The 144,179-nt window shown below is 34.3% G+C and overlaps 2 pseudogenes; one reads left to right on the forward strand and one right to left on the reverse strand.

Moving 5' to 3' along the window:
* Positions 1–8,346: 8,346 nt before the first annotated feature.
* Positions 8,347–102,498, reverse strand: LOC149570981 (poly [ADP-ribose] polymerase 2-like; annotated as a pseudogene).
* Positions 102,499–120,510: 18,012 nt separating this feature from the next.
* Positions 120,511–144,179, forward strand: part of LOC149570982 (poly [ADP-ribose] polymerase 2-like) — a 91,114-nt pseudogene continuing 67,445 nt past the window's right edge.

Consider the following 144,179-nt stretch of genomic DNA (forward strand, 5'->3'; position numbering starts at 1 on the left):
ATCAAAATCAATTCCCTTTTTCTGTGCAAATCCTTTTACAACTAACCGAGCCTTAAATCTTTTCTTACCTCCTTCCTCTTCTTTCAACCTGTAAACCCATTTATTCTGTAAAGCCTCTTTACCTGCAGGCAACTTGCACAAATCTCATGTCTTATTTTTCAACAAAGAGTCCATTTCCTCTTTCATTGCAGACTCCCACTTAACCGTGAGACTTTCCTGCAGAGGATAACTGAAAGACAACCTCGCTCTAATACCACTTGTTAGGATAAACCATAGACAGAAATAAAAAACTACATGCAAATATAACCAATAACATAAAATAATAGAACACACAGAAATGAACACAAGGCACCAAGATTTAACGTGGTTCACCCAATCCTTGGGCTACGTCCACCAAATAGCAAGTCCGATCTTATTACAATCTAGTGATTACAACCTGATTACAATCCGTAATCCCTTACAGCTCAATACCGCCGCAAGAACCAATTTCGTATCACAACATTATGAAAAATACCCAACCCTAAGCCCTTTTTATACAAGTATTAAACCACTTTAGGGTTATAACATGTCGGTCATATGTCGGCTACCATGTCAGCTACTTCCCAAAAAAAAAATTTCGGGCCGATGCCTTGAACCCCACTATTTATGAAGTATGTACAGTACTTTCCTGATCAGTCACCACAATCTAACATCCTTTGCATATGTTCGAATAATTTTACTCAATTTAGTTAAACTAGTAACCATCTTTTCCATAGTCAATAAGGCTTTAAAGTTTAGATATCCTAACCTTTTATGCTACATTTTGTTTTTATCTGTAGTTTCATGAATTAAGGCTTTAATAAATTCTATATTTAATCTATATAAGCATCCCTTTCTTTGACCAATCAACTTTGATTTCTTAAATGAAGAGCTCTTAGACCAGTTCTTTTGATAAGACACAACCCCTTCTAGGTCAGCCCTCCATGAAACAATCCTATTCCACTACAAATTGACGAACTTTTCATTTAACTAATAGTTAATTAATAATCAACTACAATAATAAATTACAAGGCATATAAAAATGCCTAGCAAATTGCCGATCAGTATAGGGAGAAGTATTCATCATAAGGACATATGTAAGGTAACTTACATGCTTATTTGATCTATCTAATCTAGAATATCAGAACATCTATATGATCAAGTTATGAGGATTTAACAATTGCAAATGATAACAATTAAAAGAGGCCACTTTGGGCTAGGAAAATGTGAGAAGACAACGATGTTGAACCTGATGAAGTAATTAGAGAAAGCAAGAGTACAAGAAACTAGTATGTTAGGTAGCTCTATTAATTGAACTTATCAAAACAAAACCTTCAAATGTTGAAGAAACTTTATCAAGAAAATCTTAGAAAAAAACAATGATTGAAGAATATAATTCAATACTAAAAATTGATGTATGAGATATTGTACCTAGACCTAAAAACAAATCAATTATTTCTTCTAAGTGGCTTTTCAAAATCAAGCATGCACCTTATGATAGCATTAAAAAATACAAAGCCAGATTTGTAGGACATGTTTTCTCATTGAAAGAAGGTATCGATCATGAAGAAACATTTTCCCCAGTTGTTAGATACACATCTGTTAGGACTATCTTGGCAATCGCAACATCCAAAGAATGGAAAGTTCATCAAATAGATGTTAAAACAACATTCATAAATGGTGAAATTGAAGAAGAAGTTTATATTGAGCAAACAAAAGGGTTCTTCACTCATGACAGAAAATCTCATATGTGTGAGTTAAAAAAAGCATTGTATGGTCTTAAACAGGCTCCAAAAGCATGGTATGAAAGAATAGACAACTATCTAAGAAAGTTAGGGTACTCTAAGAATGAAGTTGATCCTACTTATACTTTAAGATAGATGGTGATGACATGATTATTCTTGTATTATATGTTAATGATTTTTTGATATCAGGTGAAGAACATCTTATAAAGAAGTGCAAACAAGAATTAACAACAGAGTTTGATATGAAAGATCTAGGTCTTCTCCACTACTTCCTAGGACTAGAAGTCTAGCAAAAAGTGAGCTACATTTTTCTAAATCAGAGAAAATATACTATTCATATTTTGACAAAATTTGAAATTATGGATTGTAACCCAGTTACTGCTCCTATAGAAGTCAAAGTTCACAAGACGAAGTATGATATGATTAACTCTGAATCTACGAATCCTACTCACTATAGGAAGATTATTGGATCTTTATTGTATTTGGTGTATACTCGTCTAGGCATATGTTATGCTACTAACACCTTAAGCTAGTTAATGTGTGCACCAAAGAAGATACATATAATGACAGGAAAATATATCTTAAGATATCTAAAAGACACTATTGGCATGGGAATCAGATATGATTGTGTAGAAATCAATCTTCATGGATATTTAGATTCTGATTGGGTAGGCAGCTTTACTAAATGTAAAAGTGCTTTTGGGTATTGCTTCATTATTGTATTTGGGATGATTTCTTGGTTTTGTAGAAAACAGTCTTGAGGTGCATTAAGCTCTACTAAAGTAGAATATATAGCCTCTTCCTTGGGAGCCAAAGAAGTTGTATGGTTATGAAAGTTACTAGTTGATTTTTCTAAAAGGGCTTTGAAGCCCACTGCGATTCATTGCAACAATTAGAGTTGTATCAAGTTTTTTGCTAATCAAATTTTTCACAATCGGTCTACGCATATTGAAATTTTGTGTCATTACATTAGAGATATGGAAGATCGAGGTGTTATCAAACTAGAGTACATCAGTATTAATGAGCAAACAACAGATGTTTTTACCAAGCCTCTTGCTAAAGTGAAGTTGGAATACTTTAAAAGAAAACTTGGTATGATTAAATTGTAATATTTAAATATTGAATTTAATTTTTAATTTATGTGTTTATGCTTCTATGGTTGTTTAATTGCATCAGATATGTAATGAAAGGTGATGATCTTTGATGGACATGTATATTCAAAAGGTAATCTTTGTAAGGTGACAATCTTGCAAATGATAGGCCTATTATTATGACAATTTGTTCTAGATATGTTGGAAGTCATTGATAACAAATGCATTATGATTACTCTAGATATTTTTTTAGACAATTAAATATCATAATATATGTTATGATAGTGTTCATAGCATGGTGATTTTAATTATTTGACAAGTCACTATTTAGAGTGTTAAAGTCAAATAATGTGTTATATACAAACATTCTATATTCTGGTATCTATTAAGGAATCTATTACTTCTCCCTCGCTAACAGGGAATGTTGAAGTAAAGCATCAGTCAAAGTAATATTGAACATTTGAATCTAGTTTTATGAATTATATTTCAGGTAAGAATAACAAATATATATACCTTTATACACACACAATATACACATATGTGCTTATATGCATATGTGTGTGTGTGTGTGTAATTAATATTACTACCACCCATTCATATCAGGATCCATTTTTTATTGAGTCTAGTACTATCGCTGATTCATATCGAGTTCAATGCATTGGTTGTAATCTGTATCGGGCATGTGAGTGCCACCGGTCATTAACTTGTAATTGCATTATTACTAAAAGGAAATCAAGTAGTTATGCCCACATAGGGTCATGAACCTATGCAGCCTTTGGCCATGTAGGTGACATGAATCTTCATTGTATATATATATATTATTGCATCGATGGGGACTAATCATATATCAATCACAAGTCAAAGATGCAGTCCCAACAATCTCTATCTCTTGCAGGTTATTGAAGTCAAGTTTATCAATCCTTTATTCAAGTAGAAGATTCTCCTAGCAGGTTGAAGATCTACAATGCACAATTTGAGATCAAGCAAGTAATATGATTTATCATAGTCTAAAATTATAGTTTATTTCTATCAGAGATCCTATGCATTAACAGTGATTAATTAATAGAAGTGATTAGAGATGATTAAAGTCAAGAAGGCCATTATAATTGAATGTGTTTGTTGGGAGGAAACTCATCATCCCAATTAATAGTATATAAGAAGGCACTCATTGCCATTTTTCAAAGAGGAGGAAGACTAAGGAGATCAATAGTTAAAAATGTCAATGAAGCTTTGTAGATCAAATGGTCAATGAAGAAATGCAGTTGTAAGGTTGCGATGGCATGAAACAGTTAAGTTTAGCAGTTATTGCAATATCGTAGGTAAACAAGTATTGAAGATATCTTAAGTTCTAAACGTGCAAATGGTGATCATAGCAGTTAAGGAACAAGGGTCATCATAACATTGCATGGAGTTAAAGTTAACTCAAAGTTAAGTCTACGAAGTTTTGAAAAGCTTTTTTTGCATCTTTGCTAGGTTAATGCTATGGTTAAGATTTGAGGCTATGAGTTTGTGAACAAAGGAAATGTTACAGTTAAGGGCTAGGTGCAACTTCGTAAGGTTTTAGTGGTAGTTAAGTTAAATGGTTGTGAAGCTATGAAACAATGATAGCAGTCATCAAGTGTAGTAGCCGCAACGTTGCACAATTAAGAAGGATGTCTGTCTGGCAGTTACAGAGAGGCAACACGATTAAGGATAAAGACATCACAGCATCATACAATTAAACAATAGTTAGAGCTTCATCGTTACGATGGCGTGAGGCAATTATTTTTATAATTTTTGTAGGGTTGCAACGATTTGTGAGATAAAGTAATTTCCAGCTGCGAAGCAACAATAAGACATTAAATAAGGTAGTTGCAATTTCACATGGCCGAACAGTTAATGAGGGAAATGGGTTGCAAAGTCATGAAATAATGCAGGTGTAGGTCAACATAAGTGATAGAAGGCTGGGTGATTTGGAAGGATGTTTAAAGGTTATAATGCCACATGGCAGGATTGACTATTGAATTTTGTTGAATAATGACATAGCTGATTTGGCATGGTTGTCAACATGAAACAACAGTTCTTTGATGGCAAACAAGTCCTTTGAATGCATGCAACCTCCTTTTGGTGTTCTCTACACTTGGTAAATGCAAAGACACCTCATCCCCACCATGGTGATCTACCTACCTAGCTAGAGCAATTATGGCCATCGTTTTTGTCTCTTCGAAGCTAGAATTTGCATGGAAGATGAGATTTTTTGCATGTGGATGTGCACCTGATCAAATCTTCTTGGATTAGTAATAATTATTCTCTACAACTTAAAGGCAACAGTTGAGTTTTGGCCTTCGATAGACATTTTCTCAATTATGCTTAAGTTATAAAAATAAATTTTGCAAGCTTTTCAACAGTTAGTCTTTTTGTTGGTTCTATATCAGATGTATTGCATACTCTAGTATTATAATTCCCTTTGCCTCTAAGTGAATATAATTCTCAGTTGTATCTCTTTCTTCCATCAATATTTTGTGCAATATCTTCTTACCTTATGTTGATGTATTGCTTCCATTCTTTGATTGTATGATTGTATCTACTTGGCCTTTGAATGATATAGAGTGAAGCTCTTCCTTATAGCATTCTTTTGGTTTTTGATCTACATATGATGAGATTCAATCTCTGTATGTTGAGATTATGTTGATGAACTGTGCATTTCTAAGTAGAGATAAGATTGAACATACTATTTCGTATATCACCCCTCTAGATTAGATTAGGTAGTTTGATTTTCATGCATGCCCTTCTCCCTTTTTGTCTCAAGTAGTAAGGAAGCACCCTAATAGTAAGGAAGCCGACCTTCTCTGGAGACTCAATCTCATTGTTCAAGTCCCAGAACATGGAGATTATTTACATGTTTCACAAGGTTGCCTTTAGGTCAAACTTCAGGTAAGGATGCAAACTTTTGTGACAATAGTTTTTGGCACGCCCTATGGGACTACATTCAAGCTTTAAGAAGTCTACTGGTTTGATGGTGCCAAGAAAGGACTTCAACTTATACTGAGTAAACAATGTTGTTCTTAGCATTTCAAGCCTTCAAGAGGCTCACATTCAAGCACTTGGTGACTCCATCTTTGTGTCTTGGTTTCCAAACCAAAATTCCTATAATTCATGCCCAAGGCTCAAACAAGGCCATCTTCTAGAGGTACTTTTCATTATACTAAACTTTCATTTTCAAATCCTAGAAGAAAACTAAGTAGACTCTACATACCACCAGTTAGGAGTTTAGAAGTAGCACATACACTTTTTAAATCACTTTCTACTCCTTTTATTGGTAGATTACAACCTAAGGTACCATCTTTTCATTTGAATGGATTGTTATTCCATATGCCCCTCCATAGGAATCAAGTGTTTGCTACCTTTAATGGTGGTAGTCCTATGATTTTGACCCAAATACATGATATCCCAGTGTTTTCTATTAAGAGCCTACCTAATTTTAATGGTGAATCTTCCATTTCTCCTACAAAGCATATTCAAGAACTTTCAAACATCTGCAATATACATGGTATTACAGAGGATGATGTTACTGTTAGACTTTTAGCTTCATCATTAAAGGGAAAAATCTTATAGTGGTATAGGGGATTGTCACATAACTCTTATCACTAACTGGGATGAATTAGGGGAAAGATTATGCAAATATTTTGAAAATAAAAGTGACCACCTATCACTTTTAGAGCAACTAACTACCATTAAGAGAGCACCGCATGAGTAAATGACAGACTTTAATTATAGATTCCAAAAGACATGGGATAGAATACCTACTGTAGTAAAACCTTCCCCTGGTAATGCTTTCTAACATTACCTTAGAGCTTTCAATAGTGATATTGCTAATACCTTACAAGCCATGTGAGGGGATACCTTACCAGCTGCATATGAAATTTCCATAAGGGCAGAAAATATCTTAATTCTAGGAGGAAAGTTAGCTCCAAGGCCTCCAATGTCTTTCTTTCCTAACATGCCTACTCATAGGTCTAGAATAGCTCCTATTCCTACCACATCTACATGTCAACCTCTTGTTGTTGCCCCCTCAACTCCCACATTGTCAAGTGGGATAGATAAGATCGAGGCCATGATGCAGATGATGATGCAAAATATAAACAAAAAGTTTCAAGATCATAGCTCTAATATAGAAAGGAAGCTGCAAGACCAAAGTTCCAATCTAGAAAAGAAGATGGAAGACAACTTCACAGTGGTGCAAAAGATGAGCAACAAGATGGTGGCCTTAGAAAGGAAACAACCTCAAAACAATAGGCCCTTTCGACCTCATTATAAAAACTCCACATATAATAGGCCACTAAATCAAGGTCAGGGTTATGTTCCACACAACCAAAATAACACAAATACAACAAGGGAATTAGTTCCTCAAAACAAGTTTTCTTAAGAGCAAGACTTTTGTCCTTGCAATTATTCGTATGAATATTGTATGTGTTATAAGGCATAACCATCCCAAACATTAGTTACAGAAGATCAAGCAAAAGGACAACAATATAGTGCCACCCAACCTACAGATGGTCCTTATCAACAATAGGGTGATTGTTCTTTTATGAACCATTAGCTAGAGGAACATTGCCACGCCAACCATGATAAATATGTTGCTATGGCTCATAATACCAGAAGAAAAATAAGAGCTATTGAGAATGCTAAACCTCCACCAAATCAAGCTTCAACTTCAGAAGTTTCTCCTAAGGTCCAGTTACAAATGCACAATCAAGTGTTGCTCCCCAATAGAAGCAATACATAAACATCAAGAAGACTACTGAACCTCATGCTGCTCAAATTCAGTCATCAGTTTCCAGGGCTCCAGTCAAAGCAGTTGGCACCCCTCTCAACTACGTAGATCAAATGAAGAGGACTAGTGTTAATATTCCTTTATTGGATGTTACCACTATGCCATCACAGTTGGAGCTACTACAACAAGAATTGAAAAGTATTGAGGTGTCAAATCAATCAGCCAAAGAGGATGGTGCAAAAAGTCGGGTGCAGCTAACAAAGGAAGGAGATACAAGTAAGAAAAACATGCCTCCTTCCTTTTATGTCTCTTTGATTATAGGGGACAAACTAGTTCATAATTTCATGATTGATTTTGGAGCTAGTAGTTCTGTGATGCCTAAATGTATTGCTAACCTCCTTGGTATTGAGTATAAGCCAGTTAAATGGTAGCTCTGTTAAAACAGTGGGAATCCTAAAAGATGTGGAAATGGCATTGCACGATGTTGTGAAGTTTTCACATCATCGCCCCAAAATTTTTGGTGACCCACTTTTTTTTATCGCCTTGGCAATAATTTTTTGAAGTTGTCAAAAATTTTTTATTTCTAAAAAATTTACGCCTTGGACACCTTCGGATCAAGAGGGAGGAGGTTAAATTTATTTTTCACCTACTCATAGCTCGATTTTCTAGAACTGGCAATTTTATCCTTAGGCTGAACAAATTTTAAAGATGACATTTTTTTCGATGGTTAGAACAATATTCAATAGGATAAATCAACAAACCCCACCTCAAAATCCCTATGAGGTAGCACAGTAGAAAGAATCACTATAATCTCCCCAACCAATCTGCGAATAGCACTATTACCTCGGATGAGAACATCTTCTGACACTTTATGCGAGTCCAGGCGAACACCCACACTATCTAGCAAATACTCTATGAATGGTTTAATGCAGTAAAAATTATATGAGGAAGCATCAACATACTCCCTCGCACACCACAACTGATCCCTCTGTAAAGGTGGCACAACCAACTGTACTACATTATCATATGTGTGAGAAGAATCAATATGGAGACTCGACTCCACTGGTATCTCACACTCATCAGGACCAAGTACTCCCAAATCTTGAACATGTGTGTCAACCCCAACAACATGTTCCTCAGTAATAACTATAGGACCGTACTCACCACCAACCACCTCAATATATAAATGAACTAGGACTAGGGCTAGTGTAGATCGCAAATGCTCCAACTCCACGGTCACCTCCTCTAACTGGAACTGTGACTCCTGTAGATCTCCCTGTGTGACCTCCAAAGCCTCAGTAGTTGTTGTGAGCTCTTGGGTAAGCTTACTCACCTCCTCCTCACGATCCAAGAGTGTCTCATAGGTTGTACTCCCCCACTCAACCAGGTGATCATGGTCGGCTACCAACTATAAGTAATCCTGTCTCAAAACCCTAACAACTTCATGCAAGGCATGAAACTCTTCCAAATAAAGGTAACCACTGCTGGACTCATCTATCATAGAAGCACCCCAGTGAGTAACGGCCAACAACTGATGAGTGGTATCAAAATGCTCAAGAGCAGTAGTGATATCTCTCTTGCCAACTCTCAACTGGCCGATCACATGGTGACTCTACACTATGGGCCTCGTATGAACCGTCTCGAATATGTTTTCCACACTATGAGAGAAAGCTAAAAAAAACAAACTCCCATCTGAGTACACCTCCACACTCTGAACACAAGCATCAGACTCATCCTCATCTAACTCCGAAGAAGTTGTTTCTGAAACTATCTCATCATCACAATCTCCAGCTCCCTCGTCCTCTGCAACTAACTGAGAGTCCAGATCCTGACAAATATCATCAGGGGTCACTGACAAAGTAACTCCCTCAACTAACAAGGTAGCCCTGGCTAAAAAAAAATCTTAGCACTCAGACTCTACCTCATCCTCATTCATCTTTAGCTGGTTCCTCAAACTATGTAAACCATGTAGAGTATCTCTAGCTTCATCCTTGAAGTCCTCCTGAAGTATTGTGTGTCCAACATCTTCCTCCAAGCTGGTCTGATTTTTGTCCTCCCTAGATTCGGCTATATGTTGGTCAACAATTTCTGCAAACTCCTTGTAGAGGTTTCTAGATACCTCACTTGTAGAGACCTCTTGTTCCTCTTTCTCTTTGTTCTGTGATATAGTCCTCTTAAACATAGAAACCATCAATTCATTCATCCTTTTCTGACTTTCATCCAACATTTTCAAATTTTTTTAAAGCTTCTTCATATCCTTGTCCCACTGCTTCTAGGTACTTGAAGTAAACATGATTAACTAACTGATTTAATCTCTAATCGACCGAGTAGAATGGCAGGTCAATAGCTTTGATACCACTATAATGTCCCTGCTCAAATTTGATCTCAAAATGCTGATAAAGGCTCAAGAAATTTCATCAAACAACTCATATGCAAAGGTCATATGACTGATATAGTATTTTAGTTTTCTTTAATGACTCTTTCTTCAATTTGCATCAATGAGAATCTTTTGCAAGAAGACTCAAAATTGACTACACAATGACCTAACATGAATATGCAACTTATTTTGACAATATTCAATACATATATGTAACTAAAAACTACTTGCAATATGTTGTTACAACAAATAGTAATTATGACAAACACTTTGGATGCAACCTATGATGGCATTAATGCACTTATAGCCAAGTGATATTAACACAAACACTTGGTATGCATAATTATAACATTATTTATGCCAAAAAGAGAACCTACAGCCAATTGACATTTTGTCAAACAATTGACATGCAAACTAATAAGCTGATCATGAATGATAAATACATATTCAATTACAACTATATCAGACCAGCAACTTATGTCTCCTTTGTTGCACATAATATGTCAACTACAATGCTAGTATGAAATGGCCAAGACTCTTGGCTTACATCCGCAAGAATAATGCTTAAATCTGTTACAAACTTTCACCTATAACCTTACCTTCTAATATGCATCTAAATGATAAGAACAATGCATAAAATATCCAAAGAAACTTGATTGTAGATGGTTGTAGTAATTTTCTACAACAACAAATCTACCTGCTGAGAATGAAGCCCAAGATGCCTATTTATTCTTTTTTTCCACTTTCTCTAGAAACTTTCAGAACATTATTTTATTTATTAAGTGACTTTATTAAATATTTTATAGTTCAAGTCACTTTATTAAATTAATTAAATATAAAGTTACCTTTTAATATTTGTTTATTTGATAACTTTATAAATAATGAACTTAATACCACTTATTTATTTAATTAAAATAATTAATTAATCATCCTCATAGCATATTCATTATTTTGGACAACTTAATTAATTAAATTAATTAAATCAAATTACCTCCAAAAAAGGGGACATGACAAGCTATGACCTTAAACTTATTGGAAAGGACGCAACAACTTGATCACAAGGTACATTTTTGGAACTGCATGAGTTATTAAGAAAAATAATCTACGAAAACATAAAAAAATCTAATTTAAAATATTAAACATACCTCAAGAGATTTTTAATTAATCTTCATCATATTATTATAATAAATACTTACATACGTACATATAAATATAAAAATGAAATGACACCAATAAAATATAATAACGTAATTTAATAATGTCACCCCATTAATATACTTACATGAACATATATAAGTATATATTATAATAATAACATTTGAAACTATAGTCTTTCCAACTCTTCCTTCCAACCTTTTTTTTTTTTCCCTCTCTTTTCTTTATCGATTTACACACTTGGTAATTCGTTATGATAAATGTTCTATAACCAACAGAATCCAAGAAGGCACGGCTCTCCTTTAAACTGAAGTCATGTACGAAGTTCGACACCTTTTGTATATACTCGTCTACCTTTTCATATTAACACATTCAACATTTGCATCTGCATTATCATTAACCTTCCATTAATATTGCATTCTTTTTTCTTTTAACATCTCCAACATTTGATTCCACATAATTCCTTAAGCAAAAGTTTCTTTTTATTTAATTCCAGTCTTTGCATTCACTACAAGAGTAATTCTGCCGTAAGAACTCGGCCCTTGGAGTAAATTTGCATTGATATGTCTGCAACAAAAGAAGAGTAAATCCCAATTCGAATTGCAAGGACTCAAGCATATCCAGTGTTTACATCAGGTCATGTTATGACATGTCAGTATTATTTTATTACTTCCAAAGCAGCCAATTAGGCATCTAAGATTTTAGCATTTCAAATTTATTTATTTTCAAGATTCAATATGAGTTGCTTCTTACTCAATTTCATTATTATTAATCCTTTTTTCTTAAACTTCCATATGTCAATTGGATACAACTCATATGTAAGTGTCTTAAAGAACATTTAAAATCTAAACTGGAAACACTATTGAATGAGTAATGCTCATTTCAAGAATATGCTTTATGATGTCGCAATTTGTGATAAAAGATATTAAGAGCAGGGTGCTCATAACATTTCCAAAATGGCTGGGATTCAATGTAGCCATGAAATGGTGAAGAAGTGTAAAAAAGGCAGAGTGCTCATAATCTTTCAAGCACCTGCGAATCACCGGCTATGAAGCCACCTATGGTGAAGAGGTGGAATGAACTTGCAAGGAAACAGAAAAGATATTAGACATGAATAACTTAATTAATGAAATACTTAATAGCTCATGCCTATTCATAAAATGGAACCTGTTGTCAAGTTGAGTGGTGGTGATCGGGTTGGTGAACCGCAAAGTAGTTTACAAGCATTTTTTCCATCTAATGATCACTTGATGTCAGTAGCACAAGTTATGTAAGCGTTTTCATTTCATAATTGAGCGGACATTCGAAACACCATAATGCTTAGGTGGCTGGACTGAAGAACATCCCAAGCTCAATCCCAAGGTAGGGAGGGTCATTCTAATTTAGTTGAATGTGTGGGGATAAGCATGGTCTTAGGTTGGGAGCTTAAGCATATGTCAATGCTTCTCCTTTCACCAATGTCGAGGCTTGCATAACCAGCTAAAGATCCTCCGATGATACTTGTATGTTCCTTTCTTTCTTGTTAAGCATTTACTTTACTGTTAATCAGTTGATCATATATAAAGTTATGATAGTTAGTTGTTAATCTATTTATTTCAGTTGATCATGAATTATAGTTATGAATAGTTAGTCGTTGATCTAGTTATTCAATTGAATATGATTATAGTTATTTTATGTTGATCATGTATACAATTATGATAGTTAGTCGTTAACCTGTTTATTTCAGCTAATCATGAATTATAGTTATGAATAGTTAGTTGTTAATCTATTTATTTCAGCTGATCCTGAATTACAGTTATGAATAGTCCATCGTTGATCTTGAATATGATTACAGTTAATTTGAGTTAAATGTTGAAAGCAGTTAATATCATGGGAAAAGGATTCAATTATCTACATATTATGCTGGGAGTTTTTACTTAAAACCATTTATGAATTAGATATGAAAATTAGTTTGTCACAAGAAGACTCATGCCGAATGAGAGAGCCAAATCTAAACAGCCTACACATATTATTATCACCTAAAGAAATTTAAAAAGCTGCAATTATAAGTATCTCAAGGTCATCAAAGTTTGAACATCAATATTTTTGTTATTATCGTGCAATCCTTTATCAATCCGATGAACTTTCCAAATGTTTGCCCCAAATATTAGACTTCATGGTAGTCTTCAACTTAAATTTTCTCAAACCTCCAAATCATCTCCATACCTAATAGTAAGACTCAGAAGTGAATTAAATACATACATATACATATATATTAGTGTCCCTGTCAAAGTAATGAGAATCAGAATTGGATCGAAATCAGCAAGGCTGAATCAAATCACGAATCGGCCATGAATTGATAAATTAAAAAAACCCTAGAAATTTAGTGAGTAACTTATTTCATAAACCCTTTATCGCTGATTTGATTCATCGATTCACAAAATCATTGGGCTTGAATTGAATTTTTGAATCACGTGAATCGTTGTGATTCTTGTTATTGTGACTCTTTGTGTCTCTCTGTGTATAAATTATTTGTCCACCAGAGTTTAGGCTTAATTCATAAATTACCAAATGGACATTTATATCCACATTAATGCCCTTTGCAATGGAAACAAAGAACTTCTTATATCTAGTCCCACACAAATAATTCTGATGACATTTTCTCAAAAATTCATAGAAACAATAAATTTCAGCAAACTTACAATATCAGGCTTCAAAAAAACATAAATATATACGTAGAAAGTGCCAGCATAATTTTTTTCCTTTCCAGAGCAAGTCAATTCAAATCTTTTTCTCTGTTGTTTTGTATTCTCCACTAAACTTAATCTCAGAGATTACTATTAGCTCCATCCGTGGAAGTATAGAAGACTATGAGTTTATTAGGATTAAACACGAAAATTGCCTTTTGTAAAGTCTTTTATCCACAATATTTCAAATAAGATCAATACAAGAATTTCATGACCCATCTCAATTTTGAAAATACCTTTATAAAGGCTTGACAAATTTTTGCAAGATCTTCCATTTTTTACAATATCTTGAAGCTCCAAGATCTTCACAAATTGTCCTTTAAAGCACAAATGTAAACTCTAAAATAAATTCACCTATGGATGGAATTGGGTTTCTGTCCAATTTTGGAGTACTCCCAAGGGTTTCCATCCTCAAGCTTCCTAAAAAATCAGTAGCTCTCAAAGCTAGTCTAATAGAATAATTAACCATATATAATAATAATGAGTCCCTCCCTTTTCTTTCAAAGCCAATTGTGGAACTCTTTACATTCCATCAACTTGTCTCTTGGCATTCCATTTCTCTATCTTTTAATTTGAATAAAGTGACTTTTTATTTTATAATTCTGCTTGACACAAAAAACCACCATAATTGCTCCATTTAATAATAAATTGTCATTATATTTGAACACTTAGTTTTTAATTTTTAAATGATTTTTAATGTCTCAAAAACGGAATATTACATGTATAGAAAGTCATTAAAATGTGTTACCAAACAGCTCCAAAACATTCTCTGAATGGCATGTGAAGCTCAACACACCACAACACGTTCCTCCTTGATCCCTTAAGTCTTAGCATATATTTTGTCTAGGCTAAAAGAACTCAAATTTAGACATCGCAAAAACCTGAGTTGTCCAAAAATATCACAAATATGAGAACAAATCTTAAGCTACAAAGAAAACCATCAAAAGATACCTAAATTGAAATACTACACAAACCATCTAACCATGTTCACCAAACCATACAACTTGAAATCCTAATGTGTAGCAATGCAAAGGCTTGCAATCCATCCCTAATAGCCAACCTCACTGGCAGTGTGAGGCCTCGCCCCGACCCTTCATAGCCCTAGTTGTTATTTTATCATTTTGATACTCATGACTCGAGATGTTCGAGACACTATTAGATACTTGAACATATCATATTATTTCATGTTGTGTGATGTTGTTTTCAGATATTGATGTTCGTCATTTAATGCTTTATGTATATGTATGTGATGAATTAAGTAAAATGTAGGATTAACACATTGATTTTGGAATCTTTATGATTAAGGATATAAGTAGGATGCAAGAAACCCTAATTTATGTATGTTTCAATTTATGTAAATTTTTGATACATATGTATGTACATGTGATTTTTCGGGACTACTGATGTGCGCAATGAGTGTGCAGATGTTTTAGTCGAGGAAATTGACGGAGGAACAAAACTGATCTCCATGTCCTAATTTTGGAAACCTTGTTGTTCATAATTGAAGTATTGTATTGTGAGATGTATGTATGTATCTCTTTCCGTGTTTAGTAAATGTGAATGTCTCGTCATTATGTTCTTTTGGTGTTGCTTGACACTCGTGAATTGTTTATGTTCTTTGCGTGCTAGCTAGGGTTTCTATGTAGCCTTTGGACCTAAGTTAATTTTAGTCAATGTCAGTTTGCTAGTTGGGTTCTTAGTCAAGTTTAGTCACCCTTAATCCGGATTAGTGCTTAATCTGCTTTTTAAGAGTTGTTAGTGGGTCCTAATTATTTCCTAGCCTTTGTGTGGCTCTAAACCTATTCATAAGGCTTTAAAACATGAGATAATTATACCCAAGGGGTATTTGTATGGGTTAGGGGTCTTTTCCAACCCCTAAGCCTCTTTTATTGACTTTTGAGGTCACTCAAAAAGTCTCCTTTTGCCTTTGTGCGAAAATTGACCATGGTTATCTTGAGTTACCTCACCTCACCTCCATTTAGGGTTTCACCATAGTGTAGGTTGAGTCAGGAGTTTCTAGAATTGTAAGTGGGTGGGTGTAGTTATTGCTCCTTTTGGGTGGTTGAGTTGGAGGCTTATTTAGAGGCCTTCATTAGACTAGTTGAGGTTGTTACCCAATCTCTACATTTAGAGAGGAATGCTTGAAGGTTGAAGGAAGGAAAGGGATACTCTACTCAAACTTGTTCATTGCCATTACATCTTTGTGAAGGTAAGAAATTCTCATCTCCCATATTCAGTTTTTATGTTTTGTTTCATGTTCATGTTACCTTGTTGTTGTTTCACTGTTTGTATGGATGTGGCTATGTTGGAAAGATTTGATAACCATGTTATTTTGGTTGTTTTTCCTTTCTTGTTTATGTTTGAAATTTTAATTTTTCCTTGCATGGGTGTTTTGGTATTACTCACCCTTGGAGAGGGCAGAAGTGACCAATTTTGGGAAAGGTCTATTTAGTTGGACTCCAACCAGTGTAGAGTCTCTTCTCAAGATGAGAAGAGGGATAAAGGGTAGGGTGTTATGGGCCCCTACCCATCAGCACAAACCTGGTATGAGTATGGCATGTTTAAATAGAAGAACGAAAGTTCTTGGTTATTAGCCCCGATTGGGCATCTGAATTGGTGTTGTGCTTGACTTCTCCTGTTGGAAGAATCCACCTTTCCCTAGTCTTGATTCATTGTGAATCCTATTGTGTAAACCATGTATGATTATGCTTGTTTGATTTTCTTTTTGTTCTGCTTGGTTGTCACCCGATCAGTTATTGGTTTCCTCCATGGTTCTTGAAAAGAGATTCAGAAAACATTACAAATTCCTTGATTTTGATCATGAGGAAAAATTTTATTTAATTGTTGTAATTTGGTATTGAGATCCTATTGTAAATTGTATTTTAAACCTTATTGTAAATGGAAACGAAGCCGGGTTCTCTTCCTGGTTCTTTCCCGGCTGAGCCCTTGAATCAGGTTGTTAATGAAATAAGTGATTGAGTAATTTTTGCTTCTCTTGGAGTTTTCGTATTTATTTCGTCATATGAATGTATATCAAAGACAAGATGAAATGAGGATGTTCAATTATGCAAGATTCAAATTGTAAATGTATGGTATCTCCTTTGGGTTTGATATGATTTAGTCCATGGTTGTTGTGTTGAAAGTAAATTTGCAAGAAATTTGTGTGCTAGATACTCCCTTCAAATGAATAGAACATCATCATCCTGATCTCCTTATTTTCTCAATTGCCATAAGAGTAGTTTAGTCACTATGATATTCAAATTATGTGCTCCATCAGTTACAATAGATAGATAAATGAATATGTAGATGAATATACAAGGTAATTTGGGTTTCATTGAAATGCATGGCCATTTGAGGTTCATGGAAATAATAAATCAAAAATTCATAAGAGAATGCATACACCTATTTTTGTAATATAGTTGCAAAGAAATATACAATGAGTTTCAAGAGAGAGAGAGAAGACAAATTGTCAAATATCCACCTACAGGATGCTGGAGTTTGTATGAGAGAATGTAATAATACTTGATTTGAAATAGAGAATATTCTAAAAATCTGTTTGTGTTTAAATTAAAAAAAAATTAAAAGTAAATGATATCAAGTAAAATGCCTAAGTTATAAAACCTTTATAGCTTAAATATCTTAAGTATCCTATCCTTCACCAAATAATTTTTTTTTGCATTTACTACTTCCTTCTTGGCACGAGCTCTTTAGGAAGGATACGATTTGTTTTTGCTAAGTAGATTTTAGCTTGTTTAGGGTGACATCATCCTAGCTTCCTCATTAAATTTGTAGCCCTTGCTATCCTAAGAAGAGACCTTTTGGGTTAATGCATTGCCAGAGAGAATTTGTTCAAAACTTTCTCCCACCCTTTTTAAACATTGGTCGCCACATCTCTGTTAGATTTGGGTCAGTGCTAGGTACTCTTGGGCAGAGCGCCTCTTACTGGACAGAGCATTTGGAAAAAGCGCATGGGGAAGTAGGTTTAGCTTAGTCTTGCTTCTTATGTTTTTTTTAATACTTGCACTCCACCTGGGTCGCATGTTTGGGGAGGAAGCTTGCCATGTACTTTCTTGGGCAGAGCATTGTCCCAAGTGCAGCGCTTGGGAAGGGCTCCTGCCCTTTGGAATTTGACATGGGGTGTAGGGGGGAATAGGGATAGCTTAGATGTTTAGGATAGTTTTTAATTTAGTATTAGTTTGTTAAGTTTTGTTTTTGTTTTTTAAAAATTTTAATTAGTTAGTTCAAAATGTTATTATTTTGTTAGTATAGTATTGCTAAAAGGATAAGTTTACTTTTAGAAATTAGTTTAATGCATCTATGTTATAAGTTAGTTAATAGTTTAGTTGGAAATGTATTTTAAGTTATTTGTATAATTTGTAGATTTATAGTGTAATATGTAGTTAAGTTTCATAGATTTAGTTGATAGTTAAATTAGTATTATTAGTTAGAAAATGTTTTATTGAAGTTATTTGAATTGTTACATTTATTTTATGAAGAAAAGTTTTTTTTTTTTTTTTTTTTTTTTTAATTGTTTAGATGGGTTACTTTTATTAAGTATTAAATTTAGTTAATTTGTTTTTCAATTCTTCAATTTTAGATTTAGTTAGTTAGTTTTAAATTAAAATTAATTACTAGTTAGTTAATTCATTATATGACAAGTTAAGAGTCGCAATTATAACATTTAATTTTATTATTGATATTAGTGTCTTAATATGTTCTAAATTAAAATTCATGCACGCAATCTTAGTATAAATTAGATAATGATAAAATAGTTGGTAGATGTATCATTAAGTCTGGCAAGTGATTAGTCGATAAATATTAATTTATTTAGTACGTTCGTTTATTGATTTAATATCAAAAGATTAGATTAGAAGTTTTGTGAGAAATGTTAATATTGATTGTTTAAATTTTGATCATAATTATGTAAATTGAGTTTTGATGACTATTAGTTATAATTAAATGTATGATTGATTCACTAAGAAAATTAAGATAGTATTCAATTGGAGTTAGTTTAGTTTTAAATCAATTTAATTGTTTTACTATCTTATAAAGTTTTAAATTAATGGTTGTTTAATTAATTGACTTTATTAAAATGATAATCAAAATGATTGCTTTAAAAATTATAGCTAATAATGTTTTAGTTTTGTTAAAGTATTGTTAAAAATTGTAGATAACGTGTCATGAAATATTTTTATTATCTTAATTTAAATTCATATGGTCATTATATTAGAAATGTCTTATTTGATTTTTTATAAAATTACGATTGGAATAAAATTAAGTATAGTTTATACAGGTGTATGGGTAGATGCGATATGTCTTTTAATGAGTTCTTATTTTTGATAATTCGAATGAATTTAAGAGAAGTCAGCTTTAAATTATTTAAGGATAGATATTAGATTTAGATAGTTTAGGTTTTCAGATTTGTTTTACTTGTTTCTTATTGTTGAAGATTAATGTAGAGAACCTGTACTAAAACTTTTATCTATCATTTCAACTTAGAGCACTTTAATTTTTAAAAACACAAAAAAAAAAGATTTGTGTGTTTTTGCCCTCATAGGTTTGGGCATGACATTTTGGTATCAGAGCCAGTGTTTCAACACTAGGAACCTTAAACCCTTACGCTTCTGAAACTTAAATATAAACATTAAATTGTGTAGGATGCCTCCTGTTACTCGAAGCAACCCATGAGGCAGAGGTCGTAGGGCGAGAGGTGGTAGAGCGGGACAGGGGGATGGACCACCTCCACTGCCACCACCACCACCTCCACCTCCACCACCACCTAACCCAAATCAGGACATTATTGATGCACTTCAGACTTTGATCGGTGTAGTTCAGCAGAGGGTTGTACTGATAGTTCAGCCAGTTCAGCATATTCCAGTAGTGGAAGCAGAGGGACCCGGAGGAGGCAGGCCTAGAGGCAGAGAAATGACTAGGAGTCCCCCACCGAGACAGTTAGAGGGTCTGGGTGAGCACGAGGAAGAGTCAATACACCAGAGAGGACCCCTATTTGATAGACCTCCTAAACATGTAGGAGATGATATCAGGGAATTGATTCGACTTGGGCCACCATTATTTACGAGTTCCACTGAGGGAACAGTAGCAGAGGCATGGTTGCAGAGCCTACAGTGGTGCTTTGGATTACAACCCTATGGGAGTAATCTAAAGGCACGCCTAGCAGTTCATCAGTTGAGGGGGGATGCCTCCAATTGGTGGCATTAGGAGGAGATCATAGGTGGAGTGAGGATGGATACCGTCACATGAGAATCATTCTTAGAAAGATTTTGAGAGAGGTACTTGTCAGAGCATTTTCGACAGAAACAGATAGAGGAGTTTCATTCTCTTTATCAGAGAGGTTTTATAGTGACTCATTATGAGAGTAGGTTTATCGAGCTCCTTCCTTATGTGGAATACATGAAGGATGAGAAACTACGGGTACATCATTTTATCATGGGTTTGAATTTCTCACTTTAGGGTCTAGTTCAGATGGCCTTCCCTACCACCTTCAGACAGGTTGTGGAGATAGCACTAGTGGTAGAGGATACTCGAGGCAGACAGGAATCACAGGATCGGTCTCAGAATCGAAACTCTACCCGATAGAAACCCCCTTGAAAAGGGAATCAAAATTATACACCAGCGTCCTCTAAGGGCCAATAGTCTCAGTAGATGCAACAGGAACCCTCATAGGGTTATCAGGGCTCTAAACCCAGGCAGTGGAAGTTACAGTAGGACCAGAAAGTACATACACCATAGTCACAGTCAGTACAGACTCAGCAGTCTTCCAGGGGTGGATACAGTGGGTCTAGCAGGTCAGGGGGCCCACAGTAATCGGGATCACAGGATACATGATCCTATACCCAAGGGCCATGCTATACGTGTGGTGGCATGGGTCATATAGCTAGAGAGTGTCAGCAGGGATAGTCATCTAGTGGTCAGAGAGGGGTTCTTTCAGAGCCGACAGTGGGAGACATAGGCAGGTCTCACAGAGTTTCTATAGTGGTTGACAACCGCCAGATTGAGCATCAGGGTACAGTTATTGAGGCTTCAGGTGGAGTTGGCCAGCCAGTTAGTGCTAGAGACTATCATTATTATTTCCTAACAGACCCTAGCTTCTCGAGGTCGAGAGCTGGACCAAGTTAGGGTCTAGGGGGAATGTTGCGATGAGGTCATGATTTCTTGGGAGGATGCAACACGGATGTGATCTCTATACCCTTGTCTTTTGATGAACTCCAGGAGGGAGTTCATGCCTAGTGGGGGAGGATATGAGGCCTCGCCCTGACCCTCTGTAGCCCTAGTTGTTATTTTATCATTTTGATACTCACGACTCGAGATGGTCGAGACACTATCAGATACTTGAACATATCATATTATTTCATGTTGTGTGATGTTGTTTTTAGATATTGATGTCCGTCATTTAATGCTTTATGTATATGTATGTGATGAATTAAGTAAAATGTAGGATTAACACATTGATTTTGGAATCTTTATGATTAAGGATATAAGTAGGATGCAAGAAACCCTGATTTATGTATGTTTCAATTTATGTAAATTTTTGATACGTATGTATGTACATGTGATTTTTCGGGACTACTGATGTGCGCAATGAGTGTGCAGATGTTTTAGTCGAGGAAACTGACGGAGGAACAGAACTGATCTTCATGTCCTAATTTTGGAAACCTTGTTGTTCGTAATTGAAGTATTGTATTGTGAGATGTATGTATGTATCTCTTTCCGTGTTTAGTAAATGTGAATGTCTCATAATTATGTTCTTTTGGTGTCACTTGACACTCGTGAATTGTTTATGTTCTTTGCGTGCTAGCTAGGGTTGCTGTGTAGCCTTTGGACCTAAGTCAATTTTAGTCAATGTCAGTTTTCTAATTGGGTTCTTAGTCAAGTTTAGTCACCCTTAATCCGGATTAGTGCTTAATCTGCTTTTTAAGAGTTGTTAGTGGGTCCTAATTATTTCCTAGCCTTTGTGTGGCTCTAAACCTATTCATAAGGCTTTAAAACATGAGATAATTATACCCAAGGGGTATGGGTATGGGTTAGGGGTCTTTTCCAACCCCTAAGCCCCTTTTATTGACTTTTGAGGTCACTCAAAAAGTCTCTTTTTGCTTTTGTGCGAAAATTGACCATGGTTATCTTGAGTTACCTCACCTCACCTCCATTTAGGGTTTCACCATAGTGTAGGTTGAGTTAGGAGTTTTTAGAATTGTAAGTGGGTGGGTGTAGTTATTGCTCCTTTTGGGTGGTTGAGTTGGAGGCTTATTTAGAGGCCTTCATTAGACTAGTTGAGGTTGTTACCCAATCTCTACATTTAGAGAGGAATGCTTGAAGGTTGAAGGAAGGAAAGGGATACTCTACTCAAACTTGTTCATTGCCATTACCTCTTTGTGAAGGTAGGAAATTCTCATCTCCCCTATTCAATTTTTATGTTTTGTTTCATGTTCATGTTACCTTGTTGTTGTTTCACTGTTTGTATGGATGTGGGTATGTTGGAAAGATTTGATAACAATGTTATTTTGGTTATTTTTCCTTTCTTGTTTATGTTTGAAATTTTGAGTTTTCCTTGCATAGGTGTTTTGGTATTACTCACCCTTGGAGAGGGCAGAAGTGACCAATTTTGGGAAAGGTCTGTTTAGTTGGACTCCAACCAGTGTAGAGTCTCTTCTTAGGATGAGAAGAGGGATAAAGGGTAGGGTGTTATGGGCCCCTACCCATCAGCACAAACCTGGTATGAGTATGGCATGTTTAAATGGAAGAACGAAAGTTCTTGGTTATTAGCCCCGATTGGGCATTTGAATTGGTGTTGTGCTTGACTTCTCCTGTTGGAAGAATCCACCTTTCCCTAGTCTTGATTCATTGTGAATCCTATTGTGTAAACCATGTATGATTATGCATGTTTGATTTTTTTTTTGTTCTGCTTGGTTGTCACCCGATCAATTATTGGTTTCCTCCATGGTTCTTGAAAAGAGATTCAGAAAACATTACAAATTCCTTGATTTTGACTATGAGGCAAAATTTGATTTAAATATTGAAATTTGGGATTGAGATCCTATTGTAAATTGTATTTTAAACCTTATTGTAAATGGCAACAAAGCCAGGTTTTCTTTCTGGTTCTTTCTCGGCTGAGCCCTTGAATAAGGTTGTTAATGAAATAAGTGATTGAGTAATTTTTTCTTCTCTTGGAGTTTTTGTATTTATTTCATCATATGAATGTATATCAAAGACAAGATGAAATGAGGATGTTCAATTATGCAAGATTCAAATTGTAAATGTATGGTATCTCCTTTGGGTTTGATATGATTTAGTCCATGGTTGTTGTGTTGAAAGTAAATTTGCAAGAAATTTGTGTGCTAGATACTCCCTTCAAATGAATAGAACATCATCATCCTGATCTCCTTATTTTCTCAATTGCCATAAGACTAGTTTAGTCACTATGTTATTCAAATTATGTGCTCCATCAGTTACAATAGACAGATAAATGAATATGTAGATGAATATACGAGGTAATTTGGGTTTCATTGAAATGCGTGGCCATTTGAGATTCATGGAAATAATAAATCAGAAATTCATAAGAGAATGCATACACCTATTGTTGTAATATAGTTGCAAAGAAATATACAATGAGTTTCAAGAGAGAGAGAGAAGACAAATTGTCAAATATCCACCTACAGGATGCTGGAGTTTTAATGAGAGAATGTAATAATTCTTGATTTGAAACAGAGAATATTCTAAAAATTTGTTTGTGTTTAAATTAAAAAAAATTAAAAGTGAATGATATCAAGTAAAATTCCTAAGTTATAAAACCTTTATAGCTTAAATATCTTAAGTATCCTATCCTTCACCAAATAAACTTTTTTTGCATTTATTACTTCCTTCTTGGCACGAGCTCTTTAGGAAGGATACGATTTGTTTTTGCTAAGTAGATTTTAGCTTGTTTAGGGTGACATCATCCTAGCTTCCTCATTAAATTCGTAGCCCTTGCTATCCTAAGAAGTGACCTTTTGGGTTAATGCATTGTCAGAGAGAATTTGTTCAAAACTTTCTCCCACCCTTTTTAAACATTGGTCGCCACATCTCTGTTAGATTTGGGTCACAAGTGCATGGGGAAGTAGGTTTAGCTTAGTCTTGCTTCTTATGTTTTTTTTAATCCTTGCACTCCACCTGGGTCACATGTTTGGGGAGGAAGCTTGCCATGTACTTTCTTGGGTAGAGCGCTATCCCAAGTGCAGCGCTCCTGCCCTTTGGAGTTTGACATGGGGTGTAGGGGGGAATAGGGATAGGTTAGATGTTTAGGATAGTTCTTAATTTAGTATTCGTTTGTTAAGTTTTGTTTTTGTTTGTTAAAATTTTTAATTAGTTAGATCAAAATGTTATTATTTTGTTAGTATAGTATTGCTAAAAGGATTAGTTTATTTTTAGAAATTAGTTTAATGCATCTATGTTATAAGTTAGTTAATAGTTTAGTTGGAAATGTATTTTAAGTTATTTGTATAATTTGTAGATTTATAATGTAATATGTAGTTAAGTTTCATAGATTTAGTTGATAGTTAAATTAGTATTATTAGTTAGAAAATGTTTTATTGAAGTTATTTGAATTGTTACATTTATTTTATGAAGAAAAGTTTTTTTTTTTTTTTTAAAAAATTGTTTAGATGGGTTACTTTTATTAAGTATTAAATTTAGTTAGTTTGTTTTTCAATTCTTCAATTTTAGATTTAGTTAGTTAGTTTTAAATTAAAATTAATTACTAGTTAGTTAATTCATTATATGACAAGTTAAGAGTCGCAATTATAATGTTTAATTTTATTATTGATATTAGTGTCTTAATATGTTCTAAATTAAAATTCATGCACGCAATCTTAGTATAAATTAGATAATGATAAAATAGTTGGTAGATGTATCATTAAGTCTGGCAAGTGATTAGTCGGTAAATATTAATTTATTTAGTACGTTCGTTTATTGATTTAATATCAAAAGATTAGATTAGAAGTTTTGCGAGAAATGTTAATATTGATTGTTTAAATTTTGATCATAATTATGTAAATTGAGTTTTGATGACTATTAGTTATAATTAAATGTATGATTGATTAACTAATAAAATTAAGATAGTATTCAATTGGAGTTAGTTTAGTTTTAAATCAATTTAATTGTTTTACTATCTTATAAAGTTTTAAATTAATGGTTGGTTAATTAATTGACTTTATTGAAATGATAATCAAAATGATTGCTTTAAAAATTATAGCTAATAATGTTTTAGTTTTGTTAAAGTATTGTTAAAAATTGTAGATAAAGTGTCATGAAATATTTTTATTATCTTAATTTAAATTCATACGGTCATTATATTAGAAATGTTTTATTTGATTTTTTATAAAATTACGATTGGAATAAAATTAAGTATAGTTTATATAGGTGTATGGGTAGATGCGATATGTCTTTTAATGAGTTCTTGTTTTTGATAATTTGAATGAATTTAAGAGAAGTCAGTTTTAAATTATTTAAGGATAGATATTAGATTTAGATAGTTTAGGTTTTCAAATTTGTTTTACTTGTTTCTTATTGTTGAAGGTTAATGTAGAGAACCTGTACTAAAACTTTTATCTATCATTTCAACTTAGAGCATTTTAATTTTTAAAAACACACAAAAAAAAGATTTGTGTGTTTTTACCCTCATAGGTTTGGGCATGACAGGTAGCAAAGAGCACATCATTATTTCTTCAAAAGGAAAATTGAGAAACTAGAAGCATGATAGTGCAATATTCATATCCCAAAACCAATATGATTAGAACCACAGGTAGCTATCATCTAATGGGGAGGAATGCAAAGCATTCTTCAATAAGATCTTCAAATAATCTTTCTACATATTCCATCTTCCAAATATAACTTATACTGTTTTAGAATCATCATTTGAGCACTCAATGCCAAAAACTTATTGGCCTTGAAGCACTCATCACAGCAAATCAATCATCTGATACTCTTTTCTGCATTTTTTTCTTCAAATCTTCATCAATCAATGACCCTTCAAATCTTATTCATTTATCAATACCTATATTCCATGATGTTTTGAGGACGATAGGGGATGAATTTTTGGATTGTTTCCCAAGGGACCAAAAATAGGGTGCAGCAAGGGACCGCAATATGTGTGTGTGTGTGTAATGTCCCCTTTTTGGGACGTCAAAAAAGTTAAAGACATATTATATATAATATTAAAATTGACTTGCAGAACATGGACCCAAAATATAAAAGGTCAATTTAATATTATAAAGTGGGCTAAAAAGGATAGAGAGAGATAAGACGAAAGGCCAAGATGGGAGTTGAAGAGTCACAGCTGTGAAGATAAAGGGAGATGAGACTCATTCATTTTGCTATGCTTGGTTTATTAATAAGACTTCAGTTTCTCTCTTGCGAGAGTATTCAGAAAGCTTCAACTTTCAGCTAGCATGAGGGTGTAGCCCCTCGTGCTGGCAGACAGTGGATGCAACCCCTTTTGTCTGTGGAGACATCACTTTAGGTGTCTCATATGCACTTAAAAGTTCTTCTCTAAGTGTTCCAATCTAACTATAAAATCTTTGTTCAAAGATTGGATTTGAATGTTGGTTATTGTATTGCTGTTGTATAATGCAGTAACGTTGTTTTAAGGACTTTTATGAGAGCTTTTTGGTCTTATATTGTAGGTCTGTAATGCATTTTTATATGCTTGAATCTTGTGTATCATTTTGAGAAAGAACGGTCTAATATCTTTTGGGGTTTCTGCTAGCTTTTATTACGTTTTTGCAATACATCTGCATCTGTTTAATTTTGAACATACTTTGAGGAAAGACAAGTAAATATCTGGTTTAGGATATTTATTTATTTAATTAATTAATTAATTAATTTTTTTTTTTTTGAAATGTATTAAAATATTTTATGTAGCATATAGCATATAATGACAACAATTATGGTGAAATTTAAAAATGTCTTGTCTAAGAGACAAATTAAGCTTGCAACTCTAACATTTGAAACATATAATGAATGAATGAACTTGATGCTAGCTTAGACCCATTACTTAATGTCAAAGACCACATCAATTTTTTTCCACTTTTTTTCCATAAAAAAATTAACTTGTGTTGGTTTTCAATGTATTCCATAGCATTTTGGGGATGGGGAGGTGGCGGTGGCGCCAGCAAGGAAGGGCGGTGGGGGGGAGTAAGGGATAAAAATGAAGTACTTTACTATTATTGTTAATGTAGTTTTAGTTGGTCTCAAACACAATTAGTGCAAGCATCCATAACCTTTGTAGTCAATATTGCACATAGTCACTGATTCGCTACAAACCCACTACATGACAGACATTATCAAAGAACCCAAAATCTTATATTTTTATTCGTGTAGAGGATTGACTGCTTCACAAAAATGTAGTTCACTTATTATATTTTAAACTATAATATTTTTATCATGGTTAATTTGTTTCTTGTCTCATGTTCTTAATTTAGACATCAATAATGATGAAGTGCACTACACTATATCTTCCATTCAATGAATTTCAATTTTCTTACTTCATTTATTCAATTTGGTCATTATTGTTTAATCAAAAACAATAAAAAATAAATAATTTGAAAATTAAAAGAAAACCAACACAACAAAAGGTGATCTCTATCAACCTACCATTTCCACCTTCCACTTCAATTTAAGAGGTGTGTCAATAACAAAGTCATTTTTCATCATGTAAAGGTATTAGTACAAATACCATATGAACTACAGTATATACTTAAAATTTGCAAACATCAAATTTGAATACTTGCACATTTTCTTGAAGCCAAAATCATGAGGAATCACTGTATAAAATTCACTGTGAGATGACGAAATGTAATTAAAAATATGTTATTATATTGTGTTTGCAACTAATGATAATATAAATATGCTCACAATATAAATTAACTAATAAAACTCATCTTATGGGGAATAAACTTTCAAACGAAGAACATGAAACATGATATCCAATAGACGAACAAAAGTACAAGACCATAAAATTTCTTAGGAAACCTTTTAATAAGTATTAGGAATAACAAAAATCTGAGGCAAGAGCCAACAATGCAATGGTACTAGTCAATTTGAGCTTAACACATAATGATACTTAATTTCAAGAAATAATAAAAAGTAATGTTGGCTTTGGCTCATTTCCTATTAAAAAAACAAAAAACAACAGAAATTTGGCTTTAATATTTCTGAAAACTATTTTATGAGACAAAGAAATAATGACATATGATGCACATAAATCAAAGGCTCATAACATATTACAAGATTTTTGTAACAACATATAACATGGCATATGTCAAAATAATTGAACATTCAAATCTATAGCTTTCAAATCAAATCTAAATTTTGTGACCACTAGTGAAACAAGAAGACTTCTAGCTATAAGCATGTCAATACTTATTACGCTCTAAGAATTTATCAGTCATATAATAAGCACATATTCAATTTGAAGCTTAGGCCCAAATGGGCATAAGTAATTTCACATCTACAAGCTTTGAAATAATAGTTGAACTATACATTTAAGCAAACTTGTGTTAGGAACAATGATCTTGTCATCCTCAATTTTGTATTCAAAAAATTGGGACAAACGTATAGAAAATTCCGTTGAATAAATTTTCTAAGTAGTTTCTTTAGTTGTTTTTTCTTGATCTTGAGTTTGGCTTTTAGTTTTCTTTATCTTAGGTTGACTTCATTTTCAATTCCACTCATTTCAATCTATCTTAGTCCCCAAATGAAATTGTCTAACCAAAGCTACTAAGGAATTAAGCATTTTGCAGGTGGCATTTTTTGGCATGACTTCATATTCTTCTTCTTCAACTAAAATCGCTCACATGTAGACTTTTTATTGATAATTGTGTGAAATAAGAAGTTTAATTTATATGTAAGATCAGTTTAGAACCACTTATTAAAATTTCACATGATTTGGATGAGGATTTAACATAGTTCTTAATGAATTTCTAATGTAAAGGTGGACCTTTTCAACACATTATATATCTCTTTATTAAAATTAAAATTACCATGTATATTTAAAACATGAGAGACCTATGCACAAGGGTGGAGCTTTTTGTATCTATTGCATGACTGTAAAACATGTTTTAGCATGTGTTATCTTTTATAAGTCCATTATAAGTCAATAATGGAAATTTTTAATGCATTTACATTTATTAAAAACAAAGTTGGGAACACATGTAAAATGGTCAAAACAACTTGTCATCACTTTAGCTGGCCAAAGTAAATAAACATGACTACATGTATCAAAATACTCTGGAATGCATGTTTATGGAGTCTAAAAGCACATTATGACTTCTTGCATATGTAAAAGTCATATTAAAACACATTATTACTCATAAGGTGGAGATTTTTAGTCATTTCACATGTGATAATTCCTTGTTCTATATGTCAAAGAAAAGCCATAACCCGAAGCAGTGATTTTTATCACTTTTGTATCCATATAAACACATGTATATACATATTAAAAGCTTGTTATGCATTTAAAAGGTAAGTAATGACTTATTAAATTGTGAGCCTACAACACAATGATAAATTGTGAGCCTCTTATCTAGGAGGTTGTGGAATCGAGTCTACTCGAACTTAACAAATAATAGTAATTAATCTTGGCTTCGGCCTCTTACAGATAAAAAAAAATACTTTAAGAATTTTTTCAATATATAAACTTATTCATGCATATAAATGCATAAGAAAAGCTCATTTTAGTGCATAAAGTGATTTAAAATGTTGCTTATCACATGCAAATGCACATAAAAAGCACATTTTGGGTAGTATAAGGTAAAAGATTATAGGACCCCTCCTCGCATGTACTTATCTAAACATGAATTTCTCAAGTAATTCTCTTTATAGGAGAATAGAATGGATAGAAGAGTGGGATGAGATGATGGAATAAAAAATTATTATTGTAGACACCTAAATTTGATTACACTATTTTAGTAATCCTATTTAGTTATCTAAAAAGGCATTATTAATTAAATTTCTATTTAATTAATCCTTTGTCATCCCCTAGTTGATTAATTTAATTAATCATCTATAGTCCTAATTGATAAATCAAATAATCTATTATTTATCAATTAAATCCTATTCTTCTATCTAATTCCAAAAATCCCCATTTATTAAATAAATCTATTTGATAAATGAAATCCTCAAATTCAAAAACCCCTAACCTATTTCTAATCCCCCATTTAGCCTAATCCACCCCATCCACCCATACTAACCAAGCTTAGCCACTAACTCACCCACCCTCATTAATGCCATCCACTTGCACATCTCTAACATCCCTAATCTAATCCTAAACCCAAGCCTAATCCACCCCCTAATGTTGTCACATTCCTTAAACAAGTTTAAGACTTTCCTAATCCAAACCAAAGTCTCCCCTCAAAAAAACCCAACCACTAAGTCATGAGTGCTCTTACAAAACATAAAGACTCTTACAAGCCCACTCATGACTCTTACATCCATCTTACACACTCTTCCCTCTTCCACACTCATTCCTCTTACATCCCTCTTACATACTCAACCCCACTCATCATGACTTTAACCAACCCTTAACCCTACCCTCTCACACTCAGCCTCCTTGTGACAAGTGTCACCTTCCCATTGGTGCTAAACAAGCACAATCCATGTGCTCCCCTTTGAGTGCATCTTAGCCCTCCTTAAGCCTTCATCCATCCTTGCATCTAAGCCCTCCATCCCTCTACCCCTTAGCCTATAAATTGAATCCCATCCCAAGCCATTTCATCAACAATCTTTGAGCTAAAGTTACCATGCTATTTTGAGAACCAAAGCCATCAACCATACCCTTATAATGCCAAATTGAGAGCTCACAAAGCTACCAATTTGCCATTACCCATCTCCATTGAAGTAGCTTTTGAGCATCTTGAGCATACATCCACAGCAAAAGGACACATCTACAGAATCAAGAAAGCATGGAGTGTTTTCTCTTGTGAGGTTTTGCACTTCTTATTTTCTTTCTTAGTCTAACCATATATGTGAATTTAGTTTTTGGTTTGTGAATGTTTACTTCATTTGTTAATGTTCTTTGCATACTGATTCTGGTTCTACAATTATGGTTTAATACATACTCTCATAAGGATTGTTAGAATCTCGAAGATTAAATTATCATCAAATTGTAAAGTGTTCATAAGATAATATTAGAAGTTAGGATAAACAATTATACAAGTGATTGCAGGATAATATTGTGTGATTAAATGTTAAATACAGCATTGTGTTGAGTTTGACCAACTATGTGGAAACATGAATTAGAGGCTATAGGGTCAAGGCACCTTTGTATACACTATATCTATATATGTATATTCTATAATTGAAGGAGCTAGAGTATTAGGATGGAGCTAGGACCCCCTACAGATGTGATAATATTTATCCACTCAAGTGATCTTTTGATAATGCTAGAAGCTATTGTTTATGTGTTGATGATATCCATTCGGGTGATTATTGTGATGTTGTAGATTGAACTAATGGTAAATAGAGATTAGTATGTGAATTATATTTTGAGATAAGATTGGTGTTGCTAAGGTGTTATATGAATTTTTAAACAAAAATATAATGTAATGCTTATAGGCTTTAAATATGGATGAACTATGTTTTTAACTAGAAAATGAAATAGTGAATTATTGTACCTTAATAATATAAAAGTATTGTGTTAGAAAAAATTATAATTCTAGGTTGAGATGAGTTTACCAATTGTGCAAAAACATGATTTAATCATAATATAGCATGTTGACCTAGAGCATGTTTGTATACCATAGGTGTTACGAAATTAAAGGACTTGGATATTAATAACCATGAGAATGAATTCAAGGTTCTATTATTCAAGTGTTTAAATGGAACTGGGTATTAGTCAGATTCTTGTGATGATTTACCTTCTAATGACTTTACTTATGATGCTAATTAGGATTTACCTTATGCCCAATTTAGGATTAATTATATATGCATTTGGTTGTTCATTCTAATGATGGAAGTTGAATTGCAATTAAATTCAGAATGTTAGATGAATTATGGTTAAAAGTTTAAGAATTGAATTGATGGATATATCATGAGTTTCAATTACACAAGTGCTTTATATGATCATTGTTTAAAAATGAAAAGTTTATTGAAGTGAAATTAGAAATTTGTAATGATGAAGTAAATTATGCAAGCTAAATTGATATGTGTGTGTGTGACTTTTCTTGAGCTACTGATATTTGAATTGAGTGTGCAGGGAATTAACCATGGTACTAAATTAGAGAACTAGGGGCTAAACCTATGTAAAAACAATGAAGCCAAAATTGAATCTATTGAAGAGATTTGAACCTCGTTATTATGTATTTTAAATTGTAAACATAAATTAAGTGTGTATTATATTAGATTCATTGTGTAATTAGTGACATGTCACTTGTAATGTATAATGTGTTTTTATGGTGTCATTTGACACTTGTAATGTCCATGTGTAAATAACATGTCAATTAGGGTTTGGCAAGAGACACTTAACTTAAAATTCATCCTAATAGAGTGCCTAAGCTAATCCCACTTAAAAAGAGTTATTATGTGAAGTCTCATCAAGTAGAATTTCCAATTCAAACTTTAGTTGCAATTTTGAGGGCTAAAAAAGTGGTCCTAGGGTGTCATTTTAGAGGAATTTAAATACCCATATGGTAGTACTATGAGTTAGGAACCTAATTTTTACTACTAGAAGGCTTATACAACTTTAGTGGCCCTCCAAATAAAATACTTTTCAAAAGTTGTGAAACTTGCCCACTCACCTGCCCAAGCTTAGATTTATGAGAGGAAACAAGAAGGGCAAGGACTAAGAGTTAGCTTGCACTTATTGCTAGTAGGTGGATAGGAATTTGGAGGTCTTTTTTAGAGGGCTTTGGACAACTTAGTGGGTGTTCACTCACTCTCTAGTTTTAAAGAAATTAGGGTTTTGGAGATCAGAAGCAAAAAAAGGGGCTCTTCTCAACTATTCATTTCCATTACTTTGAGCAACATTTGTGGCTCATGCCAAGAGAAACTCTTTAATTTTGTTGTAGATTAGTATGTGAATGGATTCATGAACATGTATTATATGCATTTCTCCTATATTTTATTGTTGTTTTAGTTAAGGGATGGGTACGGAGACTCTTGATTCCTTGTTTTTCTTGCATTTTGAGGGTGTTTTGTTCTTGGGTGTGAAGGACATTACTCGCCCTTGGGAGGGAAGAAGTGGCTTTAGGTGAAGGGGTTAGTTGGTGCCTCTATTGTGCAAAGTTTCTTCTCAAGGAGAAGAGGAAAAAGAAGCATGAAATATGAGCTATTGCTTGCCATTGATGTTTTAATATATTTTGTCAATGATAAGGAGATGGATGTACATGAAGAAATTGTGATTTGTATATGCCTTGTGAAGACATGAGTTTGATTATGTTATCATTAGCATCTCCTCCTTGGTTGGCCCACCTTCACCTTCTTTCATGGGTTTCTTAGGTGATCTGATTGTGAAGCCTTTGCTAACGGTGTATTTGTTGTTATTGTGATGTTTTATGCATTGTGCATTGGTTGTGTGTGTCTCCCATTAGGCCTTGGTTCTCCAAGCTTGGGGATGGTCTCTTACTAACTTATGTTGGGAGGTGAGCACTCCATGGTTATGCTCAAGTTTTGTTATAGGTTTGTGGATTCAAGTTGGAGAAAGCTTGGAAGTTTTTGGATCTCCTATTGTGGTCTTGTGAAGGAAAAGTTCATGTTGCATTGTGATCAAATTTTGTATATGTCAGTTATCCATTTCTCATCATTGTCTCATTGCATGATTGTTTTTGAGTGATGGAAATTCCATTCTAATTTCATCCTCATTGTATTGTATGTATCATAAAAGTTCAAATAAAATAGTATTCATGTTGAAATCATTTGGCTTGCAACACCATGTAAATCTCTCTATCGTTGCAGTAGTAAAGAGGGAAAGCAGTAATGCTTCATTCCGAAACTTGAATGATAATGTATTGGATCTTTAAGGATTTCATGTCATTATAGACAATAGTTCTTGAAATAACTAAAGTTGCATTTGAAATGGTTGAAATTTGATGTATAAAAGATATATAGTTGCATTCAAATGAATACCATGTAGTTGAATTAATTGCAAAGTTGCATTATAGTGATTGGTAGATGTATTTGAATAATTGCACTATGGAAGAGATAAATATTTGGTTTAAATTAATATTCTTGTAGTAATGTAACTGTTAGAATGAAGAAAGGCTAATCAATTAAACCTATGTTCATTATTGATCTTAATAAAAGTAGACAATTGAAATAAATGAAACTATAAAATTATTCCATAAAGTCAACCTAGTGGACAATGAAAAATATAATCAAATACAAAAGGAAATTTCCAAAGACAAGCAAAAACACCACCTACAAGATTTTGGCTTTTGTATAGGAAAACCATTTAATTCCATTGTTCAAGAAAAAGGTCACTCACAGAGAATATACTTTTGAAATATTTTCCCATCAAAACAAACCCCATAGTTTAATATTATTCAAAAGAAAATCCAAGAGAAAACAAAAACATATTGTAATTTTAGCATGTTACACTTTTAAAGAAAGTAAATCAAAGAAAATAATATAAAATAAATTTGTGATGAATGTTTGTGTGGAAAGGTGAGACCCCACATGGGCCCCACCTCTCCCACTTCCCAACATTCCTTTTCTTATCTTTCCCTCACACCACCTTTTACAACTTATAGTAAAGTTTGATACATATATATATATATATATATATATATATATATATATATATATATATATATATATATATATATATATATATATATATATATATATATATATATATATAAAGATGTCATTGGTGTACCCTTGCTTGGGTGGGCCCCCTCCTTATTGTTCTTCCCCCTTTGCTAAATGCAGTCTCCCTCTTAAAGAGCCACCCACTTGGAGAGTACACATGCCAAGGTTGCAGGTGCACCCACTTTTGGTTATAGGCGCAGCAGCCGAGAGAAAATAGATGAAGTCATAAATGCAAGGTTCCCAGCGGCCAAGCAGAATTGCCTACTTGGCCATTCTTTTCTGATTGGCCAAACCCAATAAATGCACCTTGAGTAGCTACCCTAAGGGTGGGGGGGAAAAGGTAGATGGGGGATGGTGAGAGGGGAATATAGTAGGGTAGGTTAGTCAGTTCATAGGGTATATAGGATACGTAGGGGGAGGGAAAATAAATAAGTAGGGGTTTAGGAATTTTTGTTATTGATAGTTATATATTTTATTTTATATATATATATATATATATATATATATATATATATATATATATATATATATATATATATGATTTATTATATATGTTGGGTGGATATTTTGAAACCAACAATTTTGTGAAAAATCTAGTCGCAAAATAAGATGACCAGTCACTGCATGTGAGACAGACTCTCTTACCGTAAAGGGAAGGCCCCTCCTTCTCACCGTTCCTTGGATCAACTCAAAGTAAGCAACAAGTTGAGAGATTTGTCAAGGATGTTACTAATACTCTTTCCTCTTAACTTTCAAGAAAGAATCCACTTACTCACAAAATGAGTAATGGGCAAGATAAGATATCTAACTACACTTTTATCTAGTAGTTGGAAATGGTGATACTAATAAACTAACACTAACTTAAAGGCTAGTTGAAAGCGTACAAGTTTGGCTCTAGGTCTCATTTTGATCCATTCCATAAGAAAAGCCTCTACCATTGGGGCACAAAGACTTCCAGAAGTGTATGGTCTCTATTCTATAAGAAAAACCTCTACCATCGGGGCACAAAGACTTCCAGAAGTAGGAAAATGATAACTATTTTTTGTGAATTAGAGATCGTAATACAAGGTACAACCAAAGCTTCTAGTTTATGTATCACCATAATCACTCGTAGTCAAAGCTTCGGCTCCTATTGCTTCTTAACTTGCTATGCTCTTATTATTCAACACACAATAATAACATGAGTCAAAGATGATAGGCACAAATTACAGTCAAAGATTCTAATTTTCTCTATCACAATTGCCTCTAATCAAAGCTTCGAATCCAATTGCTTCTTTTTATTCACTTTACTCCCAAATTTGTACTACACAATCGAAATTATGTTTGCACAAGTGTAGCAGAGCTTTTTTTTTTGTATACAACAAAATTTGATTTTCACAATGACGAGGCACTCCTTTATATAGGCAAAGGAGTTGACAAAAAGGAGGAAAAAGTGAGAGCAACTCAACCAACTTTATCCCGGTCTAATTAACAAGAGAAATTATTGGATTACATGTCATTACACATGCAAATTGTATTACATGTAATTACACAATTTATTGCAATACATCCTCTCCAACTACAAACATGAACGAAGAAGAAAGAAGACAGAAAAGAAGGAAACAATCCTAGGGATTTTTTTGAAGCGCTTGTACTTGGTGATGTTATCCCAGATGATCATAGAATTGGAAGTTCTTATATTTTGTGTCATTGCATTCACCTTGATAACCATGTTGTTGCTTCTTTTGATAGTCTTCGACTCTCTTTGACGAATTATCCATTGTCATTTGAAAACTCGATGTGATCAAGCTTTTTCTCATTCGAGTTGTCATGAATTCTCCTTTATCGATTGGCACATTATGGAGTCTCTAACACTTCAAAGACCTTCTCAATGATGTCTGGATGTAAACTTGGAACAACTTTCCACCAATGCTTTTAACTTCTTCTAAGAAAAGTGCTTAGCGCATTCCTACATGAACTCAAGTTCTCAGATAACCATTGGAAAAATGAAGACCAATGAATTACCGCTTCTTTGATTTGAAACATGCCTTCTTTACTAGATGTCTTTATTTTTTTAGAAATTTTGACATATATTGACTTGCTGCAACATGAAAGTTTCAATGAGATTGACTCCATCACTAGAAGATATGGATTCTAACACCATGATAATATTGGCAAAATGGATCTATGAGGAACAGTATATTCAGAGTACTGATTAGATACTCATAGAACATATGCAATGAATTGGATGTGAAATAGAAAGTACATGTGAAGGGCTAAAATGAGACATGAAAATGCCAAATACATGGTCTCCTAAGGCAATAGCATGCATTAAAACTCAAAAAAAGCCCCTATTGATCCAAACATATGGGCTGGAAATGCCATTTTTTGAGCTTTTTAAACAAAAAGTGCATTTTTCATGCAAAAAATCTGGGTCATTTTTGCAAAAATGTGGCTCAAAAATGCATATATATTGATCATTTTTTTCTTCTGAATGCGAAAACAACTTTCCCAAATGCATATAAATGTACCCAAATGCAAAAATGTGGCTCCAAAATACAACAAAGTGAATGAAAAACCCAATTTTTTGGGTGTTTTTAGCAAAAACGTGATTCATAGAAGGCATGAAATGAAGCATTTTTCACATCTAAAGGAAAAAACGTGTTCTTGAATAGAAAATATATGGATGAAAACCTCAAAACAACTTCTATTTGAGCCAAAAAGTGATCAAACTTCCCCAAATCTGTGCGTTTTTCACAAAAATGTGGCTCAAAAATGTAAAAAAATGAACCATTTTTTGCATGAGATTCAACACTTAGGGCATCATAATGCCAAGAGATACAAAAATGACCCTCTTCTTGGGGATTTCAAGCCATATCATGGGCATATCTGCTCATTTTTAGTGAAAAACATGTTCTTGGAGAGGAAAAACATGAAGTTTTTTGCCCTTCTTTCTTCAAATTCAGCTTCATCATTTGTAAATGTATGAAACATATGCAAAACACATTCTCCAAGTGCCATTACATATTTAAAATCATGTTTCAAGGCAAAAACACATTCTCCAAGTGCAATTACATATTTTTAAAACATGCAAAACTCACTCTAGGAAGGTCATTGCACATTTTAAAAACTCAAATATGGATTGTTCACTCTAGGAGGGTGACTGCATATTTTAAGTCAAAGGCATTTACATGCTTTTAGTTCAAAAACTCATTCTCTAAGAGCATTTGCATATTTACATGCAAATGGGTTTGAAGGTCATGTTTACACAACTTAAGTGATCCATTAAGCACATGTTTATTTAATTTTTGAAGAAATGTCACTTAATCGAGTCATAAATAATATTTACACTATATATTTTAATATATAATGTGCAAATATCATTCAAAAAGTAATATTTATTAAGATGTTTTGAATTAAAACTCAAAAATTAAATCAAATTATATAATTAATATATTCACTTAAGTGAAAAACTAAAAAGCAACTGAACTTAAAAATATAACATAAAGTGCACTATAGTTACTTTAATAAAAAATTAAAATGATAAAGTAACTTAAAAACATAACATAAAGTGAATTTATGTTATATTTTTCAAAAAGTGAATGTTAACTTTAAAATATAACATGATATTTTAATTCATGCAGTTGCACCTAGAGAGTCCACAATTAAGGCACAAAAATGATCATATCTTTTGATTGCCAACTCTGATTAAGCCCTAAGATATACGAATCGAAGGAAAAATCGAAAGCAAACACTTGAGCAAAACCAAAAGACCAAAAGCCAACAAACACACACTCAAAAACAAGAAAAAGAATGTTGAAGGCTAAAAAAATCAAGCATAGGCTCAACAAACAAAAAAACAAAAAAGACTTAACAAAAGCCTTCAATAAAAGGATCCATTATATAAATTAGTATTGATTGGTTGATCAATACTAACCAATTAAATAATGAATTAAACTCAGAGAAATGTGAAACTAGTTTGAAAAAGTTTCATACTCTTATTTAAATTTTGTGGTGACAAAATGCAAGACAACAACTGACTCTATCTGGGGAATGTTACTCATTCATTCTTGGAAACAAAGAGTGACATAGAATCCAGTTCTCTAAGTGCCTTCATCCACTCTATTAGGCAATAAAGTCAGGTGACAAAAGAAAAACTAATCTAATGTATCTAAAGCAAGACAAATCTAATAAAACAAAAATGTGCAAGCACTCTTATTGAAAACAAAGAAAAACCCTACTTAATTAAAACTAGCCAAAAATGAAAAAATTTAGATGAAACCATTTACTGGCTCAACAAAATAGCTTCATTTTTTTCAGTATCTTGCAGTACCTTGCATGCTCACATGCAACTTCATATTGATGGAATACAAATAACTAGAGCAATGATGTCAAAGCCTGATGTAACACCTCTTGGAAGAGATGGATGAATTCACCTTTTTGAGATGAATCATCTATACTATTGCTCGAAGAAAGGTCCATGAATTGAAACTGGTCCTCCAAAATTGAACAATCTTCTTTGTGTATTTTTGAATGGTATTTCCATGTTCAAATACATGTGGAATCTCTAGCTTTCTATTAAGCCTTCAACCAAGCAATCAGAGCTGAAGCTTTGCCTGGGAGCGATTATAGTAATGCATTGACTAGAAGCTTTGACTGTAGCTTGTGTTACCATCTCAAATTCATGAAAACTAGTTAGAATTTCCCTACTTATGATAGTCTTTGCACCCCAATGGTAGTGTTTTTTTCTTCAAAATTAGACAAATAAGACTTGAAGCCAAACCAATATGCTTTCAATCAGCCTTTGAGTTGGTGTTAGTTTATCGATATCACTATTTCCAGCTACTAGATAGAAGTGTAGTTAGAGATTTCATCTTGACCATTACTCACACCGTAGGTAAGTGGATTATTTCCTAAAAGTTAATGAGGAAAGAATATTGGTAACACCCCTTACAAAATCTCTCAATTTTTTGCTTACCTTGAGTTGATCCAAAGAACGGCGAGAAGGGGGAGCCTTCCCTTTAATGTAGGAGAGACTTTCTCTCACACACTATGGCTGGTCTACCTATTTTGTGAGTGGATTTTCACAAAACTATCGGTTGTAAAATATCCACCCAAAAATATATCAAGATATATATATATATATATATATATATATATATATATATATATATATATATATATATATATATATATATATATATATATATATATATATATATATATATATATATATATATATATATATATAACATATGTATTATATGTTATTTAACAGATATACTATTTTGTATCTGTATATTGATTTAAATAATTATTTATATATATAGATATTATATATTAATATATAATATATTACTTATATTATTTTGTATGTGGACTTAATACCTTATTTATTTACATAATGCATAATGTATGAGTTAATATATATTTAATACTTTATATATTATGTACTTAACTTATAAGATCAATTATATATTAAGTGTCACCTTATATATATATATATATATATATAACATATGTATTATATGTTATTTAACAGATATACTATTTTGTATCTGTATATTGATTTAAATAATTATTTATATATATAGATATTATATATTAATATATAATATATTACTTATATTATTTTGTATGTGGACTTAATACCTTATTTATTTACATAATGCATAATGTATGAGTTAATATATATTTAATACTTTATATATTATGTACTTAACTTATAAGATCAATTATATATTAAGTGTCACCTTATATATAGGACTTGTTGGTCTTAGCAACCTAACTTTTCATAATTATCTAATGTGTCAATTGTATCAGCAATACATGTGAACTCAATTATTAATAATGCAAATTGTCACATAGGTCTTCCAAGAGTTTCAAGGTGGTGCCAGATTGATAAAGAAATGTTCATTTAAATGAATATTAAAGCAAATGGAAACCTTAGCCTCGTGGTAGCTTCATTAAAGAAATTTCATTATAGGTAATGTTTAATTGGAATTTGATATTATTGAACCTTAAGGTAAATTGGAAAACTTAAAGCATGATGTTTAATTCATGAAACAAAAATGTAAACCTTCAACCATGCCTCAATCCAACCATCAAAATATCAAATGTCAACTGAAAACCTAAAACCTAAACACACTATAACGTAGTCATACAATATGGAAACTTGTAAAACATTCAATTAGTCATAACCTAGTTGCAACTCACTCTAGTATGTGTGTAATTAACTCAATTTTAGCCTTTTAAAAAAAAGATTGGTGTTTTTCTGCCTTGAATTTTGGGCATGACAAAGAGCATCATAAATCTATGTTGGAGGCTAAAAAGACCGTCCTTGGTTGTGGCATCTCAAGCACATTCCTTTATATGCAAAAATGCATTTCTAAAACTCGTAAAGGGGTTCCTAGGGAAAAAATGCAAATTGTAATGCATGCATTTGGGTCTTCACGTACATTAATTGGTTGGGTATGCAAAAATGCCTCTATTTTCAATTGCATTCTAGGGCATGTTTTGAGCATTCGAGAACTCATTTTTCTTCTCTAGCAACAAAAACATGATGATATTACAAGTAAAAGAGAATACAAAACACTTTCCTAAGCTTCATGTAATGTCCCCTTTTTCTAGCCATTATTCTCTGATGCGTCATTAGCCCTTTTCACCATGGTTTCGTGGGCTAATTGGGAATTTGTAAGATTAGTGTGCATTTCGACATAGGCATCTTCAATTTCAAATAAATTGGAGTCGAGATACAAGCTATTTTATAGTAAGTCAGCATGGTTTCTAGATACTTACTATTTATTGTAAGTCGGCAAGGGTCCATATTTCTGGTATTGCAGTATTGGACCTAAAGCATCTTGTTGAGAGCATTCTGACAAGCTGTTAATAGAGGGATCTCTTAGTTCGACATGGCATTTATTTTAAAGGCAAAAGACTTAATAGTATATTTATTATATGAATTTATTATTAAAAGGAAACATTAATTGAAAGTGGAATAAGAAAAAAAAGAAATAAGAAGAGTCAAGAAGAGGAAAATGACGAGACACAAAATTGGCTACAAGAGGACCTTTAGAGGTTCATTCTCTTCATGCTTGGTTTATGGTTTTCGCTTATCATTTTCTCTTTTGAAGTGATATTTGGGAACCATTCAACTTTCAACCAGCCTGAGGATGGAAAACCTCAAGCCAGGATACAATGGAGAGAACCTCATTGTTCATTGGAGACATCACACCAAGTGTCTTGTCCCTTCACTCTATCTTTATTATCTAGTTTGACTATTACTATTGTATTTAAGATGGGAATATTTTATGTTATTGTATTGCTGAATTTATAATGCAATAACAAATGTGAAGTTGTTTAAATATGGGTATTTTTTGGTTTATGAATATTCTAAAGTTTTTGTTGCATAAAACCATCTATTTATAATTTTTAACTATAAAAATTCGAGTGGCATATTACCACTGTAACATGGAGACACATACCCCCCATTTTGCCCCACGTCTTGAAGACGGGGACGCACATGGGACTTTGGGACTCCATCTTCAGCGGCATCACCAAATTCCACCACCTATGTCAAGGATGGGGGACGTCCTGATGTTGACTATTTGTTGATTCAACTATTTATGTTCAACCTTCGATGTTCCACTTCAATGCAATGTTCAAAAATTTACTCTTTTACATCTTTATATCTTACATTGCAATACATATTTTCATAACTAGCATTTTAAGTACCATATGTATAGTATATACAACCTCTTATCCCCTGCCATCGTCCCCTTGCCATCCCCAAATTAAGGCCCCTCTATCCCCTTGTCAGAAAAACTTGTTACCCCATTCTGTCGTTCCCCTATCCTACAAGGTGGTGTCACCATGGATATTACACTTCAGCAGTTTTTAAAAAACTCATCTATGGCATGCGTTGTGGTTTTTAAAACTGTTTTTAATCTTCTACATCAAAAATGCCTGAATTTCTAAATGTTTTTTGAGTTTTAAGTCATGTATGCTAGAAGATTTCCAATGCCATGCATACACATCTTTTTGATATCAATGTATGAACATAATCAGTATATATATATAAACTTACCTACCAATGTTAATGTTGCAATTAAATGAGGTCAAAATTTTATATTTTGTTCTAGAATATAAAATTGTTGGAGTGCAGTTGGAGATAGAAAATGGTATTTTACTCATGAATACAATTTTGTCTCGTTGTGCATCTTTTAGATTATGCAATATATCATGTTCTATGCTGAAGATTTCAAATTTCAATAAACAATAAACCTACAAACCTGAATCTGAAAATAGAAGCAAAGTGTTTTAGTATATTCAAAAATAAGCGCCTTTGAGAAATGAAAAAGGGTTGGAAATTTTGGAAGGAGATCATACAACTCTCTTCATGCATTTACGAAATAATCAATACTTACTAAGATACCGAATATCATTTCTATTCTGACATTCAATTGCAATGCTAATTCCCTTCAATACTTCATAACCCTGTTGCAAAGTGTTCAATCAAATTAAAGCCAATTTTTTCATTTTAAAAAACAAGCAATATATAATAACTTTAAATATTTCCAAAACTAATAAAAAAGGTATCCCACTGATAAAAGCTCAAGTTTAGAGTCTCACAAGTTGAAAACAAAACTGCTAGCTTTGGATGCCAATACAAAATCAGGCATCAATATTCCTTAAATATAAGCTTACCAACCAAGATCCCTAGGAAAACTATGGTATTTATGAAGAAAAGTATGCAGCATATATTGCTTAGTTGTGGATAACATATGCAACATATATTGCTTAGTTGCGGATAACTCAAATCAAGAATGTCAGGAAAATCTGTGGCCATTTACTATCTACTTGTGCACCCAGCAGTGTAAAATCATGTCTATGCTTACATATATACATGTATATATGTGTATATCCATATCCATATGCATACACACACACACACGTGTGTGTGTCTGTGTGTATGTATATATATATATATATATATATATATATATATATATATATATATATATATATATATATATATATATATATATATATATATAGTCCTTAAAAATGTTATAACAATTACCTTCAAGATGGTTGACTTGCTTAGCATGCCAAGAGGTAGTTTATCAGCATTATAACCTGAATATACGTAAAATTGGACTGTTTACTTGGCTTTTATATTGTAACTAGGGAAAACAAAGTGAGCACATCATTAACGATTCATTGAAAAAATTTATTATGACAATTATCATTTTCAACTAGGGAAAATAGACTAAATATTTTTACAAATCCATTCACATAATTTAAATCAATAAATAAGGGTTACCAAATTTGTAATTCTAAACTGAAATCCAGAATCAATTTAGAATCACAAATAATAAAATATTAATTCCCACAATCTGTTAGAGAAAGTTCCACATTCCACTTTTGTAGTTCTCAACTTACAAGCAAATATGCATCTAGCCATCAAAGATGTTTTTTTTAAGTTCTTTAAAACCAATAACATTTAATTGTATTTTTGTAAATATTCAATTTATTTAGAATCGGGAAAAATATATCCATGAAGCACAAGAGTAAAAGAATTTACCTATTTCCATCATTTGTTGTTTTATCATGTCAACATTACAAATGACAGATATAAACTATGCAACACGGTAATCTAGCTTGCTTTTTCGAGGTTCATATTTGCACAAAGAATCATTTGCATTCATTTCAACCTGTTGGAGAGTGACAATTCAGAGTTAATACAAAACAATTGAAATCTTTGACATAAGAATTTAACAAATCCAAATAGCATGCTACTAAGCTTGGCAACAAAATCACAATTCTGTAGATCAATCCACCTACATTTTTTGTATCATCTCCTTCATAATCCATTTCCAACCATGTGTACTTTCTTGGGTAAGAAAAAAAATTGTGTTGATCAGACCAAGAGTTCTTGGTCTTGTCTACGAATTTCATTTCAAATTCTGAAATTGCATCATTCTGTGAGCCAAATGGACCAAAGAGCTTATCTTGACCTCTAATACCAACTCTGCCCCATCGATTGTATACCATATATTTTCCACCACTGTCATCTTCTGCAAATTTTCAAGTAAAGCAATATTGACTGAATCTATTGAACTCTTCAACCAATAACATCTATTGAACACTTCAACCAATAGCTAAAGACATTAAAAAATGTGACCATCATCTGTTTTCAAGAAAAAATCATAAGCTATGTTCTTTAAAACTTCACAGGTAATACTATATAGTATGATTTTTTATGGTTTTAAGGACTAAATTGTTCCCATGGATGGGGCCTGTATAACTACTTGTATAAATGCTGCACAGGTTGACTTCACATAAAAAGGTAATGTGTGGGTACATATATCATTTTGTCCAAGCCCTTTCCACGAATAAACCACTTCAAAAAGTAAAATATCTAGGTTGAAACTGCTAGGATTAAGGGGATATTGTATGGATTATGAGAGTGGTTGGCACTTGGATTGGATGTTTATGTGTTGCACTAACGACTTCTTTGTCATTGATGTCAACACATATGTGTTTGAGTTTATGGCAGACATCGTTTCTATAAATTGCAGAGGTCGATTTGATGAGCGAGGATAGGATATGACAGATTAAATATGCTCACTTTGATTCCTATTCAAAAATATGTTTAGATGCTATATCTGTGCTCGCATATACTAATATGAAGGATTGGACTAGTTACAGTTGATTTATTAAAGATTGGTAGCAGGTCAGTGTGTAGGAAATAGGTTGTTGATATTTCAGGTGTATCTGATGAGCGAGATGGAATCAAGGTGAGCAAGCTTAGATCATGGTTGAAGACATGTTCGTGATGCTATATTCATGTTACCAGATTCTAGAGACTTCTCTATGGAGGTCGCCAAAGTGTAACATGTGATATGTTCACTAACAGTCAACTCTTGTATAGAGATTTATTTTGGAAGTTGTGAAGTGTGTTGTAGCATGTGGAACTTTATTGTAATATCTTAATGAGGTCCTACATAATTAATTATAAATCTGGGAAGCCCAAAAGGCTGACTAAATTAGTTATAGGACAAGGTATAAAGGAAAGATTGTTTCCTTGGGTTGTATGTATCACATTGTGTTGTATTGATGCAGATGTAGTCTAAGGATGTGAATTTTATTAGAGCAAAGTAGAAGATTATGTTGATGCCGATTTGAGAACTGTATTGGTAATTATGTTGCACGATTGGTTAGTGGCTTTGGATATTGGAAATTAATTAGATTTTTTATTCTGAAATCTGTTTTGTAAAACAGTGGTGAATCAATTTGGATAGTGGGTTCAACTATCTTCCTTATTGCTCCTAACAGGGCTAGAATCTTCTAACATGAACTATATGTATTGATTGTATTGTATTTGGCTACTAAAAAAGTCACATCCTTTCACAAGGAACTTCGCTATTAGTAGATCATATTATGGGTTCTATCCCCACCGAGGTTTTCTATTTGATCAAGAGTTTCCATAGTTGACAAATCATTGTGTATGTTCTATATCTTGGCATTATGCACATTATTGGTTATTGTACTTGGATTTATTAAGTTGGATTTAACTTATAGTTGGCATACAACTGATTCACCCTCCCTCCCTTTCAATTATATTGATGGACTTTACTTTCAAAAAATTGGTATCAAAGCATCAAGTCCTTGATCAAGAAGCTTTGCAGCTTAAGGAGATCCATGGGATTCAGAAAGGAAAGTCTGAAGCTTGATGGATGTCGTCGATAAAATTGTCTATCAGCTGACAGGGCCCTTCGGGAAGGTTCTTGTTGTGTGTGTATCAACTGACAGGTCCCTTCGGGAAAGTTCTTTTTAGGTAGCCGATGGGCCCTTCGGTAATTTTCATGTAGCCGACGGACCCCTTTTGGAAGGTTCTTTGGAAAGCATTTATACACCCTTTTAGGTCATTGTAAATCATCTATATATAATGTCTTTGGCATATGCAAAAAATATAAGGAGTTCTTCTATTCTTGTCTATTATCTGTATTCGTTGATTTCTTTACCCACTATGGTAAACATTTGGCGCCATTTCCCAATGGACTTGGTACATAGGCAGGCGGATGAAGACTAATGTCGAATCAGCTAAACGAGTTGAGAGCGTGGACAACTACACCAAGGACCCATCCTGCTGTTTAGTATTAACATTTTGATGTAATTGGGTTATTTTTTATTTGAGTTTTGTTGTATTGTCGTCTGGAGATGACTTTTTTTTTTTTGGGGGGGGGGGGGGGTGGGGGATGATGTTGTTGATAAAATTGTCTATCAGCCGATAGGGCCCTTCAGGAAGGTTCTTGTTGTGCATGTGTTAGCCGATGGGTCCCTTCGGGAAGGTTCTTTTTAGGTAGCCGACGGTCCCTTCAGTAATTGTCATGTAGCCGAAGGACCCCTTCAGGAAGGTTCTTCGAAAAGTATTTATACACCCTTTTGGGTCATTGTAAATCATCTGTATGTGACATCTTTGGCATATGCGAATAATATGAGGAGTTTTGTTGTTCCTATCTATTATCTGTATGCATTGATTTCTTTACCTAGTATGATTAGCCAACGGGTCCCTTCAGGAAGGTTCTTTTTAGGTAGCTGACGGGCCCTTCGGTAATTGTCATGTAGCTGATGGACCCCTTTGGAAAGTATTTATACACCCTTTTGGGTCAAATTCTTCAGCTTAATTCCTTTGGGACAACCTTTATGTCTCAATGCAAACAAGCCCAATTGTTGCCACGTAAAAACAATTGATCCAACATGGTTCATGAGAGGATTTAATTTCTCAGTTATTCATATACAAGGAAATGTTTATTTCAAAAAAATAGAGCACTAGAATGCTTGATTGGAAGAGTGTGTACAGGCAGAGCAGAATTTTTCAGCTGTGTAAAGCGGCCCTTTGCATGTGAATATCTAATAACTAAAAGATAGATGTGTAGAAAAGGAGTTGGGGAAAACAGAAACCAGTTTCATACATATGAAATCTATAAGATTGTGATCAAAATATTAAATATTAACAAACTAACAAAAAAATCTCTATAAGGACACATGATGCTAGACCTAACATAAACTGCCCAGCACAAATTTGGCTCAAGTGAACCACAAGGAGTGCAATTGAGGCAAGAATTATTGAAAAGTCTATACCAATCTACTCTGGCATATCACTAACTTCCAATAGCTATTAGCTTAAAACTTATAGTGAAAAAGTGACTTTCATTATCATTTTCAAACTCAAAATGAAGAAAAACTTAAAACTATTTATTGAGGATGGCAGTAAGAAAAACATCACTTATCATTGTCCAATTAAAATAAAAACACCCTAAAATTTCTTCAGGACAAAACAAACTAAGATAGATGTAAAAGTAAAAATTAAAAATTCTTTTGATTTTTTCAAGCATCTTAAATGGATAAAGAGCGCACCTAAAACTTGAATAACATAAAACTTGTTATTATTTTTAGTAACATTCGTCTGATTCAGCATTGCATCATAAATATTGTCCCCCTGAATATATCAGTACATCAAGGATATGGTTATTATTTCAGATTATGGCAACTAGACATAATGTATCAAAAATAAACCCTTAAATTTCCCATAAAAACACTAATTGACTCGAACACCCAACAAAAGAATTTTAATGATTGTATGAAAGATCTCCAACAGGAATTCTAAGACAAATAGCTAACTGCATTTGGATTTTTAATTTGACCATCGTATGATGAGAAAATCTAGTTTTCCTGTGGTGTTTGTTATTTATGATTTTTTAATTTTTTTTTTCTTGTTTTCTGATTTCTTTGAATTTTTTCTGATCTTCAAATATAATGCTTAAGAAAATAAGAGGAAATGCTTATAACAAATTAACTACAACTAACAAGTTGCATGGACACGAAAAAAATATGATTTGATTACAGTTGAACAATAACTAGCAATCTATACTAGGGTTGTACGGCTCAGTATAGGGGAATCAGCAACAATGGAAATACTAAACAGTAGAGATTTGATCTGGAACTCACTGTGAAGCCCAAACCCTTTCTGGGAAATTGATTTTCTTTAAGTTCTGATGATGACAGAAATTGAATGGGACTAGGAATCGAATTTTAATTATGCATTAAAAGCTACGTTACAAGCTAGGAGAATTGCTCATGTTTTCCAAAGTATCATACAGTTTTATGTGCACTCATCCAGGTAGCATACTCTTTATGAATTTTTATTTTTATTTTTAACAGGCATACTCTTTTATGAATATTAGTTGAATCTTAACCTTTCTACACCAAAAGAGCATACATAATTCTCCTTTGTTCAAAATAAAAAATTACACTCCTTGTGAATATCGCACACCCTACAGCTTCCTTGTGAATATTGCATTTTGCAGGCAATAATCCTCAAGAGGACCAATATTAGATGTTCCATAAGGTCTCTAACAACTTCTTTCCATGTTTAGGCACTGCAACATAGTTATGAAAAAAAATATTAAGAGAATTCAAATATCTTCATAGTTATAGCTACCACTTTCAAAAGTCAACAGGCAACAACAATAAATAGTCTGAATATTTTTAGATTTCCTTCTTAGATAATGGTAAGAAACATCTATGTAGATGACAGCTGCTCCATTGATATGAGCCTATTTTAGTCAGAAATGTCAACAAGAACCTTTATAAACAATTCCAATGAGGAAACTCTTGTAGGGAAAGCTCAATAGTAATTGATGCATTCAGTATATGGCTAACATTACACTTTCAAGGAAAACTACACTACAGACACACAAACACACACACACACACACACACACACACACACACACACACACACACACACACACACACACACACACACACACACATATGCAAATCTATGCAAATCAGCCTTACAGGACTGGACAAATCTTGTGAGGCAGCCTTCCAAAGGCTTGTGGCCTCTTTAGGCAAAAAAGAGTGCAAAAATAATAATTTTAAATGTTTTTTTTTTTTTTGGGTATGCATGCTAAGTCTAAGACTTAGAAAGGTCATTCTATCACTTGCACACACAAACAAAAGAGAAAAAGGGCTTGAGAGAAGACTATTGGGGTTTTACAAAATAGATTAGCAAATCACTTGGCTCTCATATATCAATTGCTGATTGCTTGTGCCAGTTTGTAACTTGCATCTAACCATGGAGAGGACTTAGAGAAGCATTTGGAGGAGGCTTCTACAAACATGAGTTGCATTTCCATTTTAAGAGAAAATTTGAAGAAGTTACATTTCTTTGTGTTGTTTTGTAATTTTTTTATATTTATGAATCTTTATTTGTTTACATTTGTTTTAGATTTTAAATTTGTTCCATTTTCTGTTGATGAAAAACTTGAAAAGTAAGAAGCCCTAGTATTTTTATATTTGATTTTCTACATTGTAGATGCTTTTTTTATTACTTATTATATATTGCAGCTGTAGCAACATCATGTCTTAGCTCAAGAGGAGTGGATCTGGGCCTAAATCTAACCCTGATGCAAACCCTATTGTAATATCAAGGGATAAGGCTTGGAAACATGTCATCCCTAGCCACAAAAAGGAGTTGTTACATAATGGCACTGTATGTTAACATATTATTGGGGAGGCATTAATAGTTTGAAATATCACCTTCAAAATAAACTGAGGTGTGATGCTAAACAATGCAAAGCAGCACCCCAAGATTGAAATATCTCTTTTAGAGGCATCTCAAGAGAAAAAAGAATTAAGAAAAAAGAAACACAAAGAAATAGCATACTTAGCTAATCAGGGGTCTTCAACTTATCGTTCTCCTGATCCATCTACTACTATTGTTGCTACTTCTATGGGTGTGAGCACTAGGCGTCAGGTTTGTAAGCAAAAATCCACTAGATTCTATCTTTCTTCTACGCACAACTCTAGGTGCACATCCATTGCTTAAGGCCATGGGTTGAAGTAAGGAGAAGCATGAGCAAGGAAAAAAGGAACTTGGAGAATTCTATCTTTACAACCACCTTCCATTTAATGTAGTAATTTATTATTTTAAATTTTAATTTCCATGTCTTACTTCTCTTGCTATCAAGACTCAAGAATATGCTTATTTTGTTTATTTAATTTGATTTAAAATTTATTAGTAATATAATAATAACTTAATAAGTATAATTATTTGTTTACTTAATTGTTTTAAGTCTCCTTATTGGAAAATTGTGATAGATGTTACAGTTTGTGGTCCAGGGTTGAAAACCCCTAATAACGAGGAGTTAAAAGGTCATATTTTTAACCCGATAGGTGGATGATGTAAAAGTTTGAAATTGAGGAGTAGTGTGAGGTGTGGAGGATGAAAGATTGCATCATCATGACCAATAGTTGGACTGATAGAAGAAATAGAACATTACCAAATCTTCTTGTCTTCTCATCAAGCAATTGTAGATATTCAAACTTGTACTTAGAAAGTTAGAAGTTAGTAGTAGTACTATAGTACTCACTAGTAGTCAAGTATTGATTAAGTTTTTAACCCATAAGACTTACGTTATGAATCATGATTGATCATTGTAGTAAATTGCTTTATTTTTTTTCAAGTTCCATAGTGTTTTTGAAATCAATTGATGCCTTAGGGACAACAAAAAGAGTAGAGTATCTTTGTGAGGTAATGAAGTGTCAAAGGAGGTGGATGAGGAGAATGTGGTGCAAATAGTCTTAGAAAATGCAAAAAATTATGTTACTGCAGGTAAATTTCTTACGAAGAGGCGCCGCCACTTGTTTTGGACCCCTTGTGTTGCTCATTGCATTGACCTCGTGTTGGAGAATCTTGGTAAATTTCCTTTGATAAAAACATGTGTAGAGCAAGGAAGGAATATTTGTAAATTAATATCTAATCATACTTGGGTCCTCAACCTTATGACACAATACACAAAGAAAAAAGAGTTGTCTCGTTCAAGGGTCACTAGATTTGCAAAAGAAAATTATCACGTTGCAATCCTTGCTTAAGTTAAAGGTCGGTTTGAAAGGCATGTTTCTATGTAAGGAGTGGATAAGATCATCATATGAAAAGACCAATGCAGGGGTTGAGAGAGTTGATCAGGTTTTTTATGAAAGTGGCTTTTGGCAACCATCCAAGGAGATTGTGGAGGTAATTTTCCTTCTTGTCCTCATTTCCATTTCATTTCATCATTTTTGTTAAACATTTTCTTATGTTCATTGTTCATTTTTAAAAGAAAAACATAAAATTTAAAGCTTAATGTTTCACCTATAACAATGATTACAGTTCATAGAGCCTCTTATTGTTCTCCTATGTATTGTTGATGGAGAGAAGCTCTTAATGAAATACATTTATTGAGGTCATAGATAGGGTGAAAGAGACCATTCAAGCTTTTATGTAGGGAATTGAGATAAACATGGTCCCATATGGGTTTTCATTGATAGGCGATGGCACAATCTACCATACATGCCTATACATGCAGCTATCCACTTCCTTAACCATGCTTTCCAATTCAACCCAAGTTTCAAGGTTGATGATGAGGTGTGGAGTGGGCTCTATGATGTTATAGAGAAAATGCCAACCGATGAAACAGTTATAATCTGTAAGATATAAATGTATAAGAAAGTACAAGGAGACTTATTTGCACTAGGGCTATACAAAAAAAATTGAAAAAAACTGATTCCTAGCAAAAATCTATTATTCTAAATTGTAATTTCTAATTTTATTACCACTTCAGATTGTTAAAGTTAAAGATATAGTATTGATTTAAAATTTTATTGTTTTAGATGCATGGTGGAAGATGTTTAAACTAAGGTGCCAAATCTACAAATTATAGTAATTTGTATCTTGAGTCATCCATCTAGTGCTTCAAGAAGAGAATGCAATTAGAGTTTTTTTGTGCATATACACTCCAAGAAGTGCAACAGATTGGTAGTGAAGAAGTTGAATGATCTTGTGTTTGATCACTACAGCCTTCACCTTCACCAAAAACAAATCTGGGGCACTAACACATCACCTATGGTAGTAGAGAAGGTTGGTCCACAAGTAGGTTGAAATGCTAAGATTGATGATCTTGTCTTCAATGATGAAGACTTGGAGTGAGTAGATCAAATGGATCAAGAGGCAGATGTAGTAGGGCTGGTAATGGAGGAGGCTAAAGCATGACGAAACGCAGAGCACGACCTTGAAGTTGAGAGTGATGTATCCAACATTGATGATGAGGATTATGAGAATGACAATGACAATGAGGAGGATGAGCATGTCATTGAGGTTCAACCTCAAACATAAGGAGAGATGATGGCTTTAGAGTCTTCTATGACCTATCTTATGCGTACTTGTAGGACATAGGTTACTATGAGACTTTATTTTAATATATGTTTTGAGCTTTAGATTCCATGAATTTCATACTTTATGAATGTTGTAGACATTTGATAGTGACACTATATTTCTATTATGTTATTTAGTTTAACATTAACTAATTTCCTTCAAAAATTTGCAGTTATACTTCTGTGATCTATGCAAAGTTGTGTATGGGTGCAAAATAGCTTCTATTTATCTCAATTATTGTGCATTAGATGTTAATTAACTAAATGATACATGAAAAAACTATAAATTGTCTAAAATATTTGAATTTCTTGGGTTTTTCGATTGGCCAAATTAGAGTCAGAGCTTAATCTCGTCTAGCCGAGTATGAGGCTTGTAACACTGATGCAAACATTACAAATACAGTTATAGATATTTAATATGAAATTATGAGGAAATGTATTTTGAATGTAATTTTGTGAATAATGCATTTGGAGAAAAAGGGTATTGTTCACTTACTATCTGTAAAACATGGTATTGTGACTTTATATCCTCTGGAAGCCACCTATCCAAAATAGCCCTCCCTTTCTTAGTCGCTACAACCAAATTTTCCTTTAAACTTTCTTGAACTCCTCCACCTGCAAGCATGTATCAAAGGACAAGTTAGAACATAGAATACACAAGTATTACTGCCATCGTTCACAATAATTTCTCAAAAAAATATTGCAATATTTCCCTTTGTTATTAGTTCCCTATAAGATAATATCAACTCAAACTAGGAGGATTATGTCATAAATGTAAGTGGTATTTCCAAGGAAAGGATAATGATTAGTGAAAATACTCATTCAAATCAAAACTATTAAGAACGAAAACAAATATAATGATATGCTCTAAACACATAACAGTTCATACCAACCTAGCTAACAAAGCATTTAACAAAGGAAATCAAAGAGATTTTTCTTTAAGCTCAATATGACAACTAGGGAAGTATATAGTTGCAACGAAAGCTAATCTAATGAAAAAGTAAGATTATTGTTAACCAAAATTAAAATCAGTGACTTGCATGGCATCATTTATAGAGAAATTATTATAGTGATAATATAATTATGCCCAAACTGTAAATGTTGAAAAATGGATCCATATACCTAATAAATTGTTTGATTTATATGAATGAAGCTCCTTGCTATCTACTTATTCATATATTTGTGACAAGTTTATTAATGATCAAATTAAAGATTATTTAAATTTAATTATAAATTTGGGTGCACCTTCATCATTCATCAACATCCACAAAGGCCATAAAAGCACTATGTGTTGTTTTGTGATAATCACCCACCCCTAAACCATGTGAATTTCAACATGTAAACAATGTAACAATAGTCCATTGAAAAGTTAAAAATAGATATTTAAATCTTGTTCAAGTCACTAAATGAATCATGTATATTATATATTAAATATTCAACAATTTAACAAGCATGTCGACAAAAATCTAAAGTTCAAATCCTATGTCATACGGTTCCAATTCGAGTTCAAGTTCAACGACGATTGAGTTCGAATCAATTTTGACAAGGGGGGAATTTGAAAAAAATGTCATCATCAAAATTGCCTTATATTATTTTGTTTTTTATATTATACAAAATAAATTATAATTATTAAAAATAAAATAATGTTATTGTAAACTTAAGCTATTTAATTAAGTTATAATAAATTATATATTTGAATTGATTAAATTTTAGATATTAATAATAGATTAAATATTTTGCTTCCAAAAATTGTGTTCCATATTTTGTAATAATTCCATATAAGCATGAAGCCTAATGAAGGAGGATTGGATAAATTCAAAATCCCTCTCAAAACCCTTACAACACTTCTCAAAGAAATTCAAAACAACTTCAAAATACACACAACTTCCCACATCAACAACTGAATCTGAAATACACTTTTAAATTAGCCTCAAAGGACTGAGTATAGCGTGAAATCCTCTTTTAGAATCTGAAGTTTACATCCATTATGCATTCATACATTCAAGATTCTAATGTGCTCATAGGCAGTACCAAATTGCAAGCAAAAACTGTTGAAATAAGTTGTAACCTAAAGAAACATACACAAACAAAGTCTCAAACTATTTGCTGCTCCAGACATGCAAAAATCGAGAAAAATACCTTGTATCCAACCTCAAGAAACCAATTCCCAACTCGGTTCAATCTCTCCTTTCTCTTCTCCACAAATTGACAAACTAGCCAAGCTAGAAAGTCAATGAAAAGCAATCTTCCCTGGCTCCCCAATGGCAATAGATTTCATTTTTTTTATATCTCACAAGATGGAATGACCATCTACTGTAGATTCCCTCTAAAAAATTGATAAAAATCAAAATATTTATTTCTTTTTTCCTTGTGCATTATTCCATTTTGTGTCCTCAACCCAAAAGTTACAAATCTTCACCAAAATAGAAAAATCAACTCTACAAAGTTACAAGAATATTTTTTAAATGCATTACTTATACAAGTTTCCGATGTTCATATGCTTTTTTCAACCACCAGCCATTTTATAGATCACTTCTTAAAAATGGAAAAATTTAACAATTTTCTACTTTGTAAAGAAACATGACATTACATGTAAAGAAACATTAGAAGTTTGTCAAAGTTTGAGCCAAAGAAAGGTTTGCTTTTGTTTTGCTTGCTTGTTTTGGTTTCCTTTTTTTTAAGAGAGTTGAAGAATCCTACTCAAGAATACAAGTGCATCCACATCCTTTCACCTTTCATCTATTCATGTTATTACACATCACATCCATCTTCCTACATATGCAATTACATCCTTTGAACTCGATTACGTGTACCTCAGGTAATTACTACATATAATTACCACATATAATTATGTCTAGAGAACCCGATTTTGGTAAAAGGTCACACTTTTAAACATCAAAGTCTTCATTTGAACACATCCATATGCATCCCAACTTGCATTCTTGTCCATGCCCACAAAAACCCATCTTCGTCCACATGCAATCCACCCTCTAGAATATGATTTTGGCCCTTTTCGCTCAAATACATATGCTTTCCAATTCATTTCCAGACATCATATGTGTTACATGAGTATCTAATCAATACTCAGAACACCTTGTTCATTCATAGACCCGTCATCCACACTCAAAATCTCAAATCTTTAATAGATTCAATCTAATTGAAACAATCATGTTGCAGCAAGTAAAGATATGCCAAAATTACTACAAAGAATAAAGGTATCTAGTAAAGAAGGCAGGCTTTAAATCAAAAGAAGTAGTAATTCATTTGGTCTCCATTTTTTGATGGTTCTCCAAGAACCTGAGTTCGTGCAAGAATGTGCCAAGCACTTTGCTTAAAAAACCAAAAAACAACGAGTTAAAGGTGCTAATGGAAAGTTGTTTTGAGTTTACATCCAGACATCATCGAGAAAGTTTTAAAAGTGTCGGAGACTCCAAAATGTGTCAATCTACAAAGGAGAATTCACAACAACTCGAACAAGAAAAAGCTTGATCACATTAAGTTTTCAAATGACAACTAGAAACTCATCAAAGAGAATGCAACGATGAAAAATACATGAATCCCCAATCTTGTGATCATCATGAAGAACAAGGCTTTTGTTGATATTCTACAGGATTGATTCATTCATAATCAATAGCTTCAATATTTTCTTCAAGTTTTTTCCAACTTTGTAGTTGCAAAAGATGAATTGCATGTAATTCGATTGCATGTCCTCATGAGATGTAATCCAATCATTCTTCTCACCTAGTTTTACTGGGTCAAAGTGGTTGAGTTGCTGGCACTTTTTCCTCCTTTCTCTCACTTCTTTTACTATTAGAGAAGTGTCTCTCTCATTGTAAAAATTATCTTTTGTTGTATGCAACAAAGCTTTGATGAACTTGTGCAAACATAACTTTGATTGTGCAATTCCAACTTAGAAGAAAAGTGAATAAAAGAAGCAATTAGATTTGAAGCTTTGACTGGAAGCAATTGTGATAGAGAAAATTAGAAGTTTTGACTATAATGTGTGTTTATTATCTTTGATTTATGTTATTATGTGTGTTCAACAATAGAGCATAGTAGTTAAGAAGTAATCAGAGCCAAAGCTTTGAATGGGAGTGATTGTGGTGATACATAGACTAGAAGCTTCAACTGTAGCTTGTATTACCATCTTAAATTCCTGAAAAATAGATAGAATTCACTTAGATCTGGAAATCTTTACACCCCAATGGTAGAGGTTTTTCTTATAGAATAGATTAAAACTATAAATAAGTTATGTAATAGAAATCATCTACTTCTAGAAGTCTTTGCGCCTCGATGGTAGTGATTTTTTTAATACATTAGACAAACAGGACTTAGAGCCAAACCAGTACACTTTTAATTAGCCTTTGAGTTGGTGTTGGTTTATTGGTATCACCATTTTTAGCTATTAGATAGAAGTGTAGTTTAAAGATCTAATCTTGCTCATTACTCACTCTACAGATAAGGGGATTCTTTCTTGAAGGTTAAGAGGAAAAAATATTAGTAACATCTCTTACAAAAATCTCTCAACTTCTTGCTTCCCTTGAATTTATCAAAGTAACGGTGAGAAGGGAGAGCCTTCCCTTTAAGGTAGGAGAGACTTTGTCTCATATGTTTTGGCTGGTCTACCTATTTTGCGATTAAATTTAAACAAACTTTCGGTTGCAAAATATCCACCCAACAGTACTTTAAGGTCTTTCTTGGCACTCTATAGTTGATAGTATTGATACATAAGATTTCCACCATGTATGGGTACTAACAAATTAAACTCTAATTAGCTAATCAAAGTGCGTAAGTGTAGATTCATCAACTAATTAGCCGATACAATATTATATGGGAGACTTTGGACTATGGCATGATATCTCATACTAGAACAAAATATGCTGGAAAATTTATGGCGCTAAAAAACAAATAAATTGGGGAAGAGTCTAATTGTTTGTCAAGCAATCTTGGATACTATGAGGGTTTGCAATACAAGACAAACACTAGCACAAAGAATCTAGTTGAGAACGTCGTTGATTTGGAGAAGAGTAATGACTAAAGTTTGGTAGAGGGAAAATAGTTTGGATTGCATGAGCATGGCTATCGAAAAACACATTGCACAAACTTCATTGATAGCATCCACAGGACAGTAGTGGGAATTCCAATTACTAAACATTACGGTTGATCATGGTCATCGTGATCGTGGGCTAACTTCTCAAAGAATGTCTGCAGGAAATCCACCATGTTGCCTCTTCCTTTATTCATTCGTTTGAGAATACGACAAAGCTTTGACAAATTTTTCTAGAGTTATCACTTTCAGAAACCAATTGTCACGATATTTGACATATTGTCAAACGCTAGAAACAAATTGATTGTGTATCGGATAAACTCAATATTTAGCAGAGTTTTGTCGAGAATGTGATGAAAAGAATCCAATGGAAAAATGGTATCATAAAAGTAATGTCTAGGACTTTGGTATCTAATGGAGATCGCGGGATATTACTGATTTGCAAGTGCCTCCCGCTAATTGGATAGTAAATAAGCCGACTTATGTTCAAGATTACCAAAAATTATTTAGGCGGAGTTTAAACGTTTTTGGGTCATTCGGTCTCAGTGTGACACTAAGGAAAATTATAGAGTATATTACTTTTCTTACCTCTACAGAGGGATGCATTCAATTACCAAACTAGTTGGGTTAGGCTCTTTCCCTTGATTCAACTAAATAGAACAAATTCTTCTGGGCTGGTAACACATCGATCTATCTCTCTATCTAGGATGAGGCATTTTGAAGCGGCACAATCTTGCTATTAAAATGCTTTCAATGAATCGAAGTCTATGTAAAAAATTAGTAAGCGAGAACTTTGAATACAAGGTAAAAATGAATCACTTGGAAGAAGCAGCAAAACCTCAAGCTGCACAACAAAAGGAAGACCTTTAGGAAGGGATTTGTTCCAACATAAATGCTCTTTGATTTTTTATTCAAATGGCTATTCCTTCATGGCACTCTTTAACAAGAAATGAACAATCCAAAAATAGAAAATTAAATAGATCAACCTGGAATCTGAAAGGTCATTTGACAATCATTTTTGCATCTTTTAAAAGGTGTCAGGGTAAACTTTAACAAACTCCATTCCAAAAAAAAGATATAAATTATTGGAGAATCTTTCATTATTTTGAAAAACTAGATTATTTTTATCGATGAATTTGTCAATTTTTTTAATTTTAAATATTATTTACAGTGGCGATTATTTTGGAATCATAATTTTTGAGTAGAAAATATTAGTGAATCTCAATAATAATAGGAAGTTCACTAATCATCATGGAATATTACAAATCAAAATTGAACATGTTTTAACTCATGGAAATTATGAGGATAATTAAATTATAATTTAAATCAATAGTGAAAACTAAAAATAGGTAATATATCCCTAAAGTAACTAATAATTATGATAATTATTGGTGAATTAATTCTAATTTCTTTGATAATATATAATATTTAGGTGAATCAAATCTAATCATGTATCGAATATTGTGGTAAATCTTTGAGTTTAAATTTTTTTAATAAAATAAATTATTCAGCGATTTTAAATATTTTAAAACTAAACTTAATAAAAATGTAGCGATTTATGTTGCATTATATCTTAAATTATTAGCCAAATTACTAGCAATTTTTTTTTGAAATTCACAAAATTACAAATATTCACCACTAAAAAACACCCTAAAAGGAATGCAATCACCGAGAAGAGTTGTTTTGCCACAAAATTTCTCTGATTTTTACATCTAGATGGCCATTCTTGCATACTTTATAGCTATTTTTTCTAGGAAATGAAGAGTCGCAAATGAAAAATTAAAATAATTCATGGACTTTAAATATATCTTCATAGGCAATCCCCAAGAAGGTTGCGGGAATCTTTCATGACAACAATATTTAAGTTTTCCAAAAAATTTACAATCTTCAAATGTCAATCCATTCAACAAAGTTTTTTAGGGTAAGGCCTTATCGAAAAAATTTCCATGTCCTTCCAGCATATTGTACACATCCTAAACTTTTATACATTTTCTAAGAGAGTCATTTCAAGCTACAATCTTGACAATATGCCCCCCAAAATTTGACCTAATGATCATTAGGTATTCTATACCAACATCATCCTAAATTCTAACTAGATCGTCAGCTTCATCCACCCCTTTATCATCTCATTCCAAATTCTACTTTCTACTACATGCCCCTACCTTGTGTCAAAACCTTAAAGCACCACAAATAAGATTTCTCAAAACAAAAGTATTCTTCAGATAGGATCATTTTCCATGTATTAACTCCTTCAAACCATTGGATGGCTTAAACATCACAAACATACTATAGCTTAGCTTAATTCCTAAGCTAAAAATGTTGTGTTGTAGGTTGTTGCCTAACATTTATTTGCAATGTTATGAATACAATGGGTTACCAAAAAAATTGACAAAAAGTGAATAATAAAGATTGAACCATCTTAAAATGTCAAACTTTCATATTCTATTTACAATTCTTAAACAACTTTCTTTCCAATTGTACACATCCTCTCAAAACAAAATGCATAAGCATCTTTTGTTGCACATTTTTTTCAGTTCCAATTCTTTCATTAGAGGCATATTGATATGTTTTGGACAATGGAATCTCATATTAACAAGTTGATTATGAAGGGTATTGCAAAATCAAACATTATTATTATTAAAATCCATATATTTTTTTAAAAGATTCTATATCAAATATGAAAACTCTAATTTTAAAAAAAAATTAATCACAAATGTTTTGAATACAAAATTCAAAGAAAAAATGCACAATTAAGTACAATAATCATAGTTCACATGAACAAAGATGAAATTTGATAATGATTGAGTATAATTGAATATTATTAGGTAGAAAAAATTAGTTTCTAATAAAGAGGCATCCAACTCATCTATCACAGAGAAAGCGCTAAATATAATCTCGATGAATCATTTCTCTAAATGAAAAGGTCATCTACAATTTAATCACTTATTGCGTCTCAAAAAATTGTCACTAATACCATCTAATATATCATTTAAATTACATATTACTATTGACTTAACTATTGCACATCCTTTTGGTGCAAGTGCTAGTAGATATTAATATAGATATAGTCATGTGAGATTATTTAGTATAAATATATATATTATGTCCATTGGGGGTTTGATGTTGTAATACCCCGCCTGCAGATCCTTGGAACAAGGATTCAATACAAGTCAAGATTTTTAAATTTTTTTATATAAGTATGGATGTACAAAACACTCAACATACAAGGATCACAAAGATTGCAATAGAAGACTTAACCACAATCCTGCCCACTAGCAAATCTCCAAATGCTACTACCAACCTAACACACTCAAACAAAGAAAAGAATACCAAAGACGACAACAAAAAAAAACATCTTAGATATGTCGAAGCATGGGAAATTAAGTAAACCCAAAGGGTACTTAAAACACCAAATTGCTTTCTCCGAAAACCAGTGGAGGTGCCCCTTGTTTTTTGCATGAGAAAGTGCTCCTCTATGGGAGGATGTACAACAAGCCATGAAAGGATCTTCTCTTTCACATGAGGACTTGCTTGGCCCAACAACCAAAACACCCCAAACTAGTGTTGGGTTTCATGCGAGGATGCACTATAAGCCACACAAGGAAACCCAACACACCATGCGACCATTTGCATTCTTGCGCGACAAAATGCAATTTTGCAAGAGGATACAAAATAGAAAGCCAAAAAAACATGAAAGAAAAAGTTAGAAAGAAGATTTCATCCATACTAGGGAGTACTGGATCCATGTAGATCGAGGAATGAACACTCGAGTGCATAAACAACAAGATGCCATGAAACAAGAAAGAGGAACATCTATCCATCTAAACCATAACAACATATAAAAGAACATGCGGAAAGAAACATTGCAATTAACATACATTATTCATAAACCTATTGTGAGGTTTTCACACCATCGCCCCAAAATTTTGGGGACCCCCCCCCTTTTTTTTAATTGCCTCGGCAAATTTTGGATTGCCCAAAATTTTCGAGTTTTGAAAATTTCATGCCTTGGCACCTTCAGGAAAAATGTGTTGAGGCTTAGCTTATTTTCACCCGACTCTGCTTGATTTTCCAAAGGAACTAATTTCATCTTTAGACCGAACAAAATTTTAAAGAGCAATATTTGGCAGGATAAAATTGCAAATTTGTACTTAGATGTTTTCTTTTGAAAATTTGGATATAAATGCATAAATTTAAAAAATCTTTCAAAAGAAAAAATTTTGCTAGACTTAAGTTTTGGAAAATCTCAAATTTTTCTTTGGTGAGAATTTTAATTTTGTTGAAATGGGGCTAAATTGCAAAAAATCAATTTTTGGTTCTAGATGCAATTTTATTTTATTTTTATTGGCATAGCAAAATCGATTTAGAGAGAAATTGCAAAAAATTGGCTTTAATAGATTAAAATTGCCTTGAAAGCTTTTTGCCTTTAACGAAATTGGTAATTTAATGTTGGAAAAAATGGCTTTTCGTTAGCTAAAATCCAAATTTAATGACGTATTAATTGCTAAACCCTCATTAAATGGAAATATTTAACACCCTCAAGGCATTATTTAATTTATTTTTGCAATTTGGAGCTAAATGGCAATTTAAAAGTGCAATTTTCCTTTTGGAAAAATTAAATTTTGAGCTAGGTATTTAATTACGAGCCATGACTTTGATTTAATTTTTGTTTTTTTTTTTTTTTTTGTCTCCTCCAGAACCAAGTCAGCTAGCTTAGAGGAAGTAAGAAATTGGGTATAAGAGGAGGCCTCTCTCCCATTTCTTCCTCACACTTCATTTCTCCTCTCCATGCTTTGGCAAATTTCTCCTAAGGAGCAAATTTTTGGTGTTTGAAGATTAAGTTTCAAGGCAGATTTTCTCATTGCTTTGGAGAATTTCTCTTGGGAGCAGATTTTTTAGTACTTGGTGATTTTGTGGAAGGCAGTTTTCTTGCATTTGTTGGGCGATTTTGCTTGCTTTTAGCCATTTTTGGTGCTTGGCGATTTCTCAAGAGGGCAGTTTTTTGCAGTATTTGGTGATTTTTTCTCCTTTAGTGGGTTGCAATTTGTGCCCTAGGTGATATTTGTGGGAAAATTGGAGACTTCCCATGCTTGGACAAAGTGATTTGAGGGTGGAACTTTCCACTCTTAGCATTTTTTTAAGGCAGATCTGATTTATGTGACATGGGAAATTTATGAGAAGGTCTAATTTTTTTCTCCATTTGGGACTGCATTCTTTATATCAGACTTAAGTGATTTTGTTGGGTGAAGGGATGCATATGGAAGTTTGATTTTTTCTTTGTGGGTAAGTGTTGGATAGCTTTAAAGGTTTAAATTTCTGATTTGCAAAGGGATTTGAAGTTCTCGAGGTCTTGTCCTAGGTTCTAAAAAGTCACTGTAAGATTATTGGTTAAGGAGAATTTTCATCATCTAGAGTTGCAAGGGGTCCTTAAGCAGACATCCTTCTTTCATTCTAGTTTAAGGATTTCTCCTCTTGGTTCTACTTGCCCAAAACACTAAGAAAGACAAAGAGGATATGATGCCCAAAACTCCCTTCTTTTCGAAAATGAAGAGTATAACCGACACCACTATCAGTACAGTGGACATGATACGGATGAGGGACAGACTAAAGGAAGGACAATCTCCCTTAGAAAAGAGGATGTCAACGAGATAGATTTTGGATTGAGGTTGGATGAGTTGGGAAAGGTTGCCATCAGGGAGAAGCATTTGGGCACCCTTTCCTCTCTCAGTGGTTTTATTGGATTTGCAAAGGAATATGAGAAGGATCACGAAAGGATACTACAAGCAGCAAGCAGCATGGCGAAGCAATGGAAACTCAAGGCGAAGCACACACCTTGTCCTCCTATGGAAGAAGTTAATGAGAGGCTAGCTAAGTTCATTGCCTTAGCTAAGAAAATGAAAGAAAAGGGAAGACTTATATTAGAAGATCATTTGATGTAAGCCTGAGTCGCAATTTCCCTTTCTTCTAGAATAGGACAAGTGTCTATTTCTGATTGGCCACCATTTTGGTGCTTTCTCATTGGTTGCCACTTTTTGGCACTTTTTTCATTGGTCCATTGATGAGGTGGCACCTTCTCATTGGCTGATGGGGTGGCAACCCTAATTAGGGTTTTGAGGATCCAATCTGGACCATTCATCTTGTTTTAATCTCCACCATCCATTGCATTTTTGGCCCCTATATAAGGCCATTTACTCTCATTTGTAAATTTTTGGAGAAATTGTTGCAAAGATAATACCAAAATTGCTCTCTTTTTCATTGTTGTGATTTGCATGTTGATTAAGAACATTGGGTGTTATTGCATGTTTTCTACTTCCACTTAGTTAGATTTCCTTTCAAGTTGTTAAAGTTGGTTTCATTTCAAGTTGCTAAGTAGGAGTGAAGTAGATGGATAGTTGTATGGTAGCATTGGTAAATGTTTGATAGGGATCAATACTAGGCCACTAGCATCCTAGCGGCTAGTTGGGAAGCTTTGTGTGGTAAGCTAGTTTATTATTCCTTCAAATCATTGCATCTGTGGAAGTGAGGCCGCTAGTCAGCTCTCATTAGGTTCAATCCCCGTCCATTTACTAACCTTCCATTCATAGGAGTGGGAGTAGAATAGTGAGTAGCTGGGTAGTCGAAGTTTAGGGAAAGAAGTTAGAGTAGGTCGAGTATTAGAACACATCCATTCACCTTCCAACACCATCACTTTCCCATCAACATCACCATTGGCAGACACATCCTCCATCATCATTACCATCAACATTATCTACCACTCACACATTTCACAAACTAAGCCACCATCACCTTCATCCCACCAAAGTCAAAGTCATCTTTGAAAGAATAGCGTAAGGCTGCCTACGTGATTATCAACAAATCACATCGATAAAACTGAGCGAGTATCCACAAGAGTAAGGAACATTGGAGTTATTCTCATATCCCATGAGCAATAACTTTTCAAGAAAGGAATTGTATATTTGATACTCCGTATCAAATGTTCAATTGCTAATATGTTATGTAATCATGGAACAACATCATGATACCACATCGATCCTGGTTATTACTGGTGCAAACCTCAGTGAACCATCTAACACATCAATCTCATAATCAGCCATAAGCATAATCAAAGCAACTGATATAGAAACATAAATCCAATCACCTCAAGGGTGTAGACCACTCATGGTCCCAATCACAATCCCTCACCAAGCAAGATCATCAAGATCACATCCATCATGATGACTTACAGAAATCAAATGGGAGAGGCACTACAGATGTGATCTCTGATAGAGATTCCAAATATTGTATAAGAGGTTTATATGATGGTATGTATTCTAATAGGTTGAATTCTTGAATTGTTAAAAGAACTATGGAATTCTTCTGCTCGATGCATATAATATAAAATTGTTCCCTCCCCTATTCCAAATGGTGTGTTTAATAATGGTATGTTGTACAGAACATTGATTGCAACACTTGTTTGATGATCTCTACATTAACCCAAGGCAAAAAGGCTACCGCCCAATCTAGATGTATTCCTTTTTGTTTATTTGTCTATGTATATATGTTGTGATGTCCACAAAAGATATCCACATTTATCAACTCAATATGAATCTTATCGTGTAAGCTTGAGATTTGTATATAAAAGAATGAATGTGGCGGATGATCTCTCATAATTCATTTTACCCTAATTCTATTGTTTCCAAGTCAATGAATTGTAAACATCAATCCAATTATGTGCTTAAAGGTGATTGCTGGTAGTTACAGCCGAGTTGAAGACACCACCAATGGTACACGTGTCTTGGGTAAGGTTATTATGGATTGAAGGTCTAATCTATGTGCAAAGGAAAAATGTTGAAGTTAAAAGAGTTAATAATTTGCATAAAAATCTCTAGCCTCCAAGCATATGTTCCCTTAATTATTTCGTGTTTGATAATTATATGATTTCTTCGCCCATGTCCTTTCATTCACAGTCTCTAATTGTATTATATATTATTATGTGGTTAATTTAGTTATTATTATTATTATTATTTTATTCTTGAAATATTATTATTCCTTATATTATTATTATTATTATTTTAATATTATTATCAATCATTACTAAACCTCCTTCTATAAAGTTTGAGATTGATTTAAAATGATATATATTGAAGTCTATAAATTTAATTTATCGTTGTAATTATTATTATTATATTTTCTTATTTTATTTATTTTTTTATTTAATCTTATATTTAAACTCTATTATCAATTAAATCCATTTCAGGAAAGGGGATAATCTTCTCTTCAAATCAGCCTTCTCTCACAATCAATAATTAAAATGATATATTTTAAAGTCTATAATATTATTTTATTGTTGTATTTATTATTATTATTTTTATATTTTATCATTTTACTTATTTGTTTGTTTAATCTTATATTTAAACTCTATTATCAATAAAATTCATTTCAAAAAATGGGAAATCACAACCTTCTCTTCGAATCAACTTCTCTTTGTAAGAAATGTTCATTTTGCTGATGTGTTTTCTTGCCAACTCATGCAAGCCCTTCATATGTTCAGACAAGTCCTTAGCATTTGCATTCTTCTTCACACTTTTGTCAATCTGTTTTGAATCTGAAATACCCACAGCATTGCTACCATAAACAATCTGAAATGGAGATTTATCTATACTCCTATTGACTGAGTTGTTGTAGGAAAACTCAACTTGTGGTAGTACAAAATCCCACATCTTTGGCTTGTCAGGAACCAAGCACCTCACCAAATTTCTCAAGTTTCCACTTCCCACATATGTTTGGTCATTTGTTTGAGGTTGGTGAGCTGAGAAAAACTTCAAATCAGGCTCGAGCTTCTTCCATAAGGTCCTCCAGAAGTAGTCCACAAACTTGGTATCTTTATCAAAAAAACATTTTTTAGAAGTCCATTAAATCTCACTTCCATAAAGAATAAATCTGTGCCAATCACCCCATCATTAGTTTTATTACAAGGAAAAAAATGTGCCATTTTTTAGAAACTTTCAACCACAACAAATATTGAGTCATGTCTTATTTGTATTCTAGGCAAACCAAGTACAAAATCCATGCTTATGTGTTTCCATGGTCTTCTTGGTATTGGAAGTGGCTAATATAAATAGGTGTTTTGACTTACACCCTTTGCAGCTGGGCATAAGCTACAACTCTAAACATATATTCTCACCTCTTGCTGCATTTGTGGCCAATAGTACTTCTCACCTACTAAAGACAATGTTTTATCCATGCCAAAATAGGCTTCCAAGCCATTGGTAGCACCTTGTAACTTTAAATGATGTCTAATAATATTGAAACTAACTTAGATAGTTCATTTAATTTTTTAACTAAAATACTTATTTTGTCTTTTCATTTTCTATGTGGAGGTTAGAAATTAACCATTGATTCAACATGGTAGATTCAAATAATGAGGGGCCACTAGAACCATGCCCTTCTGGATTTATAGGCACCCATCCTAAAGCCGCTAAACATAAGACATGGAGGTATGCCTATGAATGAGTAGAGCTTGGGAAGCTGATTTGCTAATGTCTAAGAAAGTAATTTCTGGGAACATTATCTGCCTCAAAAACCACCTTGCAAGCATTAACATGATACTATGAAATATGATAAAACCACAAAAGAGATAAGAAGATTTGTTAATGCCATAATTACATAAGGGGTAGAGAAAAAATTGCAAAGGGGGAGAGAAAAATTAGCTATGAGGGCATCCATAGCTAAATCTCAAGGTGTTTCAATTGACATTGAAGAAGAAGAAGAGGCAGTTCAAAGCATAGTGGCCTCTTGTCATGTTAATATACTTATGGTCCAAGATTACTGAGAGGAGGGGTGAATCAATAATCTATCAAATTCAAACTTTAACAAATCTTATCAACAAAGATCAACCAAAACTAGATCTAAACTCTTAAGCGTTGATCTCATGCATCTAATGTAAACTTGTAAAACTAAAGTAAGATAGCTTATAACATTCACACAAGTAACACAAAGACACCAATATTTTTCACATGGAAACCCTTGGTCAAAGGGAAAAAAACATAATGAGAATTAGTACCCATAAATATTTGCACTCATCTGAAATGAGCCTTGTTAAAACATAGCCCTACTAGGAGCTTACAAAAATGGCAGACCCTATTAAGAGTCATCTGATTGAGGTATTTTCCTATAGCTTTATTAGACACTTTACCCTGTTAGGAGTAACCTCATAGGAGGATTTCTAACTCAAGCTAATGATCAACCCGATTAATGGAATTAATCTTTAGACCTATTAGGATCCTACTCACCTTGTTAAGAGTGACCCAATTAAGGGATTTAGACTTGAGAATCTGTTAGGATTCAACAAGGAAACTGATCTGGGGATAACTTTTCTCAATTTCTTATGCAAATCCAATTCAACTCAACATCTACTTTTGTTTGGAGGAATTCAACTACTAGCTTGACCACACACACCATCCACAAAAATCACACTTGCAACTACAAGATTATGTCATATAAATACACATTTAAATTTGTAGGTCAGCGGCCACCTTGACGAAAATGTTTTACACTTGAATTTCACCTGAGTCCAACCAAAACATATCACCAAGCCCTAATCCATCATTTACTAGATGCTCTCGATCACCAATTGGAGCAGCACGTTGATTCAACAAAAAAAAATTGTCCTTCTGCACTTTTCCTAATGAACATGCATGACTTCAAGAAATTCAATCACAAAAACCAATTTATAACCAATTCAGCATAACCCATTAGTGTCATTGATAAGTCCTAATATTTTCACCCAACCAAACTCAGTGAAAGGAACTGGAAATTTCAAGTAACATTGAACCACTCATAGGTAGTAGGATTTTCCTATGAAACTGAGTGGATCTCTGAGTTATAGGCCGACTCCTTGGGATAATCACCTAAGCTCATGCAACTAAAATGAATTAAAAACTTGGTAGGAAAAGGGAGAAATATGTAGAAATAAACCTAAAACTGAACTTTATATATTAGGTGATGCACCAAAAGCTTACGAATACTAAGGACATAATTGTTAACAACACAGTCAAAACATTCCCTATTGATCAACACTTAAATACTATACTAACTTGCATTAATATTTCATAACAAGGTCTTGATAATGAGAGTTAAGGAACATGAAAAAATTCACAAAATAGTCTCAAAATAGAAGACATAAAGTACAACTTGCAAGTAAAAGCACAAACTGCAACTAGGTGATAATCGAGACAGAGTGATAAGGAATCCTGAAAACTCACTTAACACTTAATCAATCAAATAGTACTCACACAGTAATAGAAAGGATTAAGGCTAGATTAGAAAAATATCACTAAAATACTCAATACAAGTATCAAATATCCTCTAAAAACCAATTACGAAAAATACAGAAAAATGCTTTAAGACACAAAACTGTCAACAAAATCCCTCTACATAATCAGATCTCCCCTTACAATAATAGTCCAAGAGATTAATTAACAATCCTCTTGGGTTGAATCCATGAAACAAGGCTCCAAAAAAGGAGTCAAATCTTATCAAAAATGATGACTTACTACCCCATAACCTCACTAAGTCATAAGGGAACCTATGACTCATTCCTAACTGCCCTTAATGTTCTCCAACAAATCATAAAGACCCTCAAGATGCCTAGTCAAAGTCAAAATTTGACCCTACACTTAGCTCCTACAATCCCTCCTCATGATTTAAAATGATTTGGAATACAAAGTCTTCACCTCATATTTCTCCTCCTTTCCCTATTTAAACACCTATCAATTTTATCATAAGTACTAATCCCAATTAAAAGAATAAGTCATAAGAAAGAATTAACACATATAATAAAAATATAAAATAGCTTATAAAAGCACTATTGTATATTTTTATTTCACATATGATATGCCTTCATGATAGGTGTTAATAACACTTAAGTCAAATCCCATAACCCCTGACCATATAGAAGGAAAATATATTGGGAAATAGAATCCCATCAAATGCATTGAATCTCAAATTTTATACAATATGATGAAGGGCATTATCTCTTCATCTGATTACCCTAAGATCATTCATTTCATCCTTCATTTACTGTGAACATTCTAGAGAGAACACAATGAGAAAAATGTAGGGTTTCAACTCCATTTGAAGCCACCATGAGGTCTATTTGATCCATTTCATGCTGTCGTTTTCTGTGTTGGAAGCTTCTGTAGCTTAGGGCCGTCATGACAGGAAATTTGGATTTGTCAATCCTCATGTGCTGGCACGTTTTCTTGCTATGACTGGAGTTGCAGTCACCATATTTTTTTTGTTTCTGTTTGAAGATGAAGGTATTGTTATTATTCATCTACCATGATGGAATGGAGGCTTTTAACACTCAACTTCTTTACTTATGCTGACTATTTGGAAACTTTTGATATCAAAGCCATCATTTTTTGTCTCCTGGCACGATTTCTTGTAAGTATATAGCATACCATAGTTGTATCTATTTAAAATGAAGATGAAGCCCTTTCTTGTTGTTGTATCTTCATGGGATTTCATTTCCTTCAATTGCATCTTCTTGTGGGTTTTTTGTGTTATTGAAAACATGAATATCGAAACCTTTCCTGGGTTTTTTTAATTTTTTGCAATTTGTTGTTGGCATCATCTGGAAGGATTCGAATTTTTGCAGTTTTCTTGCAATTACTCCAAATTGTATAAGTAAGAAAAATGCTTCTTTTATGTTTGCTGGACATTCCATGTTATTCTTCATTAGGAGGCTTTGATGTGAATTGTGATTCTGGGCACATTTTTTGTTTGATTTGAGCCCATCATTGAAAGTTTTACTCCACCTTCTTGCCTTTTTAGATATGGAGTTGGCTTCACGCCTGGAGGTAGTCTGAAAAACAGTTTTATTTGCAAAGGTTTTTTAAAACATATTACTGTAAAGATCCTTGCTAAAATACTGCTAAACTTACCAAGGCTGCAGTAAGGAATTTTTGTCAAGCACTTAGCATGCAATCTGTACTATACTGTTGTAGAACAAAACTGAATATGTTCTATGAAAATTCCATCAAACACTTGGCATGTAATCAACTAAACTACTGATAGTAAATAACTGATTGAAAATTTCTTAATGTCGAACCCACACAAAACAATGATGTTGAACAATACCAATGGATATGCATTCAATATAGATGTCACTTACCTCAAAGAATTTGCAATTAATTTGACACTTGAAACTATTACAAATATGAAACACTAAGAGTCCTTATTGAATGGACTGATTATGATTTCACAGTAGGCTTTGACTGAATACAAATGACTGAATTATTGCAAAATCATTACACAATGACTGAACTTTTAAACCCTTATATCTGAATATAAAATTTGCAATTTTTTAAACCAAATGCAATTAAAATGGAACTTGATTACTACCAAAAATGCTATGGTCGAATACTGAAACTAGAACAACAATGCTGCGCCTAAAAAACTGCTCCAGATTAGACCCTATACAGCCAGCAGGTACAGTCATACCTATGCAGACTTTATGGCCCTTGGAAAAAATAATTGCTAGAGTGTTAGATGCCAAAAATGCCAAGTAAAAGGGCACCTAGGGTGGTAGAATGACCTCCCAAAATTGTAAAATCAGACTCCTAGCCAGTTGGAAGTTATGAGCAAAAATGTCTTCCGTTGTTGCATAACAGGACCTGTCAAAAACACCTCAGAAATGCCCTAATTTATATCAAAGAACTGATCCTTTTGATGTATTAATAAGCACTAGTCTTCTTGCAACAAAAACCTTCAAACCCTCAATCAAATCTCTGTTCAAACTAAATATACCAATGAAGATCAACATGAAATGGCTAAGTACCACTTCCAATGTGCAACCCTTCAGAAGGTCTTTCACTTCCTCAGTTATGCAATCTCTTGAGAGGTATCATTCTCAAGGATTATGCCAAATATTTGCAGACTATCAAGCTCCACAAATGCTCAAAGAAGATGTAGTTGAGTTATCAAATCTCGCATATGCAAATGAGACGCCAAGCCCTCTATTTATTCACTTTTCTAAGAAGTTACTAAGAACTTCTAGAAGCATTCATTATAAAATCTCATTATAATGCACTTTTATAATTAAATAACTTTATAAAATAAAAAGTGCAACTTAACTTAGAATTATAACATGTAGGCCCCATATAAATAAAATAATATCTCCAAGAGCATTATAAGCCATCCAATCACCAAATAAATGCCAAAATGACTCTCTCATCAATCCCATCTGCCTACGAGAGTTTGTAATAGGAAAATCCACAAACAATGCTATTTCATACTAAAGAGGGGACATTACAATTACTTTAACTCCTGCTATTCATAAAATCTTCCATCCTTTGCTTGATAGCATGACATTTATTTGCCTTTTCTACTTCTAAGAATCATGATTCCTCATTCTAGGGTTGGCATATTGTAATATGACATGATTTTATCTTTTAATCTTACTACCATAGCTGCACATTTGTTGGGTATCTATGTTATCTATCTCTGAACTTTCACTCCAGTTGTAACTGTCACTTACTACTGTTGGAATTTGTTACAATTTCTGAGCATTTTTTGGATATTAAAGCCTCCATTACTAATCTTTTCTATGAATTCCATTGATATTATACCGTCTATTTTTACTTTGTATTTTTGTTTGGCACTTGACACCCGCACCATATTTGTTAACTTATATCATGGCTAATGAAATGCTAGCTGGAAATCACAAGCTATAAGTTTTTTTATTCATACATTCCATGGTATTTGATAGAAAAACCATCGTGCTTAAATGAATTCACCCTTTTTTTGCTATATTGGATAAGTATTTTGCACATTTCTTGTTGGATATTCTAGCCATGAGTTGTAAACCACCATGTATGAAAGAAAGCTTGCTGATTTCCTTTTATAGGGTTAAACACTTGATTCTTGTAGATGAGTTTTCCATGTGATTTTTATGCATACAGGTTATTACATATTCTATAAAATATTTCCTCTTTGACTTTTGTTGTCATTTTGCAATGTGATAATAAAAGGTTTCATGCATGATGTGACGCAGTACAAGGCAGGAGAATCCCCAAAGGAGATGTCCTAGCCCCCAGATATATAACCACACAAAAAAAACACAACAGCAAAAAAAAACAATAATGCAAGATCTGATACCAAATTACAACAATTCATTCATAAAATATAACTGATTACATGCAGTATGCCCAGCTGTAAGGCCTTCCGAGTTAGGGCCAAATACATACAGCAATTACAAAATCAGTTCTACAGATCCAACATACAGCCAATCTCAACTAGTCCAAATACACAATTGGATAAGAACACCAAGAAGAATCCACACTTGTACCCTCAAGTCCACCAAGAGATCTCTAGTTCCTAAGCCGCAACTCTAGCTCTTCCCCAAATTCACATCTATCCTACATTCCATCCCAACTCCCCCCCCATCACTAAAAGACTCCACAATACCCCTACTTATACCAATCTAAGCCAAAAATTGGCTTAGAACACAAATTAAATACACATACATAAATTAAATACCACAAGTCAGCCTGCAACAGCAATTAAGTGTCCAAAAATAGATATCCGAGAAAAATTGCAATATCTCCTAGCTATGATTGAACTAGAACTTGTGCTTGGAACCATAGGTATTATTTTAGGTCCTCTACAACCCCTTAAATTTTAAAAAGCTGATTCCCTAAGGAAAATTGTGCATCCACTCCAAAAGTCAAGCATAGAAGGTTATCGCATAGAACTGCCAGACATTGATAGTCTGCGAGAATTGCCATATCTGCCAACTTATGAGGAATTAAAATTTGTGCACTGAATAAAAAAAATTAATCTAGGTCATCTTCAATCCTTGAAGTGTTCAGCCTCTAAATAATTATGAAAAATTAGTTATATGGCTCGCAACAGACACCCAGAAACCTAAAAAACACAATTCCAATAGCAAGGTAAAAACAGCTCAAACTTCAACTCAATCCATCCAATCTCTATGCAATAATGAGGAAAGGTTACCAAATGTATCTCCAACACATACCTAACCATGAAAACATAACTCTACCAAAATCCAAGCTCAAATCTCCTCAATACTTAACCAAATCCCTCAAGACATGTAGGATTGCAAGCAAACATAGGATGCACCTACATTAGACATGTCAGGTTCGAAAATATGTTCTAGTAACTGGAAGAACATCTTCTGGGATTCAGAACATAAATCCCAAATTGGTTCTTCACATACATGTCCTCCAAGTCTTCAACTTGCACACTCTTACCCTTGTTTTTCTTCTTCTTCTTCAAATCCACCATGGGTGTTCAATAGGTCTACTTTTCATGCTGATCTCCAACCTTCTCAGAATCTGTCAACTCAACTTGGCTGGCAATACTTAGGTTCCTCCTACTAGGTTCTTCATTTTGCAAAGGAATCAGGGAAAAATTCTTGCCACCTTTCTCAATAGTAAACATGTTCTTGACACAATCACGCACAACCCTACAATCATACTGCCAAGGTCAGCCAAGTAACACATGACAACTATTCATATCCATGATATCACACAACACTTGATCCTTATACTACCCAATCTGGAAATCAACAAGGCATTGCTCCCTCACTTCCAAAGCGTACTCACCTTGCAACTAGCCAGGATAAGGATGTCTCACTCTCTTCAAACCAAGTTTATGAACCATCTCTTCAGTAACAATTTTATCAATACTACCACCATCCACAATCACCTTTCAAATTTTGTCACCAGACTTACAACAAGTCTTGAACAAGAATTCGATGTCCTCTCACCAACCAGTACTCGTCAAGCCAGTAAACTCTCTCCTTGCTCAGGTTGACAGACCTAGACTACAACCTCATTCACAACAGCAATTGTCCTACCAACTGGGCATTCAAAAGATCTATGCCATTCTTGACCACACTTGAAACAATGACCTCTAAATCCATCTCCACCTGTCCTTCTTTTATGTTCAATAGGTTTTGGTTCACCTTCTGCTTAAATATCCTGCTTCTTCCCTTGGGAACTACCTTGATTCTTCCTCTTTAGCTTCTCCTCTGCTCTCAAAGAATATTGATAAGCATCCTCAACTGATGAAATATTCAACATACCAACCTCATCCTGAATATTAAATCTCAAACCATTAATGTACTACACTAGCTTCTCCTTTGACAATTCTCTATGCCCAAACCGAATAGTCAACTTGTAGATCTCCTTTGTATAATCTTTCATAGTTATATCCTTTTGTTTTAGATTTTGTAACATTTTAAACAACTCATGTTCATAATTAGTAGAAATGAACTTAGCCTTCAACTTATTCACCATTAACCTCCATCTAGTGATCTTCATTTCACCTTCCACTTCTCTATCTCTTTGTAATTCTTTCCATCAAAGAGCAGCATGTCCCTTCAGCTTAGTTTGTACCAACCTTACTCTGAGTGGATCCTCAATATCTTCAAGCTCAAAGTAGTCCTCCAATTCACCGATCCAATCAATTAGGTCTTCAAGATTCAAAGTACCAGAGAAATTAGAAACCTCCATCTTATACTTTAGCTTCAACTGGGATCCAAGTTGAGCAAACTGACCAACCCTAATTCCAATAGTTCTCTCCACACGATCAATTTTGTCCTCACTACTCGATCCAGCAACTTCTTCATAACTACCTTCAATACTCACATGCCTAGGTAGGCCACCTAAAGCATGTAGAATTTCAGCAACCATGTCACTCTTCATTAATGATATCTAAGATCTGAAATAGACTTTAACCTCCTCCATCTCAGATCTGAAATTTGCTTTAACCTTCTCTGAGATTTGTTCTTCTACAACATCACTAAGATCAGCAATTGCCCTAGGGTCCAATCTTCTTGGAGGAATCTTGCAAAATTTTAGTGAACCCTAAGCAACAAATCCACCAATCCAGAAGATCAATCAGCCACAAGATCAACCTTCTTTGCAAATCCTAGTGTAAACTACCTCAACTTCGACAATCTATCAACACACTCAGGAACAACCTTCACTCTAATACCATCTAACACAGTGCAAGGCAAGAGTATCCCCAAAGGAGATGTCCTAGCCCCAAGCTATATAACCACATAGCAGAAACACAACAAAAAAATAAACAATAATGCAAGATCTAATACCAAATTACAACAATTCGTTCATAAAATATAGTTGATTACATGCAATATGCTCAGTTGTAAGGCCTTCCGAGTTAGAGCCAAATACATACAGCAATTACAAAATTAGTTCTATAGATCCAACAAGATCCAACTTACAACCAATCTCAGCTAATCCAGATACACAATTGGATAAGAACACCAAGAAGAATCCACACTTGTACCCTCAGGTCCACCAAGAGATCCTCTAGTTCCTAAGCCACAACTCTAGCTCTTCCTCAAATTCACATCTATCCTACATTCCATCCCAACTCCCCCCCCCCCCCCCCCCCCATCACTAAAATACTCCACAAGACCCCTACTTATACCAATCTAAACCACAAGTCTACCTAGAACACAAATTAAATACCGATACATAAATTAAATGCCACAAGTCGGCCTACAACAGCAATTAAGTGTCCAAAAATTGATATCTGAGAAAAATCATGATATCTCCTAGTTCCAATTGAATTAGAACTTGTTCTTCCACCCGTAGGTAGTAATTTAGGTCCTCTAAAACCACTTAAATGCACAAAAGCTGATTCCCCAAGGAAAAGTGTGCATCCACTCTGAAAGTCAAGCACAGAAAACTATCACACAGAATTGCCAAAAATCAATACTCTGGGAGAATTGTCATATCTCTGAACTTATGAGGAATTAGAACTTTTTCACTGAATGTAAGGAAATAATCTAGGTCCTCTTCAATCACTAAAGTGCACAGCCTCTAAATCATTATGGAAAATTAGTTACATGGCTTGCAACAAGCACCTAGAAACTAGAAAAACATAGTTCCAGCGACAAGGTAAAAACAGCTCAAACTTCAACTCAATCCATCCAATCTCTATGCAATCATGAGAAAAGGTTACCAAATGTATCTCCAACACATCCCTAACCATGAAAACATAACTCCACCAAAATCAAAGCTCAAAGCTCCTCAATACTTAACCAAATCCCTCCAAACATGCAGGATTGCAAGCAAGCCTAGGATGCTCCTGCATCATGATGAATACATGTCCCTTTAATATTATGCTTCCTTGTCTTATTTGTCTTGATCAGCTTCATGGGTTCTATTTCTAATGGATACGCCAAGCTCAATAACCCTCATGTGAGCCTACTATTATATCCACGTACCCATTAGAAATAGAATGCTGCACACAAAACAAAGACGTTAGTAGTAAAGCATTTCAGTCAAATAGTTTTCCTTCCTTGCTGATATATATTTTATTTTATGAAAATGAATTTCACATTAGGAAAATGAATGAGATGAATGAGATGCTTGAATTGCTTAGATCCATTGGATCTAACAAATTTCCTTATGAATGTAGGACTTGGATGTGTGGATGGAGCACGACTCAATGCAAAGATGGATGGAAGACACCCAATCATTACAGGAAATGACTGGTGCCCATAACTTTCTCCTCTTTTGCTTTCTTTTTTGTCATTTACTTTTGTAGAGTAAAATTTATATCAGTAAATAGGGGACTACTCTCATGGTCACTTGTGTGAGAGAATTTTATTTTCAGCATTATCAGCATTCTTTGATTATTATAGTTCTTTTGTAAATATCAATTGTATATTCAAAATGAATAATACAAGAACATTGGTCATTCCTTTGGCACATAATGCACATGATCTCAATTTGCATGAACCAAATAAAAAATGTAAACTGTCTATGAATTTGTATGAAACCTTTGAAATCAGAGCTAAATTATAGCATGTGTAGAAATTCAATAACAGTCACATCATTACTTAACTTTACAACACGAAAGATCTACTGAAGTAGGCGAAGCCACTTCCTATTAAGGATCAAATTTGAACTATTCTAAATGTTCTTGCACTTTATACTGAACATACTTCAATCAATCCAAAACATGTCTTTCTATAAACCAAATCATGCATGATTAGAACATTGGTCTCATAACTGCGCATAGACCATATATCCTGAATTATATTATCTAGATCATCATAGATTTAACAGACCAATCAAATCCTTCACTGTTTGTCACTAATTATTCAACCCAATTACACTATCACACTTCAATCCAACATAGTTTGCTCCGTACATGTGCGCAGTACATGAAATTGTCCATACATATTCTTTAGAATCGTTGAACCTCTCATACCAACCACACACTCCACTTCAACACAGAGCAATCACACACTAGATTTCTACTATACAAATACTAGAACAATGCTCCCAATAAACTGTCTATAAAAAAACTTCAAGTTGACATCAAAGATAACCAATATAACACCAATGTTAGGGTATGTCGGTATGTTGGGACGAGTTTTTTAGATAGGGGGATAATGGGCCTCATTTTTGGGATAGTAAGGGATCGGTCAAGGGATGGCGACAAGGGGAGGATGGGGCAAGGAGTGGTGTTGTATAGTATACACATAGAACTTGAAATGCTAGTTATAAAATGATGTACCAATATAACATACCAAATTATAATAATTAAACATAGAAAAATTGGAACATTAACTAGAACCACTGAACATTCAACATAGTAAAATATTACATACCCAATAGTAACATTCAAAAATCAAAGTTCAAATAGAAATTCAAGAACTCATCCCAATGGCGGCATGGTTGCAGTGATAGAGGTGGGGTTACTTGGGTACTTTAGTACCCGGTGTTGTGACATCTCGCGAACGGGTACTTTGAGGTTTGGGAGGGGCGTGCGAGTCTATGTGTTTCATTGATGACAACATAATAACTGATCAATTAACCATCAAACATGCACTATATCATCTCTCAACACAATTTGCATCAGTTATGTCAACAAGTCATGTCCCACCTATCCACAAAATGAGCATCGTCTCTTTTTCCACTTTCACTTCCTCTAGTAGAGAGTAAACTACTACATCATCATTAAGGACACAGCCTATAGGGAGTTATTTTGTGTCTAGGAACACACCTGGAGCACAACTATCATTAGAGACTCCTAGATGGGATAAGGAGGTACATGAGAAGATAGACATTGTTGATGTTGATTTTTGGTATTTGAACATTTCATTGAATGTGGTAGAAATCCTCATTGGCTTAATTTGGTGACCATAATGATAGTTTCAGGAAAAGGGTACAAGGCCCCTTCTCGCAAGGATTTGGGTAGGAGATCAGTAAATAGTCCAATTGATTTCTTTCTTTTTTTGTTTTTCTCATTCATTAAATTAAATTTGTATACTAATACTTGTTTTCACTTTTTTTTGTAGGTTGCTAACAAATGCAGTTGATAGGGAAAAAGAAGTGGTTGAGGAGAGAAAAAGAGTGGAATAAATTTGGCTGCACCATTCTTTATAACGAGTCGACATATGGTAAAAATTGAACCATTATTAAGTTTTTGGTTGCTTGGAAGGACATTGTAATGTTTTTGAAATCAATCGATGCCCCCAATAAGGTAAAAAGTACACAAAATTGGCATTAATGTTTGAGACCTTTGTCATAAAGGTGGAAAAAGAGAATTTGGAGCAAATCATTACAAATAATGCAATGGCACATGTGGCAGGAGGTAGAATCCTCTAAAAAGGGCTCCTCACTCTTTTTTGGACACTTTGTGCAGCACATGTCCTTGACCTTCTTTTTGACAACATAGGTAAACTTGCTTAGATGACTCCAGTTTTGGAAGTTGGAAGACTCCAATTGTGGAAGAGGCAAGTTGGATCACAAAATATACCTACAATCACCCTTGGGTTCTACATTTGACGAGAGAGCATCCTCATGGATGAAATTTGGCGAGATCCAATGTCACAAGGTTTTTAACGATTTTCTTGACATTGCAAATGATGCATTGACTTCTTTGAAATGAATATTTGTGAATTAACCATGGTGAGACTCACCCTATTCAAAGAAGGTTCAAACAAGGTTGAAGGAGAGGTTGTCGCGACCACAGTCTTCAACAAACCATTTTGCACAAAATGCCATAGAGATTGAGAAGCTACCTTCAAAACTTGAATTTTTAATTATTCTTGGTTCAAGTCTCTCATTATTGATTTGTAGCTTACTAACTTCATTAATTAATGTTTTTGTAATTTTCATTTTTCAATTGTAGGTGTTTGAGCCCTTGATAAAAGTTCTGAGCTTGGGAGAGGGCAATCAAACCCCAATGGGGTATCTTTATGAGGCCATGGTAGGACCAAGGAATCTATAAAAAATTGCTACAAGGGTGATAGACTCAGATTTGATCCTATATGAAAAATTATTGATGGGAGGTGGAACGATCAACTCCACCAACCCATTCATGCAACAAGATGCTTCCTCAATTCCTAATTCAAGTTTCATGATTCTTATTCAGATCCTAATGGAGAGGTCATGAAGGGCCTCTTTTTATGCATTCAAAGGATGATATTTGATGATGCAGAGACCCCAGATTGTGGCCAAAACAAACTATGTGGAAGCAAGGGATAAATTGTTCTCATCAAAGTTGGCAAAGAGATCAAGAGGTAGAAAAAACCCAGGTCAAACATTTGCCATTTGGATTTTGAAGTCTCAAGCTATGTTACCAAATTCTTCCTTGGCATCTGTTGTGAAGTTTTCACATCATTGCCCCAAAATTTTTGGTGACCCACTTTTTCTTGGTCACCTTGGCAAAAAATTTCAAAGTTGTGCCAAAAAAATTAGATTTAGAAAATTTTACATCTTGGACGCCTTCAAGGACATGGCAAGATTTATTTGTTTTCACCCAATATTTACTTGATTTTTCATGGCATGTAATTTTATCCTTAGGCCAAACAAATTTCAAAGATGACATTTTTCGATAGTTAGAACAATACTTGGCAGGATAAAATTTACAAATTTTTGGACTTAGATTTTGAAAATTGGATGTAATTGTATAATCTTGACCATTTTCAAAATAAAGTTTTTTAGATTTAATTGTTTCGGAAAAATTTTAATTTTTTTTGGTAAAAAAAGATAATTTTGTGATAGTGAAATTAAATTTAAAAAATCAATTTTGAAAGCTAGAAAAATGGTTTATTTTGAAAAAGAAAATTAAAATTGCATTGCAAAATCAAAAATGGATTAAATTAACATTATATTTTTAAAATACATTAATAAAACATTCTGCTTTTCTGAAGATGCCGAACTTCCAAAAACCAGCAAAGAATCGTGGGAAGAAATTTTTGCAAAAATAATTGAAAACAAGTATATTTCTTCAGGGGAAGCAATGGCAAGGGCCGCACCCAGCTGAAGGCCGAAATTGGCATCAAAAAACACCTCAAAACAACCATGCCAAAAAATTCAAAATCAAAATAGGAAACAGTTTTGAGGTCCTAAATAAATACGAAGAAGAGCCTCCCAGCCAAACAGATAATAGAGGGAAGCAGATTAATCAATGCACAGATTCATGTCTGATAGTCTCCTTTGAAAACCCAGAGGTACTTTACTCCAATAACTGGCACTTGTTTTTCATGCTTGAGCATCTGGATAACCAATTTCGGATCTTTAATTTAACAAAATACGCACTCATGGAGCCTTCCACTAAACCATTTAGTCAGCAATATCCAGCAACAGCCCAGATTGAAAGAATGTCCACCAAAACTGATTCGCCTCTATCCTACATCCCTCCACACCGGCGAATTCATAACCAAAAAGTGGCATCAAACCCTAAAGTGACCATTGGATTGTGTAAAAACTTGGAAGATCTAACAAGGATATCGATAAAAGAAATTGATAATACATGGGAAAAATGTCTCAAGGGAGGAGTATTCACAATTTGGAATGGTCCACAGCATGATCTCCCTCTTTTATCTGACTGGCTGGAGGAAATCTGGGAGGAGCAAGTAAGTATATCACATTTTTTGGATAAGGTGCTATATGTTCAATGTTTAGATGAATCTATAAAAAAGGAGTTTCTTTTAGTTTCTAAATGCTTTTTCAATGGTTATTGTGTTAAATTCATAGAATGGTCTCAGAATTTTAGTGAAGCAAAGATATATTGTAAGATGCCTTCATGGTTTATTCTGCTCTCTCTTCCTCTAGAACTGTGTCAAGAGGATATTATTAAAGCCATAAGATCTATAGTTGGAGAGGTGGAGGGTATTGACACATCCTTTTATTGTTGTAACAGTTTCAAGATACTAATTAATGTTAAGTTTAATCACCCATTTGAATTTAAAAAGGAATTCATAACTAGTAAGGCTAAGTATGATATCCTTTTTTAGATGTATAAAGGGAGATTAGTTGACATTTTAAAATTCTCTGAAGCTCATAAGATCATGCCCAAGATACTTCTCCTGACCTCGGATGTTAGAAGAAAGTTCCCCTGGCTAAGAATCATGAAAAACAAAAGACTTCAAGAACAAAACTCGCTTACAAAGCAGTAAGATGCACAAATAGATCAGAAGGAAGGGAGGGAACTCAAAGATATAAAAGAAAGTTCCCTAGAAAGAAGAAGGCTTAAATCTATCATAGTACTTAAGCCTATGGAACAGTCAGAGAAGGAGGCTAATGATATACTCATAAAAAGACAAAAAAGAAAAAAGGGAAAGGAAATGGATAAGAAAAAAAGGGATGCAGGTAAAACTAAGAATGGCAAAGATGGCAACTTACAAATATAGCATAATTCTGGAAATATGGTAGACATTGGTTCAAATAGAAATGTGACTCCTATCATAGATATCATAAAAAAGGGTACAACACAAGAAGAAACTTTAAATACAACTCAACCAAATCTTAAAGATGGTTACAAAATGAGGAATCAGTTAGAGGATACGCAATCACAGAAGAAGATGCTAGGATCTGAAGGGGAGGAAAAAGATAACTGCTCTCTGATCCCAGAACAAATAGGGGAAGAAAACCAAATCAAGGAAACTTCAAGTCAAAAAGGAGAGATTAAGTTTAAAGATAAGGAACTTAGTGATACTCAAGCCAAAGTCTCAAAAATAATTGAGAATTCTGATATAGGTGAAATAGAAACTGATCTTCTCTTTTCATCTCTGACAGACAGATTGAAAGAAGGCACTATGCGAAATGATAATCAAGTTGCTCTGCAGTAAACAACAAATAATAATATCGAGTCAGATCCATCAACTCCTAGCAATAAGAGATCCGAAGGAGCCTCCAAATTTTGACAAACACCCAGTCATCTGTCCACTTCACCCTTTACTCCAGAGGAAAACAAGACAGAGATGCAAGGGAAGGACATAAACTCAAATAGCTTACTTTTGGAAGAGGTTCAGAACTTCTTAAACAAGGACTCAAAATCCCCTCTAGAAGAAGAAGTGCCAGAGAATGTTTATAAGTAGCTCGAGTAGCTATCTAAAGAACTGGTTCAGGTCTTCAATTATGATAATATAAACAATAGTACTGCACACTAGAAAGAGGAACTGATCCAAAAAATCATCAAAATGGGGGGGAAAGATTATACAGCTAATGATCTTCGAAGAGATTTACTACAAATTTAGATGGAGGACAATTTTATGGAACCAAATAAGCTAAGCGAAAATAAATCAGAAATCATTAAAGGGAAGTATAGGACATCAGAAGGAAATGTGGTAGAACATAAGCTAGAGGCATTGGATGAAGAAAATATTGGAACTGAGATATGAAAAGAAATAGAGAAAGAGGATTTCGAAACAATAGGAGACACTGTAACCACATCAGTGCATGATTTGGATGATAATCTGCAAGAGCTATTTTTATATATGAAGCAGGCAGGATTTAGCTCTCCTAATTTTGGCAAGATGAAAGGAAAAAGAGGAAGGAAAAATCTGAAGGAATTATGAGAGATTGAAGGACTAAGTAGGGATTAGAAGAAAATTGATGAGCTTCCAAATATGGGGAAGGGGAAGTGCCTTCCCAAGGCATCATGAGGATCACAACATGGAACACTAGGGGTCTAAATGCCCCGAGCAAAAAAAGACTAATCAAACAATACCTAAATAATTTTAACTCAGAAATAATTTTAATACAAGAAACTAAATTAAACAAGTTAGAAGGTTCCAAATTTAAAAGGAACCTAGGTGTCTGGGATTCAATATTTGTAGAGGCAATGGGTGCATCGGGTGGTCTAGGTATCATATGGAACCCCAAAAAAATAGAATTGAAGTATTTAGTTAGTGGCTTTAACTGGATGTGTGTCAGCATACAGAGTTTAAAATCTGATATAAAATTTATCTTAATTAATGTATATGTACCTACCTGTCCAATAAAGAAAAAAAAGGTGTGGAACAAATTAGGTATGATGTTGCATAATCACCAAAATAGCCATGTCATAATGGGTGGTGATTTCAGCACCATTATCAGCCTAAATGAAAAAATAGGAGGAATATAGCATCTCACATCTACTTCATTGAAATTTAAATCTTGGATAGATAAAAAAAGTTTGGGAGAAATTCCATTAAGTAATGGTACATTTACTTGGAATAATAGAAGGAAGGACCATGCTTTCATTGCAGAAAAGCTAGATAGGTTTTATATAGTAGGGAAAATTACGGATTATAATAAAAATCTCATACCATCCATCCTGCCATTTGCAGGCTCAAACCATTTTCCAGTATGTATGGAAATATCGGAACCATCTAAACCACCCAGAAACCCATTCAACTGTGAAAAAATGTCGTTTTAAGATCCAATTTTTTTTTAACAAATTAGGATACGGTGGGCACAAGAAAACTTTGAGGGTTCCAAAATGTTCATTTTTGTCTCTAAGCTCAAAATGTTAAAAGAAAACATTTTAAGATGGAATAGAGAACATTTTAATAATATCTTCAAAGAAAAATTGAAGGTGGAAGGAAAATTAAAAAATTTAAACCAGGAAATCATTAGATCTGGTATGGATTATGACAAATACCATTTAGAAAAAGAACTTTTGACAAAACAAGAAGACAACTTTTGACAAAACAAGAAGACATACTTTCAAAAGAGGAAACCTTTTGGAGACAAAAATCTAGGGAGAAATGGTTGGACGAGGGAGATCAGAACACAAAAAAAATTCATAACTCAACCATTTACAATAGAGCCTGATCTAGAATCACCAGTATCACTAACATGTCAAGTTTGTGTACAGAAAATCCACAAAAGATAGCAGATATGTTAGTCTCCCATTTTAAGAATTTACTCAACAATTATGAAGGATTGAATAGGAAAGCCCAGTCCAATACACTCAAATTCATTTCAAAACTCATAACCCCTGAAGATAATAAAAATCTCAACTGCCCAATCACCCTTGAAGAAGTTCAACTTGCAGTCTTTAATATGAACCCTGACAAATCGCCAAGGCCTGATGGTTTTCAGGGCTTTTTTTTCAAAAATGTTGGGATATTTTTGGAACAGGCCTATGGAAAGCGATTGAAGCATCACGAAATGGTGGATCTTTGTTGGTAGAAATTAATTTTTCTTTTATTACATTGATTCCTAAAAAGGATGGGCCGGAACATCCCGATGACTTTCGCCCTATAGCTCTATGTAATACAATTTACAAAATCTTCTCAAAAATTATAGCTACCAGACTCAAGGAATACTTGCCAAAACTAATCTCGGAAGAACAAACAAGTTTTGTCCCAAGGAGATCTATTTTGGATGGCATTCTTATTATTTAGGAAACTATTCATTCAGCAACCAGAGACAAGGATCCATGTATGCTAATGAAACTAGATATACAGAAGGCTTATGATATGGTTGACTAGCACTTCCTCTGTAAAGTGTTAGAAGCATTCGGCTTCTCTCATCAATGGATTAACCTAATCTTTAAGTTTATCTCTATGCCTAAAATATCTATTCTCATCAATGGGACCTCGTAAGGCTTTTTCAAGATATCTAGGGGTATTAGATAAGGAGACCCTCTCTCTCCTTCACTATTGATCATTATGGCTGAAGTTTTTGGAAGGGCTATTTCGAATGCATATTTAAAATGAAGGATTATAGGTATCATTGTAACTAGAAATGTTCCTAACATTACTCATCAATAGTACGTAGATGACACCATCCTACCAGGTAAAAGCTCAGTTCAAGAGGCTTTGGGCTATAAAAATATTTTGCAAACCTATATGGATGCCTCGGGACAAAAATTGAACAAAGAGAAATCTGAGATTTTCTTTTTGAATACCAGTCCAGAGAAGGAGAATTTGATTTGTAGGATCATGGGATTTAAAAAGGGTCTATTTCCTTGCAAATATCTAGGAATCTCTCTAGAGAAAGGCTCGAAACACTGCAAAGTTTGGAAGGACACAATTGAAAAGGTAGATAAATGAATTGGAAGTTGGAAAAACAAATGGCTATCGAAGTCTAGTAAAATTACAAAGATCAGGTCAATCCTCTCAGCCATCCCAATCTTCCCTATGGCTTGTTTACCTCTTTCTAATTGGATGTCTTTGTCATTCGAGTCCAAACTTAGGAACTTTTTATGGAAAGATAAAGAAGAAGATAAGAAACTGGCCCTTATAAAATGGGATAATATATGCAAGTCGAAAGAGTATGGGGGCTTGGGTATTAAAAAGCCCCAATGGAAAAATGAGGCCTTGGGAGAAAAATTAATTTGGAGATTATATAACAAATCTAATCAAAAATGGGCTAAAATCTTATTTAACAAATATCTCAACCCGTCAGACCCGAAATCCTTGTTTAGAATGGACAGACTCCCTAAAGGATTGGAATGTTGGAACTTTATGACTAAATGTCGGAGTCTTATAAGTAAATTTCTAACTTGGGATGTAGGGTCAGGTGATAAGGTATTGTTTTGGGAAGATTCATGGGATAAACTTACTCTGATTGAATCCTCCCCCACTAATGATATTCTTAAGAAAAGGTTGACCTCTCTATGGGGTGGTAAAGTTAAGGACTATAAAATTAAAGAAGTTTCGAACAGGGTCCTAAAATGGAAGTGGCGCTCATTGGAAAATTTAGAATTTGACCCAAACCTAATAAAGGCTTATGAGAAGATCATTTCCAGCAGAAATATCAAACAAGCCACAAAGTCGGACAATCTTATTTGGGTTGGATCTAAGGATGACTCATATAGTGTGAAACAAGGATATAAGGCGATCATTCAATCTAAAAAATGGTCTAAGATTGAAATTTCGCTTAATCTATGTTGGGATGCAGCATGTCTTCCTAAGGCCGGTTTCTTTTTATGGCTTGTCCTACAAAAGAGGGTCTTGACTGCGGACAGGTTATTAAGATTCGGTATATAGGCCCTCATTGTTGTATTTTATGTAAGCAAAGCAATGAAAATGTAGACCACCTATTCCTCAATTGTCCTTATGCGCTCAATTGCTGGGAATGGCTTAGGGCTCATCTCAGTTGGGCTACCCCTTTGCAAAACTCCGTCAAAGGGTTGCTCAGCTCATGGCCCATGAATTTGATAGGTAGGGTTTATAACAAGCTCTAGAATATTTGCCCCTTGATTGTGGTTTGGGAATTATGGAAGGAGAGAAATTGCCACATATTTCAAGAAAAAGCATTGAACACCAAAAGGTTTATATTAAAATTAGAAGCTTCTATAGTGGAAGTACTTAATGCTCATCTTAGGAAATCATCTAAAGAAGAAGGCTCATTCTCAATGTGGGATGGGTTCATGAAGAAAAATTGGCCCACCATTAACAACCCTCCACTGGTTCACTCTTCTCACAATAAGGAGGCAAGAGCGAACTACAAGTGGGTTCCCCCCCCCCCCCCTCTAGGGTGGCATAAATTGAATTTTGATGGTGCAGCTCGGGGCAATCCAGGGATAGCCAGAATTGGTTGCATTATCAACGATGAGCATAGAAAATGGTTAGCAAAGTTGGCTTCGCCATTGCCTCTGTCTTCTAACAATATAGCTGAATTAGAAGCTCTAGAGAAAGGATTACAACTTTGTCAGAAAATAGGCTTGTCCAAGATCATAATTGAAGACGATTCTCAAATTGTTCTTAATGCAGTTAGAAAGAAAAAGACTCCAAATTGTGTGCTAAATTCAAAGCTCCAAGAAGTCCTCATGTTATTAGATAAATTCAAGGAAATTCATATTACTCACATTTTTAGAGAAGGGAATTTTAAAGCTAACGGGTTAGCTAATAAGGGTGCAGATGGGGTCTCAATTTTAACATACAATTTGTAATATATAGATTAGAACTTCTCCCACAATACTTAGCCATCCTAGTAGCTGGAGACCATCCAGGTTTAATTAAAATTAGAAATGGTTATAATAAAATAGAGATATAAGGAGTTTAATTAATTTGGTATCTCGTGTGCATAAGGTATTGAATTAATTAGGTATCTCATGCGTATTTATTTGCAGTCTTATCCTAATGGATCTTTTCTTATTGCAACTTTTGTACAAAGTGCATCATTAGAAGGCACTTGAAGGATCCCACTACTGGTAACGATTTCCATAACATAAAGGATCTCATGCTAATCAAGTACGATGAGGTAAGGGATTCTACATGTGAGGTTTATTAAGAAGTGATATGTGTTAATCCATTATGACGATAGTATTTATCGACTACTTTGTTAGAGGACAAATAATGAGGACATTAGATGCAGAGACAAAGTAGGATTTATACTAGGGTAGTTGTTGGTGAAGACATTTCAATAGAAGCTCTTAAATTGATATCCCTGAACACCCTATTCTCAACTTGGATGGAGACAAATATCCATGTTTTTCACTCAACTGAAAATAGGATAATGGACTTTTTGGGGAAGGTCAAACCCGAGAAATGGAATCATCTCCTAAGGGCAGTAGATGATATGACTCACTTCGTAGTGATCAAAGCTATAGGAGAAGGTGTTTTTGACTACAACATGACCTGGAGAACCAACAACTCCATAATTGGCTCCTTCATAGGGGTAATCATAAGGGAAAAAATTTGAAAAGAAGATATAGTGAGACTCTGTTTTGATCTCTTTAACCCGGTATGGAGGAAAGGAGTTGAGAAGGTGGTACACAGCATTCATGATAAATTTAGAATCCCATTACTTGAAAGGTATATGGGGTTACCTCTGGGCTCTCTAGAGTTGGAGACGGCCCTCGTCGACAATCACTCATAGTCAGTGAAAGCTTGGCCTTCTATAGGGAATGGCCATGAATGGAGGCTAGTGTTAATTTTCTTCTATGATGGAGAAGGATAGTTGTAGAGGAAAATAACAAGTGAGTCTTAGATTACCTTAAACTATTCAATGTTTATGTACAGCCGGGAGTGAAATTTGATGACCTTAGTGAGCTAGAATTCTATACCGTTAATGCTAAAAAGATGAGCAAAAACAAGGTCTCATTCGAACTGCCTGCCTATATGGCTGTGGATGAATCTGAGTATGTTACAGAGGTGATCATGGTTTCGTGGAGGAAATAGGAAAGGAATAGGGATGAAGAGAACTGAATGTTGAATTAGGGTTTGAACTTTTTTTCATAAGAATACAGTATGTAAGCTCTTGGGTTTGTATTCTAAGCCCAATTTTGCTATATTAGATAGGAAAGGTATCAAGTACTCTAAAACTCTAATCTCATATAGATACATTAAGGATAAATTAAGTATTGACTGTTTCGACCCACTAGGGGTTTTCTTGCTAGTAGCATCAGACGTATTAAGAGAATGCTTAAATGTAGTTAAAGGTAACAGAACTTGGTGTTTATATATATATGGAATGGTGGGTTTTGTCGTATATGCAAATGCTTTTATGGATAATTTCCTGAAACTTCCTTTTTTTTGGTCAAAGATTGTTTTGGGACATGCGGTATTAATTTTGAAGCCTAGAATTTTTAATGTCTGGTATGATGAAGTAGGATTTATGCTTATTCAAGAGTTAGAAGGTTTGTAGCTAGAGGAAGATACATTGAAGTATGGTATTCGGATTTGAATACAAAGTTGAATCCTTATAGCATTGAATGGGGTATGTTTGCTTCAAGTCTTGTATTTTGCTTCTGTAGTTCTATTCTAGGATCCAGACTATAGATTGGTATGTATCCTCACAAAGGCAATATAGATGTCTGTCATTATTTGATATTTATTTGGCAAATGGATAATTGTCACTGTCTCGGCTATGGTTATGTTTATATTTTTGCTCATTTGCGTCGACCATCATAAGTCTATTTAATGTTCATGTTTAACTTGAAATTTATTCAAAAGTATTAAATCAGATATTTGACCCAAGATCTATTAAAGAATGGATCTCATTTGTCTGGTAAAGGATTTGTAAGCTTTGACAATACTCTTTTAAGAATGTTTACGAGGAATCCTTTCAAAGCATTACAAAGATGGACATTTTCTTGATGACTGGTTCATTACTTTATGATTTTAGGCTGGCCTTTTATTGTAGCTTCTAGATTCATTACCAAGTTGTAGGATCCCTGAATTCTGAGTGGGATTCTGACATCATTTTTACTATCTTGGATGACTGGTAGTTTTGTGAGGTGGTTTCTTTGGTTAGAATCTCTGTAATTTTAAATGGAAGGTGTAGTAAGGAGCGGTTTGAAGGGTTAGCTGGATCATTTCCATCTAGTTCATTTGTTTTAACATATCTCTGTCTTGTCTGGGTTTGATTATGTAAGTTCTTATCTATGGTAATGGTTTAAAGACATAGAGGAAGGTTATGTTGGAAGAATAATTATGTGCTTAATTTAGGTGGTATAGGAGATTATGGTTATATTGGAATCATCTATGGGTATGACATCGAAATTCTATGTTACTTATTTTCTAGCATAGGTTTTATTTAGCCAAAATTTTGGTCTGTATTTTGTCTTTGATAGGTGGAATATGGCTAGAATAGTTTTTTTTTTCTCAAATAGCATTCCAAAATTTGACAGAATTCTGGTCCCACTGTAATTACTGGCTGTGTCAATTTGAGATCCGATTCAGCAATTATTTGTTAGGAATATATTTAGAACTTTTTTTTGTATTCTAACTTCCTGTGGTGTTTAGCTAGTTGGATAGATTATTTTGGTAGAGATGTAATGTTGCAGGGTGCGGTCAAGCTTGATCCACTTGAAGATAGAAGTAACTCTATGGAAATTGGATGTAACAAATTCGGTCCTCTTTTATGTAGCAGCAACTTTATGGAGAATGGATGAAATAAATTGTCAAAGGTGTATCCATACATTGATCTTAATGTAATTATAATAAAATAGTATGTAGGTCACTGGGGTATGCCCCTTTCATGAGATGTAATAATATAGGACTTCGATCCCGGGCTAGACTGGAGGTTTTCTTCTGCGTTCTTTCCTACCAGTGCCCGTTTGGACGGAGAAAGTTTTTGTTTCTTTTTGCTATTAATAAAATTTATCATGGCCTTGGCTGTTTACCGATCAACAAAAAAAAAAAAGGATTAAATTGCAAAATTTTGCATTAAATTAGAAAAAATTGCCTTGAAGATTTTAAAAACATTAAAAATGATTGGTAAATTAAAATTGAAAAATCGATGTTAGCTTGCCAAATCCGATTTTAAATGATATTTTAATTACCTAAAACATTATTAAATGAAAATTTTTAACATCTCCAAGGCTTTCTTAATTTTATTTTGCAATTTTTGGTTCTAACCGGCAATTAAATGTGCAAATTTCACTATAGGCAAAATTAATTTTGGCTTGGCATTTAAATTTAGACCACCAATAATGATCTAATTTAATATTTTGTGTCCTCCAGGGCTAGTTGGCCAGGTTGATGGAGTAAAGGAAGTGTGGTATAAGAGGGCTCCCCCTCTTTCATTTCTCATTCCATCTCAACTTTCATGTGTTTGGCGATTTTCCCTTGGAAGAGTAGCTCTCTCACTAGGCAATTTTTCTCTTGGAGGACAATTTCAGACTTGGCAAATTTTTTTTTCCTTGGAGCAAATTTGTCATTGTTTGGCATCAATTTCCTACTTGCATAAAGGGCTGCAATTTCTGCCCTAGGCAACTTGTGGTAGATCTAAAACTTCTTCATGTGTGTGGCAATTTTTCAAGGACTGATTTTCTTGCAAAGGGCTGGGATTTTTTTGCACCAGATCTGAGTGATTTTACTTGGAGGAGGAAACACATGATCAAAAGTCTAATTTTTGGCAAAGTGTGGGCAGTTTCAATAAGATCAAAATTCTAATTTTTTGCAAGGAGGTTTGATTTCCTAAAGTTTGATCCGAACTTCAAAGAAGGCCCAGCTATTGGTAAAGGTAAAATTCAATTCATTTCTAAACCTAAAGATTGGTCTAAACCAGATTTTACTCCTTGTTCTTGCTTGGTTTCATTTCCCTTATATTCTTCTTGCATTCATCATCCACCACTTCATCATCCCATCTATAGGTTGTAGTTTGGAGAGATAAGTGTAGATTCCATGATAGGACATTGGGCAAAGCAAAAATAAGCTAGACCACCCTAGGAATGAAGTTGGGAGATATAAGTGTAGTCCATCCTAAGGTAACGAAGAGGCAAAAATAAGTTAGAATCCATTGATAGATAGAAGGTAGGAGATCGATAAAGGTAGTCCATATCACATAGAATGAAGGGGTATAAATAAGTGTTTAGGATGGTAGATGTTAGTGCGAGCAAAAACCCTTAGGGAACGAATACCAAAAGAGACAAGGAAGACATGATACTTAAGACCACCTTCTTCTCGAAAGTGAGGTGAATAAGTGATACAAATATCGGCACAATAAACACGATACAGCTAAAGGACAAATTAAAGGAAGGATAATCCCCCATGGCAAAGAAGATTTACAAAAGTGGAATTGTACACGTGGCATCCTTCCCTCCTACCTTGCCTTGTCCAAAATTGGTCATGGAATGTGCATCCAAGTTTGATTTGGTTAGTAAATCCATCATTTTTGATGAAGGGAAGAGAGTGTTGGCCAACATCGGCAGACAAGTGGTCGAAGAAGAATTTAACATCCCTCAGTACAAAAGTATGATAGTAGTAATGATGGATCAGGCAGCCAAGTCATTTTAGGATAACCAAGAGGCTTATTTCATTCATCTAAAGCAAGATTGGCTACATGAGGGCAAGAAAGGAGTTACCAGATCATCAAGGCTCACCGTGTCAGATTTCATATCAGAATATGGTGATCTCATTGTGCTTCTCAACCGGATCATGGGCCTAGCTCAAGGTATGCAATTCAAAAATTGGATATACTTCTTTATTGATGAAATTAAAAAAAGAAAAAGAAGATTTGATTGGGCTAGGATCATAAGAAAGAATCTAGAATTGCAACTTAGGACCATGCAAAATCAAAAGCAATTCTATATGGGGGTCCTATCTATTATATTTGATTGTGAGATTATATGAAAATCTTGGGATTAAGGCCTTAGGAGTAATTGGTGATGGGCCGAGGCAATGTGTGGTACATGAATGCTATCCACAGCTTCATTTGCAAAACAACAAAGACTATAAAATGTTTTGTGATGCCTTTTCCATGAAGATAGTAAGGATATTACAAAGGATACCTGCTAAGAGGCTCTCATTAGAAGCAAAAGCAAAGATTAAGAAATATGGGAGTTGGTTCATCCATTTTTCACAATTCACATACATTAGAGTAGTAGGAAGCACAATTTGTTCCATGAGACTTCCAAGGTACCCACCCGAAAAAGTAGTTTTGATGGAATTGGCTAGACAACTTGAGCATTATGACAGAATAATGAAACTTAAGGGTGAGACAGGGATTACCTTCTCATTCAAAATTAGCAATGATAGTTGCCCCAATCTTGTCGCCTTTGTAGTTGCGAAGAAAGAATTGGAATGGTATCATCTAGGATAGTACAAAGCAAGGAAAGAATTTGATCCTAACGGTCTTATCAAGGTATCTCACGGACATGCATTTAAACATGTTCCTAATATAAAAGATTTTCGAGCTAATGCCCAGGATGACTTTCATGTGAGAAAGTGATGGGGACAGGACCCAGCAACAGAATAGACACAATAGAAAGGGGGAATTATATTAACTGAGAAAATAAGCTAGTACAAATAGTGCAGAGAAAATAAACTTCAAAACATGCCCTACGGGCTTACAATAGCAAAAATCTGGAGAATATTTCTCCTTTTAGCACCTCCTCTCAAGCTCCAATCCGAACTGCCTTTTACAATGCCAAAAATCTACTTAAATAGACCCCGAAGGGTTAAGGACTAGGAGTACATTCTAGAAAGTGCTAGTAGGCATCCACTGACAAAATAGAAGGTTCCAGAAGCTGTGTTAGAAGTCGGTGCAAATCTAGAAGAATCCAAAAATGGTAGCCAAACTTTCGGGAGGCATAACTTTTGAACCGTAGCTCCGATTGACGAACCGTTTACATTTTCGGAAAGCTCTCGAAGCGCTCTATAGTCCTATGGAAAAGCTTCACTCGTCCCCCATTTTTTGACCCTTTTCGAGGTCATTTAATGCCCCAAACCTGACTTTGAAGCATTCTTAGGAGGTCTCCAAAACCTAAAAAACTACAATAACTTTCAAACCGTGGGGCCTTTTGACCTGATTCTTTTTTTGGAATGCTCTAAATCTCAATTACATTCATCTGGCCAAGTCGCACCTTCTAGGTCACCAAAATGATGGTCAAATTGCATGCTCCTATTTTTTCAGGATTTTCACATGAACTGATAGTTGAACTATGAGAGTTGGAACCTTTATTTAAGCCAAATGGGTATCCAAAAATGTAAAGACATAAAACAGAAACTAAGTCTAAGTACATTTTTTTGGGTGACACAGGATTGCCCTTATACCTCTGGATGCTCCTGCATCAGAAAGATAGCTTTCTCAAGATTGTTAGTGAACATGATGAAATATATTAGATGGAGAGGCCTTGATATTCCCGATCAATTGGAGGATGATGGAAATGTGCTAAGAGAAGAATATGATATAGTGGAGGGAATGAAGTTAAATCTAGTGGATTGGAACAATCATCAAGATCCTTCCTTGGAGGTAGTTACAAGGATAGTTGATCTACACACCGAGTCATGGTACAATGGAAAGTTAAGAAAATTACAAAGTCAGAGAATACACCTTACTTATGAGAAGATAAAGCCAAAGGGAGGTCCAGCGGAGTGAGTCGGACAGAAGGGTGAAGTAGCCGAAAGCAAAAAATAGTTAGAAGCAAGAAGAGAGCCTTGGAGGTTAAGAAAAGTAAGGAACAACAGGAACCTCCAACAAAGAGACAAAATGCAACACCATCAAGGGAAAGCATAATTGAGGCTAGAGACCAAGAAGATAACACAAGTGAAAAAGGGGCCATGGTAGAGGTGAGCTCTGATTCAGAATCAAGTGGTTATAGTGACAGCACCAAGTACTCTCCTCTCTTATAGAACAAATGTGGGGACGACATGGCAGTTACTAGTGGAGAAGAAGATGGACCCATTGATATTGAGGAAATAAGTTAGGCACCCGAGGCCATTGGTGATGCTTTTCTAGTTGAACCAAATCCAAATTTAGGGAGATGCACTGCACCACTATGGTTAAGGCAAATACTTATGCCAATAGGCGAGGTAGTAAATGCCTGAACCATTGAGGACATCCAAGGATTAATGGAAAAGGGTGATAGCGAGAACTAAAAAAAAATGACAAAAACAATGGCAAAGGTGATTAGGAGCAACAATGATGGTCACCGAAAGGTTCAAATTGCTATACCAATGATTAGCAAGGCATTGGATGAGATTGCAACTCAGGAATATCGAATAGTAGAGCATAACTTGAGAAGAAACAAAAATGACATGGAATGTGAGGAGATCCAGGAGGGCATAGTTTCAATTAGAGAAAGTATGAGAAAGGAAAATGAAAAGATCATAAAGTTGGAAGTTGAGAACAAATATTGGAGAGATTGCCAGCCTATCCAACAGTTGCACCAGGCAGCCCTTTCTTAAGACAATGGGAGCAACATAGAAGAGATATCGGCTCGGCTGCATAAACTCAAGGATTGGATCCATGATACAATCCAAGACAGGCAAAATTTATTGCCTTCTTTTATCTCAACATTCAAGTCATTAGTGGCTACAAGAGATAAATTTAGATTGTTTGAAGAGGAGCATAAGGATTTCCTTCCGGTCAAGTATTTAGCTATTCCAAGTTACAGGCATTCATTGAGCTACCAGAGAAATATTTGGAAAGAGCCAAGTTGGTTAATGAAGGAGTTTTGAGTACAATAGAGTCTTAGTTTGTTGCCTTGACTACTAGATTGAGAATATTTGAGAAAATATAGAATGCGATTGCACAACATAGCCCAAGCGTGGACACTTCCATTTCAACCATGATGAGCGATGTTGGGGCGACACTTGATTTTGAAGATATCAAAGAGGAGAGAATCAATGAGACAGAGTTGGGATAAAGGTTGGATGAGTTGAGGAAGGTTGCCATCAAAAAGAAACATTTGGGCACCCTTGCCTCCCTCAATGCCTTTATCAAATATGCAAGAGAGTATGAGGAGGACCATGAGAAGACACTACAAGCAACAAGCAGCATGATGAATTCAGCTAAGCTCAAGATGGAACATACACCTTGTCCTCCCATGAAGGAAGTCAACAAAAGGCTAGCCAAGTTCATTGCCTTGGCTAAAAAGATGAAAGAAAAGGGTAGATTTATATTAGAAGACCATTTGATGTATGCCCAAGTGGCAATTTCTCTTTCTTCTTGGATAGGACAAGTGTCTTATTCTGATTGGCAACCATTTTGGTGCCTTCTCATTGGTTGTCATTTTCCCTTTTTTCATTGGTCCCTTGATGAGGTGGCATCTTCTCATTGGCTGATGGGGTGGCAACCCTAATTAGAGTCTCTAGGATCCAATCTGGATTATTGATTTTGCCTCTTTATCTCTACCATCGATTGTAAGTTTTGGCCTCTACATAAGGCCATTTGCTCTCATTTGTAAAGGGTCAGAGAAAATTGTTTCTAAGATAATGCCAAATTTTTTTTTCTTTATCATTGGTGTGACTTGCATCATGATTAAGAAGTTTTGGTGTTGTTGCATGGTTTCTACTTTCAATAGTTAGAACTAGATTTCATTTCAAAGTTGTTAAAGTTTCATTTCAAGAAATTGCCAAGTAAGATTAAGAGTAGATGAATAGTTGCATGGTAGTATTAGTGGATGTTTGATAGGGATCTATAAGTAGGCCACTAGCATCCTAGCAACTTGTTAGGAAGCCTTGTGTGGTGAACTGGTCCTTTTCGCTTGAATCAATGCATCTATGGAGGTAGAGCCACTGGTTAACTTTCATTAGATTCAATCCCCATCCATTTGCTAATCTTTCCATTCATAGGAGTGGAAGTAGAATAGCAAAAAGTTTAGTGATTGGACCTTTGAAGAAGGAAGTAAAGAAAAACATCATTGGTATACACACCTCCCATTACCATCACCGTCTCCATCAACATCATTTGGAACTCATATCAAACCATCGTCATCACCACCATCTCATCAAAAGTCCAAGCTATCCATAAAGAAATAGCGTAAGGCCGCCTACGTGATTACCAAAAAATCACATTGATATACTTTGTTAGTATCCACAAGTGTGAGGAACGTTGGAGTTTTTTCTTATGTCTTCATAAGTATTATCTTTTCAAGAGAGGAATTGAGGACTCGATATTCCATATCCAGTGTTTAATTGCTATATGTTAAGTAGTGGTACAAAACTAACATCAACATCAACCTCAAATTTTAATCCAATCCTTGCAAAAGTTTGTCAAATACTTTCAAAGTCTGTCCAAATTATATCAAATAAATTTGGCACAACTCTTTCCATTTTTATCATGAATATACAAATCTGCAACAAGAACCAGGCTGAATTTGGCCGAAAATGGATTTTTTTACATTTTTAAAAATTTGTGGGGTCTATTTTAGTCAATCCAACCATCCAATCCTAAAAAAGACCACTTAAAAGGCCAAAAAGGTAAAACATATGTTATTTGGAGTAGAACATTAATATATATGGTGGTGTGTTTTGCTATGTTGCTTTACTATTAGCATAGTGGTGTATGCACTTATTTGCTACTGCATGTATATACATCTATATCATAAACATATACATATAAATACACAAAAAATGCATATATATATATATATATATATATACTTTTTTTGTACGAACAAACCCTAAACAAAATTGAACCCATCGCAAAAAAATTGAACAAATTTAGAACTTGAATCTCAAACCCACATCCAAGCTCAAATCCAAACACACAACTTAGATCTGAAGTAATTGATAAATTATAGTTTTGTTTTTCTCTTTGTTTTCTAACTTCTCAATATTTTATTTTCCAAATGCTAGTGGCAACATCAGGGTGGAAATACCCCTCCCCCGTCCATCTCAAAATATTTTCCCTCATAAGCTAATGCCAACCTTGTAGCTTATCCCATTGTGCACACAATTGGAGCTTATGTGTGGCTATCCACACAAAGAACAAAAACAAGTAACCCAAAATGTCTTAATGACCTTGTATTTGTGCAATATAATCTTCGGTTGTGCATAAGAAAGGCCCAAGGAGCAGTAGCAAGTCTAATCGATTTGGACGATATAAATCCTTACAATGAGAGTAGCCACCATTGTTTACAGAGAATGACATCACCAATTTGGAGAGGTGGGTTATGGAGGAGGGCAGTGGATTTGGTTTCACATGGGATGACATTGAGGAAAATGAGGAGGATGAGTCATCACCAGTTCTAGGAGGAGCTAAATCCAAGATGGAGAACAAACTGCATACATCACCAGAGATACCGAGTGACGAGGAATAGTCACGCCCATAGTAAGCTTCTAGGACTAGACCCTCTCCATTATTTGTTACTAGAGTTGGGAAGAGGAAGATATAACTATAATGATGTATTTACTTTTAATTATATAGAAACTATTTACTACTTTGTTTCCACGCCTCTTGTTTTCAGCATTCCTCATGAGAATGTGATTTGTACCCACTTTGCATTAATATATCTAAACTCAACTTATTTCTTTTATTTCTCATTAATTTATAGTTACTAATTCATTGGATGCATCTTATGATTAAATTTTGCAAAGAAAATGTATTTCTAATCAAATTTATGCAATTTCTTTTAGATCCAAAGTTTTTTACCAAGCTTTTCACAAAAATTGGTCAAGTTTTTCCCAATTGTTTTCAAGCATTGGTGAGTTCTTGCCTTTTGTGAGTTTTCCAACTATATAAAAATTGTCTCAAACATCAAAACCATGGTCTCTCAATATAAATATCCAAATCAATACATCTCAAACATGTATCCAAATGTCTCAAAGATCAAAATATGTCAATCTACAAGTAGAACCTACGAAACTAAGCCTCATTCTAGCTATCAAATATCCAAAGTCTTAGAATCATGTTTCGCTATCTCCCTCTCTCAGAAATGGATCCTCCAATGAATGTTTAAATTTTAAATTTAGTGGCCTTAAAAGTATATATATATATACATGTTATATTATATATTTAAATTTAAACATTATTTCTTGACTCCTTTTTGTTTCAATAGTTAAATATTTGAAAACTACCATATTAAATTTATAATTATAATATTTTTTATTTAATAATAAAAACTTAAGATATGTTTAAAATAATTAATAGTCAAAAACTTAAATTAAATATGAGATTATTAGATAAGTAGGAGATAATTTCCATAGCAAGTCAAATTGTGATATTGCTATTGATTTAACTGTGTGATTTTTTAGTCAAACTCATGAGAGATGGATTCATGTTGAATCACTACTCATGAAATATGGGTCAATGAGTTTGACTCAAAAATCTAACAGTTAAATCTTGATAGCAATATCACAATGAGATTATTGGTCTTACTCAAATTCATCATCAATTGTTGTAAATCGCAGAAAGAAGCGAGGCCATCAAGGACTCTTTGTGAGCCTTACGAAGAGGCCATTAGGACCACATCATCTAGGAAGAGCAAGATAGAAATAAAAACATGGTATAAGAAACAATCATCCCAAGGGAGGGAGTGCACTTGAAGGAACTGCTCTAGCCCATCAATGTAGAATCCAAACAAAGTAGGAGATAAAGGGCAGCCCTACTTCACCCCAACTATACTATGAATGAAATCTAACATCCCCTGAGAGATCTTGATGCAACCAACCACTATCTTTTAAAGTCTTATGATGGCAATCAAGAGAGTCTCTGAAATTACAAATGTCGCGCAGCAATATAATCAATACTAAGAAAGAATCAATATATAATCTTTGCATGTGTACAGGAGATATAGCCAATTTACTTTTACAAGTAAAAGAAAAATGAGATGGAAAGATCACTGACCCATGCACAATACATTACCCTTAGGTATTGGAACTCCCTAGAATACAATAACAAATCAAATGCAACAAACAAAAAACCTAGTGAGACCATGAAATGGGCAGCTTTACAATATATATTCCAATAATTAATCATGTCCTCAGCATATCTCTACCAAAGGTCATTTTGTATTTGCTACTTATTTGAAGAGCTTATGAATAGATTAAAATCAAGCCTATCTTCTTCTTTACATAGATATGTCATCTTAGCACTCTATATATCTTGCATTACAGTCTCATATTTTCTGAGCTAATTTTGGACAAATCAGCACTTACAAGAACACACAATGAATATTCAGGAACACTACTAACCATTAGCTAAGTCTGTCTGACCACAATTGAGATTTTTGTGCCAGTCGTCCACAAAAACATCCAACCATTACTATGTTTCCATAGATAACAATGCTTAAAATAGGGGCACATCAATCCTTCATTTATATATGGAAGTATGTGATGGTTGAAACTTTAATGCTGCCCTTCCTGATTTAGAGTTCTGAGGTCTATACTCAGTTAAAAATAATTCAATTTTGCAGTAGCAATAATGACAAGTCTCTGTCTAAGTTCTTTACTACTCCATTACAGATAGCAAAAACACTTCAAAGATCATATAAATATCCAACATGCAACTCTTACCTGACCAACAGAAATTTGATGTCATCATCAAAACAAAAATCCTTGAAACAATAATCATACGTAAAAAATAGCTAATAAGAACATTATAGAGATTTAAAACTTGTTTTTGAACTAAATTCATTAATTCAGCTTTTGAAAATTTTCCCTTACCTTTCACATCTTGTGAAGTGCTTGAATCATCTGTTGTGGTTATAAATGGCATTTTGTCCATAGCTTTACCAAGTCTTCCAACAAGAACCTTTTTAGTTCCAGAAGTTGATAATCCATGCATAGAAAGCTCCTGCCGAAGCTCGTCAACAGTCATCTCATTGATATCTCTATTTTCTTTGTGCTTGGAAGAATCTAGTTCATCTTTGTTACATTCCAATTTTTGCCCTAATTTCTCTTTAGTTAAAAAGAGCCATTGAACCAGAATAAATTTTCATGTTCATGTGAAGTTAGTTGTTGTTCCATCATGGTAGTTATAGTCGTGTTCATGTGACATGAATATAGTTTATAGCCATTGTGTTCATATGAAATGAATATAGTTTATAGCCGTTATGTTCATGTGAAATGAATATAGTTTATAGTCATTGTGTTCATATGAAATGAATATAGTTTATAGTTGTTATGCTCATATGAAACGAATATAGTTTTTAAACATTGTTCAATCAGTTATTATTTATGATGAAATTCCTAACGATATTATTTAAGCAAATTATGAATTATGAAATTGATGTTTTTTGGCGAGAATGATTGTTTTGAAGGTTGCAGGATAAAGACTCGAGAAGGAGGGGAAGCATTACGAAATTGATTAGATGGAGTTTTTCTTACAATAATTTAGATTAGGGTTAAAATTCAGTATTCTCAAATATTAGAATAAATTTGATATTTAGTAATTAAAATGGATTCAAAACTTTAGATTTACTTCAATATTAGTTTAGATATATCTCATCTAACAATTAGAAGATTAAATTCAGCTGATTTGTACTTGTAGAATAACCTGATGTTACAATCTTAATCTTTCAATGTGGAAGTCAATTTTTTTCTAGTTATCCCCTGTAATCTCTTGTTGTCAGCACCTTCGTTTGTCTTGCCCCCAACATCTTCAAGTTTATGTTTTTTAGGAATAGCTCCATCTTTGTTCTCTTTATCTAGGGAGCAAATACTTGAGTCCCTTTTAGCTGTAGCCCTTGTACCAACTTTGTTATATATATCTTCGTATTGTTTGTATGGGTCTGTGTCATTTTCTTTTGTAACAATAGCAATATTAATATTGGAACTGGACATGTTGTCATCCTTTAAGTCATTTCGAATAGCTTCATTAAGTTCGATTACCTGCAAATTGATTAGGTGATTTTTAATGTCAAAATAAATTCTGTCTAAATGTGTCTTCACTTTCTAGAGTTTTTGATCCAAGTCTAGATTAATCTGTATAATATATTGTGAAAAACAAAATGACCTATAGCTTGGGTGACTATATCTTACAACCAACTAGATAGATGACCTAATAACTGCATCAGCTCCACCTACTTGTAATTACAGTTGATGAAAATACTTCCCAAATCAGGCTTATATCCGGAAGTATCAAGACCACATTTAGCCAGCTCATGACGAAGGTCTTGCACTTTAAGCTTTTGCGTCAACATATGTTCCATCTAGAAAAGAATTAAAAAGGAGTATGAGAAACAGTCTACGGGCATTCACTTCCTCCAAATACATACGCAGAGATTCTACAATTGGAATATCAACATAGACATTGTCCATAGCGGCTAAATTTAAAAAGTTAACAAATATGTTATGATATGAACAAAATGGAAGAAATGCTCCAATTGTCTTTCTAAAACCAATGAAATCATAAACTCTTTATAGTTGTATGTAAATGTAAAGTTTTGCAGATGAAATGACTTAGAGGAATTAACACATGAAGACTAATAATTAATAAGTTCCATTGTAACATAACATAACCAGATCAACCTCGATTTTGTCTAGATATGAAAACTTTGACTCTAGTGCAAGAAAACTTTTTTGGAAAAGAGAAATAGGAACTGATTTTGTCTGTAAAAACAATTGAATAAATTTTCAAAAGTTGTTTGTAGTATACTTGCACAGGGTCCAACACTGAACTATAGGCTTCCTTAGATGTTGAATGAAACCATGGATCACCTTACTACGGCTAAACCCAAGACTATGAAAACACATGGAAAAGGATGGAGTTGAATCCATATCACATGTTTCTAAAATACTCCATCTTCAATACTCCCCAACACCACTATGTCCTTGGCGTTAATTTCACCAACTCTATGTCATGCATTATGGGTTACAGATCACCTTAGCACAATTAGGGGTTTTGTAACATCCACTTTTCCTGGTTCTTAACTAACAACTAACATATCGAAGAAATATTGTTATTACTTCATTTTCATAAGAAGATAGTTATATCAGTTATGTTCATGTGAATGAGATTAGCAGTTATAAATACTTAAATGGAAAACTCATAACCAACATCTGAAAATACCATCAATAAATTTACTATTTAAATTAAAATCTACAGACCATGGAATTTGAACCAAAAAATCAATGTAAGGGTACTTTTGCAATCACCCAAATTAGTCCACAAATATCACTTAGGATAAATTGACAATTACCATCAAATATCACTATATCAAAATCAAATCACAATTACCATCAAATACCACTATGTCATTTAGGGCATCACATACCACTATATCAATTAAGGCATCAATTACCACTAGATCATTTAGGGCATCAAATACCATTGTATCATTTGAGGTGTCAATACTACTGTATCATTTAGGGCTTTAGATACCACTCTTTCATTTAGGGCATCAATTACCATTGGATCATTCTTTTTCTTCCTGTTGCTAACTGTGGCAATAACATAAGATTAGAAGATATGTTCATATTCACTATTCATATAAAAGAAAGACTGAAATAACAATCCTATAGATATATTCTATATTCAATTGGAAATTCATCCAAACTATTGGTCACCAATTACATTGACGAGAAAGGTTGCTTATATCAGAAGAAATAATTGAATTCGACAATATAACTTAATCCATCATACCTTCTATTTGTATAAATATCATAAAAGTAAAAATACCAGTTGCCAATAAATGTTTGAATGCTCAACTTATCGTTATCAAATGCATGTCCTGACATCTTGTGGAGAGGGGAAACATTGTCAGGGGCTTAACCACCCAACCTTGGACCAAAACTTATCCCCACACAATCTCTAACGAGAAAGGCCCTCCCTACTCAAAATAGACATGGAACACCTTACCGACCACTGAGCATCCTAGTATCTAATCAAACCACTCAACTTGACAACAGGAGAATACAATAAACATAATCATGCATGAGCTTTTAAATGATTCCTTTTAAAAACAAACATTATTATATCACGTCTAATTTTGTTTCATGTTATGCAGATTCCTTTCTCTCACCTCTTCACCCTTTTCCTTGGCTATATAGTCGAGTGAGTCCTATGTGTTCAAATCTCAAAGCAATCGACTCTGTTCGCTGATCCTCAACTAATTTATGAATATTATATGGTTCCAGCTTATCACAATCTATGATTTGAATAATGCTTTCTTGCAAAAAAATTTCTTTTAAATTTTAATCTCCGATGGCATAACAAATCAAGATTTCATAACATGGTTACTTGGCATTTACTTGCCATAAAGAACTCTAATTAGAGAAGGTCAATCATATGATGTTAAGTAAAATGATTTGCATCATGTTGTAAATTATAGCTTATTATTGTATAATTAGAATGCAATAACAACTAATAAAGGAAAACATATTACATTACTTGGGTTCCAGTTATCCACATAACCTGATATAATATGGAAGAAAGCTGATGTCTTGCTAGACGCTTACTCATTCTGCCTCACTCATTGTAGGAGAGATCCTGAACACAAATACTAGTATAAAGATTGCTCACGTTTAATTACAAAACATCAATATAACTAATAAATCATGTAAAGGAACACTACATATCGGTGCTAAGATAAATGTGATTGGATTTATGGAAGAAGATGGGTAATAAAATGGGAGTCAAGTGCTTGAAATATATGAATGTCTTCCACCTCCCTTGAATTCATTATATATAATGAGATAATAAGTCTCTTTGGCTTCTAAGAAGCCCTAACATAAAAGAAATGTCTTGGCTCTTGGATGCCAAATAAATGTCCCAAGTGTTTAATCGGTAAACAAGAAAAGAATAAAAAGGATGGAAAAAGATTTGAAGGTTATAATTCAAAAATAATTATGGTTTATATCTATCTACATACATGTAGATATATTGGCAAGGTGGCATCATTATATTATAAACAAAATAATATTATGGTGTCACTTTATATTTATATCTATGTGTATGTACATAAGTATATATTGTTATCAGTGAACATATATTTAAATAATATGGTGAAAGATCATTCAAAACCTTTAAGGTACCTATAATTTTTTAATTTAAATAATTAATATTATAAATAATTATTTAATAGCTCATTCGATTCCATCAATTGTATCTTTATGTTCAAGTCACTAGGTCCTCAACTATGGTGATTCACAATTCATACCAATTTGCCTAGTGATGGCGATGCTCCTGTGCCCAATTCTTTTTTGACAATGCTTTCACCCCTTTAAAGTGCTTCCTATAAGGAAATTCTTCACAGTTAAATCATATTACCATAACAAGTTATTTAATCATAAATAATCATAATAGTTAACCACCTTTTCAACTCCATGAATTTGTGATAAATTATCAACTAGCATGTTATCTTCATATGAAATTATAACGACTAACCATCTTACCATTTCACAAAGTTATAACAAATTTATCTGTCAACTAACTTCATGTGAACCTCAACGGCTATATGAACATTTTAAATTAGGTCAAAAACTGGGATGTAACAGGTTTGAACCTAAATCGCCCATTGCACATCCTCCTCATCGATGAAATTTAAAGATTGAAGTTTCACTTCATATAGTATAGAATTGAGCCTATGCCACATGCATACCCAAGGCAACCCATCTCTAACATTACAAAGTACCCTTCGTTACTACCCAACTCCACTATCCTTGGCCTCAATTTCATCAACTATGTGGCATCTTTTCTAAGTTGTGCACTGCCCTATTGGCAGGATTTGAAGCTAGTATTATTGGCGATGGGCCCACATCCCTCACAAAGTTTGCGGCATGGCATTACCACCTCTTGTGGCTCTAGAAAACTATTGGTTGTATCAGACATTGACAATTCAATAATTTGGTGTAATAGCAACCCTAGCTATTAACAAGTGGTATCAAAGCTTGCTCGCTTGTTTGATTCCATTCAAGATGTAGTCAGTGATGCTTAGAGGAGGATTGTTGGCAGTGGGCCAACATTCTTCACAAGATTCAAAACATGGCTTAGCCACCTCCTATGGTTCTATAAGACTATTGATTGTCTTGGGTATTAACAAGTCAATCTTTTGGTGCAACAGAAACCCTAGCTTGTAAGTTTGTAACAGATACATCATCCTCTCAATGAATTTCTAGATTGAAGGCAATAACAATTATTATTGAAAACATGGGTAGAAATTAATCCTCAAAACTTTGAATCTTAGAATGGCTTGCTATGCTTTACCTCCAACCGTGAGTTTGACGAGTCACATATTTCATTAGAGCTTCGTTACTAGAAATAGAATCTGTGTACCCTCAATTTGCATAGCTGAAACAGAGCTCAAGAAGCCAAGCAAGATTTCAAACTTACGTCAACCAGAATGTCACCGAGCTTTCTACGACCAATTTCCAATATTTTTGTACCACACATCATGATTATAGCATTGAAACCCACAGTAGCTGAATAACCTATATCATTATAAAGAACATTTCCTAACTCGGTTTGTCTGAAATCGTATCACAAAAGAAATAAGTGTTTTCGTCAGCTATTTGTTAAGGTTTTTCATGCCCAATCTCAGTTGTCGGCTTCCCATGGAAAAGTACAGAGCCATGTGTCGAAACACTACAATTAAAATTATTTGATCCTGTCGTAGACGATCAAAATGAAACACCAAATTTTCTACATAAACTGTAGTATCATTTGGATATTTAATATTTAATAAACTGGACTCACCGATTTTGTCGAAGCTGCAGAAGCTCCAAGTGCTAAGTCTGGAGAATGAATCGAGTGGAGCGCCGAATTATCATAAAACAATATGTACTCGCCAGATAAGAGACAGCCACTCTGTTTCGTAGAGCTGAGTTCAAGGTCAGATCAATTTGGCGGGAGCAACAAATACAAAACGTCGGCTCCCCCTCGAAGCCATAGCTTAGGCTTAGAGTGTGATGACTATATTGGCCGTTTATCTCTTTTCAATTATATAGACTTCTTTAAATATAATATAATACTCTTTTTCCTATTTTTACTTTTTTAAAGAGGATTCCCAAGCAACATAGTGAAGACACTTGGCCTCCCAGTACCAACCTAAAACTCCTTTAGCTTAAGCTAAGAGTCTGTTTGGCAATGGGAATTAGATCGAATAGGCATTTGTAAATATCTAACAAATTTAATCCTTTGTTTAGGTGCGTAAAATAGGAATTGAAAATAGGGATATGTATCCCAATTTTAACTTCAAAATGAGCAATTTCTATTCCACCTAAATATGTAGAATAGGTGGAATAGCAAATGCCCATTCCTATTCCCATTTTCTTTTTGCCAATTTGATAAAAAATTCAAATCCATTATTATGACAGAGATCATAGGTTGCATAAGCCTGCAATTTCATATGAACTCCATTCATTTTCGATTGCAAAAATAGTTGAGGCACGAATTTTCACAAAAGTTGTGTGGTCACAAATTTCGAATGAACATAATTCTTAGCGATGAAGATAATAGAGTTAACAAGTGTCTGTGGTCAAAAAAATGAGAAGCAATCGAATCTGACCTCTTGCTTGTGAATGATTATGATTACAGTTCCCTTGAAATATAGCAGAACGACGATTATTTTTGCAAATTTGGTTTCAATATAGTGAGAGTGTGGAGCAAGAAGGAAATAGTCTCTTCACTATTGAGTATGGATAAAAATTACTAGAAATTTTTTTTTATAGCATTCCAGATTTGTACATGAAGGGAAATTGTGTGAAAATCAAATTGTCAATTGCGAAAAAATCGATTACAAACAACTAGGAACTCTATTATCAACAACATGACAATCCAAGGAAACTAACATTGCAAAAATAGCCATGGAAGATGAAGGGGCCATCTGCCAAAGCAATATGTTACATAATCTTCCGCCAAAGCAAAATGGATCAAAATCTATGGAAACAAAAATTAGACAAATACAAGGGTCACCTAATATTCATTGTCATCGTCATACAAATAAATAAAGAGAAGGGAGCTAATGACATTTAAATGGTTAATTTAGATCAATTAAAAAAATGCATTCTCATTTTCCTTGGACCCAACATTTTTAACATTTTCAAGCTTGATTAGATCAGGTAGATCTATGCCCAGATCTTAAAAAAACAAAAACAAAAAAAACCTACAATTCTAATATTAGTTTGTTCCAACTAAACAGATTGAGAATAACAAATTCAAAATAAGAAAACCTCAAGTCAATTTGCACCTTAAAAGATTACACGTCTTGACTTAATATTGTGGGGTTGTCATATGAGGATGCCCTCATTTCTAATTTTATTTGTATTTTATAAAGTATGCAATTTTATTTCCTAACTTTTGCTTTTAGAAGTTAGATTATATACATGACTTATTACAATTCTAGAACCCTTACCATTTTGCCAAGAGAATAAAATTACAATGATGATTACAATATTGATCACAATCTTTAATGTTTTTGGATGAACCTTCAAAATATATTTGTATAATCCATTACCAAATTAACCCATCATTGATGTTTTGGCTTCAAAGCTTTGCTCATTCCCTATTTTCATACCTGCAATGTAATAACTAACATACGTCTTTTCATTCCCTCATTATTTTATCACTTCTTCACCTTTAGTTGTCAGCATAAATCAGGTCTTCCATCTTTAAACAACAGTGATTATTTATTCATTCTAAATCATAGTAATTACCTTCTAATTAATGATTAGAGGCCGAGTGTAACTAACTCTAGTATTAGTTAATTATTCAGTTTCACCACGTTATATGAGTTGTCATTTATCCAGTCTTGCAATATTAAACCATAATAGTTATATCAAATCATAGTCATGCCTAGCTGACAAATATATAGAAAGACAAAAAGCATAGGCTTTGTCATAAGTTTAGGCAAAAGTCTAACAAGATATATTTCCATTCTGCCTTATTAGCTTATAAAAATCTAGCCATTTTTTAATCAAACCTACTTGCCCAAGCATTATGTATCTATATCTAGAGTCAAGATTACTCCTAATTATAAATTAGAAATAATGGATAATTATCCATGTAAAGCTTGATTATTAAAGTGATACATTACATCACATTTCAATCATTGTTAATTATAACATCTCAAGAGAATATTTTTGAAAATATAAAACCATAATAGTCCAGTATAACTTGAGAAAACATCTATTTGTCAAAATTATAAGAAAACAACAAAGAAAGGACCTCAAAGGATATCAATAAATATGGTTGCAAAGCATTGTGTGTGTGTGTGTGTGTGTGTGTGTGTGTGTGTGTGTGTGTGTGTGTGTGTGTGTGTGTGTGTGTGTGTGTTGGACTAACCACTAAAGTACCCCTTCAATATTTGTGACATTGTCAAAATGCCTCATATGTTCTATAAGTCTAGTGATTGTATTAGGCATTGACAGATCGATCTTTCAGTGCAACGACAACGACAATATTTTTATTTTCTGAAAAAAGTCCCTGATGACATCATCATTAATTAATTAATTAATTATTTTATTTATTTATTTATTTTTATGCCATTAAATCCCTTTATCTTAATTAAAAATATTTAATTAAAGAATCCCTCCCAAAAATGTTTAAATCTTATTTAAACATTATTTCCTTATTTATTAATTATTTAATTAATAAATTGACCAAAAAACCCAAAAATAACAAAATAAAAAAATTTTGCCCAAAACTTGGCCAATTTTCTTAAGACCACTAACCTCTTCCAAAATATTCTAATCCTTCTTTAATTTTGATTAAAGGCTAATCCCATCATTTCCTACCCCTAAAAATCTAATTTATCCTCATCTTAGGAAGTTCTAGACTATTCTAGAAAGTCTTTATCCTCATCCAAAGTCTAGACTCTTCTAGAAGATGTCTTTAAACCTAATCCTAATCCCCTCCTAACCTTGTTACATTCTCTAAACATGGGTTAAGACTTACTAACCCAAGCCAAAGTTAACAAATATCTCCTCCTTCACCCACCCTCATTAAATGACATCCACTTGCCTATCCCTAAGCTAATCCTAAACCATCCTAATCCATCCTCTAATCATTTGCACAAGCCTAAGCAAGCTTAAAACCTTCCTAATCAAGCCCAAGTCGAAATTCCTCTCATCTCCCTCAAAATATCCCAACCATAAAACTTTATGAAGCCCACTAGGCCATAAATGACTCTTCCAAGCCCTTTTATTGCTCTTACAAGCCATTATGAGGGTCTTTATGAAGATTTTATCCTTTGAGGCTCCTTTGTTGACTCATCATTCCCCTTTCCTCCATCCTCTCACCCTGTGACATTTGTCACTCCCTGATTGGCTGTAAGGAAGCACAAACCATGTGCTCTCCTCTCATGCAATCTGAGCCCTCCATGAGCTTTTCCCCATCCTTTCATCTTAGCCCTCAATCCCTCAAGCCTCTTGCCTATAAATTGGATCCTTCCCCTTTGAAAAACAACAAAATCCATGAAGTAAAGTCATAATGCCATTTTAAGAAGCCATTTTACATCAAAACCATACACTCATACCCAAATTCCAACTCCATTTGAACCCCTTTTTGAAGCATAAGCTTGAGCATACATCCTATCTATTTAGACAAAGCCACTCAACAAGAGAGCTTCTTATTGAGAGAGTCCATTTATGACTCATATTCTCAATTGAGAGCTCATCTTAGTCTATCTTGAAGTTTATGAATTTTGTTTAGTTTGTAGAAGCTTTATTTAAATTTGGTTTCTATTAGCATACTAGCATTGCTCATATACATTTTGGCATGCCCAGTGGGACCCCGCATGAGTCATCTTCATTAGCTTTTTTAGTCAAGTTTTGTATGTCATTTGCTAATTTTGGCTAATTTTTCTTATTTTTGTGATTGGTAGGATTGTATAAATTGGTTTTGTAGGTCCACATGAGCATGAAGAAGACAAAGGAACTCATAGTCTATCTCATAGTGTTTGCAGATTTTTCAAGCTTATAGGTGGACAAAGCACTTGGAATTCTTCTTCCTCTTCTTGTCTATATTATTCTTATTCCACCTACTTCTTCTTCTTCTTCTTGTGGGAGATCTTGGCCATTTTTTTTTTGGAAGCAAAATCATACACACTTCTTTTTAGTGCTTAAAATGAACTCCCAAATCATACTTAAATCCATTAAAAAATTAAAAATTTGCAAAAAAGAAAAAATCTTTTAACAAGTGAAACTAAACCAATCCAATCATTTGCATCCTTGCAACATCAAGGTTTTAGATGCATTCATGAAAAGTTAGGAACACTTCATTTTTTGAGAATTTAAAAAGAACTTCAAGTTTCCATTTCAAAAGGTTCAAAATCAACACTAAGTGCACACTAAAATCTAAATCAAACTCAAAGCATCAATCAAGGATAAAATGAACCTCATTTGCAAATATTTTAAAGTTCTTTTAAAAATCTCATGAAAACTAAGAATCCTAAATGGTTTCCAAAAATTGTCCTAAAAGCTTTGTTATTTGTTCCAAACAAATGTCTTGTTGCAAAATCTTGAATGTTTCTTAGGTTTTTCATGCATCAAAACAATCTAGGAATATCATTTTTGGGCTTAAAACATGCAAACTAGAACACAAAATCTTGAATAAAAAGCAACGTCCAAAGAGTCATTTTCACTTTTGAGTCCAAAACAATCTTGAATGATCTAAGGTTAAAACAAAGCACTTCAAAGTTCTTAAAACAACACACAAAATCTCAATCTTGAATGCTGAAAGGAAAAAACTTGAATGTTTAATCACTTGTCTTTAAATGCATGTTGCTAAAATCACTCTTGAGTGCCCTGGATTAAAATCAAATTTGTTTTTTTAATGAATGCATGATTAAAACAAAAAATCCAATCTTGAATGCAAAAGGTCAATTAATCATTACAATATCTCACACTTCATCTTTTGGGGCATAAAAAGAATCTACATTCTAGGAACTTCCTAAATTATAAAAACCAAATAAATATACTTTGAGTGAGTTTGTAGTTGGACTCACCCTCTTTAATCACCCATCAATTTAACCATTGGTTTCAATCTCAGCGCCATCTATGGGGATGGGTCTACCTAAGAGGGTGTTAAGTGCTCCACAAAGATCAAACTCCACTCACTTGGGTCTTTAGTGGTTTTTCTAAGTTAGAAAATTCTTTGAATGCGCATTAATCTCGCTCACAATTCATTTGGGCATAAAAATTGGACAAATCTTGACGTGGAGGGCCTTCGGGAGTGCGTTTGGCAATCTAGTTTCACAAATCTTTATTTTGGGCTTAAAACAAACTCACACTCAATCTTGAATGCCTAACAATCAATGAACATTGCATGGTTTGGACGCAGTTTCAATGACGCTCGTATTTCTTATGTTGACGATCTCTCGACTTTCATTATGCTGACGATGCTGTCAAATTGGAATGAACATTGTATGCCATAATCACAAGTGTCTTCAATCATAGCTTACAAAATCTAAATCATCAATTGAAATAAACGCGTGTCTTTTAAAGCCCAAGATCATGTATGTGGTCTTGTTTTACACTTTTTAGGAGGCCTGCTTGGGAATTTCATCACCCCTTGGGATGACCTCAACTCTAGCGTTTCGACGGAGTATAAAAATTGGGAGGTGAATCTAAAGACACCTCTCTTGGAATCAAGATTTTGTCACTCGGGCTAAGCCTCAAGGAACTTTATACCCTTGAGAAGTGAAAGAGAAGTGGGTTACTACTCCTCTTGGCTGTGTGACATCTTTTTGGTTTCATCTACAGATTTGGGCCTCACGTACCTTGTGTATATCGAGGACTCCCTAGCTATAACAAATTTCATCCTTGTAGAAAGCTTCCTAGGATGTTGGTGTGTTTGACGTGCTTGCTCCAAAATTTTGTCTTCTTGTTTGTTCATAGCTTTTGAATGAATGTTGGCCAAATTTGGTCAAAATCCCAAAAAATAAAAAATCTCCTAGCTCAAGGCATACTTAGCATAGTCACTGCCTCATCACAAAATCATCCAAGCTCCCCCGCCACAAATGAATCTATCTAGTTCTTTGCTTTAGAACAATCCCAAATCCAAAGTCTCTCCAAATCATCCCCCCTAGCCAGCTAGCAACCCAATCCAAAATCACACCCAAGCCTTTAGAGAGTTGTTGACATTCTACTAGAATTTGCTATCCAATCAATCCGACCAATCCACCAGCCTCACCAAGGTTATCCCTTTGACAGAGCTTTGTCTAGGGTAATCTAGCTTTGTTACTTGTTATCCCTCATCATCTTGAGCTAAAGGTTGGGATCCACAACTGGTCAATCTCGTGTCATGCCCATAGGATCATTAGTCTATCCTAAAGTTGACACAATCTCCACCAATCCAGCACATAGGAAAGCAAAACTCTCACTTTTTGATAGCATGCCCTTGAAGTTTTCCATCCACAAGAAAGCCAAAAATCTCTAGCCAATCTTCCTTAGGTCTGTCATACAGCTTTGACTCTCCCTAGGAAATCCTTCATCAGCCAATCCAAAATTTGCGCTTAATCCAAATCCAACCATGAGCTTTCGTGTTCATCCATATGCAAGACCCCATCCCCATCTGACTCATCATCAAAACATGAAATCCCAAACCTATCATGATGTTCGGTCATATTGTCCTTGCTCTCACCACCTCCTATTCCAATGATGATGAAAATCTTGTTGACTATGATGGGTATATTGATAGCCTTAGAAACATTCTCCCAAGCATCTCACAAAATCCATGCATTCTTCCAAACTATCTAGTAATGCCATCTAATATCCCAGCTTCTCCTCCATCACCCAATCAACCAAGCTTCCAATCTTCCACCCCCATCACACTAGCTATTCCTGTCAATCCACCTCCACCTCCGACACATGAGTCTCCAAGGAATCTCCTAGAGGAAATACAAGAAAAGTCACCTCCAGTAGTCGATAAGTCATGTCATCTAATCCAACCATGTGAAGTAGTCAGTAATGAAGCTTCAATATCACCTCCATCTCCCATAGCTATCATCCCCATACCATCCATCAAATTGCTTAAAATCCTTCTACTTCTCGCAAGCATCAAAATCCCACCATCTGTCAAAACCCTCCAAATCCTATCCACATCACCTCAAAGCATTTCCCAAATCTCCCATAATGACCCTTATGCATCCATCTTCTACTCACCCATCTCCACTATAGAATCTCCCATCTATCCATCCACTGCCTTTGAAGAATCCATCCCTTCACCTCCTATCGCACCATCCACTCCAATACAATCCTATCAAGATCTTACCCAAAAGCATGTTGACATCCCCCAAAGCATAAATGAAGATATCATCATACCATGTCTTCCATCCATATTGCAGTCACCATCCCCTCCATGTCCTAAACCTCAAGTCATACCTCCTCTACTGCAGGATATCTTTTCATCCCATCAGCTAAATCAAGATCCTATCCTACCATCTCCTCTACTCCATGCTTTCATCTTACCACCTATCCAAGCTATTCCACCATCTATAATCTACCCTCTTGGTTCACTTACATTCATTCATGGTGGCCCCCTCTCCGCAAAAGAATTAAGAACAGTATCTCCCCATTGCAGTACATCTGATAAAGCACTTCCACCATTTTCTTCAAGCAAAAAGTATCCTCAGCTAGTTCAAATGCTCAATCGATGGAATTATCAAGGTCAAGGTTTAGGACCACAAGAGCAAGGAATCAGAAAGCCTATTATTGCACAAAAAAATCTAGGATTTCATGGTTTTGGATATGTATCCAAAGGCTCACCATCTAAAGGTGTTGGTACACCACACCCCCAAACCAAGCCTATCTCCAAACCCCCTATAGCATCCTCCCATCACTCCTTCAAGAAATCTTATGTCATCCCCCCTCCACCATCTGTGCAAACTAAAACCACCTACCATATCCCCCCTTCATCCGCTAAATCCATTTTGGGTCCCTATGTCCCAAAATATACCATCCTCCATCCTCCTATCAGCCATCATTCAAATCCTATTCCCTCCATTCCTATGCAAGATCACCAAAGGAACATATCAAGGCACATCATCCATCATCATCCCCCTACACGCTCTCCCATATCCTCTCCATCTCACAAAGCTTCTCCTAACCATCTTCCCAAAGCTTACCACAGCAATGTAAATGCCAACTTCAAAATGCATAAAGCTAAAAATTCACATCCTAGGCAATCATATGTCTATTCTAAAAGACATACTCCAAAAAGGAAAAATCCAATCAAAGAATGCAAAATAATGCAAATGCCTATGAAAAGAAAAACCAAAACCATGTGGATCCCAAAGAAAAAAGTTGTAACCCAATGCATAATGGCATCCACCATTGCTAATCCCCTATCTAATGACTCATGTCCCCCATCTCCTAACTCCATCTTGGGTGCCTATATCCCCAAGCACGCTTCCAAAAATCCTCCATCATGTTCGCATCTACCATCTATCCCCCATATGGTCTTTTCACACCCGTCCCAACATGTGCCAATGTTGCTCTTGCAAGCATCCCCATCTCATGCTCCTTTCCAACCTTTTCATCCCTCCATCTCCTACCATCAATCCCATCTAATCCAATCTATTGCATAAATCACACATCCAGTGTACCAATAGATAGCAACAAAATTGAACATTCCAACAGCCAGTGAAAAATCTCTAAAAAGCCAAAATAGCTAAAGAAAGCCAAAATCATTCTAGCTAAGTCCAAAGTCAAAAAGTCAAAAAAAAAAAAAGAAAAATAAAGCGTCCATTGGTGAAAACTTGGTAATTCAAGCGCCTTGGACAAGTACCATGATGAAAACTCGGCAAACAAGCGTCATGCATAATCCCACCATCCCCAGCTTAGCCTATCACCCTCATGCTTTTGGTCATCTCTTGACATCCAACTCCATCTTCCAATCTATCCACCTATCCTCCACCCTCCATCTTCCATCTCACACCATCCACTTATCTCCTGCAACTTCAGCCAACCATCCTAGCTATCATCCATCTCCCTAGCCCCTTCAGCATTTTCCATCCTAGCTTCAATCCTATCACATCCATCATAAGACCTCCTTCTACATGTTATCTTCTGATTGGGGGCACTATATTCCTTGGAGATCTTATCTTGTCCATCCTCCCTTGTCATTGGTATCTAGCTCTAGGATATCCTCATGCAAACCCAATGTCATCTCTTTATATCCATCATAATCTTAGCTATCTACCATCCTATCCAGCCATCTCATCCTGCTCCTCTAGCTATCCTTGGTCACAAAATCTCTCATCATCATTGGATGCATCCTGCCAAATTCATATCTTTTGCTATCACCCCACCCTTATCTTTCGCATCTTGCACAACATCAAACCATCCCGCTATCCTATCATCTTGAGCTTTTGCCTTCTTGTAACTATCTTGGTAAGCTTCAGCTTGTAAATATCTTGGTCTGTCAGCTTGTACATCCTCTTTAGCTTAGTACCATTGTATCTATCCAGCTTTTGTGTCAGTTCCTCCTTGATCAACATCTTGCACACATCGCACAACCCTTGGTTAGCTATTCCAATGCATCCTTTAACTAGATCTCCTGTCACCAAAGTGTTATCCTTCTTAGTTCATCTTGCTAGATGCATCACTCACCCAGATCCATCAGCTTAGGTGCTCTCCGATAGATCCCTGTAGGATATAGCTTTCCTCATGTCTGATCTTGGTCTGTTAGTACCTCGTCCTACCCATCTCGTTGGCAAACGGTTCTCTTTTAGATTTTCACTTTCTTTTGATTTGGAATCTTCCCTTTTGGGTCTTGAAGTATCTTTTCCAAGCAATCTTTTTGTTCCCTCCTCAAGGTTGCCATGATCTTCCGTATCATGGTATACTACGAATGGGGCACTCTGAGCGTACGATTTTGATCAAGTCTTTCATTTGTTTCTTTTTTGCTTATGGGTTACCCAGTGTCGGTTCCACACTCTTTCTTCTAGGTTTCATGTGTGATGCTAGGGCAATCCTTGTGTGTTTGTTTTGAGTTAGTCTGTCAGTCCTTTGGATGGTTGGTGACACATCCTTGATGTTCTTGGTAACCTTGGCAATTAACCAACAATCCTATAGCAAATCTAGTGCTCAACTACGTGGTGGTACTTCTCTTTGAAGTATCCCCCCCGCTCAAAAAGCTTCAATGGAATCTCTTCATCTCCATTATCCCCCATCCATATCCAACATCTGTATCTCCTACCCCAGCTTGTGCAACTGTATCTCTCAGAATCAATCATCACTCTTAGCTTTAGGGATCTAGAATCCTAGTCTTAGGGATCCACCAATCCAAATCAATCCACCAAGCCTCATCTTTCGAGATCCACAATCCTACTCCTAGGGATCTCCAAAACCCATCTTCTGCCAATCTGACTCTTTGAAATCCTATTGCATCAGCTTTATAATCCCCTCATCCATCTCCTTATCCTAGATTCCTTTTTATAGCGCTCTGATCCTTAATCCTCCACCTTCCCTAAAGTCTTAAGCTTGCTTTCTCTTGTGCATCTGATTCTCCCTTTATCATTCTCCCATAGTGAGAGTTTGAGCTGATTCAGCACCTTCTCTTTAGCCACTCTTCATCATCCCACCCACTGAGATTCTTGTACTTTTAAAGAAGCCATCAAGCCTCCCTTTCTCCCTTCGCCGCCTTCTTGAGGAGGCATCTAAGTCTAGTCTCTCCTCTTCTTATCTGAGACTGGGGCAACTTTATTGCTAAAACATCTTCCTCGTGTCGTTCATATTCAAACTTCTTTGAAATAGTGTTACCTCAACACTATGTCAAAGAGGGGCAAAATGTAGACACCTAAAAATCCTTTAGAAAATAATATTTTTATTTTTTGAAAAAAAGTCCCTGATGACATCATCATTAATTAATTTATTTATTTTTATGCCATTAAATCCCTTTATCTTAATTAAAAATATTTAATTAAGGAATCCCTCCCAAAAATGTTTAAATCTTATTTAAACATTATTTCCTTATTTATTAATTATTTAATTAATAAATTGACCAAAAAACCCAAAATAAATAAAAAAATTATTTTTTGCCCAAAACTTGGCCAATTTCCTTAAGACCACTAACCTCTTCCAAAATCTTCTAATCCTTCTTTAATTTTGATTAAAGGCTAATCCCATCATTTCCTAGCCCTAATCCCAACTCAAAATATTTAATTAAGATTAAATATTAATCCTCATGTTTATTAAAAAAAAGTTTTAATAAATATCTCCTCAACCCAAACCCTTGAAATAAATAAAACTTTATTTATTTCCTAAAAATCTAATTTATCCTCATCTTAGGAAGTTCTAGACTATTCTAGAAAGTCTTTATCCTCATCCAAAGTCTAGACTCTTCTAGAAGACGTCTTTAAGCCTAATCCTAATCCCCTCATAACCTTGTCACATTCTCTAAACATGGGTTAAGACTTCCTAACCCAAGACAAAGTTAACAAATATCTCCTCCTTCACCCACCCTCATTAAATGCCATCCACTTGCCTATCCCTAAGCTAATCCTAAACCATCCTAATCCATCCTCTAATCATTTGCACAAGCCTAAGCAAGCTTAAAACCTTCCTAATCAAGCCCAAGTCGAAATTCCTCTCATCTCCCTCAAAATATCCCAACCATAAAACTTTATGAAGCCCACTAGGCCATAAAACTTTATGAAGCCCACTAGGCCATAAATGACTCTTCCAAGCCCTTTTATTGCTCTTACAAGCCATTATGAGGGTCTTTATGAAGATTTTATCCCTTGAGCCTCCTTTTTTGACTCATCCTTCCCCTTTCCTCCATCCTCTCACCCTGTGACATGTGTCACTCCCTGATATGCTGTAAAGAAGCACAATCCATGTGCTCTCCTCTCATGTAATCTGAGCCCTCCATGAGCTTTTTCCCATCCTTGCATCTTAGCCCTCAATCCCTCAAGCCTCTTGCCTATAAATTGGATCTTTCCCCTTTGCAAAACAACACAATCCATGAAGTAAAGTTATAATGCCATTTTAAGAAGCCATTTTACATCAAAACCATACACTCACACCCAAATTCCAACTCCATTTGAACCCCTCTTTGAAGCATAAGCTTGAGCATACATCCTATCTATTTAGACAAAGCCACTCAACAAGAGAGCTTCTTATTGAGAGAGTCCATTTATGACTCATATTCTCAATTGAGAGCTCATCTTAGTCTATCTTGAAGTTTATAAATTTTGTTTAGTTTGTAGAAGCTTTATTTAAATTTGGTTTCTATTAGCATACTAACATTGGTCATATATAGTAACAAGTGGTATTACAGCTTTGCTATAGATTTGAATCTCCTAGGATAACTAAGGGAGAATTGTTGGACTAACTACCAATGTTCCCTTTCAGGATTCATGATATGGCTTAACCACCTTTTGTGTTCTACAATTCATGTGGTTTTATTGGACATTAACAAGATGATCATTTGGTGCAACAATAACCCTACCTTATAACATGTATGTGTGTGCGCGCATGTGCATTCGTATGCGTATGCGTATGGGTATGCATATGTCTATGCGTATGCGTATGTGTATGTGCATGTGTGTGTGTGTGTATATGTATATATGTATGTATGTACATATATATACACATGTATATGTTTATATTTGTATACATACATACACACATATAGAGAGGGGGGGGAGGGGAGTGTGTGTATATATGTATATACCCACCTCGTGGAAATAGAGAGAAAGCATCATAATCTTCAACATCATAAAGTTGAGTTTAGTCTAGCCACCAAATGAACAACCTACCTAAGAGAAATCATAGACTAACCAACTATATTGTTGGCATATTTTATTAAAATCCTAGTAACCATATTATCTAGAAGTGTCTATAAAAGGACAAAAATGAAGTCGTATAGAATAAGTTTATAAACAAGGTGTCTTAAGCCAAAAAAACCTAGATATTATTGCCTTAGTTAATGACTACTCCTTTACACTACCTCACTTGACTAGAGGAATATTTTACCATTATTTTTTGTACCTCCCCTTGTATCTTTCTTTTTCTCTTACCTTTCTTGTGTCATATTTCATCTGCAAAACTTTACATTTACATACAACTATAAAGAGTTTATGATTTCATTGGTTTTAGAAAGACAATTGGAGCATTTCTTCCATTTTGTTCATATCATAACATATTTGTTAACTTTTTAAATTTAGCCGCTATGGACAATGTCTATGTTGATATTCCAATTGTAGAATCTCTGCGTATGTATTTGGAGGAAGTGAATGCCCGTAGACTGTTTCTCATACTCCTTTTTAATTCTTTTCTAGATGGACCATATGTTGACGCAACAGCTTAAAGTGCAAGACCTTCGTCATGAGCTGGCTAAATGTGGTCTTGATACTTCCGGATATAAGCCTGATTTGGTAAGTATTTTCATCAACTGTAATTACAAGTAGGTGGATCTGATGCAGTTATTAGGTCATCTATCTAGTTGGTTGTAAGATATAGTCACCCAAACTATAGGTCATTTTGTTTTTCACAATATATTATACAGATTAATCTAGACTTGGATCAAAAACTCTAGAAAGTGAAGACACATTTAGACAGAATTTATTTTGACATTAAAAATCACCTAATCAATTTGCAGGTAATCGAACTTAATGAAGCTATTCAAAATGACTTAAAGGATGACAACATGTCCAGTTCCAATATTAATATTGCTATTGTTACAAAAGCAAATGACACAGACCCATACAAACAATACGAAGATATATATAACAAAGTTGGTACAAGGGCTACAGCTAAAAGGGACTCAAGTATTTGCTCCCTAGATAAAGAGAACAAAGATGGAGCTATTCCTAAAAAACATAAACTTGAAGATGTTGGGGGCAAGACAACCGAAGGTGCTGACAACAAGAGATTACAGGGGATAACTAGAAAAAAATTGACTTCCACATTGAAAGATTAAGATTGTAACATCAGGTTATTCTACAAGTACAAATCAGCTGAATTTAATCTTCTAATTATTAGATGAGATATATCTAAACTAATATTGAAGTAAATCTAAAGTTTTGAATCCATTTTAATTACTAAATATCAAATTTATTCTAATATTTGAGAATACTGAATTTTAACCCTAATCTAAATTATTGTAAGAAAAACTCCATCTAATCAATTTATGTTACATCTAAATACATGGAAAGAATCTTTCAGTTATATACATATATAAAGAAACTTAAATAAACAAAGATACGTACTGATTTTCTTGAGAGACTCTTTCAATTAATTGATTAAGCTCTGACTTTGGTGAGGGGAGACGCATTAACATAGGCTTAACTTCCCAACCGCGGACCTTTTTACTTATCCCCACAAGTTCTAATTAAATAGAATGGCCCTCCCTACCCTGAGGTCAGGCTTGCGACGTTCATTGATCCAGTCATTGGAGTACTCAGGTGGGTTGAGGTCCCAACAGCTATTCGATTGAATAGCTGAAGTATCAGGACAACAACGTGATCATTTTGTTGTGGCATGAATGCCCTTTTATCGCCCTGGCCAGGGATTCCAGAGGTGGGTTTTTATAACCCGATCTCCACCGCTCAGCTTGACAATTAATTATCAAAGTGGATTTACACGAGCTAATAAAATTATTTTGATTAAAATTAATTATTGATATCTTTCTTGTTTTTCTTGTGTCAGGTTCATCTACACCTCACACCATCAATAGATCTTTAGATCTGTGATTCCTCGGTGCCTAAACTCATTATATCTTATTCATAAGTTTATGATTTTGCATTCTCAGACTTTCCTTGGTTTTCAAAGTTGATCATTATTACTGATTTTGGTTGATTGAGGCAGAACAGTTCATGACACAATTCTACAGATTCATGACACGGGATGATAATGGTATAGTTCTATATTCAAAGTATTGTTGATTGAAGTGGTAATATCAAACAAAAATGAGATCAGAAGGCTTAATACTATCATTGTTAAACAAATATTTACAAATTCTATTTGTTTTTCTACAATTATGATGAGCACAAGTGTAATATTATGACTCCATCTTTACACATAACTCCTTCACTCTATTTCAGCCTGACTCAAAAGGAAAGAAGACATAAAAAGATAGAAAATCATGAGCAAAGGAAAATAATAACATTTTTAATACACCATTACTTGTCTTCAGTTTACTGAGCGCCCTACTTGTGAAGTCTTCAACGTAAGCTGAATCTCAACTCTCAGAAAATGTGTAAGATTGGCTTCATGTCTGCTCAGATAAATGATTTCGTGGTTAATCAAAATGAGGTTGCAGGTGGTGAATGTTTGGCAGGAGTATTGAGGGATCTAAATGGCAGAGAGAGAGACTTTCATTTATCACCAACTCAGATTATTGATAGACAATAGCTGAGACCATGGTGAGAGCACGAACAAGCGGGAACATTTTTTACTGTCCTTTGAAAATGACAAAGGCAGTATATAAAAGATATTGGTCGACCTTTCATCTCCTGCCGTTACAAGATTGAAAAATGATTGAGATTCCCATCGATTGGAAATATGAAACGTTGGGATAAATGGTGAAATTTTTTATTAATATAATTTAATGTTATATTATTATTTTGGTTAGATTATAGTTAGATATATTCAAAGTGACATTATTGTATTATAGATCCCAATATAATAGTGCCACTTTGCAATAATTTAATTGTGATTCTAATCAAAATAATGATATAATATTAAATGATATTACTTATTTAATAAATAAAGGTAAGAATTCTTTTTATTTAAATTAATAATTTTGTATTATTTTAGCTCATGTAACTTTCCACTTTGAACTTTAATTTTCAAGCTTAACAACCTTGCCATGGCATCTTTTTGATCAAACCTAATATTCCTGATAACTAGGTCACATGATAATCCCATTCTGGCTGGCCTCATTTCGTAATGCTTCCCCTCCTTCTCGAGTCTTTATCCTGCAACCTTCAAAACAATCATTCTCGCCAAAAAACATCAATTTCATAATTCATAATTTGCTTAAATAATATCGTTAGGAATTTCATCATAAATAATAACTGATTGAACAACGGTTAAAAACTATATTCATTTCATATGAGCATAACAACTATAAACTATATTCATTTCATATGAACACAATGACTATAAACTATATTCATTTCACATGAACACAACGGCTATAAACTATATTCATTTCATATGAACACAATGGCTATAAACTATATTCATCTCACATGAACACAATGACTATAACTACCATGATGGAACAACAACTAACTTCACATGAACATGAAAATTTATTCTGGTTCAATGGCTCTTTTTAACTAAAGAGAAATTAGGGCAAAAATTGGAATGCAACAAAGATGAACTAGATTCTTCCAAGCACAAAGAAAACAGAGATATCAATGAGATGACTGTTGACGAGCTTCGGCAGGAGCTTTCTATGCATGGATTATCAACTTCTAGAACTAAAAAGGTTCTTGTTGGAAGACTTGGTAAAGATATGGACACAATGCCATTTATAACCACAACAGATGATTCAAGCACTTCACAAGATGTGAAAGGTAAGGGCAAATTTTCAAAAGCTGAATTAATGAATTTAGTTAAAAAACAAGTTTTAAATCTCTATAATGTTCTTATTAGCTATTTTTTACGTATGATTATTGTTTCAAGGATTTTTGTTTTGATGATGACATCAAATTTCTGTTGGTTAGGTAAGAGTTGCATGTTGGATATTTATATGATCTTTGAAGTGTTTTTGCTATCTGTAATGGAGTAGTAAAGAACTTAGACAGAGACTTGTCATTATTGCTACTGCAAAATTGAATTATTTTTAACTGAGTATAGACCTCAGAACTCTAAATCAGGAAGGGCAGCATTAAAGTTTCAACCATCACATACTTCCATATATAAATGAAGGATTGATGTGCCCCTATTTTAAGCATTGTTATCTATGGAAACATAGTAATGGTTGGATTTTTTTGTGGACGAGTGGCACAAAAATCTCAATTGTGGTCAGACAGACTTAGCCGATGGTTAGTAGTGTTCCTGAATATTCATTGTGTGTTCTTGTAAGTGCTGATTTGTCCAAAATTAGCTCAGAAAATATGAGACTGTAATGCAAGATATATAGAGTGCTAAGATGACATATCTATGTAAAGAAGAAGACAGGCTTGATTTTAATCTATTCATAATCTCTTCAAATAAGTAGCAAATACAAAATGACCTTTGGTAGAGATATGCTGAGGACATGATTAATTATTGGAATATATATTGTAAAGCTGCCCATTTCATGGTCTCACTAGGTTTTTTGTTTGTTGCATTTGATTTGTTATTGTATTCTAGGGAGTTCCAATACCTAAGGGTAATGTATTGTGCATGGGTCAGTGATCTTTCGATCTCATTTTTCTTTTACTTGTAAAAGTAAATTGGCTATATCTCCTGTACACATGCAAAGAATATATATTGATTCATTCTTAGTATTGATTATATTGCTGCGCGACATTTGTAATTTCAGAGACTCTCTTGATTGCCATCATAAGACTTTAAAAGATAGTGGTTGGTTGCATCAAGATCTCTCAGGGGATGTTAGATTTCATTCATAGTATAGTTGGGGTGAAGTAGGGCTGCCCTTTGTCTCCTACTTTGTTTGGATTCTACATTGATGGGCTAGAGCAGTTCCTTCAGGTGAACTCCCTCCCTTGGGATGATTGTTTCTTATACCAGGTTTTTATTTCTATCTTGCTCTTCCTAGATGATGTGGTCCTAATGGCCTCTTTGTAAGGCTCACAAAGAGTCCTTGATGGCCTCGCTTCTTTCTGCGATTTACAACAATTGATGATGAATTTGAGTAAGACCAATAATCTCATTGTGATATTGCTATCAAGATTTAACTGTTAGATTTTTGAGTCAAACTCATTGACCCATATTTCATGAGTAGTGATTCAACATGAATCCATCTCTCATGAGTTTGACTAAAAAATCACACAGTTAAATCAATAGCAATATCACAATTTGACTTGCTATGGAAATTATCTCCTACTTATCTAATAATCTCATATTTAATTTAAGTTTTTGACTATTAATTATTTTAAACATATCTTAAGTTTTTATTATTAAATAAAAAATATTATAATTATAAATTTAATATGGTAGTTTTCAAATATTTAACTATTGAAACAAAAAGGAGTCAAGAAATAATGTTTAAACTTAAATATATAATATAACATGTATATATATATATACTTTTAAGGCCACTAAATTTAAAATTTAAACATTCATTGGAGGATCCATTTCTGAGAGAGGGAGATAGCGAAACATGATTCTAAGACTTTGGATATTTGATAGCTAGAATGAGGCTTAGTTTCGTAGGTTCTACTTGTAGATTGATATATTTTGATCTTTGAGACTTTTGGATACATATTTGAGATGTATTGATTTGGATATTTATATTGAGAGACCACGGTTTTGATGTTTGAGACAATTTTTATATAGTTGGAAAACTCACAAAAGGCAAGAACTCACCAATGCTTGAAAACAATCGGGAAAAACTTGACCAATTTTTGCGAAAAGCTTGGTAAAAAACTTTGGATCTAAAAGAAATTGCGTAAATTTGATTAGAAATACATTTTCTTTGCAAAATTTAATCATAAGATGCATCCAATGAATTAGTAACTATAAATTAATGAGAAATAAAAGAAATAAGTTGAGTTTAGATATATTAATGCAAAGTGGGTACAAATCACATTCTAATGAGGAATGCTGACAACAAGAGGCGTGGAAACAAAGTAGTAAATAGTTTCTATATAATTAAAAGTAAATACATCATTATAGTTATATCTTCCTCTTCCCAACTCTAGTAACAAATAATGGAGAGGGTCTAGTCCTAGAATCTTACTATGGGCGTGACTATTCCTCCTCACTCGATATCTCTGGTGATGTATGCAGTTTGTTCTCCATCTTGGATTTAGCTCCTCCTAGAACTGGTGATGACTCATCCTCCTCATTTTCCTCAATGTCATCCCATGTGAAACCAAATCCACCGCCCTCCTCCATAACCCACCTCTCCAAATTGGTGATGTCATTCTCTGTAAACAATGGTGGCTACTCTCATTGTAAGGGTTTATATCGTCCAAATCGATTAGACTTGCTACTGCTCCTTGGGCCTTTCTTATGCACAACCGAAGATTATATTGCACAAATACAAGGTCATTAAGACATTTTGGGTTACTTGTTTTTGTTCTTTGTGTGGATAGCCACACATAAGCTCCAATTGTGTGCACAATGGGATAAGCTACAAGGTTGGCATTAGCTTATGAGGGAAAATATTTTGAGATGGACAGGGGAGGGGTATTTCCACCCTGATGTTGCCACTAGCATTTGGAAAATAAAATATTGAGAAGTTAGAAAACAAAGAGAAAAACAAAACTATAATTTATCAATTACTTCAGATCTAAGTTGTCTGTTTGGATTTGAGCTTGGATGTGGGTTTGAGATTCAAGTTCTAAATTTGTTCAATTTTTTTGAGATGGGTTCAATTTTGTTTAGGGTTTGTTCATACAAAAAAAGTTTATATATATATATATATGCATATGCATTTTTTGTGTATGTATATGTATATGTTTATGATATAGATGTATATACATGCAGTAGCAAATAAGTGCATATACCACTATGCTAATAGTAAAGCAACATAGCAAAACACACCACCATATATATTAATGTTCTACTCCAAATAACATATGTTTTACCTTTTTGGCCTTTTAAGTGGTCTTTTTTAGGGTTGGATGGTTGGATTGACTAAAATAGACCCCACAAATTTTTAAAAATGTAAAAAAATCCATTTTCGGCCAAATTCAGCTTGGTTCTTGTTGCAAATTTGTATATTCATGATAAAAATGGAAAGAGTTGTGCCAAATTTATTTGATATAATTTGGACAGACTTTGAAAGTATTCGACAAACTTTTGCAAGGATTGGATTAAACTTTGAGGTTGATGTTGATGTTAGTTTTGTACCACTACTTAACATATAGCAATTGAACACTGGATATGGAATATCGAGTCCTCAATTCCTCTCTTGAAAAGATAATACTGATGAAGACATAAGAAAAAACTCCAATGTTCCTCACACTTGTGGATACTAACAAAGTATATCAATGTGATTTGTTGGTAATCACGTAGGCGGCCTTATGCTATTTCTTTATGGATAGCTTGGACTTTTGATGAGATGGTGGTGATGATGATGGTTTGATATGAGTTCCAAATGATGTTGATGGAGACGGTGATGGTAATGGGAGGTGTGTATACCAATGATGTTTTTCTTTACTTCCTTCTTCAAAGGTCCAATCACTAAACCTTTTTCTATTCTACTTCCACTCCTATGAATGGAAAGATTAGCAAATGGATGGGGATTGAATCTAATGAAAGTTAACCAGTGGCTCTACCTCCATAGATGCATTGATTCAAGCGAAAAGGACCAGTTAACCACACAAGGCTTCCTAAAAAATTGCTAGGATGCTAGTGGCCTACTTATAGATGCCTATCAAACATCCACTAATACTACAATGCAACTATTCATCTACTCTTAATCTTACTTGGCAATTTCTTGAAATGAAACTTTAACAACTTTGAAATGAAATCTAGTTCTAACTATTGAAAGTAGAAACCATGCAACAACACCAAAACTTCTTAATCATGATGCAAGTCACACCAATGATAAAGAAAAGAAATTTTGGCATTATCTTAGAAACAATTTTCTCCGACCCTTTACAAATGAGAGCAAATGGCCTTATGTAGAGGCCAAAATTTACAATCGATGGTAGAGATAAAGAGGCAAAATCAATAATCCAGATTGGATCCTAGAGACTCTAATTAGGGTTGCCACCCCATCAGCCAATGAGAAGATGCCACCTCATCAAGGGACCAATGAAAAAAGGGAAAATGGCAACCAATGAGAAGGCACCAAAATGGTTGCCAATCAGAATAAGACACTTGTCCTATCCAAGAAGAAAGAGAAATTGCCACTTGGGCATACATCAAATGGTCTTCTAATATAAATCTACCCTTTTCTTTCATCTTTTTAGCCAAGGCAATGAACTTGGCTAGCCTTTTGTTGACTTCCTTCATGGGAGGACAAGGTGTATGTTTCATCTTGAGCTTAGCTGAATTCATCATGCTGCTTGTTGCTTGTAGTGTCTTCTCATGGTCCTCCTCATCCTCTCTTGCATATTTGATAAAGGCATTGAGGGAGGCAAGGGTGCCCAAATGTTTCTTTTTGATGGCAACCTTCCTCAACTCATCCAACCTTTATCCCAACTCTGTCTCATTGATTCTCTCCTCTTTGATATCTTCAAAATCAAGTGCCGCCCCAACATCGCTCATCATGGTTGAAATGGAAGTGTCCACGCTTGGGCTATGTTGTGCAATCGCATTCTATATTTCCTCAAATATTCTCAATCTAGTAGTCAAGGCAACAAACCAAGACTTTATTGTACTCAAAACTCCTTCATTAACCAACTTGGCTCTTTCCAAATATTTCTCTGGTAGCTCAATGAATGCCTGTAACTTGGAATAGCTAAATACTTGACTGGAAGGATATCCTTCCGCTCCTCTTCAAACAATCTAAATTTATCTCTTGTAGCCACTAATGACTTGAATGTTGAGATAAAAGAAGGCAATAAATTTTTCCTGTCTTGGATTATATCATGGATCCAATCCTTGAGTTCATGCAGCCGAGCCGATATCTCTTCTATGTTGCTCCCATTGTCTTAAGAAAGGGCTGCCTGGTGCAACTGTTGGATAGGCTAGCAATCTCTCCAATATTTGTTCTCAGCTTCCAACGTTATGATCCTTTCATTTGCCTTTCTCATACTTTCTCTAATTGAAACTATGCCCTCCTGGATCTCCTCACATTCCATGTCATTTTTGTTTCTTCTCAAGTTATGCTCTACTATTCGATATTCCTGAGTTGCAATCTCATCCAATGCCTTGCTAATCATTGGTATAGCAATTTGAACCTTTCGGTGACCATCATTGTTGCTCCTCATCACCTTTGCCATTGTTTTTGTCATTTTTTTTTAGTTCTCGCTATCACCCTTTTCCATTAATCCTTGGATGTCCTCAATGGTTCAGGCATTTACTACCTCGCCTATTGGCATAAGTATTTGCCTTAACCATAGTGGTGCAGTGCATCTCCCTAAATTTGGATTTGGTTCAACTAGAAAAGCATCACCAATGGCCTCGGGTGCCTAACTTATTTCCTCAATATCAATCGGTCCATCTTCTTCTCCACTAGTAACTGCCATGTCATCCCCACGTTCGTTCTCTAAGAGAGGAGAGTACTTGGTGCTGTCACTATAACCACTTGATTCTGAATCAGAGCTCACCTCTACCATGGCCCCTTTTTCACTTGTGTTATCTTCTTGGCCTCTAGCCTCAATTATGCTTTCCCTTGACGGTGTTGCATTTTGTCTCTTTGTTGGAGGTTCCTGTTGTTCCTTACTTTTCTTAACCTCCAAGGCTCTCTTCTTGCTTCAAACTATTTTTTGCTGTCGGCTACTTCACCCTTCTGTCCGACTCACTCCGCTGGACCTCCCTTTGGCTTTATCTTCTCATAAGTAAGGTGTATTCTCTGACTTTGTAATTTTCTTAACTTTCCATTGTACCATGACTCGGTGTGTAGATCAACTATCCTTGTAACTACCTCCAAGGAAGGATCTTGATGATTGTTCCAATCCACTAGATTTAACTTCATTCCCTCCACTATATCATATTCTTCTCTTAGCACATTTCCATCATCCTCCAGTTGATCGGGAATATCAAGGCCTCTCCATCTAATATATTTCATCATGTTCACTGACAATCTTGAGAAAGCTATCTTTCTGATGCAGGAGCATCCAGAGGTATAAGGGCAATCCTGTGTCACCCAAAAAAATGTACTTAGACTTAGTTTCTGTTTTATGTCTTTACATTTTTGGATACCCATTTGGCTCAAATAAAGGTTCCAACTCTCATAGTTCAACTATCAGTGCATGTGAAAATTCCAAAAAAATAGGAGCATGCAATTTGACCATCATTTTGGTGACCTAGAAGGTGCGACTTGGCCAGATGAATGTAATTGAGATTCAGAGCATTCTAGAAAAAGAATCAGGTCAAAAGGCCCCACGGTTTGAAAGTTATTGCAATTTTTTGGGTTTTGGAGACCTCCTAAGAATACTTCAAAGTCAGGTTTGGGGCATTAAATGACCTCAAAAAGGGACAAAAAATGGGGGACGAGTAAAGCTTTTCCATAGAACTATAGAGCGCTTCGAGAGCTTTCCAAAAATGTAAACGGTTCGTCAATCAGAGCTACGGTTCAAAAGTTATGCCTCCCAGAAGTTCGGCTACTGTTTCTGGATTCTTCTAGATTTGCACCGACTTCTAACGCAGCTTCTGGAACCTTCTATTTTGTCGGTGGATGCCTACTAGCACTTTCTAGAATGTACTTCTAGTCCTTAATCCTCCGGGGTCTATTTAAGGAGATTTTTGGCATTGTAAAAGGCAGTTCGGATTGGAGCTTGAGAGGAGGTGCTAAAAGGAGAAATATTCTCCAGATTTTTGCTATTGTAAGCCCATAGGGCATGTTTTGAAGTTTATTTTCTCTGCACTATTTGTACTAGCTTATTTTCTCAGTTAATATAATTCCCCCTTTCTATTGTGTCTATTCTGTTGCTGGGTCCTGTCCCCATCACTTTCTCACATGAAAGTCATCCTGGGCATTAGCTCGAAAATATTTTATATTAGGAACATGTTTAAATGCATGTCCGTGAGATACCTTGATAAGACCGTTAGGATCAAATTCTTGCCTTGGTTTGTACTATCCTAGATGATACCATTCCAATTCCTTCTCCGCAACTACAAAGGTGACAAGATTGGGGCAACTATCATTGCTAATTTTGAATGAGAAGGTAATCCCTGTCTCACCCTTAAGTTTCATTATTCTGTCATAATGCTCAAGTTGTCTAGCCAATTCCATCAAAACTACTTTTTCGGGTGGGTACCTTGGAAGTCTCATGGAACAAATTGTGCTTCCTACTACTCTAATGTATGTGAATTGTGAAAAATGGATGAACCAACTCCGATATTTCTTAATCTTTGCTTTTGCTTCTAATGAGAGCCTCTTAGCAGGTATCCTTTGTAATATCCTTACTATCTTCATGGAAAAGGCATCACAAAACATTTTATAGTCTTTGTTGTTTTGCAAATGAAGCTGTGGATAGCATTCATGCACCACACATTGCTTCGGCCCATCACCAATTACTCCTAAGGCCTTAATCCCAAGATTTTCATATAATCTCACAATCAGATATAACAGATAGGACCCCCATATAGAATTTCTTTTGATTTTGCATGGTCCTAAGTTGCAATTCTAGATTCTTTCTTATGATCCTAGCCCAATAAAATATTCTTTTTCTTTTTTTAATTTCATCAATAAAGAAGTACATCCAATTTTTGAATTGCATACCTTGAGCTAGGCCCATGATCCAGTTGAGAAGCACAATGAGATCACCATATTCTGATATGAAATCTGACATGGTGAGCCTTGATGATGTGGTAACTCCTTTCTTGCCCTCGTGTAGCCAATCTTGCTTTAGATGAATGAAATAAGCCTCTTGGTTATCCTAAAATGACTTGGCTACCTGATCCATCATTACTGTTGTCATACTTTTGTACTGAGGGATGTTAAATGCTTCTTCAATCACTTGTCTGCCGATGTTGGCCAACACTCTCTTCCCTTCATAAAAAATGATGGATTTACTAACCAAATCAAACTTGGATGCACATTCCATGACCAATTTTGGACAAGGCAAGGTAGGAGGGAAGGATGCCACATGTACAATTCCACTTTTGTAAATCTTCTTTGCCATGGGGGATTATCCTTCCTTTAATTTGTCCTTTAGTTGTATCATGTTTATTGTGCCGATATTGGTATCACTTATTCACCTCACTTTCGAGAAGAAGGTGGTATTAAGTATCATGTCTTCCTTGTCTCTTTTGGTATTCGTTCCCTAAGGGTTTTTGCTCGCACTAACATCTACCATCCTAAACACTTATTTCTACCCCTTTATTCTATGTGATATGGACTACCTTTATCGATCTCCTACCTTCTATCTATCAATGGATTCTAACTTATTTTTGCCACTTCGTTACCTTAGGATGGACTACACTTATATCTCCCAACTTCATTCCTAGGGTGGTCTAGCTTATTTTTGCTTTGCCCAGTGTCCTATCATGGAATGTACACTTATCTCTCCAAACTACAACCTATAGATGGGATGATGAAGTGGTGGATGATGAATGCAAGAAGAATATAAGGGAAATGAAACCAAGCAAGAACAAGGAGTAAAATCCGGTTTAGACCAATCTTTAGGTCTAAAATGAATTGAATTTTACCTTTACCAATAGCTGGGCCTTCTTTGAAGTTCAGATCAAACTTTAGGAAATCAAACCTCCTTGCAAAAAATTAGAATTTTGATCTTATTCAAACTGCCCACACTTTGCCAAAAATTAGACTTTTGATCATGTGTTTCCTCCTCCAAGTAAAATCACTCAGATCTGGTGCAAAAAAAATCCCAGCCCTTTGCAAGAAAATCAGTCCTTGAAAAATTGCCACACACATGAAGAAGTTTTAGATCTACCACAAGCTGCCTAGGGCAGAAATTGCAGCCCTTTATGCAAGTAGGAAATTGATGCCAAACAATGACAAATTTGCTCCAAGGAAAAAAAAATTTGCCAAGTCTGAAATTGTCCTCCAAGAGAAAAATTGCCTAGTGAGAGAGCTACTCTTCCAAGGGAAAATCACCAAACACATGAAAGCTGAGATGGAATGAGAAATGAAAGAGGGGGAGCCCTCTTATACCACACTTCCTTTACTCCCTCAACCTGGCCGACTAGCCCTAGAGGACACAAAATATTAAATTAGATCATTATTGGTGGTCCAAATTTAAATGCCAAGCCAAAAATAATTTTGCCTATAGTGAAATTTGCACATTTAATTGCCGGTTAGAACCAAAAATTGCAAAATAAAATTAAGAAAGCCTTGGAGATGTTAAAACTTTTCATTTAATAATGTTTTAGGTAATTAAAATATCATTTAAAATCGAATTTGGCAAGCTAACATCGATTTTTCAATTTTAATTTACCAATCATTTTTAATGTTTTTAAAATCTTCAAGGCAATTTTTTCTAATTTAATGCAAAATTTTGCAATTTAATCCTTTTTTTTTTTTGTTGATCGGTAAACAGCCAAGGCCATGATAAATTTTATTAATAGCAAAAAGTAACAACAACTTTCTCCGTTCAAACGGGCACTGGTAGGAAGGAACGCAGAAGAAAACCTCCAGTCTAGCCCGGGATCGAAGTCCTATATTATTACATCTCATGAAAGGGGCATACCCCAGTGACCTACATACTATTTTATTATAATTACATTAAGATCAATGTATGGATACACCTTTGACAATTTATTTCATCCATTCTCCATAAAGTTGCTGCTACATAAAAGAGGACCGAATTTGTTACATCCAATTTCCATAGAGTTACTTCTATCTTCAAGTGGATCAACCTTGACTGCACCCTGCAACATTACATCTCTACCAAAATAATCTATCCAACTAGCTAAACACCACAGGAAGTTAGAATACAAAAAAAAGTTCTAAATATATTCCTAACAAATAATTGCTGAATCGGATCTCAAATTGACACAGCCAGTAATTACAGTGGGACTAGAATTCTGTCAGATTTTGGAATGCTATTTGAGAAAAAACAAACTATTCTAGCCATATTCCACCTATCAAAGACAAAATACAGACCAAAATTTTGGCTAAATAAAACCTATGTTAGAAAATAAGTAACATAGAATTTCGATGTCATACCCATAGATGATTCCAATATAACCATAATCTCCTATACCACCTAAATTAAGCACATAATTATTCTTCCAACATAACCTTCCTCTATGTCTTTAAACCATTACCATAGATAAGAACTTACATAATCAAACCCAGACAGGACAGAGATATGTTAAAACAAATGAACTAGATGGAAATGATCCAGCTAACCCTTCAAACCGCTCCTTACTACACCTTCCATTTAAAATTACAGAGATTCTAACCAAAGAAACCACCTCACAAAACTACCAGTCATCCAAGATAGTAAAAATGATGTCAGAATCCCACTCAGAATTCAGGGATCCTACAACTTGGTAATGACTCTAGAAGCTACAATAAAAGGCCAGCCTGAAATCATAAAGTAATGAACCAGTCATCAAGAAAATGTCCATCTTTGTAATGCTTTGAAAGGATTCCTCGTAAACATTCTTAAAAGAGTATTGTCAAAGCTTACAAATCCTTTACCAGACAAATGAGATCCATTCTTTAATAGATCTTGGGTCAAATATCTGATTTAATACTTTTGAATAAATTTCAAGTTAAACATGAACATTAAATAGACTTATGATGGTCAACGCAAATGAGCAAAAATATAAACATAACCATAGCCGAGACAGTGACAATTATCCATTTGCCAAAGAAATATCAAATAATGACAGACATCTATATTGCCTTTGTGAGGATACATACCAATCTATAGTCTAGATCCTAGAATAGAACTACAGAAGCAAAATACAAGACTTGAAGCAAACATACCCCATTCAATGCTATAAGGATTCAACTTTGTATTCAAATCTGAATACCATACTTCAATGTATCTTCCTCTAGCTACAAACCTTCTAACTCTTGAATAAGCATAAATCCTACTTCATCATACCAGACATTAAAAATTCTAGGCTTCAAAATTAATACCGCATGTCCCAAAAAAATATTTGACCAAACAAAAGGAAGTTTCAGGAAATTATCCATAAAAGCATTTGCATATACGACAAAACCCACCATTCCATATATATATAAACACCAAGTTCTGTTACCTTTAACTACATTTAAGCATTCTCTTAATACGTCTGATGCTACTAGCAAGAAAACCCCTAGTGGGTCGAAACAGTCAATACTTAATTTATCCTTAATGTATCTATATGAGATTAGAGTTTTAGAGTACTTGATACCTTTCCTATCTAATATAGAAAAATTGGGCTTAGAATACAAACCCAAGAGCTTACATACTGTATTCTTATGAAAAAAGTTCAAACCCTAATTCAACATTCAGTTCTCTTCATCCCTATTCCTTTCCTATTTGCTCCACGAAACCATGATCACCTCTGTAACATCATCAGATTCATCCACAGCCATATAGGCAGGCAGTTCGAATGAGACCTTGTTTTTGCTCATCTTTTTAGTGTTAACGGTACAGAATTCTAGCTCACTCAGGTCATCAAATTTCACTCCCGACTGTACATAAACATTGAATAGTTTAAGGTAATCTAAGACTCACTTGTTATTTTCCTCTACACCTATCCTTCTCCATCGTAGAAGAAAATTAACATTAGCCTCCATTCATGGCCATTCCCTATAGAAGGCCAAGATTTCACTGACTATGAGTGATTGTCGACGAGGGCCATCTCCAACTCTAGAGACCCCAGAGGTAACCCCATATACCTTTCAAGTAATGGGATTCTAAATTTATCATGAATTCTATGTACCACCTTCTCAACTCCTTTCCTCCATACCGGGTTAAAGAGATCAAAACAGAGTCTCACTATATCTTCTTTTCAAAAATTTTCCCTTATGATTACCCCTATGAAGGAGCCAATTATGGAGTTGTTGGTTCTCCAGGTCATGTTGTAGTCAAAAACACCTTCTCCTATAGCTTTGATCACTATGAAGCGAGTCATATCATCTACCGCCCTTAGGAGATGATTCCATTTCTCGGGTTTGACCTTCCCCAAAAAGTCCATTATCCTATTTTCAGTTGAGTGAAAAACATGGATATTTGTCTCCATCCAAGTTGAGAATAGGGTGTTCAGGGATATCAATTTAAGAGCTTCTGTTGAAATGACTTCACCAACAACTACCCTAGTATAAATCCTACTTTGTCTCTGCATCTAATGTCCTCATTATTTGTCCTCTAACAAAGTAGTCGATAAATACTATCGTCATAATGGATTAACACATATCACTTCTTAATAAACCTCACATGTAGAATCCCTTACCTCATCATACTTGATTAGCATGAGATCCTTTATGTTATGGAAATCATTACCAGTAGTGGGATCCTTCAAGTGCCTTCTAATGATGCACTTTGTACAAAAGCTGTAGTAAGAAAAGATCCATTAGGATAAGACTGCAAATAAATACGCATGAGATACCTAATTAATTCAATACCTTATGCACACGAGATACCAAATTAATTAAACTCCTTATATCTCTATTTTATTATAACCATTTCTAATTGTAATTAAACCTAGATGGTCTCCAGCTACTAGGATGGCTAAGTATTGTGGGAGAAGTTCTAATCTATATATTACAAATTGTATGTTAAAATTGAGACCCCATCTGCACCCTTATTAGCTAACCCGTTAGCTTTAAAATTCCCTTCTCTAAAAATGTGAGTAATATGAATTTCCTTGAATTTATCTAATAACATGAGGACTTCTTGGAGCTTTGAATTTAGCACACAATTTGGAGTCTTTCTTTTTCTAACTGCATTAAGAACAATTTGAGAATCGTCTTCAATTATGATCTTGGACAAGCCTATTTTCTGACAAAGTTGTAATCCTTTCTCTAGAGCTTCTAATTCAGCTATATTGTTAGAAGACGGAGGCAATGGCAAAGCCAACTTTGCTAACCATTTTCTATGCTCATCGTTGATAATGCAACCAATTCCGGCTATCCCTGGATTGCCCTGGGCTGCACCATCAAAATTCAATTTATGCCACCCTAGAGGGGGGGGGGGGAACCCACTTGTAGTTCGCTCTTGCCTCCTTATTGTGAGAAGAGTGAACCAGTGGAGGGTTGTTAATGGTGGGCCAATTTTTCTTCATGAACCCATCCCACATTGAGAATGAGCCTTCTTCTTTAGATGATTTCCTAAGATGAGCATTAAGTACTTCCACTATAGAAGCTTCTAATTTTAATATAAACCTTTTGGTGTTCAATGCTTTTTCTTGAAATATGTGGCAATTTCTCTCCTTCCATAATTCCCAAACCACAATCAAGGGGCAAATATTCTAGAGCTTGTTATAAACCCCACCTATCAAATTCATGGGCCATGAGCTGAGCAACCCTTTGACGGAATTTTGCAAAGGGGTAGCCCAACTGAGATGAGCCCTAAGCCATTCCTAGCAATTGAGCACATAAGGACAATTGAGGAATAGGTGGTCTACATTTTCATTTCTTTGCTTACATAAAATACAACAATGAGGGCCTATATACCGAATCTTAATAACCTATCCGCAGTCAAGACCCTCTTTTGTAGGACAAGCCATAAAAAGAAGCCGGCCTTAGGAAGACATGTTGCATCCCAACATAGATTAAGCGAAATTTCAATCTTAGACGATTTTTTAGATTGAATGATCACCTTATATCCTTGTTTCACACTATATGAGTCATCCTTAGATCCAACCCAAATAAGATTGTCCGACTTTGTGGCTTGTTTGATATTTCTGCTGGAAATGATCTTCTCATAAGCCTTTATTAGGTTTGGGTCAAATTCTAAATTTTCCAATGAGTGCCACTTCCATTTCAGGACCCTGTTCGAAACTTCTTTAATTTTATAGTCCTTAACTTTACCGCTCCATAGAGAGGTCAACCTTTTCTTAAGAATATCATTAGTGGGGGAGGATTCAATCACAGTAAGTCTATCCCATGAATCTTCCCAACAAAATGCCTTATCACCTGACCCTACATCCCAAGTTAGAAATTTACTTATAAGACTCTGACATTTAGTCATAAAGTTCCAACATTCCAATCCTTTTGGGAGTCTGTCCATTCTAAACAAGGATTCCGGTTCTGACGGGTTGAGATATTTGTTAAATAAGATTTTAGCCCAGTTTTGATTAGATTCCTTATATAATCTCCAAATTAATTTTTCTCCCAAGGCCTCATTTTTCCATTGGGGCTTTTTAATACCCAAGCCCCCATACTCTTTCGACTTGCATATATTATCCCATTTTATAAGGGCCAGTTTCTTATCTTCTTCTTTATCTTTCCATAAAAAGTTCCTAAGTTTGGACTCGAATGACAAAGACATCCAATTAGAAAGAGGTAAACAAGCCATAGGGAAGATTGGGATGGCTGAGAGGATTGACCTGATCTTTCCAATTTTACTAGACTTCGATAGCCATTTGTTTTTCCAACTTCCAATTCGTTTATCTACCTTTTCAATTGTGTCCTTCCAAACTTTGCAGTGTTTCGAGCCTTTCTCTAGAGAGATTCCTAGATATTTGCAAGGAAATAGACCCTTTTTAAATCCCATGATCCTACAAATCAAATTCTCCTTCTCTGGACTGGTATTCAAAAAGAAAATCTTAGATTTCTCTTTGTTCAATTTTTGTCCTGAGGCATCCATATAGGTTTGCAAAATATTTTTATAGCCCAAAGCCTCTTGAACTGAGCTTTTACCTAGTAGGATGGTGTCATCTGCGTACTGTTGATGAGTAATGTTAGGAACATTTCTAGTTACAATGATACCTAAAATCCTTCATTTTAAATATGCATTCGAAATAGCCCTTCCAAAAACTTCAGCCATAATGATCAATAGTGAAGGAGAGAGAGGGTCTCCTTATCTAATGCCCCTAGATATCTTGAAAAAGCCTTACGGGGTCCCATTGATGAGAATAGATATTTTAGGCGTAGAGATAAACTTAAAGATTAGGTTAATCCATTGATGAGAGAAGCCGAATGCTTCTAACACTTTACAGAGGAAGTGCTAGTCAACCATATCATAAGCCTTCTGTATATCTAGTTTCATTAGCATACATGGATCCTTGTCTCTGGTTGCTGAATGAATAGTTTCCTAAATAATAAGAAAGCCATCCAAAATAGATCTCCCTAGGACAAAACTTGTTTGTTCTTCCGAGATTAGTTTTGGCAAGTATTCCTTGAGTCTGGTAGCTATAATTTTCGAGAAGATTTTGTAAATTGTATTACATAGAGCTATAGGGCGAAAGTCACCGGGATGTTCTGGCCCATCCTTTTTAGGAATCAATGTAATAAAAGAAAAGTTAATTTCTACCAACAGAGATCCACCATTTTGTGATGCTTCAATCGCTTTCCATAGGCCTGTTCCAAAAATATCCCAACATTTTTGAAAAAAAAGCCCTGAAAACCATCAGGCCTTGGCGATTTGTTAGGGTTCATATTAAAGACTGCAAGTTGAACTTCTTCAAGGGTGATTGGGCAGTTGAGATTTTTATTATCTTCAGGGGTTATGAGTTTTGAAATGAATTTGAGTGTATTGGACTGGGCTTTCCTATTCAATCCTTCATAATTGTTGAGTAAATTCTTAAAATGGGAGACTAACATATCTGCTATCTTTTGTGGATTTTCTGTACACAAACTTGACATGTTAGTGATACTGGTGATTCTAGATCAGGCTCTATTGTAAATGGTTGAGTTATGAATTTTTTTTGTGTTCTGATCTCCCTCGTCCAACCATTTCTCCCTAGATTTTTGTCTCCAAAAGGTTTCCTCTTTTGAAAGTATGTCTTCTTGTTTTGTCAAAAGTTCCTTTTCTAAATGGTATTTGTCATAATCCATACCAGATCTAATGATTTCCTGGTTTAAATTTTTTAATTTTCCTTCCACCTTCAATTTTTCTTTGAAGATATTATTAAAATGTTCTCTATTCCATCTTAAAATGTTTTCTTTTAACATTTTGAGCTTAGAGACAAAAATGAACATTTTGGAACCCTCAAAGTTTTCTTGTGCCCACCGTATCCTAATTTGTTAAAAAAAAATTGGATCTTAAAACCACTTTTTTCACAGTTGAATGGGTTTCTGGGTGGTTTAGATGGTTCCGATATTTCCATACATACTAGAAAATGGTTTGAGCCTGCAAATGGCAGGATGGATAGTACGAGATTTTTATTATAATCCATAATTTTCTCTACTATAAAAAACCTATCTAGCTTTTCTGCAATGAAAGCATGGTCCTTCCTTTTATTATTCCAAGTAAATGTACCATTACTTAATGGAATTTCTCCCAAACTTTTTTTATCTATTCAAGATTTAAATTTCAATGAAGTAGATGTGAGATGCTATATTCCTCCTATTTTTTCATTTAGGCTGATAATGGCGCTGAAATCACCACCCATTATGACATGGCTATTTTGGTGATTATGCAACATCATACCTAATTCGTTCCACACCTTTTTTTCCTTTATTGGACAGGTAGGTACTTATACATTAATTAAGATAAATTTTATATCAGATTTTAAACTCTGTATGCTGACACACATCCAGTTAAAGCCACTAACTAAATACTTCAATTCTATTTTTTTGGGGTTCCATATGATACCTAGACCACCCGATGCACCCATTGCCTCTACAAATATTGAATCCCAGACACCTAGGTTCCTTTTAAATTTGGAACCTTCTAACTTGTTTAATTTAGTTTCTTGTATTAAAATTATTTCTGAGTTAAAATTGTTTAGGTATTGTTTGATTAGTCTTTTTTTGCTAGGGGCATTTAGACCCCTAGCGTTCCATGTTGTGATCCTCATGATGCCCTGGGAAGGCACTTCCCCTTCCCCATATTTGGAAGCTCATCAATTTTCTTCTAATCCCTGCTTAGTCCTTCAGTCTCTCATAATTCCTTCAGATTTTTCCTTCCTCTTTTTCCTTTCATCTTGCCAAAATTAGGAGAGCTCAGTCCTGCCTGATTCATATATAAAAATAGCTCTTGCAGATTATCATCCAAATCATGCACTGATGTGGTTACAGTGTCTCCTATTGTTTCGAAATCCTCTTTCTCTATTTCTTTTCATATCTCAGTTCCAATATTTTCTTCATCCAATGCCTCTAGCTTATGTTCTACCACATTTCCTTCTGATGTCCTATACTTCCCTTTAATGATTTCTGATTTATTTTCGCTTAGCTTATTCGGTTCCATAAAATTGTCCTCCATCTAAATTTGTAGTAAATCTCTTCGAAGATCATTAGATGTATAATCTTTCCCCCCCATTTTGATGATTTTTTGGATTAGTTCCTCTTTCTAGTGTGCAGTACTATTGTTTATATTATCATAATTGAAGACCTGAACCAGTTCTTTAGATAGCTGCTCGAGCTGCTTATAAACATTCTCTGGCACTTCTGCTTCTAGAGGGGATTTTGAGTCCTTGTTTAAGAAGTTCTGAACCTCTTCCAAAAGTAAGCTATCTGAGTTTATGTCCTTCCCTTGCATCTCTGTCTTGTTTTCCTCTGGAGTAAAGGGTGAAGTGGACAGATGACTGGGTGTTTGTCAAAATTTGGAGGCTCCTTCGGATCTCTTATTGCTAGGAGTTGATGGATCTGACTCGATATTATTATTTGTTGTTTACTGCAGAGCAACTTGATTATCATTTCGCATAGTGCCTTCTTTCAATCTGTCTGTCAGAGATGAAAAGAGAAGATCAGTTTCTATTTCACCTATATCAGAATTCTCAATTATTTCTGAGACTTTGGCTTGAGTATCACTAAGTTCCTTATCTTTAAACTTAATCTCTCCTTTTTGACTTGAAGTTTCCTTGATTTGGTTTTCTTCCCCTATTTGTTCTGGGATCAGAGAGTAGTTATCTTTTCCCTCCCCTTCAGATCCTAGCATCTTCTTCTGCGATTGCGTATCCTCTAACTGATTCCTTATTTTGTAACCATCTTTAAGATTTGGTTCAGTTGTATTTAAAGTTTCTTCTTGCGTTGTACCCTTTTTTATGATATCTATGATAGGAGTCACATTTCTATTTGAACCAATGTCTGCCATATTTCCACAATTATGCTGTATTTGTAAGTTGTCATCTTTGCCATTCTTAGTTTTACCTGCATCCCTTTTTTTCTTATCCATTTCCTTTCCCTTTTTTCTTTTCTGTCTTTTTATTAGTATCTCATTAGCCTCCTTCTCTGACTATTCCATAGGCTTAAGTACTATGATAGATTTAAGCCTTCTTCTTTCTGGGGAACTTTCTTTTATATCTTTGAGTTCCCTCCCTTCCTTCTGATCTATTTGTGCATCTTACTGCTTTGTAAGCGAGTTTTGTTCTTGAAGTCTTTTGTTTTTCATGATTCTTAGCCAGGGGAACTTTCTTCTAACATCCGAGGTCAGGGGAAGTATCTTGGGCATGATCTTATGAGCTTCAGAGAATTTTAAAATGTCAACTAATCTCCCTTTATACATCTGAAAAAGGATATCATACTTAGCCTTACTAGTTATGAATTCCTTTTTAAATTCAAATGGGTGATTAAACTTAACATTAATTAGTATCTTGAAATTGTTACAACAATAAAAGGATGTATCAATACCCTCCACCTCTCCAACTATAGATCTTATGGCTTTAATAATATCCTCTTGACACAGTTCTGGAGGAAGAGAGAGCAGAATAAACCATGAAGGCATCTTACAATCTATCTTTGCTTCACTAAAATTCTGAGACCATTCTATGAATTTAACACAATAACCATTGAAAAAGCATTTAGAAACTAAAATAAAATCCTTTTTTATAGATTCATCTAAACATTGAACATATAGCACCTTATCCAAAAAATGTGATATACTTGCTTGCTCCTCCCAGATTTCCTCCAGCCAGTCAGATAAAAGAGGGAGATCATGCTGTGGACCATTCCAAATTGTGAATACTCCTCCCTTGAGACATTTTTCCCACGTATTATCAATTTCTTTTATCGATATCCTTGTTAGATCTTCCAAGTTTTTACACAATCCAATGGTCACTTTAGGGTTTGATGCCACTTTTTGGTTATGAATTCGCCGGTGTGGAGGGATGTAGGATAGAGGCGAATCAGTTTTGGTGGACATTCTTTCAATCTGGGCTATTTCTGGATATTGATGACTAAATGGTTTAGTGGAAGGCTCCATGAGTGTGTATTTTGTTAAATTAAAGATCCGAAATTGGTTATCCAGATGCTCAAGCATGAAAAACAAGTGCCGGTTATTGGAGTAAAGTACCTCTAGGTTTTCAAAGGAGACTATCAGACATGAATCTGTGCATTGATTAATCTGCTTCCCTCTATTATCTGTTTGGCTAGGAGGCTCTTCTTCGTATTTATTTAGGACCTCAAAACTGTTTCCTATTTTGATTTTGAATTTTTTGGCATGGTTGTTTTGAGGTGTTTTTTGATGCCAATTTTGGCCTTCAGTTGGGTGCGACCCTTGCCATTGCTTCCCCTGAAGAAATATACTTGTTTTCAATTATTTTTGCAAAAATTTCTTCCCACGATTCTTTGCTGGTTTTTGGAAGTTCGGCATCTTCGAGAAAGAAGAATGTTTTATTAATGTATTTTAAAAATATAATGTTAATTTAATCCATTTTTGATTTTGCAATGCAATTTTAATTTTCTTTTTCAAAATAAACCATTTTTCTAGCTTTCAAAATCAATTTTTTGAATTTAATTTCACTATCACAAAATTATCTTTTTTTACCTAAAAAAATTAAAAAATTTTCGAAACAATTAAATCTAAAAAACTTTATTTTGAAAATGGTCAAGATTATAAAATTACATCCAATTTTCAAAATCTAAGTCCAAAAATTTGTAAATTTTATCCTGCCAAGTATTGTTCTAACTATCGAAAAATGTTGTCTTTGAAATTTGTTTGGCCTAAGGATAAAATTACATGCCATGAAAAATCAAGTAAATATTGGGTGAAAACAAATAAATCTTGCCATGTCCTTGAAGGCGTCCAAGATGTAAAATTTTCTAAATCTAATTTTTTTGGGACAACTTTGAAATTTTTTGCCAAGGTGACCAAGAAAAAGTGGGTCACCAAAAATTTTGGGGCAATGATGTGAAAACTTCACAACAGTTGCCAAGGAAGAATTTGGTAACATAGCTTGAGACTTCAAAATCCAAATG

This window comes from Cupressus sempervirens, chromosome 2 (genome assembly GCF_028749045.1).
Source record: "Cupressus sempervirens isolate cs-2001-9-10 chromosome 2, ASM2874904v1, whole genome shotgun sequence".
Taxonomy (NCBI): Eukaryota; Viridiplantae; Streptophyta; class Pinopsida; order Cupressales; family Cupressaceae; genus Cupressus; species Cupressus sempervirens.